Genomic DNA, 144179 nt, shown 5'->3' with positions numbered 1-144179 from the left:
CCTAGTGCATAATAGCATCTCTCTATATCTATATATTAAAACAGAATAGTTTGATGCGGCGATTATCTTTTTCCTCAATTTTTCTTCTTTTTATTTTTTTTAATTCTAGGTAATTCCACGCAACCCTTATCTATGTATTCTTGATCTTTGTTACGAAAAGCTCTTAACAATTATGAAGTTTCTCTTTTCCATACTTAATTATTGACTATGCACATTTCCATTAACTGAGAATCTAAACCTACCTAAACCTAAACCTAACCACAACAGTGAACATAACGGTATTTGCACTCTTAGCAAAACCCAGCCTAATTCGGATCAAAGAAGACTTAACCTACCCATAAAAAGATATCACGTACAACCTTTTTTACTCACTGGGCAAAGAATACTTAAAACGCTGGTTAGGGACTTAGGGCCACCACCTAAGATTATATGCCATCTAAGGTAGTGTTCAATATTGTATTTATATCGTGTATGTGACCATTTTGGTCCTGTCCATGATAATAATTGGTGTTTGGTTCATTGAGGACGGTCTCCAATAACTTGTGGACAAAAATAGGCATGTGATATTATACATCACATCACATACCTTAGTATTTTGTTGTTTTTTTATCATTACAACCCCAAAGCTATAATTTGATGATATACCTTTTAATTTTTAGCATAAGTTCTACTATTTTTGTTGAAGTTTTAAATAATTCAATAATTGTTTATTGAATTATTTAATAAAAATGTTTTTATTATTTTTAATTACTTTTTCACTTATTTCTCTTAAAATAATTTTTTATTGATTAATATGAATGTATTGATGATATTTCCAAATTAATTTGGGTTATTGGATATAATTACTTATTTATAATCAATTGCATAGTTATTTCACAAACTGTATATGAAATGTATGGAATCAAAAGGTGATCCGCACCACACCTATAGAACACAACTACAGGTGTGGATTGATTCAGAGTTCAGTCCACACCACACAAGTTATCCACAAATCAAAACAACTATGGATTGAGGTGTGGTGTGGATTGGTCCCTGCCATAGTCCACACCCACCAATTTTCATCCACGTTACAAAACACCCCCTAAGATTAAAAACCATGTGACAAACACAATTGGTTTATTAATTGTGTAGAAATAATTTAACATTTACAAATACCTATTTTATTAATTATTTAATAATTACTAATCCTATAATCAATTAATTATTATTAACTATTAATACTATAAATGTTATAAATTATAATCTATTTAAAAATTGAAAATAATAAAAGATAGTAACATTTAAGAATTTTGATTTTTCTAATAAAATAATAAAATATTTATTAATCTTAAATTTAGGTTCATTGGTTTAAAACAATGTTTTAATATCGATTTTGAGGTTGAAGTATTTTTGCCTTTGGGTAGTGGGTCATTGGTATGTGTCAAACCATAACACATCATGCATGTATGTATGAATATGTATTATATCAATAAAAATAATGTATATTATCTTCCACATAAATTATATGTTATATGTATTAATTTATGTTTAAATTATATTTTTATTTTTCTTTGTCAAAAATGTCAAAAATTGGGATTTGAGACCAAAGGATGGGGGTTGACAAAAATAGTAGGGCAAGGCACCTTTGACCCTTGGGACACATAGGTCTTAAAAGATTATCCCAATTCGATATAAAGATCACCCAACCGAATGCAAAGTTATGGCCTCTAGAAGTTTGCATATATATTTAGTGGGCTTGAGCCTAGTGAAGCTTGGCTTGTGAGACTCACAAATCTAGTATAATATATAAATATTTTTTTATTATATACATACATACATACACACTATACATATACATATACATATACATATACATATACATATACATATACATATACATATACATATACATATACATATACATATACATATATATACATATAAATATATAAATATATATAATAAATAATATCATTATATATAATAATATTTTTATTTTTTATGTATAATAGTAAATAATTTTTATAATTCTTAATTTTTTGTATATAAAATAAAAACATTTTTATATGTACATTTTTTATTTTTATGTGTACTAATAAATAATTTTTATAAATCTTATTTTTTGTATATAAAATAAAAAATATTTTTATTTTTTAGAAAAACTTGGCTTGTAGTCAAGCTCGAGCTAAGCTGAGCTCGAACTTGCAAGCTTTGAACTGAGCTGAGCTCGAATAGCCAAGTATTCAGCTCGGTTCAGCTTGAATCCACCCTTAGCAACCTGTAATCTGGTGACTGAGCTAAATGGGTCAATGGTTCAACTGCATGGGTCGAACAACTTTTGACCAAACCCTAGGTTTTAGGAAGATTGAATCCAAAATCACCCAACTGAATGCAGAGTTATGGCCTCTAGAAGTTTGCATATATATTTAGTGTGCTCGACCCTAATGAAGCTTGGCTTGTGAGGCTCATGAGCCTAGTATAATAAATAAATATTTTTTTTATTATATATATACATACATACATACATACATACATACATACATACATACATAATACATACATACATACATACATATACATATAAATATATAAATATAGATAATAAATAATTTCATTATATATAATAATATTTTTATTTTTATGTATAATAGTAAATAATTTTTATAATTCTTATTTTTTGTATATAAAATAAAAACATTTTTATATGTATATTTTTTATTTTTATGTGTACTAATAAATAATTTTTATAATTCTTATTTTTTGTATGTAAAATAAAAATTATTTTTTAGAAAAACTTGGCTTGCAGTCAAGCTCGAGCTAAGTCGAGCTCGAACTTGCAAGCTTTAAACTGAGCTCGAATAGCCAAGTATTCGGCTCAGCTTAGCTTGAATCCACCCTTAGCAACCTGTAATCTGGTGACTGAGCTAAATAGGTCAATGGTTCAATTACATGGGTCGAATAGTTTTTGACCAAACCCTAAGTTTTAGGAAGACTGAATTCAAAATCATGGCCGGGTGATGGTTTCAACAATTTGACCATCCAACAGTAGCAGGTTCAAAACACTTAAAATCCATTTAAATTTCACTTAAAAAAGAGAAAATTCTAGATTAGTACTTTGAACTTTTGGGGTAAGTTTCAAGCTAGTACCCGAACTTTAAAATTGTCACTGCAGTATCCAAACTTGCAAAGACTGTCAAGTTGATCCCTACGGGACTACTTAGTTATATATATCACGTGATGACATGTGTGACTTGAAACTTTTTGAAAAGTCAAAACTATCCTTCAATAAAAGAAACTGTTTATTGTCTTTTACCTTAGGAATTAAAATAGACACTGTTCCATCCTCATACGGTCCCCTTGCAACATGGTTTTTAAAACCAACCTGGAGACTGAACTGTTCAGGGGTCTGATTACCGGGGTGAACGGTCCGATTGTTCGAACCGAATGCTTGACCCGTTTTGACAAATAAATAAAAAAGTTAAAAAAAAATGATTAACCACTCGATTCAGCGGTTTGCTAACCAAAATCAATAGATTTAGGGGAAAATCCGATTTTTGGAGAAAACGGAACCAATCACCTGGTTGGTTCCCGGGTTTTCTGGACCGACCGTCCCGTTCGGTCTGGTTTTGAAAACCATGCCCTGCAACCTCCACCGTAATAGATTTCAGAAAGTCGTAACCGGTGTGTACATCGACCACCAATTCTGTGTTCAAAACCAATATTTTCTCCAAGCTCGGGTTCCATTGAACCACCCCCAGCTTCTGACCGTTGAAATTGACCGAGCCCCTCTCCAAAGTTTTCACCACCTCCTCGTATCTTTGGTTGTATCTATACATCTTATGAGACTTTCAACCTCACGCAGAGGTCGAAAAGTAAAATATGGAGACCCTATAAAGATTTTTGTCCTTTAGCAGCATTAAATCTACAGAGCTAACCATCTCAATTCCATTACTCGTTCGAAGAACATCTCCGTTTCATTGTGTTCATACCCTTTCAAGCAGAACTTCAAGAACTCTAGCTTTGAGAAGCTCTCTCCGATGTATTTTAACTTCTATTATTCGTTTTGAAACAATAAGAAATTGAATGTATTTTTTTTTTTTCTGTGATTTTGTTCTATATGAGCTTCGCTTTCCGTAATTCGAGTTCAGTAACTGATCTTCTACGGTTGTCAACATGCGTGATGGGACTGGGTCTCTGTTCTTTTAAAGCAAGTCAAAAGCACTCAAATTCTTCAGGAAATGCAGAATTCCAATTCCCAATTCGGTATTCGGCTTATTGTTTCCCCTATGTGCTTGTATGGTAGTTATAATTGCTATAATTTGAACAGCGAAAAGGATAAAGAATTTGGAAATATATAAGGTTTTTCTCCGATCACAATTGTAGTTGTTTATTTGTGTACAACTTAATGGCTGCTCGGTAATATGCAAGAATTTGTTTTTAAACAAAAACAAAAGCAACGTCTAACAATTGTATTTTGTTTTTATCTTTTTAAATCATAGAGGATGGAACACCCCCTTAATTTGGGTAGTCTTTCGAAAACACGATGTCTTCTTTGTTTGCACTCCACAAACAAAAGGATCTTGAGTCCTGCTTGCTTTGTTCCTGAAATAGATTATAGTTCACTTCTTGTACAGATTTGATTTGTTACTTTTTCTATTACTTTTGGATCATTTCTTCTCTGCTTTATTTCAAACCATTTTGTTTGCTTTGTTTGAAACATGAAGCACACATCGGTCTTACCTCTATTTTGTTCTCCCCACCCTAGATCTTGGAAATCCAGGCGCTCACTTCTAGGAAGAACCCCTTCGAATTCTCACTTCTACAACTCAATTTCATGGCCCAAAGTATTAAGTGACAGGCATTATTTTATATTTATAATAAAAAAGAAAATTGTTAGCATGAACGCTCACCAACCTCTCCTTTCCTCCGCGGGCAAGCAGCAGTTGAAGGTCTGGTGGTGGTCCTTGTTACAATTGTGGAGAATAAGGTCACTTTGCGGAGTATCTCAATGAATAGAAGTGTTTTGAATGATCTGGTGAGGTTTTTTATGTGGGTGTGGTAGATAAAGAAAATTAGATGATATTTATGTCCTTTTATACATTAATTAACAACTGGGGGGGAAAGGACCAATTTGATAATTTTTGAAAGCTTAGGTACTATGGTCATAAAACTACTCCCAAAATTCATGGTGTTAATTTAGAATTTTCCTTAAAAATAACTATAAATTTATGTTAATATTTTTCAATAATTTAAATTAATACTAATAAAAAAAATATAAAATTAATAAAAAATAATAACAAACTTGACCACCGAAGGTGCAACTTGGGTTGTAACCATAACTTGAGTCGGACTTGAATTTGCTTCGCTTAATTGAGAGTGCCACGGGTTTATTTTGCAATAGTTTGGCTTAAAAAGGCACGGGTCCCGATTAGTATCTTCCGTTTCTCCTTTTTCTTCCTCCTCGCTTCTCTTCTGCTCTCTTTCTCGATTGACGATTCCTCAACCAGACGACCACCTTATCGGCACGCGATAAACCAAACAACGCACGTGCTCTCCCGCCAAACCAGAAGGATGGATTGGCCGTCGCTAAACTTCCCAGAAGGTCCCGCCACCTAATAACACAGTTACTGAAAAAGACCTGCTTATATTTTATATTGACAATAGTTTCCTGTTTGAGAAAAATATTTATTGTCTTCTACGGCTAATAGTTGAGTAATTTTGGGAAATCCTTATGTCCTTTAGAGAATTAAATAGAAGTCAATTAGTCAAACGACGGTTCACTTTAGTACAATTACATAAATACCCCTTTCTTATATACACTAATTTGGATGCTTCCACACTTCTCCACATCGTTCGGAAGGCAAAATAGTCGATTTCTCTCTCTAAATTTCCCCTTTCCTTCCTGAAGTTCTCGTGTGTGGTTTTGGTTTCACGAAGAGAAAAAAGCCGAAATCGTCTCTTATTCATTTTGGTCTGTCGTCTCCACTTCCGCTTCGATTAATCTGAGTTCGTTTTTTTCGTAAAAATTTTTGAAACCCTAGTTTTTGGATGTTCAGACAAACTTGATCCATCGATTGGAAGATAGACTAAGTTATGGAGAGGATCGTTGGAGAGAAGTACAAGTTAGGCCGTAAGATCGGCAGTGGATCTTTTGGAGAAATCTATCTTGGTAAGTCTTGATGTTTCAATTTCTCTTCGTGTTCTTCAGTTGGAGTTCATGCTCCCTTGGTGATGATTTTATGAAATTCGATATGTTACAGCGACCCATGTTGACACGTATGAGATGGTTGCGGTGAAGATCGTAAGTCTCTATCCATTTCTTAGAACGGTTTCGATTTTTCTGTGGTATTGTTTCATTTCTCTCCTCTTGGACAATTTGTTGTTGGAAACTTGGAAACTAACTAGGTTGTAAACTCATTGAGAGTTTTTCTGTATTTAACTTGTCTTCTTGTTCAATGAATAGGGAAAGAGGAAGAAACATATGCCTTTTGGCCTGGTGTTACTGATTACTTAACAGGAAAATGAATCGGCCTATAGTCAATATTAAATTGTTTCTTACATTTCAAAAAAAAAAAAGATTTTTCTTGCTATTCTAATGATCTGTAGTGAAATTTGTTTTTAGTATGCATTTGCGTTTTACTGGTTTTTACTTTATTCCCCAATAGTTTTGAAAGATGAGTAGCTCGAATTTTATATACATCTTCAAGTGCTAAGTAGTTGCAGATATCATCTTCCCTCTTTTTAACGGGACTTTTCCGTTGGCTTGTTTTTATGGTCTGTCCCATTTCAGTTGCTTGCATTTTTAAAGAATAGATTTTCATATTTAGGTCAGATTTTGAAGTGCTAATCACTATTTTAGCAATTCCTTAAATCATTTTGAATCACTTCGTTCTTTTTGTTAGATAACTCTTCCGGAATAGAGGCTGTTTTTGTCACATGTTAATCAGAATCCACATTTTGGTATAGAATTAGACTTTAGGGAAGCCATGTTTTGGCTGTGGCTGTTTTACTCAACTTGATGAATACAGCTATTGGTTTTACTAACAGGAAAACAGCAAGACGAAACATCCTCAGCTGCTTTATGAAGCCAAGCTATACAATATTCTTCAGGGAGGAAGTATGTATCATGAATATCATCCTTCTCAATTAAAATTATATGCATTAATTTTTAACCTTTTAGTCATTATTGATAATTATTGAATATTGTTATTCACGCAGGTGGTATTCCTGGAATAAAATGGTGTGGAGTAGATGGGGATGACAATGTTCTTGTCCTTGATTTGTTGGGACCAAGCCTTGAAGACCTATTTGTCTACTGTGGAAGGAAGTTCTCACTGAAGACTGTCTTAATGTTGGCAGATCAGATGGTAAGTACAATTTCCTACCATGTTGATCTGTTTTGTTGTTAATGGAGATGCACACATTCACAATTTCACATGAGTTTTCCCCTCTTCTGAGTTGCTTTTTTTAATGATTTTTTAAATTTTATTAGATTTCTGCTTTGTTATGCATCATCCCCAATCACAAATTAATAGATTTGTGCTTTTCTAATAGTGGTTCATAGGTTACAACCTATATTTCTCTCTCTCTCTCTCTCTCTCTCTCTCTCTCTCTCTCTCTTTTTTTGAAAAAGGTAAAGTAATTTTATTAGAAACAGAACCAGAGTACAAGAGGCCCTCAAAGAAGAAATCTGGAGGCCAAGTACCCAGAATTACATTACAAGTTTAATAAACTACCATCACTCAGCTGGGCTCCCAATACCCTTGATTGAACACCTTTTGCAACTGCAGTCCAAGAGACTAGCTTTCCAAAAGAACAGGAGATTAAATGGTCTGCATCACTGGATTTGTTGTTCATGTATGGAACTTAGTTCTACTTAAAGAAGTTCCATGTAATGGCTATTCTTTTGTTGCTTCATTTTCCAGATTACAAGAATAGAGTATGTGCACTCTAAAGGATTTTTGCATAGGGATATCAAACCAGATAACTTCCTGATGGGTCTTGGTCGGAAAGCAAACCAGGTAAAGTCAATAATTTTTGGCATTTTACCTGACTTTTTTGTATTTTTATTCTGATTCTTTCATATGGCATGCCTTCTTCCTTTACTACCCATCCTTTAATTGCACTTCTTCAGGTTTACATTATTGATTTTGGTCTTGCAAAAAGATATCGGGATGCTACAACTAATCGACATATTCCTTACAGGTATTATTCTGATCTGCTGCAGTAAATTAGGCGGTCTTTCTTACCTTGTGAGGCCTAAATTCTGGTGGGATTGATACCTGTGCTGTTGGCTTTCTTTTTCTGATGAATTATGGGCCACGAGAAAATATGGATGTTTATTAAGTGCTCATTCTGGAGAGCTTTCATGCTGTGGCTTTTGGATTTGTGAGGTGGGCCCCACCCAGAAAGCCTATAATCAATGTTTGATGAAAAATCCAGAGCCAAATTTTGGTCATCACAGCCATTTGCATGGCTCCCCAGAAAATCCTCTTCCAGCTGGTTCTTCAAAGCAGCTGAACTAAAGTTAAGCCCTCCCAAATGGTCCCTGAATTAAAAAAAAAACCTAAGAATTACCCTGTGCTAAGGTTCTGGCAATTGAAGGTATAATAAGGGTTGGTGTTTTTGACCTTTTTGTTTCATACCTCTCTTATTGCCTTCATGGCTTTCAGTCATGAGTTGTACACTTGTACCTGCAAATGATTCATATGTTTAAACTTTAAAACTATGAATGCTACAGAACCCTGCAGAAGTGAAAACATATATATATATATATATATATATGTTAGGAGGCTTATTTAGTTTTAATGAAACCACAATAAAACTTTGGTGGTTAGCATGGTTTTTATTTGGGTTTCTGTAAAACTGTATACCTCTCCTGGAAGACCAAGTTCTAGATATGTTGAAATGAAGGTTCTATTAGTTGCTTGTACAAAGAAGTCATTAGATGTCAATACACCTATTCATGGGCAGGTCTTGGGTTTAGCTTTTGCCAAAATTTGAATGGGCCTGAGCTCGAGCCCAAAGCAGTGTAAAATGTTCATGAGCTGAGCCCAAAGCCCAGCCTGTGAACAGGTCGAGATGTCAACATATGAGTGTGCATGAAACTGTGTATGCTATAATATTCATTGCCACTATTAAGGCTTATGGTGTTTGCATTAGCAAGTGCATGCTGTGGCTTATGGGTCTTTCTTACAATGTCTTTTGCTTGCTATTATGTTTTCAATGTGTTGTTACCAATTTATCAAAAGACATTGTAATAACCAAAAATTTCTTTGCCGTTTTTTTGAGACATTTCCATTTATCTTGCTTGGAAATATCCTATACTGGTTAGCTGAAAGGTTACTGTTTCTCTTGACCTATGTAGGGAGAACAAAAACTTAACAGGGACAGCACGTTATGCAAGTTGCAATACTCATTTGGGTATTGGTAAGTAAAATTAGTTTCTTAGCTTGTTTCTGGTAATGTTTAATTGCTTCAATTTTACTGATTATGTTGTCTTGTCTTTAGAGCAAAGCCGACGGGATGATTTGGAGTCTCTTGGCTATGTTCTTTTGTATTTCTTGAGAGGAAGGTTTGCTCCATCTCTTAGTTGTTATGTTACAAATTCTTGTATGAAAAGATAATGTATTTGTATTTATATATGCATATGAATGGAATACATCAGCACCCATGTACAACAAGGTACTGTACAATGTGCATGTACAAAATCTACCACTGTAACTGTATATCAAGTCACAAAAAGATTATCATAACTCAAAATAAGAGTTAAAAGGCACTCTCCTGAAGAGTTTGTTAACTGCTAGCCAAGAATACGGCATGTCATACACTTTTTTTAGCTGCCATCTCTTCTGGGGACTTCTTATTTTCAAAAATGCGGGATGTTACGATTGAATTTGTAGTGTTTCAATCAAATTGTGTTATGGTTATTTTCTATACCTGACTGGTACATACATGTATGCAGCCTTCCGTGGCAGGGACTAAAAGCTGCCACAAAGAAGCAAAAATATGACAAGATATGTGAAAAGAAGTTATCAACTCCCATTGAAGTATGTGCTCCTAGCTGTTTAAGTATTTACTTCCATGTTGTGATTAACATTGAAATTTAACTCGTGAGGCCTTTATTTCCCTCTGTCCAAAGGTTCTTTGCAAGTCTCATCCGGTGGAGTTTGCCTCATATTTCCATTATTGCCACTCCTTGACGTTTGATCAACGACCTGATTATGGTTTTCTGAAACGTCTATTTCGGGACTTGTTCACTCGTGAAGGTATGTGGTAGACAAAGTCACTTTACATGTTTCCCAGTCTCTGCTCATTTCGTCGTTTTAAAAAGTGAATATTGTCACTAGATATCATTAATTAAGAATACATAATCACTGGAACATATTTTTAGTTATATTTGTAGAGCCTCATCCCTTCATATCATATATTAGTATATCTGAACACCATGTAGGGAGAATTTTGAACTGAACTTTAGATGATATACACTAGTAACCACTTGCCAATAAATGAATTAATGAAACAATGCAGTGTGTGCCTGTGCAGATGTGGCATTGAACAGAGTAGAGTGGTGTAACAGGGTTCATGTAGCCGCCCCATATTGTTGGGATGAGGCTTAATTGAATTGAGTTTTGTGTATTTGTTGATCTTAATTCCACTCATCCTGCAGCATTACCATTGTCATTTAACATCAGCAGTAGCATCACCGATTCCATGTTCATGTTTTTAACAGTGCTGTCTTATGTTTTTGCAGGATATGAGTTTGATTATATATTTGACTGGACCATCTTAAAGTACCAGCAAGCGCAAAAGACAAAACCTCAGCCCCAATTATCTGTTAGTATTACCACAACTTCACTCTTCTGGGTCTGGATTTGGCATTTCAGTTTTTTTTTTTTCACCCTACGTTTCATGGTTTTGTTAAGAGGCTATTCAATCTGCTTGGTGTTGACTGCCTACCTACATTATTCTCTATTTACCCTTTAAATGGTATTATCTTGTGCACACAATAATTGGAATAAGCATGTTTTTAATGAGAACTGATGTCTAATTTACAGCCAGTTTCGGGAGGGACTAGTAGTCGAGCAATGCCAATGGATGTTGATAAGCATCAAGGTATAATGTTCTTTGCATTTAGTCATTCTAAGGGGAGTCTGGATTTTTTAATTTGAAACAAATGGATAGATGCTAATGGTATAGCATCTACTCTGTGAACCCCTTAGCTTTGCATATATTTTAATTGTTTGGATTATTGTGGAAGTTCTATTTGTAGACTCAAGCCTGAGACAAAAACAAGCAAGCTTCTTTAGTTTCATTTATAAGCCTCTAAAAAAGGGATTGTTGATATGCTCATCAACCTGAATTCCTTTTTGTGATTAGCTTTTTGACTCTTATTGCTTTTAATATCAGGAGTGAACAATGCTTCTTATTCAGCTGAGGCTACAGAGCGAGTAATATCAAGTAATGCTCCACGTCATGGTGTTCGCATGCAATTTAAATCTCCAGCGGACAAGAATTTGACTGCTGAAAACGCTGTTGATAGGAATGTAAGCCATCTTGTCATGGATAGTTTGCAATGGTGTTTTTGCAAAATTCCTATTAGGAAGCTTCAAGTTCCATTTAAGGTTATGTTGTCTGTGGGAAATCCTGGTGCCTGTAAGGGTATGGCTTTATGGGATTCTAGAAGACAACATTAAAATAGGGCACATCGGTTGAATGATTTTTATTACCAGAACACCTCTTTCTACACTGCTCAATGTTTTGCAACTTGTCATTGTGTTATTTTTTTGATCAGCAACAAAAAGTAATATATTTTATTAAGTCGAGAAATATAAAGTATATAAAAATGAAAGGATAGTCAGCCTCAACTAATCATCCAATTCAGATACAGTATTACAAACAATCCCCCTCATTCTGTCATTCCCAAAAACATAGAGCTTCTTGTCACCCCCTGTTTTACCAGCCCATCTACTAGGCTATTTGCAGTCCTAGGTGTCCATCATATAATTTCTCTCAATTTTCTTTTTAGTTCCGTGGCTTCCATGATTTCATTCCTATACCTCCAAGGTCTCTTCTCTGAGCTTTCCAACCATCCTATTGAAACTTTAGAATCTCCTTTAACTAGCAAGTTGCTACACACACCATAATGTTGCAGCTCTAGGACATCTCCATATTATTCTTCCTCTCTTTCTTTCATGGGTGAAGAATGAGGCATCAAACAGATGTTTCAGATCATTAGGAGGCACCTATCTTTTTTTTTGTCAGTGTTATTCAGTTGTTTATTTCCATGGGACTGTGGTCCCAGTATCCCTTGGTTGGCTAGATGTTTTGTGTTAAGGATAATGCAATCATATATGCATGTTTATATATACATTTATATTTCCTATTTCACCATTTCTCTTTTTTCTGGGATGATATTCTGTTAACCGGACATGGATGTGATTTTCTCTTTGTTCTGTTGGTATTTTTAACTTATTAGTTGCCAATATCTTGGGTTCCCATAAATCAGATTGTGTTGAAATTTGATTGTTGCAGAACGTGAGCAAGTTCTCTGAGAAAGTTCATGTGGGATCTAGTTCATTTCTTGCTGGTGCCTCCAAGAAAAATGTTGTGAAACCAATGGTGACAACTGAGGCTGTGCATGCTAGTCATGGGCTTGGCAGCAGAATTGGTTCTTCAAGTAGTTGGCTTCCTTCACTACAACGCAACTCTTCAGCTAAGTGACTTGTACGTACCTTATCTGATTCTCAAACTCATTTCATTTCTGAAATAAAAGGAAACAAGTTAATATTTCACCTTGATTATATCTTTTCCTTAATTATATTCTAGAACTTCCCAAATAATCACTTATATAGATTTTTCTGAACAGTCAACATATCTGTAGGTTTGAACCCCATTACATTTAGGTGATACTTCTGTTCCTAGATATATCATTAGTAAACTTTACATCGGGTGCTAAATTATATGTGACCACATTGGAGCTTCTGCACCCATGCTTCAACATGTATTTATGGGGGATCAAATGGGATTGCAGTGGGTGAGATATAGGCTGGGGCTGACAGGGTGGAAATATACATTGGATCTTCATTTCCATAGAGCTTTTGTATATGCTGTAATTTTTGTAGAACCAAGTTTAAAGTATCGGAAATGCAAGGTGTATCGGAAAGACAATTTTAAGAGACGTATTGGGATACGCCTTGGATACGGACAAAAAATCAAGATACACATAAATATGGTAAAAAATTCAAATAAATCTTAAAAAATATATTACTTACAAATTTTATATGATTGTAAATAAGTCATTTAAATGTAAAAAACCATAATTTAATGGTTTATATGAAGTGACATATTGGGACACAATTAGTAACCATTGAAAAATGATGGAATAACTAAAATGTAAAAAAACAAAAAAAACTAAAATGTGAATGCCAATTTTCAAAAATCAATATAATTAATCTTAATATTTATTAGTATATAAATTTTAATAATTAATTCTAGCATTTATTAATAAAAACTTGCCACTCGTTAAGAAAAGTGAAAATTTACTTAAAATTAAAAATACATATAATCGTTGCAAACAAATATGTATGGCTTGTTGGCGAACTTGTGGTGGTTAAAACTTAAAATCAAGTGACCAAGGTTCGAATCTTGCTATAGCTCAAATTTGAAGTTTTACACTAACAAAACAAAATTAATGATAGGGGATCATTAATTAAAGGAATTAATGAGAGAATTTGAATTAGGCGCTAAAATTCAAATTTAAATTTGCCTTGGAATAATTGGCTAATTAATGAAAGAAAAATTAGACTTAAACAAACGGCATTAATGAGAGATTTGGTATTAAATATGGATTAACAATAAAGATCTGAACCGTATTGGACTGTTTTGGGCCCGTACTGGCCGATACAGATCCGAAACAGCCCGATACGGGCTAGTATCGACCGATACGTACGAAAGGTAACGGAACAAATGATTTATGAATGTTCTGCATATCGGGTTCTTGTCAGAATGATATGTATCGGCCGATACGGACCGATACATTACGATATTTTGAACCTTGTGTACAACTGTGTGAAATTGCTTTTGTTTAGATGTCCATTCATATTGATTTCATCTGACACTCATGCTTTTTTGTCTGTGCAAGGCAGTTGGTTGTTCTATACTTCTATGGAGCTAAAATGTATGTATAGATATTCCATGATGGCTGACATCTGCATTTTATTTCTTCAGCAATCAATCTAGATGAGAAGACTCATTTTGGACAAGATTCAAAGGACAAATGTAGAGATGCTGTCTGGTGCCACAAAAGCTGCTTTTGCTCAAGTTCTTTTCTGAATACCAGCTCTCATGCAATGTTTTCTTACGGTGACCATAGACACATTGGATAATGCAAAATATTGGTCAGCTCAAAAGCTTGGTTGCTGTTTTGTATATAGTTGGCTCGAATTTCGCACACCAGTATTCCATTTTAAGGTTCCTTGTAACATGGATGGTACATGAATCTATTCATCTGTTATTAGATCATACAGTTTCCATTGGCTATATGGTTGTTGTTTTGACAGTGTATATTTCATTTGATTCAGGATAGTGAGTTACTTGTGTATACTGATTGCTTTATTATTTTGCATCAAAGCCTTGGATGTTCACCTGGTTCAATTTTAACCTTAGGTACTCAAGTCCTGGATCTGAATAAAGTTATCTAGTTTTCAGGTGCACATTTTTCATGATTATTATTGTGGACATTTTCACCAGGTACTGACATGTTCTTTTAGTACGGCTTTAATGGAAGCTTTATATCATCATGATACACTGCTGTAGATCTTATCAATTCTTTTGTCTTCAAAATTGATATTACAGTTGATTAAATACGAAGTAAACAATTGCATGTGAGGAGCTCTGTTGAATAAGAACTGTTCTATGAAAATATTTTGCTTCATATGGAGGAAAGCATTCTAAGAATGAATCTTGGGGTAAATGTGTGGGAGGCTGCAAAATATATTGAAGGTACTTTGTGGGCAATACTCTGATCTAGTATTAGAAAGCACAACTGCACGATGCCAATTAAATTCTAAAGAATCAAGTCACTATTATAGGAGATGTTTTATTTTTGATTGGAATATGGCTTTGGAGTATGGTTTAAAGTCTTATTTCCCCACTTTTCTCAATTTATATTCCTTTCTTTCTTGTCTTTACCTGGTCCTAATTCCTTCTTGAAATTGTAAAATTTTCTCAGGCATTTTTCGTTATCTGTGTTGAATAGTAATACAATTCTGACCAGGTTTTGCCATTTCTTCCCATGTATGCCTTGTATTTTATTTATTAGTCAGAGGAGTTAATTAGCTGTCAAGTCTCTTTTTCTAGGAAAGCCAAGTCATCCCTCCTGTAACTTGTCTGCCTCGGTTAACAATTGTTCTCTTTTTTTTTGGCCCCTCCTGGCTTGTTACTGGACGTGGTAGTTCTCCACTAATTTGACTTCCATGTTTATGAATGATACTTCTGAAATCTGGAAACTGGTAATTTTGGTTGCCTCTCCAGAGCACCGACCGTTCTTTATTTTTTATCTGGAAGTATTCTTTTATCTTTCCTATCCAGGATCCTTGGAAATTTTATTTATTCTCTTAATTTATTTTATTTTGCCTTGCATAGTTCTAAATGTGCATTTTAATGGAATGAAATATACAGCTTCGTTTAATTATTTGGTTTTCTTTTATCAGAACTCTCATGTTGTAATTGACCATGTTAGATTTATCTGCCTTGGTCCAGTTTGTTTTTATATTCATTGATTCCATAACAATGGTAAGCTCATGCTTGCACTGTATTATTGAATCCGTTGATTTTTATGTAAATTGTAGCCAGCAGTTTGAAATATCACAATAGCCATTTTTCTATAGCCACTCATTTATGGGATCTTCAATTTACAGGGCTTCAGAGAGATCAAGGTAGATGAGATCGTAAAGATCAAATTCAATGGATATGAATAATTGACCGTGGCTGTTACCATTTACCAACACCTGCTGAGGACTTTAGCTTTTTTCTCGTAAGAATCAACACCAAGTTTGAAAGGTTTTTGGTATATCTACGTGGAATGATGTGACCAATTTGCTACCTCACAGCGATTGTTGTACTGTGGAACTGGAAGGGGATTGGTAAGATTGGACCCCTAGTAGATGGAGCAATGTGCCAAACGACAAGACGCAATTGGTGATGGATTAATTTCTTTACCTACTGTAAAGAAAAATGGCGCTAGGAAGGTATTCTGGTTGCAGAAGAGAGGCTAGTCCTTTATGTTAACACTTTTTGGTTTCGTTAGTTTGGGGTGAAGTAACACCGTACAGTTGCCAATTTTCCATGTATATACCCAGTTGGATTGCAGTCAAAAGGCAGCAGAGGGTGATCTTTAGATTTTAGTGAATTAGAGATGGCAACGGGGTACTCGAGCGAGAGTTGATCATAGGTTATCGCAAACGGTGATCCATTCCATTTCTAAATTTCCTCTGGAGGGTAGACAATTGTGAACATTGCCATCGGTAGGTCCTTTTTATGCGAAGCTGGGTAGTTTTTATCTGATTCAGATGTTTAATTGTTAAACAAGTGGCCAAGCGTCAACATTTTTAAATCTTTTGGTCGTTGCTGTGAGGATCTGGAGCTCGGATCTGCTCCTCACACAGCGCACCTCACATGCACATCCCACCATGTATCGGGAGCATCTTCCGTATTTTTGTGTTATTGTTCATGGGAGATGTTCCCAATGCACGGTAGGATGTGCCTGTGAGGTGCGCTGTGAGCAGCGGATCCCAATTCTGCTGTGAGGTGGTTGACTTCTGAGATCCTGCAGATGAGCTGACTGTTTAAGAGTCACAGTGCTTTGGTTTGGATCGTATCTTCTGGTTTGCCGAGGTTTTCTATTAGATTTTAGGTTGGCAATCCATTCAACCTTTCTAGTAGTTTCACCTGGGTATGCACCACTGCGGCTATGTGGTCGGGGGTTGCCATGTAATCAATTAACGCTATCGCAAACCTCTATAGTAGTTGGTATAATGCAAGAGTATCCTCCCTCCGGAAGTTTAATGAGATTGCAATAGCTCAAAATGAGATCCTTAAAAATACAATCAAATTAATTAATCTGGCGTAGTCTTCAACCTCGGAGGGAAATTCACCGAGTGGTGGAGCAAACGGCGCATGTAAGCTCTGCATTTGGCAACAATGTGCAAGTCTGTAAGATGCGCTAGGGTGGATCACAATTAAAAAATATTAAGCTTTTTACACTAGGGTTCATCATCTTCCTAGAAAAGATTTTCTTCAGAAAGTCAATCCTAAAAATTGAAAATGGTTTTCAATTTTTACTTGTCATATTATTTTGTGTGCAGCTTTTGTTCTGATTAGGTTTCCTTTTATTTCTCTTGTATTCTGGTCTACAAAATTACGGAGAAACAGTGATGCAAGTTTCACTCGCTATCACAAGAGGCCTTTTGCCTTCTTGATCATCAGTTTTTATGATTCTACTCCTGTAAAGGTTCGAACTTGAAAGTTGGCTTAAAAACCAAAGAGACGTTTTGGCTGTTTATCACTCACATTCTCTGTTATTCTTAAAACACATTCGTCCATGGCATAACCATCAACATAAAGATGGTCATGGAAGATAACGTGTAGCCCTTCTTTTATAACCGTGGTTTTTACATCTCTTCCATCTTGGTTTGCAGAAGAAACATAGTTCCTGCTATGCCAACTATTTTATTGAAAAAACCAGTTACAATTCAAGGAAGGTTAAGATTACGAGTTATTTGAGTATAAAATAGAACAAAAAATCTAATCCCGGATTGTTTAAACTTTTTTAAAGTTATTGTTCAGAAAAAAACCCTTTTGGTGGAGAATTTTGCTTGCATCCAGGAAGGTCAGGAGCCTCATCTTGTTAATATTTATGGTTACCATAAGCCACAGAAAGAAAAGTGATTTGATCAATGAACTATTTATAAGATTAAATGAGTTAGTTCGGATGTTGGGAGCATTTCCAAAAGCTTTTTAGGTTGTAGAAGGTGATGGAAAGGCCAAAAATGATAAGAGATCGAAGTCATGGACAGATTGTTGGATCACAACCAAAATGGGCTTTGTTACTTGTTCTGTACGGCCACAATTACCTCAGAAATGAAGCCCATTACATTGCATTCTAAGGTGCTGGTGAACGCTAGCAGCAGTACAAAAGAAGCAATCTTTAGATAGCAACTCCAAGAGCAACATTTTAAAAAATGACCCGGAAACGGTATCATTCTAGCCATCGGTTTTTGGGTCAACAGTCTGATTGTCTGGTTTGAATGGATGACCTGTTTTAACAGCCAAATTAAAAAAATTAAAAAAATAAAAAATTGATCAAAAACAGTTGAACGGGTTGATGGTTTGACTGCCCAGGTCAACGGTTTGTTGACTTTTTCAATGGTTTTGACCAGATTTCGGGTTTGGGGTAAAATGGAACTAGTTGCCTGGATGGTTTTCGGGCCGAATATTCGATCGTCCGGGTTAACGGCGATTCGAAAACGTTGCCCAAGAATTCACATCTGCGCTCCTAGTGTGATCCACAATGCCCCACAACACATCTCCACCTTGTATTCCGAATATCTACTTATAGCAAGTACCGGAGATGATGAGACATCATTGGAAGATGTTCCCAATACAAAGTGGGGATTTGATGTGGGGCATTGTGGGGTGCAAGGTTCAAAATATCAATACGCCCAATACACTAGTAGGGGAGTATTAGGCGAATCGATACACATTTTTATTGCTTTTCTTTTATTTTTTTTTGCAACCGGTTCAGGGGGGTGGTTTAGGTCTCCTCTACTCCCTAAACCAGTCAAACCTCCAATACACCCACTATAAGGGTGTATCGGAGGGGTCCCGGAATGATACGTATTGGCTGATACGTGTCGATACTTTGAACCTTGGTGGAGTGCCCCCTTGTGGGGCATAGATGTGAACTCCAACCCCAAAACAACATTTTGTACAACTCGTGTTTGATTGGGAATTTGTGGGCAAACAGAGGTTGGTAAAGAGAGAAGTCATTTCTTTTTTTTTTTTATTGCTAAAATATATCTATTCATCCACCAAAATATTTTACATCGGGTGTCCCTGTGTGCCAAAATGAGAAGTCCATGCTTAAAGTTTTAGTGTTTTGGGCTATAGAGTGAGTCGGGGTATTAAAACATCTATTTATATGGAGAAAGGAGATCACTTTAGAGTTTCTTGGTCTTTAGCAAAAGCTGAAGGCAAGACCAAGGAAGATTTGCATGCTCCTGAAGTGCTTGAATTACTTGTAGGGAATTCGAGCATATTAAATTGTGATCAATTGCCTTTTGTTTCACTAGATGGATTTCTTGAAAGATAGTTTGGAGTTTTGCTTCCTCAACGGTACCCCAACTTTGAGATTTTCCTCCTACAATACCTGAACAAGATAACAAGATAGATCAGTATTTGCATAAATAGCTCCAAGACACATGAAGTACTTGAAATATAACCACCATGTTTAAAGAATGGCCTGGGTTTGCCAATTTATTCTCAATGCTACCTTGGGAGAGGGACCCTGCCCCTACCTAAGGTTAATGTCCAGGTTTTGAATGGAGAAAAATATTATTGACCCTCATAGGAATCTAGTGGGGTGAGATTTGTTTGTCTTTGAAGCACTTCTCATTCCTGGATATCTATATGTAGTATAAGGCTAAAGCTATCCAACACATAATCCATCTCATAACATTTTTGTGATGAGTTGTCTGCTGAATTGTCTTAAGGCATTGAAGCCAGGAATATTGAAATAAAGTCAGATGAGAGGTTCCAAGGATTGGCAAATAGAATTGCTTTGGAAAAGTCGCAGTGACAGAAAAGAAGGGATATTGATTCAGATTCCCGATTACAAAAGAGTACATAGTCTGTCCTGCGCTGGGTTGAACAAAGTCTCTTTAACTGGGAAATAATTGTTCACAACTCTTTGAGCCATTTTCTTTTCACTTTCGAGATAGGGGGTCAAGAAAGGCTGAGTTGCCCGGATATAAGCATTTTTAGAAGAGAATTTCCCTGTAGGGTGCCCAACCACAACCAAGATATATTGCACTCCTCGAGGTAAACTGGAGTGTTAATGATTTTTTGCAATCCCCCCCTCCCCCCCAACCACCACCACCACTGAAGAAACTTTCTAGGAGGGGGACATTCCAGTCCCCATTCAAGATAAACTCAGCTATTGGCTTAGATTTAGGGCTCCACTAATCGGTCTGGTAATTAGAGAAAAGCCACTATTTTAGGGTTCCACTGATCGGCCTAGTATTTAGAGAAAAGCCATTATTTTCTTGGATATAGGGTACTTGGTCAACTTTAGTTTTAGAATCCGGGTTGACTAGAAAACCCACTTATTGCAGAAGTTCCTGAAGGATGGGAACCATGGCTCTCCAGATTGGGGAGTTGGATTTCTTTGCTGCATAGGGGAAGAAGTCCTCATTCCTCAAATATTTAGACTTCCAAATTTGGGTCCAGAGCTTATGTTGCTCATTTAAGAATGTCCAACGTAATTTTTTGAGAAGGACCAAGTTGACCCTCTTTAGTCTCTTGCAGTTGAGACCTCCACTACTCTTGGGTTGGGCTAGCTTGTTATAGGCACACCATCCGTGTGGGTTGGGTTTCACTTCAGTTTTAGCTCACCAGAAGTTCCTTATTTTCTTATCCATTTATTTAGCATGTTTTGAGGAAGCTTGATGACATTCATTACATGAATGGGAAGGGACTGTAGGATAGCATTGATAAGAGTTTGTTTGCTTGTTTGGCTTAGAGCTGTAGCCTTCCAGCTATTCAACTTGGCATTTATGCTTTCTAGGAGAAATCCTAGATCTTGTTGTTTCTTTCTGGACTAGAATGAAGGAACTCCAAAGTATTACATTCGAGTGTCTAAAGTTTTCATGTGGAGTTGTCTTTTTATCATTCTTCGATGCCTATGGTTTATATTCCTATTGAAGATTACTCTCGATTTCTCAAAATTGATGCATTAATCCGATAGAGACTGAAACTGGTCTAGAATTTCTTTTAGGTTTTTAATTTCATCCCTGGGCTCTTAGAAAAAGCATTATGTCATTAGCAAAAAACAAGTGGGAGATACTCAAGGATCTCTTTGACATTTGGATCCCCTGAAATTTGTTTTTAGTCCCAGCTTTTAACAAAATTCTAGACAAGCCCTCCATGGCTATTATGAACAAATAAGGGGAATTGTCTTAGACCTCTTGAGGTATTAAAATGACCTTCAGCTGACCCATTTATGAGGATTGAGAAAGACACAATAGAAAAGCATTCTTTAATAATTTGACAAAACTCCGGAGAAAATCCTAAACCCTGTACGACTTTGATGAGGTAATCTCATTCCAATCTGTTATAGGCTTTTGATTAGGGCTAGAAAGCCATGCCCCCTTCTGTGAGATTTGAGAAAATGGAAAGTTCCTTAGTTATGACTAGATTGTATACCATTTGACGACTAGGTATAAAGGCAGCCTAAGTTGGAGCTATACATTTGCCCAACAAGGTATGGAGGCAGTTGGCTATGACCTTAGCCAAAATTTTGTACAAGATGTTGCATAGGCTAAAAGGACTGTAGCCCTGGACCTTAAAGCAGTTTACCTTTTTGGGGATTAAGCAGATGAAAGTGCCATTTATCCTTCTGAGAAGTTTTATTTATTTATTTTTATTCTGGAAGAATTCTTGGACAAATAGGACTATCTCAGATCCCATTAGTTCCCAAAATTCTTTAAAAACTAGAGCTGGCATGCCATCAGGGCCTGGGGACTTGAGGCTACTAATGCTGAATAGGGCTCTTTTAACTTCCTCTTCTATAGGAATAGCCAACAGATTATGATCGTCTTTCTCAGATATGATTGGGTTCAAAAAGGTGGACATATTCCTATTCGTTTGGGATGAAAAATGTCAGAAAAGTAGGAAATAAATTCTTGAGCTATTTCTTTGTGCTCAGTACACCAGTCCCCTTAAATATTTTTTATACCATCAATGGTATTCCTTTTTTGCTTGAACATTGTGCTTGTGTGAAATAAGTTGGTGTTTTTATCCCTAACTACAGCCAAAGGCAAAGCTGCTTTGAATTCTGTCACAAAAAACTATTTATTTGAGTGGTTAGTGTTTCCCACGGGCTATATAGCCATCTAGTTTGCTCGTGTCCCAGGGAGTCATTTGTTCCACTTGGAGGATTTGATTCTCTATGTTAACCAGCTGCTTTTGAGAGTCCTTGAATGTTGTTTTATTCCATCGAATCAAGTAATTTTTTATTGGGTCCATTCTAACTGCTGGTTTACAGGCTGCATGCCCATTTATCTTCAAGTTCTACCCATGCATCCTCAATGATTTGCTTACAGGAATTAATGGTGATGCAGCCACATTTCGAAAAATTTGAAAGGTTTAGAGTGGTGAATATTCCTGGGATCTGTATTTAGGATTAAGGGGTGGTGATCCAAGCCCCAACGTACGTGCATATACCAAGGGAATAGAGACACGTTGGGGTGTTGGCCTAACCAGCAAGTTGGGAAGACAAGCACTCTACCCATACCCAGAGTGCGATTGACCACATACACCTCTCTCTTTTCCTCTTGTTCGACCATGAGATTCCACCTCCTTTTGACACTGATTTCAAAAAGGTTTAGATCCACAATCATGTTTCTATATTGTACTCTTGAAGTCAACCTATGGTTATGCTCCGAGGAGCTTAGGTCCTAAATCTCCACAAAGAGGCTGCTTCATTAAGTCGTTCCAAAGTTCTTGATTGTGCTCTCGGATAATTGTGTTGAGGGAGATTCTCTGGATGTTGTTAAATCCCATAAGAAACCTATTCTCCATGGCAAATCAGTTCAATCCTGACCAATTGCATGGTGCTGGTTGGCTCTTTTCCTCAATGTTCAATGGCTTATGTTCAGTGTGTTTCTAGTAATATTGCAGGACATTATATAAGATATCATAGTATTAGTAGTACCTCAAGTTGTTATACTTCGTATTTATTCCAAGATTTTTTTTTAAATCTGTTTTTTATGATGATTGTCACTGAATATTTAATGAAATGAAGTTTTCTTCTAACAAAAATTGTTGCAAATTAATATGCATAATGCCTTAAGAATCTAAAATAAAAGAACATTTCAATCGTAAACATTTTGCAAATTAATATCATAATATGTATATTTTAATTAAATTTAAGGAAAAATTCCACTTTAATACCATAAACTTTGGGGATAGTGTCAAGTTAATACCCAAACTTTCAAAAGTATCACTGTAGTACTTAAACTTAAGCTGCCCTTCAAAAGAAGATACTGATCATTCTTCTCTTTATCATATTTCATGTTTTTTTTTTCTTTTTCTTTGAAGATAACCGATTTAATCTCAAGGTAGAAGACAATGAACAGTGTCTTCTTTTGAAGGGTAGTTTTGACATTTTTCAAAAGAAAAATAACGGTAAGTTAATGACAGGGACCAACTTGACACTTTTTGAAGGTGTAAGTACTGCAGTGGCACGTTTAGAAGTTCGGATACTAACTTGACACTACCCCCAAAGTTCAGGGTACTAAAGTAAAATTTTCCCTAAATTTTTATCATGTTGAAAATAACAGGAAAAAAAATCAATTGATTAGTTAGCATTTTTATGATGTAGATTGGTCGGTTGTAATTTTTTTATCGTATCATGCATTTCCATTATCATAGTCAAACCATTTTAAAAATGGATTTTTCCTTAAATTCTGTGAAGGCCAATTTTGATCTTAAAGAATAAAATAATGATCATTTTCGACCCTAGACTTCGATAAAAAAACCATTTGTAAGCAAAAAAAAAAAAAAAAACACAGACTGCATACGAAACAACATTGACATATCCGTTAAACAACGTATGTGGCTGCTAAAGTTTGAAAAAGGCCACTTTCCGTAGTGTAGAATGAGCGGTATTGATGTTGGTCCTTGTATTGATGTGAAGGCTCAAACCTCAAAGTATTCATACAGAAATGTGCATCAAGAGTTTCCGTTGAAGGAAACGGTTACTCTTTTTTTCTAATGAAGCGAGAGTTACTTTGTAAAGGGTTGATTGGAATCTTCTTTAATGGAGAGGACTGACTTTGGAGTTTGGACTAGAGCGAGGAAGGGTACCTCATGGTCTCATTCCTCATTTTGGGGTCATCACTCGTCATGAGTCTTGTATCTTTCAAGCATTATGATGGAAAGAAATCTTCTTGATTCTTGAGGATGTAGTATCAAGTACAAGTAGGTGGAATGCAGAGGTAATGAATCACTCGTCACTGGTTTAACAGAGAAGACGGACAACCGGACAACTCGCAGTTTGCAGATCCCGCTAGGATGGGCCGATGATCCTCTAATTTGGAAACATGGAAACTCGCCATCCCACCTAAAGTTACTCAGTTATTGAAGCCACTGTAGTCCTAAGCGAATGTTAACTTCCGACTGTCCTTCATGGCTATCAGAACCGAGACCCTTGCATAATTCCATGAACGGTATGAGAATTCCTCACGTCTTCTACTCTGCAGAAGATGAACAAGAGGAGAGTGCTTATTGGCTACCATCAGCCACCATTGGTTTATGGTTTAAAGTAAATTTCGACGCTTTGTTTAGAGAGAACAGCGGCAAGGCAAGATTAGACTGGAATTGGATCATGTTATAAGAACCCAGCCGGGAATTTTGTTACTCAGAGGGGCCAACGCTCGCTCTGTTTCTTCAGAGAAATTGGGTCGGGCGTTGGCTATCAGGATTACGGAAGCTTATTAATGGAATCCAACTGCCAGGACCAGGAACTGATCTTCATATTCAATATTTAGAATGTTTGAACTACTCAATCCGCTTCCCATCTTTCCCCTTCCCGTAGAATATTACCCAGTTGTCGAATACAATTATTATTATTATTTGCTTTTTAATGGGTGTGCGTCGGGGTAGACCCAGTGCCCAGCTGATACGTTAATAAGAACCAGTCCCAAATCAGACCAGACCGTATATGCTCCCCAAAAATGTTTTCAACCTATGGTTGAACTGTCTACTATTTTCTATATTTAGGGGGCGTTCTTTTTTTTCATTTTAAGAGATGAAAATTGGTTAATGGGATTTTGATTTTTATTGACCAAGAATCTCATATTCATTTTTCAGATTTATGTAAAGATTAGGGAAAATTTATTTTTCTGGGTATCACTTATTCAGGTAAGTGCCTAGTTGGGGAAAGTTATCAACATTTGAATGAGACAAAAATGTTCCTTTTAATAATGGATTTTTATGGTTAAAATGGTCATTACTTTATTTACATGAAAAATAAAAAAGGAATGAATAAATACACTTACATGGATAAGTACTTCCTAGAAAAAACTTACCCAGAAAATAACTTACCAAAAAACGAATAAGGCCTTAATAGCATCCATCATTAAAAACAATAATTCTCCTTTACTATACTTGTTTTTATTTGATAAAATGGATATGATAGAGACATGCCGAGGTTTTTTTTTCTTAAAATTCTTTGTATTTTCTACTTATTATACTATTGATTTATGATGGCATATGAAGTCATTCCAATTATTGATTGGGACTATTGGGTATTGTCTAATTTTTGTTGACAACTATAGTTTTAACCTGTTATTTAACAATAAGCCATTCACTTGTTAAGTTGACACATTTGGACATTGATAACATGTAATAGTAAAGCATAGGGATTAGACGGAGGATATTTTGTAATATGTTAATATTTATGCCTTTACTATAATACCGATACTTGTCTTGGCATCACGTCCAGACCAACATGTAAAAATTTTCATTGTTTATTTCTCTTTTCCTACACTATTCATCTTTCTATATCTCTATTCCTCTTCCCTCTCTGTGGGCTGGGCTGGGCATAGTGACTGAACCTGAGGTTTGATTCAATTTGTCCAATCCAGGCCCAGCCTGTATATGCATATATCTATATCTATATGTATTTCTATGGCTTGGACAGGCTTATGTTGGGCCCTGATTTGGCTGGGGTCAGGTCAGCTTCGGGTTTCCTTAGGGCTCAGACTGGATTCAGCCCAAAAATAAGCAAGCCGAATGTTTTGAACCTAGACCCAGCCTAATGCTCAGTTTGGAAGGAATACAAATACAATATGTACAGTACAAATACATATATAATAATACAAAAAATTTTACACACTAGATATTTGTATTTATATTCCTTCCAAACTGAGCCTAAGGATCAAAATCCAAGTTTAATTCGTCCAAATTGCAGCCGTAGATGTACTGATGTATTGACAGCCCTTAAAATTATTGATCACTTTCAATACACAAGGTATAACAGTTGTGCGTATGTAGGGGTGGCAATTTTTCACCCAACCCGCTGAACCCGTCCAACCCACCCAGAATCTAATCCGCCCATTTACTTGGTGGGTTGTGTGATCAACCCATCACCCAATCCATTCATTTAAATGGGTTGGGTTGGGTTGGGTTGTGGATAACCGTTAGGTTAACCATTACAACATAAGTAATAACTCCTTAACCTTCTTTTTTTATTTTCTTCATTTGAAATAAATAATTTATAATTAAGGCATTAATTTTCTATTAATTGTTGACTAAATTTAGTTTTGAATCAACACACTTCACCCAACATAAATCCAAATCAATTTCACCCAAGCCCGGAATAGTTCAACGCAGTCTAACCTGGTCCAACAAATACCGATCCGGGTCAAGTCGAATTTGAAATAGACCTCAAACGGGATGGCTTAGTATTGCTTGCTTTGCGCAGTTTGGGTCGTCTGGTCCAACCATTATTCACACAGCCCGGCCCGACCCAACACAAGCTGATCCGGGTCGACCCAAATCCGAAGCGGGTCAAACCGGGTGAAGTCTAGACCCTACACCACTCCACTTGCTTTGCCCGGTTCGGATCATCGATCTGGCTCGTATCCATACAACCCGACCCGAATCCGGCACGGGTCAACAATGCTATATGACCTAGATCCTTTGGAGCCTCTTACTTGGACCGGTCTGACCGAAGTGAACCGGTCCAATCGAGGTTTGGCCTGACTGAGTTGAACCGGCCCGGTCAGGTGTGGTCCTGACCGGACTGACTCTGGTCTATTTGGGTCTGGTCCGACTGGTCCAAACTGGTTCAATCGAGATCTGGTTCGACCGGACTGGTCCAGATCTCAACGGTTCAACCACTCTTGATGTGATTAGCTCAAAGACAATCCAATTAGATAGTTCAAGTTGGTCTGACCGGTTTGAACCTAAGTGGTTCGTCAAATCCGAAGCTCGAACATAGTTAAATGACTTTGATGTTGGTGTAAAAAAAATACATGTAATATGATTTGAACATTCACCACTTATGTAAATAGCAACTACTATTACCACTAACCTATGACCAACTTATATATTAGGATGGAGTTAGTTTTTTGGGTTTAAGTACATAAATATAAGGTTAATGGGTTTGGGCGGATTGGATTGAATTAAAACGGGTTTGGATAGAACTCAATCCATTTAATTTTACATAATTAGGTCATTAAACCCAACCCAACCCAACCCGCCCAATTGCCACCACTATGGGCCGAGACAACAACAGTTTTGGTATGGTAGCGACGTAGCAATAGGGGTGGTCCAAATAAGTTAGTAGTGAAGGAAGGCATTAAAGAGAGGTCTCTACGGTCTATGTCCATTGCTAAACTTAAAAGGGTGCAAGGTCAAGGTGCAACCACATCTATCCAAGTCCCATCAGGTCCATCCAACCAAATCCATCTTCCAGCATTAATAGCCCCCTGGAGTTCATGTACGTGTAGTCTATCTATTCAGCTGCTACACACATACACCCTATTGGCTATTCCTCCAACTCAACCCCATTTAATTACCCACTGAATTATGACATATAATGGTTTCAAATTGTAGTCCAATGCCCAAATAATAAGTTTAATAATGAATAAGGATTTACATGCATGCTAGTTAGTCAGTCACTCAGTCTCCGCCTAATTAATTCAAGTAGTGAAAGAAGAATTGTTAAAATGGGTTGGTTAAATCAAAATGTGATGTTTTGAATAGGAACACTGGTTAAATTCCCCTGTTTTTCAGTAGGGCAGTGGGGTACGTTGGTTAAATGTGAAGATTACAAATATAAATAAAATATATAAGGTTTGGAAATACAACATAGGGTTTTGTACTGTACTGTGATATCTGTGTTTTTGGACTCTGAGCATGCATGGCAATCAATTGAGACAATTCACGGTAGAAAGTAGGTGAGGGACCAAACTGATCCTATTAATTAACCACGTGCTCATTAGGTCCATCGTACAGCACAGCACTTCCATCCTTTGGCAGTAGTTAGTTGTAGTGACAAATCTATCAATCAATCCCTGCATGTTCCAGTAGTAATAGTAGTACAATACATAATTATAAAAGGATAAATGATAAATAGCTGTGGGGCATACATACTCGACTGGTGTTTAGTAGTGTCATGTGCAGTGAATCCATCAAATAGTGGGTTTTAAGTTTTTAAAGCACACTATTCTACTTTAATGCATTTGCATTTGGTTATGGTGTTGGTGCGGTGTGGTTTAAAATTCATTATCTCGTCGAGTGGAGTACATTATACTCAAAATATCGGCCACACCATTATCTCGTGCTCACAACTCACAACCAGCCCTTCTCCCTATTCAATACTTTTCATGTATCTCTATTCATTTTAATTATTTTTTCTTGTATCTAATTAATAATAATATTTATTTTATCATTACAACTGTTATTAATTAGTTTTAAAAGTAGGAATTTTTACTTTTTATGATTTTACCAATTTTAATAATTCTATATTATCTTTTTATTAATTATTTATTGTGAATATTAGTTTTCTTATTTGTGTGCTCTATATTTTTATATTACTTTTAATTTTTTAGTCATTATTAATTTTTGAATTCATCCGATAATTTTTTATTATTTCATATTAGTTATGGTTAAATTGATTACAGTTTAAATTAATTTGTATTTTTCTTAAAGAACAAAAAAATATTACTCTTGATTCACGTCATAGATTATCTCATATTGTATATCTAAGAATCAAAGAATCAAAACATGGGACTGGATCTAGTAAGCATGTTAAATGGTTACTTGATAAATATTTTGACAATTGTCAAAAATGGGTATTAATCTTTTTCAAGGGTAAGCTGGGGGTATTTTAAAGGACATGTGTCAAAAAAATTTCTAAGTACTCATTTAACACGCTTACAAGACAATGTCGTGCCTGCCTAATCCGAACTGTCAAAACACAAGGTGTGTCATGAGCCACACCACACCCATATAGGTGTAGTGTGGTTCAAGCTACCTATTTTGTCCACAGTACAAAACATTTTCTCTGTTGTGGTGTGGTGTGTATATCATCCAATTTCTTTCTCTTTTTTTTTTTTTTATGGCATACTCCACCCAATTTCACATCCACACCAGAGAACACCCTCTAAATAGCTGATTTGGGTTTATATTTTTCATTGAACATAGCTTAATGATTATACATGTATGACCCAATGTGCTTCACCCTTCCCAAAATGGGAACTTAGCCACTCGAATTTTGTTTTGTGATAAAGACCCCCTAAAGTTCTAGATTTCATCACTGGAAAAACCGCCATCCAGAGGTTTCGTAGAGGGGTAAGTGTTATCACTCCATCTGAACTGGAATAGTTTATTCTCATAGTCTGTTTAATTCAGATAAGAATGGGAATGAAAATTGAAATCAGCATGAATAGTTTATTCCCATAGTCTGTTTAATTCAGATAGGAATGATAGTAGAGATTGAAATCAGCATAAATGAGATTTCATTCTAAAGAGAGAGGCAGGGAATGGCCATTCCCTCAAATGGGGGAATACCATTCCAGAAGGAATGTGAATGAGATTCCGACTCTGCCCAACCAAACAGTTGGAATCCGAATAACCCATTGCGATTCTGATTTCAGATCCCTATTCCTGCAAACCAAACGGGGTGTAAGTACAAGGTATCTATCTGTATTTTACCCGGAGAAAATTATAAATTTGGCCCGACCTGGATCCGGCTTTCAAAGTCAAAAAAAGTCCGGACCTCCCAATCTTTTTATTCCCTTGACTTTCTATACCTGCAGGCAATCCCCCTTCTCCTTCTGCAGAGAGAGAGAGAGAGATGGCAACGTTAGAATCTACTCCTTCACTCCCACAAGAATCTAGTAAGATGGGTGGTGGTGGTAGATTGACAAAAACATTGTTTAGAAGCATTTCTAGTAAAGAGCCTTCCTTCTCGGAGCTACTCTTCTCTCCTGCTCGCTTAAGCACCAGCGACGTGGATCCACCTATTCCTTCAATATCCCCACTTTCTCCTTTACCTCCTTCCATTGCTACCAAGCATGAAAAGTTCCGATCTACCCACCAGTGCATCTCTTCCATGCTGAAGAAGGACGGCCGGATCCTGTCTATAGCCGTCATCAATGGTCTTATCTACACCGGCTCCGAGAGCAACTGCATTCGCATCTGGAAGCTACCTGAATTCACAGAATGCGGTCGACTGCAGACCAAATCTGGCATGGTGTGTGCACTTGCGGTGTCCAGCGATCGGATTTTCGCCGCCTACGCCGACTGCAAGATTCGAGTGTGGCGCCGACTCTGGCATGACAAGCCATCCCATGTTCGTATTGCAACCATCCCCAAGATCGGAAGCTACGTTCGAAATTACATCACCGGCGGCAAAGACAAGAAAATGGTAATTAAGCTCTCTCTCCCTCTCTCTTTCTCTCACACACACATACACACAACTTTAATTCATGGCAATTATGGGTTTTCGTTCTTTTGATATTTGACTAGCTTCACCACGACACCACATACTCATAACTTAATTTGATATTTGATAGAACACCCATAGAGCAGAGAATAATCCAAAGCAATTAAGCTAGTTATAGTTTCCTTCTTTTCTTATATATATAAAGAATAATAATTGAAGAAAGCCATGGAAAAGGTTCTGATACAACATTCCTCTAGCTAGGTCTTGTAAGTTGTGACGCCTCCATTATTCATTATTCATTGAAGATTAGAATGTTCCGTCCTCTCATCTCTCTCTCTGTCAAAGCAGAGAAAACAGACGCAGGGTTAGTAGCTTTTTATCGCAAATGTCGTAAATTAATTTCTCTTGCATTAATTGCTAAGGAAATGAGGTATAAATACATTTGGATCGGTGGGTAACCGACTTGATGCAACTAATTGGCCCAAGTGGTATAAGTGATTTGTAACTAACTGCCACGTGGGTGTAAGCCAAGTCAGCTGTTCTTGTTCTAATTCTAACACCCTCCCCTCAAGTTCGAGCGTGAGAAGACGCCCAACTTGAGAATAAGATTTTGAAATGTTGACACCCTTAGAGCTTTGGTTGGGAGATCTACTAGTTGATTGTTGTTATTGATGTGGAAAGTTTAGATCTCGTCACTTTGAATTCTCTCTCGGACAAAATGGCAGTCAATATCTAAGTGCTTTGTGTGTTCATGGAAAATCGGATTGGCAACGATGTGGAGAGAAACTTGACTATCGCAGTGTAATTCCATGGGTGTTGTGATGTGATTTGTTAGATATGCAAAAACTCATTTAAGCTAAATGAGTTCTGATGTTGTGACCACCATGACTCGATACTCGGCTTCTGATATAACCTGTTGTGGAGTGCCGAGTAAGTGGACAGTTAACCCAGTCGGAATCACAGAAGGCCCAGATCACAAAATCATTAGTGGATGGGAGGTGGATTTGAGATATCTAACCACCCGTAAAGTAGCCTGAAAGTGCTCTTCTTGTAGATCTTGAATGAATTGACTGAGTTGATTTACTATGAAGCTAAGATCAGGTCTTGTGGTCATAAGGTACAGAAGGCAGGCCACCAAACGCCTGTATTGAGTTGGATCTGAGAGGACTGGACTGGCATCATTATTAAAGTGTCGTTGTTGTTCCATGGGAGTTGAACATGGTTTGCATTCGCGCATCCCAGTTTTGTTCAAAATGTCAATGATGTGTTTATGCGGACTTAGGAAAACACCTGAGTTCGAACGAGCCACCTCAATGCCCAAAAAATATGTTAAGGGTCCAAGATCCTTGATGCTGAAACACTCATTGAGGTAAGATTTAAGGGAAGCAATACGGCTTGGATCGTTTCTTGTGATGATGAGGTCATGCACATACACAAGGACTGCAATAAAGGAGTTGTCTTGTTTGCTTGTAAAAAGTGAAAAGTCTGCCACTGATTGGGTAAAGCCTACACCCAAGAGCGCGTGAGTAAATTTTTGGAACCACATCCGTGAAACTTGTTTGAGGCCATATAAGGATTTTTGGAGTTTGCAAAATCGTTGATCCCCATCTTTGGCAAATCCAAGAGGGATGCACATGTAAACATCTTCTTGGAATTCATCGTGGAGGAATGCGTTGTTTACATCCAGTTGATGAAGTTCCCAACATTTAGCAATGACCATTGCGATCAGGCAACGAACAGTAATAATCTTTGCTACAAGCGCGAAGGTGTTGTGGTAGTCAAGCCCCTCGACTTGATAATAACCTTTTGCCACCAAATGGACCTTGTATCTCTCAATTCTACCATCAGCTCATAATTTGATCTTGTAGACCCATTTTGAGCCTATGGCTTTCTTTCCAGGTGGTAAGTCCACAAGTGTCCATGTGTTGTTGTGCTCAAGTGCTTCAATTTCGACTGCCATTGCCTATCGCCTTTTGGGATCATTGACAGCCTCAGTAAAGGAAGATGGTTCTACTTCTGAGGAAATTGTAGCCAGGTAGACACCCAGGCCGGTGACCGCATTAGCAAGAGATGGTGGAAGTTGGTAATCATATGAGCGCAAGCGGGTGGATACTTGCCGAGGTTTATGCAGTCGTGGGCTAGGTTGAGTGATAACTTGGTTATTTTCTTCAATGGTTGTTTCTGGGTTGCTAGTGGGTGTGCTTGTGATTGGTGGTGCCTCATGCATGTCATGAACCAATGGATCTGGTGATATAGTCGAATCATGGTCGGATGCAGGCAATGGTATGACAGGAATGGCTAATGTTGGGTATGAAGTCTGAAATGGGAATTTATATCCATAAAATATGACATCCTGCGAGGTAAAAATGTGCCCAATGTCTATATCAAACACATGATACCCTTTTTGACCAAATGGATACCCAACAAACACACAACGTGTTGCCCTGCTGGATAATTTGTCATGAGGTTTGGATTGTACTTTTGTATAACAGAGACAACCAAACACTTGCATGTGGTTGTAACTTGAGATTTGTTGCAGAAGCACTTCTGGTGTTGATTTACTTGAAAGAAACGGCATTGGTAGCCGATTAATGATATATGTGGCCGTGAGCAGACATTCACCCCAGAATGTGATAGGTAGTAAAGCTTGGAATCGTAATGCACGGGTGACTTCTAGCAGGTGACGGTGTTTGTGCTCTGCAACACCGTTTTGCTGAGGGCTTGCTATGCAAGAATGTTGCTGGATTATGGCTTGTTTAGAAAAGTAATTGAGGAGAGGAACAGAGAAAAGTTCCTTGCCATTATCCGGTCGAATTTGTCGAATGGAATGACCATATTGCCTTTTTACCATAGCACAAAAGGATATGAGATGACGAACAACTTCATATTTAAATTTCAAAAGATAAGTCCAAGTACATCTGGTATGATCATCAACAATGGTAAGAAAATAATGTGCGCCCGTGTGTGATGGAGTCTTGTACCCTCCCCATAAATCATAATGTACCAGATCAAAGGGTTGAGCAGCCCGAGACTATTGAACTGGAGATGGTACTCTGGACTGTTTGGCCCTGTGGCATTTGTCGCAGTAGCTGGTTTGAGGAAGGGTCAGAATCTCTTGGATGAGGGAAAGGCATTGTGAAGAGGCATGTCCAAGTCGTCTATGCCAAAGCTCTTGGTCCTTATTTGAGATTGTAGTAAGCGCAACAGAACTATCTACAGATCCAATATTGGTAAAGTAATACAGTCCATCCACAAGCTTACCCATCCTAATCACGGTCCGAGAGGCAAGGTCTTGGAGAACATAGAATGAAGGAAAGAACAAAACAACACATTGTAGCTCCTTTGTAAGTTTGCTAATAGAGAGTAAATTGCAATGGAATTTTGGGACATGTAAAACATGATTGATGACCAGTTTCGGTTCAAGATTCACAGTTCCGTAATGAGACGCAGTTGTAACAGTCCCATTCGGAAGATGAAGTGGTTTGGAAGATTGTAGCTGAGTGCGATTAGATAATGATGCAGTAGAAGCCATATGGTCAGAAGCACCACTATCTAGAATGCATCCAATGGAAATATTGGAGTGCTTACCAGAAAGGTTTACATGTGCAGTTGATTCATGGTTCTCTTTACTCAATAGGCCCATTAGTTGGTTATATTGCCAGATGCTCAACCCAGCAATAGGTGATTTGTCATCATTGGTGTTTGCATTGGCACATGAACTCAGTTGGAGGGTCTTGCCAGACTTTGTAGAACGATTTAATCTACCTTTCTCCCATCCGGCAGGGTAACCCACAAGCTTGTAGCATTGTTCCCTTGTATGCCTAGCTTTCTTGCAATGATCGTGTAGAGAAGATGGGTCGAATGGCCCATAGGCTGTTTATCCTTTTTTATCTTTTATGTTCTTTGCTATAATGAGCCTTAATCTGGGCTTTATTCTTTCTTATGTTATGTTTTTTTTTAATTTTCTACCCAACTAGGGGCTTCTCTGTAAATTACTAAAGTTTAACTTAATGAAATAGAATTAAGGGAGTAAGAGAAGAGATTATGTTAGAAAATCTCTCTCTAAACCCAAGTTGCCACCACCTTCTTCTTCTTCTTCTTTTCTCCTCTTGAATTCTGATTTCTGCTACTTTCTTTTGAATTTTTGTAACTTTCTAAACAATCCTGCTTCTTAAAAGATTGTTTTTCTTCTTGGTATCAGAGCATGCTCATTTTTTTCCCTTTTTTCACCTTTTTTTCCCATACACAATGTGTATGGAGAACTGAATCGTATGAATAATTAAAGAAACCTATTTCAGCCCTGTTGTTAGAGGTTTCTGGAGAGAAGGGGATTGGTTTGTCGTCCTCTTGACAGATTCAAGTGTGTTGCCCAAAAACCCTAGTTTTTTTTGGAGAAATCTGATTGCGGGCCTCACAGGGAGTTTGACCAATCCACTCATTCTTCTTCCTGAAGATCGAATCAAGTGGATTGGTGTTCTGTGAAGTCTACAAGGAGTGGCTGAGTTTTTTCTGTTTCTCCCAGCTTCTAGGTGTGATGCAGGTTATTGGTACGGTTGCATAGAGGTTGGCTCACAACACAAGTTTTGTTTTGTCTTCATTTGTTGTTATTCAAAGTTATTTGAAGTCATTTTTTGAAGTATTTAAGAAGATGGACTCCTCAGACTTTGAAAATAAGCATGTTGCTGAATCCAGAAAAGTTCTAGGAGCCTCTGTAGACTCTCTACTGGTTGTGACCACAGTCAAGCTGGATGTAACTATTTATTTGGCTTGGTTATAATCAGTAAAAATTCATATTTGTTGTAAAGGCAAATGGGGTTTTATCTCTAAGAGCAAAAAGACTTCTTCGGAAGATGATCCATCATATGAAAAGTGAATGCAAGAAAATTATACTGTTATTGGATGGCTTGTGAATTCAATGCAACCACAGATTAGTCATCACTATTTGTGGATGAATTCAACAAAGGAAATTTGGGATAGTGTTATTGAAACATATTCCCAAAAGTTAAATGTGGCTAGGGTTTACAAGTTGAGAAGTGATGTGAAGAATTTGAGACAGGGGGAGAAACCATTAGCTGTATACTTCTCAACACTGAAGTCTTTATGGCAAGAAATAGATTTGATAGAAGTTGTAGCCTGGGACACCACTAAGGATGCTGAGACATATAGAAAACTGGTTGAGAAAAATAGGGTGTTTGAGTTCTTTACATGGTTAAATCCAGAGTACGACATTACAAAGCAAAATATTTTATCCAAGGATAGTGTCTCACTGTCTCAAGCATATGCCTTGGTAAGTAGTGAAGTAAGCAGAAGACTTATGCAGGCCCAAGGGGCTGGTCTAAATGATCACTTTGCTAATATGGGAGTGAAACCCAATGGAGTTGCAGGGACTCCATGTAGCTCAGGGAAGAAAGAGATTATCTGTGAGTACTGTAAAAAGTCAAAACACACTAAAGACAAGTGCTGGAAATTTCATCATGAGCTCCTACTACTTCGGTTTTAGAAGTAGTTTGATAATATAAGAGCAGGGAGTGCCAATGTTGCTGTTAGTCCAGATAGTTGAAGAGATGATGGGTAGTGAGCAGTTAACAACTATGAAGGCAGAAAATGAGAAGTTTGGGAGAGGATCCTTGGCATTCGGTATGCCTCAATGGATGCCACTTTTGATGAGCTTTTTTCCTTTTATGGTTCTTCTCTAGAGAGACATTGTCCAAAGAGGGAGGATTTGTCACACGTGTTTGCTCTTCCTCTTCCTGTTCCAGTTAAGTCTTTTGTTGAGTCTCTTCTTCCTTCAAATGAGTCAAGGGAGGATCAGTCACTTCACTCTCATTCCAGTGTTCCTATTCCTCCTCTTTTACCTCCTTGCCCTCTTTTTAATCCTAGGTTGTACCAACGGCAGAGAACCAGAAATGAGTAGATTGTTTCCCCTCCAACACATGAGCCTCATGCACTTCTAGTTACAGATGAGACAACAAGTACTGTTACAGCTCCTTTGGAGCCATCCTTCCCAGACCTTGATATCCCCATTGCTATTAGGAAAGGAAAAAGGGAGTGTACTGCACATTGCATTTTCAAACACCTTTCTTATAGTTTCCTCTCTCCTTCATATTTTGCTTACCTTTCTTTTGTTGCTTCTAACCTAATTCCCAGGTCTGTGTCAGAAGCTCTTACTATTCTAGAATGAAGAGATGCTATGAGAACAAAAATTGATGCCCTGCACAAGAATGACACTTGGGAAGTGGTTGATTTCCCTGAAGGGAAGGATCCAGTAGGCTGGTAAGTGGGTTTTTATTATCAAATATCATGCTGATGGCACCATTGAAAAGTACAAGGCTAGGCTGGTTGCAAAAGGCTATACATAGACATATGGGATTGATTATCTGGAGACCTTTGCCCCTATTGCCAAGATGACTTCTATGAGAGTTCTGTTATCTTTGGTTGCACACTCAGACTGGCCACTTTATCAACTGGATGTATAGATACATTTCTGAATGGAGAGTTACATGAGGAGGCCTATATGTCTCTTCCTCCAGGGATGTATGAAACAGATATGAAAGGAAAGGTCTGTAGGCTAAAGAAATCTCTTTATGGACTCAAACAGTCCTCTAGAGCATGGTTTGAAAGGTTTAGGGCTGCCCTTGTTAGCTTTGGCTATGTACAGACACAGTTTGATCATACCCTCTTTGTGAAGAGGAGAGGATCCTTGGCCATTTACCTGATTGTGTATGTTGATGATATTGTTGTGACTGGTAATGATGTCTCAGGGATTAACGATCTCAAATCTTTCCTTCATACAGAGTTTGAGATCAAAGCTCTAGGGGAATTGAGATACTTTCTTGGCGTAGAAGTTGCTAGATTCAACGATGTGATCCTTATGTCTCAGAGAAAGTATGTTCTTGATTTGCTCTCTGAAACAGGGAAGATGGGTGCTAGACCAGTTGCTACTCCCATCGATATGAGCCATAAACTCTCTGCTTCAAATGGAATATTGTTAGAAGATAAGGGAGTCTTTCAGAGACTACTTAGAAAACTTTTTTATCTATGCATGACTCGGTCAGACATTGCATATGCTGTCAGTTGTGTTAATCAGTTCATGCATGCTCCCATGTACTCACATGATAGCAGCAGAGCAGATTCTGTGTTATTTGAAGGGCTCCCTTGGAAAGGGAATTCTATTTGCTAAGCATGGCCATATGAAACTTGAAGCCTACACAGGTGCTGACTGGGCCGGAAACATTGATGACAAAAGATCTACCTCTGGGTACTATAGCTTGGTGGTAGATAATATTGTCTCTTGGAGAAGCAAGAAACAATCAGTTGTTGCTCGATCTTCAGTCGAAGCAGAATACAGAACCATGGCTCATGGAGTTTCTGAACTATTGTGGCTTAGATCCTTGATGGAGGAACTAGGTATTGAGCATGATAAGCCAATGATGTTATACTATGACAATTAAGCCGCCATCAACATTGCTCACAACCCAGTGCAACATGGCATGACTAAGCATATTGAAGTTGACAGACACTTTAATCGAGAAAGCGTGGCTTCTGGAAAAGTGTGTCTACCTTTCATCACCTCTGAAGGATGGTTAACTGATTTCCTCACCAAGGGCATTCCCAAGGCTAAAATTCAGCATAATACTGGCAAACCTAGCATGATTGACATCTATGCTTAGCTTGAGGGGGAGTGTAGAGAAGATAGGCCAAATGGCCCATATGTTGTTTATCCTTTTTTATCTTTTATGTTCTTTGTTGTAATGGTCATTAATCTGGGCTTTATTCTTTCTTATATTATGTTTTTTTAATTTTCTGTCCAAGTAGGGGCTTCTCTGTAAATTCTTAAAGTTTAACTTAATGAAATAGAATTAAGGGAGTAAGAGAAGAGATTTTGTTAGAAAATCTCTCTCTCTGAACCCAAGTTGCCGCTACCTTCTTTTTCTTCTTCTCTCATCTTGAACTCTGATTTCTGCTACTTTCTTTTGAATTTTTGTAACTTTCTAAACATTCCTTCTTCTCAAAAGGCTGTTTTTCTTCTGATCGCAAACGTACTTAGAACGATTGCGATTCTCGGATTCTCGAGGGTTGGATCTTGATACACTGTTCAATGCAACAACTTTAGGGTTGGGCAGTCCTCAAAGGGAGATAGACATCTGGTGCCATTCTTCTTGGATCACAAGAGAATATGCCTTGTTCAAACTCGGTAGTGGATCCAATCCTAGAACGTTCGATCGGAAGATGTTGAAAGATTCATTCAAACTCATCAAGAATTGGTGGAGTTTTTTTTTCTCACGGTCCGCGATGAATTGTTTCAAAGCTCCGCAGGTATACTGAGGCAGATCGGTGAGGCTTCTGAGTTCATCCCATAACCCTTTGAGTCTTGTGAAATAACCGGCTATGGTTAGGTCTCCTTGTTGTAGCATTGCCAAGTCCCGTTTCAATTGATGGATCCGTGGGATGTTGCTCTGTTCAAATCTCTCCTCTAACTCTTTCCAGATCTCAGAAGCCGAGTCAATGAAGGCTACACTCTCATGGAGTTCTTTCCCCAAAGAATTAAACAACCAAGAAACCACCATTGAGTTACCTTTAACCCAAGCATCCTCGTCTGGTGATGTTCTTGCTGGCCGTGGCATAGATCCGTCCACGAACCGGTATTTGTTCTTGGCTCTTAGTGCATTTCTCATGGCTTGCTGCCATGTCGGGTAATTATTTCCGGTCAAGGGAAAGGATAAAAGGATGCTTCCTGGATTAACGGATGAGTGTAGGTAGTAAGGAGAGCTTGGATCAGATTCCATGGCCGTATTGGAAGCAAGGCGGGTTTTGATAATGATGAGAACAAAGAGGATGAACCAGGAGGGAATTACAGGTTGTTTTAGCGGCAAAAGGTAATAGCAGCGGAAGGGATTACATGCTCTGATACGTAACCTTATTGCAAATGTTGTAAGTTCATCATAGAGACAGGAAGGCTGAATATGTATTTTCTCTTGCATTAATTAATAATGAAATGAGGTATAAATACATTTGGGTCGATGGATAACCCAGTTACAAATTGCAACTAATTGGGTCAACTGGTACAAATGGTTTGTGATTAACTGCCACGTGAGTGTAAGCCAAGCCAGCTGTCCTTATTCTAATTCTAACACACTCTCTCTCTAGTGTGAAGGGACACAAGTCGTCCCAGTTTTTTTCAATTGAAAAGTGCCCCGAATACGTACTTCGCCGGTTACGAGGCTTAGCCCTGGCGCTGCAGACAGTTTCCTTTTTTATCCGAACTCAATCCATTGAATATGGATCCACCCTTATATGATCTGATTAATATTAATGATATGGGTATATATGGATCCACCCAGATCCAAATTCAGTTCAATTAAATAATGAAATTTGGATCTGGGTATATTGGTTCTAATCCGTTTACAGCTGTGCTTTTTTTCTTAGGGCGTCATAATTCATAGTCACGAGTAGAGACTAGAGAGAAACCTTCCCAAAATTAACAAGAGTTGCTCATCAAATTTTGATCGTTAATGATTATTTATTGAACCTTAGCTAGACCCGGCCAACTGTAAATACTCCTCTCCCAGCAGTATATAAGTTGTTGGCCTCATTAAACTTTCAACTGCCTCAACCATTTCCTTAATGTTGTATGTATCTTCGCACTGCAGATTTATGATAATAAATTCCATTTATTTCTGCTATACGGAATGACAAGTTCAAACCCCAAGAAATGAAATTTCTGGGATACAATTTAGCCATCTTACTAATTAATAAAGGTCGATTGAAGCTAAACCTGACGGAATTTTTTTAAGCTACGAGTACCCAAGAAGCCCGGATGGTCTGGGCTGGTTTTGAGCCCAATGCTTGAGTCATAAACCAGTACATAGATGGCTTCTTATTGTAAGGCAATTAGCAACACAATTTGGGGACAGAGATGGGTTTAGGGGCCTTAATTAGAGAGAGAGAGAGAGAGAGAGAGAGAGCTATTAAATATTAATTAATAAAGTAGAACAAGCTGAAACCTCAAGTGGGCGTGTCCCAAGGACCAACAGATTGGGATGGCTACCGACCTATTAAGTTAAGTTGTGGTTCAATCAAATTAACCAAATCAAATGCTTGAGAGAAGCAATTAACCAGTAACCATTTGTTTATCATTATATATCAAACAGATGAAGCATTTGGGTGCCATATCATCGCTTGCGGTGAATGCATCCGATGACCTCTTGTACTCGGCTTCTATTGACAAGACAGTGAAGGTATGGAGGATTTCTGATCTCAAATGCATCGAAACCATCGAAGCACATTCCGAACCCATCAACGCTGTGGCAGTAGGAGATGACGGTGTCCTCTACACCGCCTCGGATGATGCAACCATCAGAGTGTGGCGACGGAATTTCTGTAGCAGCGATCGACCACACTCCCTAACCGTAACCCTCCCAGCCAAGAACTCCCCGGTGAAGGCACTGGCTCTGACCGCAGATGGTGGGGTGCTGTATGGTGGGTGCACAGATGGGTATATCCACTACTGGCTCAAAGGCTGGCTGTCGGGCCAACTACAATATGGAGGGGCCCTCAGCGGGCATAGTCACGCTGTGATGTGTCTGAGCAGCGTGGCCAATTATGTGGTGAGTGGCTCGGCCGACTCGACCAGCAGGGTTTGGATGAGAGAAAGAGATGGTCAGCACACATGTCTAACTGTGTTGCAAGGTCATAGAGGGCCTGTTAAGTGCGTCAGCGCATTCACTAGTGATCGTGGAGGAGGAGGTGGAGCTGGGGATTGTGAGGATCGTTGCACCGTCTGCACTGGGAGCCTTGATGGAGTCCTCAAGCTGTGGCAGGTCACTTGTATTACCTCCACCAATGTGGCTCGGAATTCCAAGCAATCTGGTCACGATTACTTTGACCTCTAAGCACAATGTACTTGTGTCCGTCTACGTCTACATCTAGCCCGGCCTCGGCCTATAACAATGTTTTCCGTTTTTACTTGTACCCAATTTTATTTATTACTTTGTTCTAACACCAACAGACATATATACGTTTGTTAATTTGTTGTATACACTCTATAGTTAGCTTAGTTGGTAAAACCATGTAAGTATATTATATGTATTCATACCAGAAAAGTGCGTTTGAATCTTCAAATCGGTTCATCTGTTCATCCATTCAGCATTCACCACTAAAACAAGGCTCTTGGATGCTAAAATTACATAGATGTTTAAGCCCCAGATGTTAAAGATACGTATCTGCAAAGACAGGTATTTTGGATTTTGCTTTAGGAAATAAAATTGGGTTCCCACTTCCCAGCAGTAGAGAACCAAGATCCTCCTAGATGGGTCAAGTTTGTTCTGTTCTGTTGGGTTTTATTTTTCTATTGGAGTTGTAAGAAGCCTGTTGTGAAGTTCCGGTCTACTGGGCCTGAGTTGTTGTAGGCCCAATTGATTTTCCTTGGGCTGTCAGCTGTCTGGGGTTAGGTTTCTGTGGGTTGAGCCCTAGATTGGGCTATGAGCCCCAGAAGTTCACAAGTTTCTCATGCTTTTGAGGACCCGGGCACAGACCCTTAGATGATTCTTGAGGTTTCCCAAATGGTATACAAGTGATGAAACGACGGTTGAATATGTAGTACTGAAGATAACCACAGAAGGTATACAACTTTCTCTTTATAACATATAATAAGCAGACACCATTTATTAATTTCACAACAATAGCTGCCGAAGAAAATCTAAGGACGCGACATCCGACTCATCGGGTTCAGCCAGCCATTTTCATGTATCACACGCTTATCATCATCCACACAATCGAAGATGTGGATCGCCGGGTGTGGCCACAAAGCTTTCTCTCCGCCGGTGTTCTCTTTACGAGCATTCGCTGCAGCTGGGTTGGGTTTTCCATCTGCAGCTCCATCCTCCCATCATTTGAATTCTCATCGCTTCGAGTCTCTTCCCTCTTCACTAACCGGAGAAGGATGTAACAAAGTATTCGAAGACCCAAAACGATCCCAACGATCATCAGCGCTGATAGAATGTAATCCGTAGCAGAACGAGCATGTTTGCATCCAAAGATAATTCCAACACATGCCATGTTTTAACTAAGAAGCATACATGATGGAAAAACCTAGCTAATAGGTAACCCAGAAAGGAATGAAATAGTGTTTTGCTGGCCTCCTCCTATATATAAATGATGCAGATTTCATTTAATCAATCATCTTTTTTTAATTTGTATTCTTAGCTTTCCTGGGAGAGTTTGGTGAACCTAACTAGTATCAAGTTTGGTATAACTCCTGTACAGGGGCAGTTGAGAATACGGGGAGGGCATCTTCATCTTTTCATCTTTGGTGATAACGTACCAAGTAGTGAATGACTGGGGGTTTACAGTTAAAACAATAAAAGAAGCCCAGAATTTGGTTTGTGTGTTTTCTTGTGCCAGAGAGGCAGAGACTGAAACCTTTCCGTGCTGACGAGCTGGGTCACCCAGCTTCAATTTTGGTTGATTTGTGAGAAGGACGGGAGAGGCATTCACACTTGTCGTTGTTTGTGTCTGGGCTTAGTACTAGGCCTGCTGTGATTAAGATGGTACATGGTAGATTGTCCTTCTTGGGTTGGTATACCAATTTGGACCTGCTAGCTAAAACCGTTTCCATGACATCTCTCCTGTACCAGTTTGGACCTGCTATTGCCGGGAAACTAGCTAGACCTGGCCGAGGCCGACTTCATCTTGTCAGATATGCTACAAAGTACAAACAACACGATTGGGTCTGAGTTTTGGGCTTTGTGCTGGGCCTGAGAGAAAAAAAAAAAAAAAAAAAAAAAAAACGAAAAACTCAGGCCTTGGGCTTGAATCAACATAGAAAGCTATTATGTTGGGGATGAACCAACTTTCCAACTTGAATTAGGAAACAACACAATTGAGAATTATGATGGGAGTCAGCATAGACCAAACTGCAAAATTTATGTTTTTTTTAATATTTAAACTTATATGTTTACCCCTTTTCCTGAGCAGAGGTTAACCTTAGTCGTGTGTTTGAACTGTGAAGGAGAGTCCCACTTACCTTGAGGGCTTTGCTTTAATTCGTAGTAGGAAAGCCAGTGGATGATAGGTTTGGGGGTGAGAGAAAATAATAGGACAAATAATAGACAATTTTAAGAAAGAAAGATTTTCAAGTGGAGGAAGAAGGAAGTACAAATTTTAGGAATTGGTAATTGGAAAAGTTAGCAGAAGGACTGAAGTGTAGAGAAAGGTTATGTCAATGTGATAGACAAAAGAAAGATTGAAAGAAAAACAAAAAACGAGAAAGGGATCACGTGTCATTTGTAAATGACAATTTACGAATTTCCTTGAAAAAGATGGAAGAGCCACATTATCATCTCCATGCTAAAATATATAGTATAGTAGTTGATGTTTTATTGGTTCGAGGGGATTCTCATCTCAGAAAATGTAAATTCTCATATTTAATATGTTAGTTTATTTAGTCATAAAAAATTTAAAAGAAAAAAACAAAACATCAGATGGGAAGGGTGAACAAATAAGTACCTATGAAATGTGATTCACACCATGTTAAAAAAGAGTGATGATCGGGTCCACGTCCACCGACGAGTGAGTCTACCGTGGTCCAAAGTTGCCAAATTCATGACCATGTGAGATGTGATATCATTACTGTTTAAATGGAACCATCTTTTGTGAGACATTATTATTATTGTTGTTGTTGTTGTCGTCGTCGTCTGATGCATCAGACAAATTTTAAGTAATTTGGACAAGAAGAATTGTGGAATCGCATAAGCTTAACACAATGGGCTGGATTCTCCTGGTATATTTGGGGTCTAATGTTTCGGGCCAATGACTCTGATATGTCATTTAGCATTTTAGCCACTCATTTTGCTGACTTTACTTTTGCTACGATGTGATTTCAGTGCAGTATTAAAATTGAGATATCTAGGCCATTTTTTATAAATTATTTATTTATGTTATCTTATTTTCCAGGTGAATAAGACTATATGGCCGTTTTAGTCATAAAATGCCATTATGTGAAAAAGTTATTTATTCAGGGAAAATAATTTTTTTTGTGAATCCCACATAAATCTAAAAAGAGAATATAAATTACTTAGTCAATGAAAACTAAAATCTCATTGACCATCTTTCCCATCTCTCAAAATCCAAAAAAACAAATGAAGTAATTTAAGGTGAAGCCACAATAACACAAGGGAGGCTTTTGATTTAATGGTTTTAGTGCCGCTCCAAAACAACATTTTAGCAAAGGTCGTTAGCTATTTTGGCACATTAGACTCGAATGCAGTGCTTATTAGAGGCCCTTGGTTCCCTCCGAGGTGCCATGTAGCCTGCTGGTAAAATCTCTAGCCGGTTGTCTTTGAGACTTGAGATCAAGTTCTCCATTCACTTGGGTTGGGGGCCTAGAGGTTTTGGGGAGGGCTATCCCCTGTTTTATATCTCATTACCAAAAGAAAATAATAATAATAATAATAATAATAATAATAATAATAATAATAATAATAATAATAATGAACTCACTACAAATATGCCTTCAGAAGCCATTCCTAACCAGAAGGTCCATGGCAGATTTCATTTTTAGGCTAGAGCTTGAGATTTAAGTTTGAGTTGGGCATTGTTTCTCATGTCAGGTAAAAAAAATAATAATTTTAGGAACTGTGTTTGATTTACAGTTGGAATCGGAATTGTAATTAGAATAAAAATCTCCCCATATCAGAATTGGAATGATCTATTTCTACAGTTTATTTAGTTCAATCAGAACTAGGAATAGAAATTGGAATCAATTAGAATGGGATTTCATTCTCAAGAAAATGGGAGAGAATGACTATCCCATTAGACCATTCCATCGGAAATGGAAATAAAATCCCAATTCTCCTTAACCAAACAGTTGGAATCAGAATGATCTGATTTCAAACCTCTATCCCCACAAACCAAACCAAACCAAACGGACCCAAGACCCTTGGGTCAATGGAATTTTGTTTTGGCCCGTTAGTCGTTGCTAACAATGTGGCCTACAAGGTCAAAGTTGTCAAGAAGATACAAAGCAGAAAACATATATATGATGGCGATCGATGACCTGAGAAAGATCCATATTTATTCCAATCCACAAATAAAAAGAAAAATAAGAATACATAAATTAATTAAAGTAAGACCCCTTTAATTTTGATCATCCAAAGTAGAACCAGTTTTCCATAAAACCAATTTAGTGTTCAAAGTTTGAACATACGTCGCAATCCAGAAAAGAAAAGTTTGAATTGCGTCCCTGTAGAATTTTTGATATGCTGGTCAGTGCATGGTTTATTTAATCAATTTAGGGTGGAAAATAACACAAGAAAGGATGTAAGTGTATTAAACTAATCCGGGTTGGGGTTGTCGATTTGTAGGGAAGAAAAGAGGTACATTGCTGGTCTCATCATCTGATGTTGATAATGATATTAGCACATGCATTCAATTTCAATCCCCATGGATCGGTCATCACTGGCTGGTTAATCGTCATTCTGATAAACAGTGTACGTTTTACTAATTTGTGAGGGATTAACTAATGAGACAAAATTAAACCTCCATGAAATGAATTGATTTCTATCTATAACTATATTAAATTAAATGGTTCACATCTTGAATTCCATGTTTGGATGGACGACTGTTGTGTTCAATTAATCCAACATGATCGATAGATGAGTTTGAAAGCAAATAAAGGGAACATTTTAGTAAGAAAAGTCACTGCAGGTTGGCTTGACTAAATGACTAGCTAGTTTTGTTTTCATTAATTTTCTGTTCCTCGATCTGTGTAAGTGTATGTTGGGTGTGGTGGCTCAAAAAAGTAAACTGATCCTCCATTATCATCACGTAACCTTTAATGATTTAGGATTTAAGATTTAGGATTTAGGAATAAACCTGAACTCTGCTCTCAAGTCAAGAGACGTTTTTATTGGGGATTTGCAGCTAGCCATAGTAGCTTAAGCTTGTTCAAGCTTACCATGAGAAAATCAGGTAATCACCATGCGTCACTGTTATTGAGAAATCTGCCTTGGATGTAAAAAATTAGTTTCCTTCTTTATGAAATAGTTCTGATTCAAAAGATTTTCACTTAATTTATTTTATTCTATTTTTAATTAATTGATAGATTTTCACTTAAGTTACTATAATACTTATAAACAAAAATCAAAGTATTAATATCGAATATTGTATTGGACAAATTTAATACAGATACAATTATAGCCCAAACGATACTGTTGGTCACTGATACACATATTGTATAATTGGCAGTACTGCCTTTGGTCTTTGTTGGATTCAAAGTTCAAACCAGTAGAAATTTAATAAGAAACAGGCCTGGTCTCGTGTAAAGCTACTGGAATTAAATAATGTTCGTTTTCTAAAGAGAAGATGACTCTGACGCAAACTTTGGATTAAGCATGACTCTGTTTCTTTTAAATAAATAATACGGCTGCATGTGGTTAACCGAGAGAGAGAGAGATTCAAAGAAAAGTAAAACTTAAGACACAACTGATTGTGATCACTGACTAAGCACTTTACCATTTACAAACTCTAAACTCTAATAATATTTGTGGAAAAAGAAACACGTACATTTCTTTCTCTCTCTCTTTATCTCAACACTGACCAACTTTTTGAAACTCAATTATATATAGATGATAGGACGCACTGTTTTCAAAACCGGACCGGATTGGAAAAATTGGGATTTTACCGGTTTTGTTTTTCTCTAAAATTGTTTTTCCTCTGAAAACCGTTGATTTTTATCAGCAAATCGTTGAATCGGCTGATTAATTATTTAAACCGTTCAAACGGTTTTGACTATTTTTTATTTTTTTTGTTAGAATGGGCCGACCGTTTGGTCGAACAATCGGACCATTCGAACCGGTAACCAAATTCCTGACTGGTTCATTTTTAAAAACCATGATAAGAGGGCTTCAATATTATTATTATTATTATTTTTAAATTAGTATAGTTCATAAAGAAGGAATTTATATGCATAATATATATGTAACGCATAAGCACATTGACATAATAGTTGCAATTTTATATGCGAATAGAAGCATCTGGATGGCAAAATTTTCAAGCACATGGCTATCTTCTTCTACTCATCAAGCATTTTGTCAAAGATTTAAGTCCGGGTGAAGATGGCTTTTGTTGTCTAGATTTGCACTTGTTTTATCCATTTGTCTGACTAGCTAATACGAATATGCATGGAGCAATTTTTGACTGACTAAGTGACTAACTAATAAAAGTTTTAAATTACGTAATTGTATTGTTGTTGCTGCAATTAAAGCTTCTGTCATTGTCTTCATTATTGTACATGATGCAATTTAGCACATTAGTCCAAACACCAACGCTTTGTGACTTTGTGACGTTTTGACTTGGGAGTATACCTGTTATGGACCAGGTTGTGCTCTCGTTCTTTTCAGGTTTGAACACAACTTTAAGCATACGGGCTTGGATTTGGGCTCGAGTTCTAAATACCAGACCCGATTATTATTTTTTTAGAATGACCTTGTAATTTCTTAAATGAACCCTGACATAACAAGTTGCCTAAAGGAATCTAAAAAGAGGTTAATTAAACAAGCACAAAAACTTGAAGCGACCGTAACTTATTTTGATCTTGATCACGCCCGTTTATTATGTAGCATTATTTCTAAATAACTATGGGTCATTTACTAGAACACTCATATAGTTTTAAGTATTTATTTAAACTTATCCTCTAGTTTTCATTTTACTAAACATCTCTTATATATAATTTGCAATCTATTTATTTAATCAATATTTCATTAAAGAATGTTTGTTTTGGCATCAGGCGCATGATTGTTTATTTCAAAAATACTCTTAAGACTTTTTTTGTACAAAAAACAAAATTGACCAAATAGAACTAGCAATAGAGTGGTTGCTTGTGTCTTATTAGGGGAGAAATGGTATTTTCATTTTTGTTTTCTTTTGATTAAATTTGTTCAAATGGGCATTAGGATCAATGCTGCCATTTTTTACCGTCATCTAATTAATGGAAGATCGATAAAATAAATCTATGAAACTATAGGGGGTGTTTTAATCAATGACCTAATAATCATCTCAAAGAGCACTATACACTAACAAATCCATCCAAGGGATATTCATTTGTGATTTTCAGGCCCAAAATCTATTGTTTTGGCCTCCAAAAGTGGGGTTTTCTAAAAATCATTTCTTATAGAAAGCTTTATATGTTTGTAGTCTTTGTTTAGGAAGTCTTATTTCAGCAAAACATTATGTTTTACAGAGTTTCAGTCAAGAGGTAGGATTGGATCCTAAGGGGCGCCCCACAATACATCATCTCTCTGTGCATTGTAAACATTTCTTGATGATAAGTACAGCCAGTATACGGTATTATGAACATTTTTTGATAACAAATACAGGAGATATTCTCAATACAGAGAGGGGATATGCTGTGGGGCGCTTGTGGGAGTGCACCTTATGAGTGAATTCTCAGTCCAATTAGAAGTTTTACTATGTTAGAAAAGTTGGGAATTACATATAAATAAGACATTGTACACACACAGGTAAGTATACCTGAATTAAAAAAAGAAAAAAATGATACTCAACTTTATAGAGTTGGTAAGCATCGAAAATGTTTTGATTGCGTGTTGAGAGAAAAACGGATCCATGTCTTTCTTTCTTTGTTTCCAAGCCAAAGCGAGGACAAAATTACATTCTCACATACGTCATATCTATTTCACTATTACAGCCATTTTATACGTGTGGAACATCATCAATTCATAAGTTGTTTAAAGTTTCTTCACTTAACAAGCGGACTAGCAAACATGTACCTATCATACAATTATTAACTTTTTCCTTGTTCTGCATTGACATGGAGCTTAATGGAACAATTTTGGAGTCCACACAACCCCCACCCCGCCCCCAGGAGCAACTGATTGTATTAAAAAGATCTCTTATATACTGTCGAGTTACTAGATAGAATGCAATAATAAAAATTAGAAAAAAAAAAAAAAAATCTTGGGATAAAAGATTCAAATCCAATTACTTCTTCTCAAGTTTTGCACAATTCCATCCTTAAGTAAGTGGTTTTTTTGTACTCTTAATTAACCCGTAAAGAAGTCACACCAAGGTGGTTGTGACATCTTTTCTCTGGCGAGAGGTTTTAGATTTGAGATTTGTAGTCTCTCTGTTCGCTTTTTGATTGGTAGATTATTTATCCAGATAAATGTATTTATTCAGGTAAATATATTAACTAATGTTTTTTTCTTTTCATTTCAGGTAAATAAATCAATAATCATTTTAGCCATAAAAAATTATTATTAAAAGGAGTATTTTTGTTTCATTCAATTGATAGCATTTTCCCCCAATCTTGTCCACTTAGGAAATCAGTATCACTTACTTGAATAAATGGTATCCAGAAAAATAAAATAAACTTTCCTTGATCCTTACATAAATCTAAAAAAAAAAACATAAATTTCTTGAACAACTTTCTCCACTCTAAAAATCCAAAAAATGAACACCCCTAAATAGCTTGTCTATATTTATTTCCAAGTTACTAACTGCCCTAAGTGGGTTCTCCCGTCTAGTAGTTGGAAACTGATTCTATCATAAATTGGTATTGTTGGAGAGACATAAAAGATGGATCGATATAGCTTGGTTGGGTACATGATTTTAACAGCAATAGAAATTGTGAATTCCTGTGGCTGGAGATGCGTCCATAGAGGATCTATGCATTACGGAATGTTGAATAATTGATCAAAATTTCTGAGTAGAAGATTCAGGAAGACCCACCTTCATTTAAGATAAAGAAAACCTGAAACAGGTTTTCGTTTGTATTGTATAAATGCTGAAGGGTCCCTTGACTAGGCATCTGTACCATCCAAATTATAGAGAAATAATGCTACAACTCAGAATTTTCTCTCCTCCCCAAACAGTGTACCAACCAAATACATCTAAGCTTACGTGACGTTCTGTCATTTGATTCGGAAAAAATTCCACTGACACTTGCCCACTCCGCCACTAACTACTTGCACCAGTTTACTAGTAATTCAACTACAGAATAGATCGTCCGCTGTATATCGATGACCAATTCAATTTTTTACCTACACTGTACATTAAGAATATTTTTCTGTGAATAATAATATACACGGATCTGATAGATGGTGATGTTTTCAATGCATAGCTATAGTGATGTTTTTATTTAACAGGGGGAATGACCGATCAGTCCAGGGTCAGAATTTGTAAGCTTTTTAAAGTATTTTAGATATGGGTGCCAGTTCGCAATTGATACTAATTTACGGATGAATATTGATACATAAAATGTAAATTATTGATCTTTTGAATATTTACAACTTTACGGTAGAAATCAGAAATCTGCATTGAACAAATCCCTAATTCTCCGTTTTTAACATTAAAATGTTCTCATTGTGGGGATGTAGTGATGTGTGGGTAAGTGTCCATGAGAAATCCCAACGTGTCCATGACCAGGACGTAATTCAGTTTAGTTATGAATGATAACTATCTTCTCATAATCACTTCAGTATTCATGTATCGACCAACTTAATTAGTTGATAATAAAATTATAAAAAAAAAGAAAAGAAAAGAAAATGAATCAGCTGGTGAATAACGGCCAATATATACGAAATTATTTATTCAGAGAAAAGAGAGAGAAAACTATTTTCATCAAATGAAAATCACGTGGTTGGCGACTGATTGTTTGATGTAAGACAAATCACAGAACGACCTTATAAAAAGAACGTGAAAACGTCGTATCAATGTACATTATGTCATAATGTGGGGACTGAATCTGCTCCTCACACAGGCGCCTCACAAGGACCTTATAATAAACACATCTCGAAATATCTTGGAGTATTTATGAATTATTATTTACTGGTCCCAATGCACGGTAGGATGTGCCTGAGAGGCACGGATCTGCATCACATATTAGTATCATTTATAAAGTTGTCTTATTTATATTAGTTATCTCTTCAAGAAGAAAAGAAATAAAACAAACCAGTGTCCATTCTTTTCATTGAAACAAGTCTTCTCAGTTTCGTATTTTCCCACAAACCACCAAGCCTGATACCTCATCCGTCTCATTCACTGAATCATTTTCTAAGTAGAAATCTTCCTCATACCTCTCATTCACTGAATCATGTACAAAATTAAGTATATATACTCCCTACTTTAGATGGTGGATGATAAGGTCATGCCTTTGAAATATTTGAGGAAGACAATGGCGCTACCACTCCTACACTAACAAGTGTTTACCATATCTTTTCATTGAAATATCACTTAAATGTGGAGTCTAGATCTGCTGATTACAACACAATACATAGTCTGTCACGTGTCAATTCATATTGCCAATTTTTCTGATGTATAGTTGTATGAACGTGACCAGCAATATGTTGTGGTAGCAGATCCAAACTCTGGAAAATAAGTGGTTGCTATATATTTTCATTGAAATATCTTTGAGAGTGGTGGCAGGTTGCAGACAGTTAGCAGTCACAAAATCATAGTCGTTATATTGGAAATTTTAGTCTTTGGGGTTAATTTACTGAATGTTTTAAGGTTTCAATAGATGTATGACACCAAAATCACTGATTTGATATAGAACATTTTAATTTCTAAATGGTAGAAACCATTGTTCATGGGAATAGGGGTTTGGAATCGGAATTTCAATGGGCTATTCCAATTCCAATTGTTTGGTTGGGTGGAATTGAAACCCCATTTCTATTCCTGTTGAAATGGCATTTGTTTTTTATACAAAAAAAATGTTAGGGGTATTTTTGGAATAAAAAATCATGAGCCTAAGGGCAAAACAAACATTCCTTAATGAAATCATGGGCCTAAGGCCCCAACCTCGATTATGAAATTAACCCCCATCCTCGATCCCTGACGGGGATGGGTTCCCCATGGGAACCCAAATCACCAAAATGTTTTCAAATAATTGCATTTTTTAAAATAAATAAAAATTTAAAATTATATATAATGTTTTAAATATGTTGTGATATATATATATATATATAATATAAATAATATAATAGTATATTTAATATAAATAACATTTGGGTCGACGATTCGACCGCCTGGTTTAAATGGATGACCTGTTCTGACAACAAAAATTACAAGGAAAAAATTGAGTATGTGAGGTTCATTAAGTAGTATCATACGTGTTATGTCATTTGAGTGCGCGACTCATACAACTCAAAAACGGAACCATTCTAGCCACTGGTTTTTTGAGAGACGGTTCAACTGTCTGGTTCGAATGGACGGACGACCCGTTCTAACAACAAAAATTAAAAAAAATAAAAAAAGGCCAAAAACCATTGAACGGGTTGACGGTTCGATTGCTCGGGTCAATGGGTCATTGACTGGTTCATTTGTTTTTGGATAGTGACTGGCATAGGGGTAAAACGGAACCGATTGCCTGGACAGTTCTCAATTAAAAAAATAAAAAAAACGGTGATTCGACCATCCGGTTCATGACAACAAAAATTACAAGCAAAAAATTGAGTGTGTGAAGTCCATTAAGCAGTACGTGTTATGTCATTCGAGCGTGTGACTCATACGACCCGAAAACGGAACCGTTATGACCACCAGTTTTTGGGTCAATGGTTCGATCATCCGGTTCAAACGGACGGCCCATTTTGACAACAAAAATAAAAAAATGGCCAAAAACCATTGAACGGGTCAACGGGTCGATGGTTCGATCGCCCGAGTCAATGGGTCATTGACCGATTCAACAGTTTTTAGCCAGGGACCGGGATTGGGATAAAGAAAAACCGATTGGCTGGACTGTTCCCAATTAAAAAAAAATGGTCAAAAACCATTGTATGAGTCAATGGGTCAATAGTTCGACCACCTGGGTCAATGGGTCATTGATCGATTCAACGGTTTTTGGCCAGGAACCAGGATTGGGGTAAAACGGAACTAGTTGCCTGGACAGTTCCCAGGCCGAAATGTCCATCCGTCCGGGTCAACGGTGGTTAGAAAACCATAGTTTGTTGTGCTTTTGGATTTTCACTATTCAAAGGTTTCTTATATTGTTAGCTTTATTCGAGCGTGTGTGGTATGTTACTTTTTTTTTTCATTTTCTGCTTTTTTTTTGTGTTTGGTCTTCTTCCTCCAAAACGGTCTAGGGTTTACCACAATTTTATTTCTTCCCTTTTGTTTTTTTTCTTTAGGATTTCTTGTGCAATGTTATTTTTTTATTTTCTTACAAGACGATATGCTTTGTCTCTTTCTTTGATTGTATGTATGTTTAGCTCCGTTTCAAAGTGAAACTTTGGACTAGATTTTCTGATTTTTTTCCTTAGTTTTTCCAATTTTTGGATTTATCTTTCAAGGTTTTGGAATCCCTTGCAATATCCACCATTCCCATAACTTTGATTACAAAGTTATTTTGTCTAATTATTGACATATAGAAAAAACAACTCGAAAACATAACCGTTCTAGCCACCGGTTTCTAGGTTGATGGTTCGAACGGATGGCCCATTCTAACAACAAAAATTAAAAAATAAAAAATGGCCAAGAACCGTTGAATGGGTCGACCGCCCGGGTTTGGGGTAAAACAAAACCGGTTGCTTGGACGGTTCTTGGGCCGAATGGTCCTACTGTCCGAGTCAGCTGGGAGTTCTCGATGTGAAACAAAGGACAACTATGGAGTAGAAATAGGAACTATCATTGTATAATTGTATTCTTTTATATGAGATGCTTTGCTGAAACAATATTTTAAAAATGAGCACATGACGATCTTTTTTAAGTTTTTATAGGAGTTTCAAGACTTAGGTACTTATATTTACAAATTTCTTATTAAAAAACCATTGTCTTTTTTAATATAGCAAATAACAATGTTGTAATTTTCGCAGGACCCTCCGCTAATATAATATTATCATAACACATAAAACGAAATGAAATACAACACATAAATGAGTTGTGAATTGAAAGTTGAAACTCGCAGTCCTCCCTCTAAATCTCAACATCTCTGCAAAGTTACAAAGGTAACTACCAACTCCAACAAATTCTCAGATCTCCCTATACACCTCTAATTGTTGGTTTCTTCCACATTCTGCCAAACATGGATCCAACTATGACCAATCAAATAACCAAAAATTGCATCAGCTACAATATCTATAATTTTATACAGACAAAGTCATATCCAAAACTGACAATAAATCACAAGCACAATAACCGCTCTAGTCGATTTTCTCCACGGTAATCGCCAAAACTGGCAGTAGAAACGGAGCCCACTAATAAAGTGAACATTTTCTGTGTCTTAGTTCTCACTCTCTCTGTTCTGTGGAGACCTTACTACATCGTTCCTAGCCTTGGGCTGCTGCATTCCTCCTCAAGTTAATCGGTGTCCTGGACATTGGAATATAATCTGGCCCGAGAGGCTAATGGACTGTATGGCAATATTCTCACCCGTTTTTGTTCTTTTAGAAATTCCTGTGTTAAAACAAAAATTTTATTTCTTGTTCCTCGGGAGCAATAGAGGTGTTTGGCAAATTATTTTTCAAGAATAGATTTTTGTTCTATAGAAATAAAAATAGCATTTGGATGATGAAACTATTCTTGAGAGAAGATCTAAATCAGCACTCCAATCATGACCAACCCATCGAAGCTACCTACTTCCTGAGACAAGATCTATGCAGTAATAGGAGATGTTTCACCAAATCGGCATATAGTAGTTTGAGTTCATGAAGATAACAATAATGGAGGAGATGCATTTAGGAAGAAAAAATAGAGTATGGAAAAGGTTTTATGACAAAAAAAACAGAGCATATAAAGTTAGAAACGCCAACAACAAAGAAAACCTTACCCGTGTATGAGATTTTGATTAGAAAATGGTCATTGGAGATGATAAACTGGTCGTTCGCTGTCGGTCCTTGATGCACAGTGGGTTTGTAGTGGGAGCACCTAGAAGAAATGAAGAAGATTGCTCAAGCATCAGGGGGAAAATGCCACTTCTCTCATGTGGGAAGGGCGAATACGTGTTAGCAAATAAACTGGGATGATGTGGGAAATGCACGTTCCTTGAGAACATGTTCTCCAAGAGTGTCGATTTATCACTCCTAAATAACACATTTTTTGGGCGATGTTCACAATCGGGAATGACTTGTTTCTCACATTTTTTTTGCCAAACATGTTTATATACCACAGGAGCACTGGGAACGAGAGAAACACTCCCACGAAATGTTGCCAAACAGGCCCTCCTTTGATATGAGTTACGGCCCTATTCCTAGATGATGGAAAGGTGTTTGGGAGGCTGGAGTTCAGTTTAGCTAATCACTATGATTGGAAGATCATTGGAGCTAATCTCTCAAAGCAGCATAGGTCTAATTGTTGCCCACTAAACGGTAATATTGGGTTTTAGAAAATGTTTATATGTCAAATGGTGTCACATGTGTACTAATTGTGATGGAACATTAACAGATGCTAATGGAAGGGGTAGAACTAGTCAATTGTCAAAAAAATTTAAGGGTACTTTTAGACGATATGTATACAATAGGGTAGAGATGGTCAATTTCCTAAACGTAGGGATACTTTTAGAAATTTGCCCTTTAGGGTGTGTTTGGTTGCAATGTAATTTTATTTCCACTAGTACAAACGTATGGAAGTGCAAATGAAAAAATGCAAAGTTTAGTTTAATTTTGTTTTGTATTTTATCTGCTTTTGGTCTTATTTACTTCACTTTTAATGCAACCAAACAAGGTAAAATTTGAACAAAAATAAACCAAAACTTGCACCCAAATCATTTGCACTATCATAGTTTTTCATTAATTTTGTGCTACAACCAAACACAGCCTTAATTAATAGGGAAAACTTTGGCTATTTAGATAAAACAGCTTGAGCTATTTTTCAGCTTCCTCCACATGACACGCTGCAACGTGGGTATGGGTGAGGGGAAAAGAATATTTATATTCAATACTTTTTTTTTCGGTGAAGTAAACTACACTCCACCGCACAAATGTGAAATTACAGCCCCCATTAGTCTCTATTAGTAGCCCCCTCCCCTCCCTTATAAATTGCATCCTGCCCATGGATTTAACATCGATTCATGGTCGAGATTCGTCCCACCTGTACGGAGTAACGGAGATTCATCCTCCACTCCGCTGAAATTATATTATTTACTCCAAATAGCTAGCCGAAGTTTTTCATGTTTTCGCCAATCTCTATACCACAATGAGGACATATGGTACACTACAAGGGATGTGCGATGCATGGGAAAATCTAAAAGATTGAATAATTTTATTTTCTATTAATTAATTAATTAATTAATAATCAAAATTTGTTATTAATTAACAAAAAATATTCAAGTTTATTGTTAATATTTAAAAATTTTAATAATTGTATTTTTCATTTAATGTTGATTTACAAAAAATAATTATTGTTAATTTAATACAAACAAATATTTTTTAATAAATTTAATTTTATTAATCATTTGTAATAATTTTAATAACTATTATTATTTTCATTATTTTTAAATAAAATTTCTATTGACTTTAAATAAATAAAAATAATTACAAAAGCCAACATTTTTATTAATTTCACTAATAATTAATAATTAAATAGGAATGACAACAAGGTCTCGATCCCTAATCCTACCCCATAGTCAAGACACTTTACCCCATCCTGCCCCGTCCCAATTGTCAGGTGGGTTCAAGGCAAGGCACCCACTCCACATTAGGGACGAGGAATCCTTGAATTTCCCTGTCTCATCCTCAGTGTCGATCGAGTTCAAGCCAAGGCACCCACTCCTCATCAAGGATGGGGAATCCTCAATTTTTTTCCGCCTCATCCCCAATGTCGAGCTAGTTCAAGGCAAGGCATCCATTCCCCATCAACCCAATATTCAATTTGATGACAAAAATGATAAAAAGGATATACTATCTATCAACCACATGGTAAATTTCTAACAGTACACTAAATTGTCTTTAATTTTCAAAAATGTAATTTTATGAAAATTTTGGAAAATTTATTATGTTTATTTAATTTTGAAAATTTATTCAAATTTATTTTTAAATTGTTATTAAATAATTTATTTTCGTTTTAAATGGTTTACTTACAAAATTACACAAATCTATCTTATATTTTTCTAATATAAACTAATCAATAATTTCCTTCTTCCAATATTATACTAATTTATCTTAATAATCTGTAATTATTGATTCAAATTATAGTTTTCCCCTTCCCATGCTCATTTAGCTTTAATAATTTACAACAAAAATTACATAATTTTTCAATAGTTCTCCAAAATCTATAGTTCAAGAATTTATATCTTTTAATTTCCAAAGTGTTATTTTACAAAAACGTAGTTTTATGAAAATTTTTGAAAAATTTATTACATTTGTGTAATTATGGAGATTTATTGAAAATTTTTAAATTGTTATTAAATATTTATTTTTATTAGGTAGTTTTCTAAAAAAAATTACACTAGTTTATCTTTTATTTTCCAATTTAAATTAAATAATAATTTCATTTTCCAACATTATAATATTTTATTCCTTGATCCGCATTCGGCTATTAACTATAATAATAGCAATAACTAAAATTTTATACTTTTTGATAATTGTTACATATAATTCTCAATTTTATAGAAGTTAGTTAAAGAATTTTCAATTTTTATAAAATGTTGTTAATTAACATGAATATAACAATATTTACTCAAAATACTTTGAAAAGTCATGGTGAGTTAATTAATAACAATATTTATTATTTTTTGGTAGTTTACTAACCGTACTAATAAGAATATTTAATTTTTGGTAATTTACTAACCATATTTATTAACTTTTAGTAATAACACTATTTAGTAGTCATTGAATATGGGTTGAATTAAATATTAACCATATTTAATTATTTATTAATTAATATGAATATTTTAAATAGAGAGAGTGGGTATAGATTGGGGGAGAGAGATTCTAGGAATAATTTTATGTGGTTGGGTTGGGAATGGTGACATGGCTTAGTAGGAGTGATAAAAAGGGGAGAAGAGAGAGAGAGCCAAGGAGAATGAAAGGTGGGTGTAATATGGCTAAAGTGCAAGTCAGGCTGGGGTAGGTCGGATTGAGGTCAACAATTCTAACCCAACCCAAACTAAACCTTAACCTAACCCAAAGTTTTTGGATTAGGGTTGGGATGGGTTGACCCAACTTCTGTATTTTCTTTTGCCAAATGTTCTCAGTTCCTGTACTAATGGGTTGACGTCAGTTCAACCCTAAGTTCAGTTTTACCACCCACTATTTAATATGTCAAAGAACATAGTTAACATGCTTTGGACAACTTAAGTTAAACTTAAAATTGCTAATATACAACATATATATATTAATAAATGTTTATATAGTACTTATACATTTAAGTTGAATCGAATTTATACTTTTCAAACCTAATTCTAACCCAAAATTCAACCCAACCCAACTTTTTCAGATTAGTTCTGGCTAATCCAATCCAAGTTACAGCCCTAAGTATGGTCCAGTAATAAGGATTAAAACTGTAAGCGAAATGCCAAAACAATCCTCAAGGTGGTACATCATCCCAAAACCTATCTATATTGCACCACCAGGAGCCGATCTCTTTTTGGGTCTTGGGCTGCGTTTGGAAACAATGCAAATGGAGTGTAAATCCCGGTTTAGGGTAAATTTACACTCTGGTTCACTTTTATCTGTGTTTGGCAATATTACATTTTTGCATTGATAAATGGCAGACTAATGCATATTTATATTGATAATAAAATGTAAAAATACATCAAAAAAAAAGAAGTAAATTTACATTCAAGTGGGCTTTTGATAAAAAAATAAAAAACAAATGCTTTATTGGAATTCGTATTTACATCCATTACGACTAAAAGTCTGTTTACTAAGAAGACAATTTTTTTTTTATTAATTGTATGTACTTCGCATTCATAAAAAAAAGGAAAAGAAAAGAAAAAAAACGCATCTAAAGACAACAATAATGGTGCTACTGCTACCTACCAACGAGGCGACATGGCCCCATTTTCCATGTTTAATTATGTTTGTTGGCTATTGTGTATGCTATATATTATTAATCATGGCTAGCTTTTTCTTCACAAGTTGGCTATTGTGTATGCTATATATTATTAATCATACTTGTTGGCGCCACTTTGTTCGGAGGGTAAAAGAAGTGAAATGGGTTTTGAATTCGTGGTCGTAATTACGAGATATTTTTAAGGGTCTTTTATTATAATACTTCCTTTAGTTTTACAGATTTAACGTTCATTTGACAAGTTTTTTTGGAAGATCTTTGGTAGATTTAACATATAAAAGAGTTATTGAGCTTTTGCATGAAGATTTGAGTAGTTCGAAGCATATTTGACGGACATGCATCTTTTCACGTGTCTTTTTTCATTTTTTCCATGCGATATTAAAGCACAAAAGATGCGAGAAGCTTCATTTGGAGCTTCCTGAAATCAGTCCAAAATGAGATTCTCGCGTCTTTCCGGTGTTTCGTCTTTTAGCGGCTAGATCTTTCGCGCACCAAACGAAAATAGACCGAAAATCGGTCTTTGCGGCTTGTAAACAGTCAAAAGACCGTGCGGAAAGACACACCAAACGGGCTCTTAATTAAAACTATTTTGTAGTTTGCATTTTACTAAAACACTTCTTATAGTTTTCAACCTATTTATTTAATCAACCTTTCATTAAGAACTATTTATTTTTCCATACATCTTAAATAGTAACATAAACACCTAAAATAAGTGGAAAATGTTCAATAATATGGACGCATGGTCATTGTTTATTCCAAAAAGTATCCCTAAACTGAGTGAAACATGTTAAATGCTATAAATCCATGGTTTTTTTAATCCAAAAGCACTTCTATCATATTTTAGTATAGAGAATAAAAAATTGATTAAATAGAGAAAAATAGAATGATTGTCTATATTTTATTAGAGGCAAAAATGGCATTTCAATTTTTAGTTTATTTCGAGTAATTTTATTTGAATGGATGTTAGGATTAATAGTGTCGTTATAAGGGATGTTTTAATAAAAAAAAACTATAAGGTATGTTTTAAGAAAAAAAATGTAGATAAGAAATTTGTGGCACACCGTCAGTCATGCAGTTTCCCTTTTAAATACAGAAAGTTAGAAAATTAGATTAATACGTAAATAAGACGCCAAACATTTTTGGACGTTTCTCCATTAATTCTCTTTATATTTCCCCTCTCTCCTTTCGATTGATTCAGAGGAGCTAATCTTTAGCTCTTCACAATAGAGAGAGAGAGAGAAAGAAAGAAAGTAGTGCAGAGTAAGAGATTGAGCAAGCGAGAGAGAGAGTGAGAGAGAGAGAAAGAGCGATATTTATCTTCTTCTTATCAAGTGGTTTTTCATCCATCTTTGCCTTATCAAAGTCATATTAGCACTTCAGTAAAACGTTACTGTGAAAGAAAAAGAGTGGCCAAGTGGGCAGAGTCTCGAGTGAGAGCATCGGCATATATGGAAACCGAAGTAGGAGCTTTTTCCTTCCAAGAACAGAACCAGGCAACCCTGAATCCAAGACCCAGATACCTAGACATGATCTCTTCCTGGCTAGACCAAGATGACATTTACAACCCTACTTTTCCCCAAGAGGTTGAAATGCTCAACGATCCTTTGTTCCAATTCATAACCTCAGATCTTGAGTCCAATCTATTCTCCCACCCACCAAGACCAGACACCGACGAATCACTTGTGCACTTGCATGACTTCGATCCCCAGCCCAGCCCTGAAAGCGTCCAAAGTGTCGATACGAAACTGACCCAGAACCAAATGTTAGTAGACGTGTGCGACGCATTTCTAGATAGCGACTATCTCGGATTAATTGCACCGGCGGAGAGTCAAGGTAGCATCGACGATCATGTCTTTCAGTCCATAATGGATTCAACGACGCCAACGCTTGTGGATTCAGTGGAGGTTGACACTCCTCAACCAATTAACACTAATGCTGTTGATAATGCAACGACGACGGAACCTCAACCTTACGTTGAAGAAGACGATGAGGAAGCAACGGATGATGACCCAAAGCCAGGTGTGCCGAGTTGTAAGAATTTGATTTCGGAAAGGAACAGAAGGAAGAGACTGAGCCAGCAATTGCTTGCTCTTCGTGCTCTTGTTCCAAATATTACTAAGGTAAAAGCTAGTCTAAGATCTGTATTAAAAGTTAAGAAAGAATTTTAAAACTGAATTGATGGGATTATATATAATAATTCTGTGTTTGTATTACAGATGGACAAAAGATCAGTGTTAGTGGACGCTCTATCGTATCTGAAGGGCATTCACGAAGAAATTGCACGGCTTCAAAAGGGGGTTAAACAACAACAGCAACCCAAAACGTTGAACAACTTGCCGGAGACATGGCCGGATAACCCAACCTCAATTCCCCGCACCCGGCGGCGGGGGTCAGCTTCCAACGCCACTTCGAGGACCAAACCCCATATTATCGAGGTATAGTGTAAGCTTTACTTATATATATTACTTGTATGCATTTGTGTGGATTATATTGTAAAACAATAATAATAATGCAGATGGAGACAGAAAAAATGGAGGATCGGAGATTTATTGTGAAGATAACGTGCAAGGGTGGCAGTGGTGCGGGAGGAGAAGTTTTAAGAGTGATGGAGTCACTCGGTTTCGAGATTACTTACACTTCACTCGAGAGGATCAAGCCACAATTTATTCAAACCACGGTTTTCTTTAGGGTAAGCACATGTGTCTTTTGTTTTATGGAATTTCATCTTCTCTGCTTATTCCAGCTTAATTTAATGCAATATTGTTGGGTTCATTTATATCCCATATGAGTAGGGTGAAGCAATATATTTGTTGTTTGGAAAATTTGTTCCCCCTGAGATTCAAACTTTTCATTTTTGGGTTACGTTGTTTGGAAAATTGGCCTGACACAGCACAGGCTCGAGGCCTCCAGCTAGCACAAGTGATTGGAGTGGTTGCGGGAGTGTCATACATGTTTCTCAACGTAACATACCTCTCGTCGTCTAGTTAACCACAAAAACAAATTACTCTCAACCATTTCTGATTACTCTCGTCGTCTTTTGAGGCGACATTTCATTCAAGTTGAACAGAGCAGCACTAGTCATCCCGCCATTTCTGATTACTCTCAAGTCTCAACCATACATTATCAGAATTTATATATGGAACTATTACTATATACTGGTCACTAATCAGCCATCTCCATCGTGGAACATTTCCATGAATTTATGAACTAAAAGCCAAACTCCAGTTGTTAGAGACAGTCAGCTTCTGCATCTTGTCCCAACAATTAATATGTACGTGTTCCAACTTCCAACACGTTTTTGTCTCAACTCGTCATTTGATTCCAACTAGAGTCCACCGACGAATGTATTTGGTCACACTGTGACAAGTCTACTACTTATATGTTAATGTCTATACCAAAATAATAACCAGCCGGCTGGCACTGGGGGGCTGCAATTGAATGGATCGGATCGAACCCGACATGAGATAATTCAATTTTGCTGTATCCAGTACATTTGCATCCCTATTTTCTAGTTCCCATGCAACCATGTCCACTCACTCAAGTCTCCTCTTTTCTGATTCAGTGTCAATAAACCTTTTAGCCAGCTTTTCTTTTCTTTGGAGCCCAGTGGAATAGAGATACCCGTAAAAACCATTAATCATAATTGGACTGTTTAATGATCATTTAAGGAAGATTCTATGTTATCTTATTAGAAACTTGGTTTTAATTGACTTTTAAAATCAATTTGCAGGTAAGAAAACCCGTGAAGATGACGGAGGAAAAGCTAAAAAATTATATTGCAAGCACGGCTTTGAAATCAGGTCTGAGCATTCAGAAACACTGACGGAGAAGGTAATTAATAGCCATGATTAATTTCAGATGAGATGGTATAACAATCAATTTGCAGGTAATTAATAGCCATGATTAAACTAATGGTAACAGTAGCTTTCATGGGACCACGTGATGGAGTCAGACATATCACGTGATTGTATCTTTATATATATGGCATTCTAGGACTTGGGACTCTTTTTTCCATGATGATGTGGTCACTGTAATAAGAAAGATGTTTGTACTTGAATTTCTTCCATTATTAGTCTTTAGTCTACAAGAAACAGAAGGGATGTATTATCAAAGCCCATTTTCGCTTGTATTCAGAACCCGTTCTCTTCTAATAATCGATTTGCAGCTTCGTCTTTTTTGTAAATGGGCCAAACCTGTGAGAAGCCCAAATAAGTTTAGTTTAACTACTTGAGCCTGTAGCTGTTATGATGTTGTATTCTAAAATCTCTTGACTGGCTTAACAACCAAGGTTCAAACTAGCGGCCCATATCGGTCGATACATATTGTTCCGGGACCTTTCTGATACGTCTCTACAGTGGGTGTATCGGGGGTCTGACCGGTTTAGGGTGTGGAGGAGGTCTTAACCGACTCCCTTGAACCAGTTGCAAAAAAAAAAAAAAAAAAAAGTACCAAATCACAAAGAGTGAAGGGGGAGTCAACCAATTTGCTACCCACAGAGGAAGGGCTTCTGTGTAAATGTCAAATCCTGTGAGGCCCTTTTTTGCAAAGTTGTGGGCTAGTAAATTGGCCTCCCTCCTTGTAAAGGAAAAAGAAACAATCAAGTTTTTACGGTCTTCCAAAATATTTTTACAATAGAAAAAAGCTTCAAAGACTTCAGTTAAGTTCTTTGCGTTCAATGCCTAGACTAAGGAATTGCAATCGCTCTCAATCACAAAAGGACTTTTGTTTAACAACTTCCCTAGTTTCACTCCTTGAAGGCATGTGACATCTTCTACTTGGATGGATGAGACTGAAATTGACTGGCCAAAAGAGATGCTGTCTATAAGGCCCAAATGGTCTCTATCTATTGCACCAAAATCTGTTTTTCCATCACAAAAAACTACCATCCACATTTATCTTCAAAAGATTTTGAGCTGGAGGTTGTCACAAAAAAGTTGAAACAGCAATTTCAGGTACTTGCAAAGAACCTAGCCATCTTTTCTGCAAAGTCCTCTTCCTCTTCTTCTAGGCTCTGTTAAGACAAAATATTTTTAAGGGGGTTAAGAGTTGTATAGCTTAAGAGTTCTTCTTTTCTGTCATTCCTCTAACTATATAGACTGATCCACTCCAGGAACCAACTGGTGAAATCATTTGAAACATTCTCAATTCTTAGGTTCAAAGTTGACCCGAACCACAGGAACTTGGCATGGTCACATTTAAACAAGGCATGCATAATTGATTCAGGTTCTTTGGTGCAGATGGGGCAAAGATTGGTCTGAGATAATTTTCTACTAGTTAGGTTCATATTGACTACATTTGAATTTCAAAGACATCTCCATATGAAGTGTTTAATTTTTGGATCAATTTTTAATTTTCAAACCTCCTTTCAGGAATCTCTATTTTGGTTGTTATTAATATTACCCAAATGGCCAGAAGAAGGGGATTGGAATTGAAATCCTTCTCTGCTTGCTAAAAGGTATGCTGATTTGACAGAGAATTTCTCAGAGGAATTTTCTTTCTAGATTAGCCTATCCTCCCAATTCCCCAAAGTTAGAAGATTTTTTTTTTTATTTGAGTTTCTGTTTCTTTTGTTAAAGAGGCTTATAAGAGAAAAATTCCAACACATTCTCTTCTGGTCTATTAGGTCTTTGACCCATATTGGCCCTATTAGGTATTCCAAAATACACATCTCAACATTTGGTGCATGTAAATTTAGGGGTTGGGTTGTGATTTTTTAGATATGTGACATTGACAGGGCGAGACATTAAATGGCAAGATGTCATTGGTTGGGTCTTCTCAACGTAAAATCAAACCCAAAACACATGGTAGGGTCTAATCTTTGATAAGAAAGGCACAAAGAGACGTCAAACAAATACATTACAGGATGCGTTGCATTGCATGTCACACACGACAAGGACAAGTTCATAAAAGAGTGGGGACAGACCAGGATGCATCGGAGATCCACTTAACTAACCACGGAGAGCCTGCAATTATGCTGGCTCGAATCCACGCGTCCATGAATGTACACCCAGTGACCATCTTTGACAACAACAAGGCAATGCAAAATATTGAGTGAATCACATTAATACATTTTTTTTTTCACATTTTAGAAATTTTAATTTATGGTGTAAATCCATGATGTGAGAAGAGCTTATCAATCAAAATCCCATGAATTTTGAATTTGCCAATTGAGTGATGGCTCGGTTGGTATATAAGCGGATTAATCCCATATTAAATGCGATTTTGAGTCCTGTGATCGGCTCTCACCATCTTTGCGAAGAATTATTAATGTTGTTAATTGTATTATGCCAAAAAGAATTAGAGTAAATACGAGTAATCAGTGGAAAAAATGAGATATTGATGAATGCTGCCCAGTTGCTTAATTACCTTTTTTTTTTGGGTTATTACTTTTATGATATTAGTTGATTGATTATAATTTTTTCCAATATGTTAGTCGAGCTTCATTAATTATTAGATTTTATGCACCTCAGATTTATTACTTTTTAAAATATACTTCACAAATATATTAGATACTATTGGTTAGCTAGTTATGTCTATTCGCGTGTAAGAGTGTGAATAAATTGCAAGTATACTTGCCCAGTTTTAATGCAGGTCCTAAATTTTAAATTAGAACATCACATCAAATAAGGTTAATATTTATATTTGTATATTTTATTGGAACGCCCACCAGGGGTATAAACAGTATTTGAATTTCCAAGTTTGAATTCAAGATTTGACTCAATCTACACCCCCCAACTATTTTATATGCAATAAAATACCTTATTGTTAATTATTTCCTTTTTTTCGATGGAGTGGAGAAAAAGGAGAAACATGAGGATCAGTTTGGAAGGAGTATAAATATAAATTTGTAGTTTACAAAACATTATATTTTATATTATTTTGTATGTATTTACACTATATTTATATTCCTTCCAAACCACACATTTTTATATTTATATTTTTCTTTTTACTTAGAGAGGAAGAAGATCTCTCTGTAATGGAGCTATTCCTGATGATTCAGATGACCAAAGTCACAGGATACACAACAGGGCAATTGGTTAAGTTGGATTGGATTGAACACCAACTCAGCACACCCCATTAATACCCATAGTATTATCGTGGATGTACTCCATTGGCGACTTTGGAAAAAGGTGTGAGGGTTCAGATTGTTATAAGAAGAGGCTCTATGCAAAGGAAATCAGCTTCAATGATCACAAGACCACGCTAACATCAATGTCGTTGCTTCAGAAAACAGTTCCACATGTCACATCAGGAAAAATGGTGCGCTAAGAAATACAGCCTTGTTTGGAACCGTTGTTCCAAAAACGGCCGTGCAGGCTCCAGAGAACGTCGCCTTTAGTGTTTTTTGGTTTTTGTAACCATTGCTGCCAATTGTATATCTATACTGATGAAGGGAAATTTGGCCCAATCTCGCAATCATCCGACACGTGGTAAAAGCAAGCAATTCGGGGCAGCAGAGCGCCCAAAACGAGCACCGAAAGTAACAAAGTCCAAGCTCACTACTGAGCCCAAACTCCACCAGACCGGATTCCCTACTAGGAGCCCGAGCTCCCTACTGGGAGTCCGAGCTCCCTATTAAGAACCCGAGCTCCCTACTAAGAACCCGAGCTCCCTACAAGGAGCCCGAACTATCTCGGGTCCTAAGCCTCACAAAGCCGTGACCCGAGATGGCCCATGGCAGCTCGAAACACTCCCCAAACCGAACTCAAGACATCTCGTTCGCCACTCCAGCACTTCGCTTCCGAAACGCCAGACTGACCAAACGTACCTGACACCGAGGACGTCCGTATCCAAGGGCGGCGCACCTGATTGATTTGGGATCTGACGCCTGACAGCTGCACTTCAAACGGCCTCCTGCCACTGCCACTTGCCACCGTCGTCACCAGCCGCAGAGACGGCTCCGACAAAAGGAGCACTGGCGGTTCTGTCCGGCCAGAGGGGATGACATCCGAACTAGCAGGAGCTAGGAGATAATCATGCCCGATCTGACAGAAGCCTGGAAGTGAGTGCGCGAGGTGGTTATAAAAGGCTCCCTACCCTCCAAGAACGAGGTATGCTAACTTTGCGCTATCTGGCTTATCTTGCCTTTGAAAGATTCTAACTTGAGCTTCGGAGCCCTTACGCCGGGTTCTCCCTGGAGCTTCTTCAGTCCCTCTGTTTCAGGTCCCCTACCACTCAGTTCAGAGGCAAGATCGTTGACAATTAAGACCGACCGGATTGTGCATCATCATGTACCATGACGTGACATCAATATGCCATCATGTAAACCATTGGATACATGAACCAATGCTGAAAGCAATTATAGAGCATTAATACTAAATAAAACTGGTGCCTGTTGGTGTATGCCGCGTATGCATCCTTGTCACCACTAATGTACAGCAGCACCCTGCTCCTATGGTGGCCAAAAGCACATCGCATCGGGATTCAAGCATCGTGTTTAAAGGCAGCAGCTTTTGAATAGAGAGAATTATTTGTTCCTGGAAAATTAGACCTAGAAAGGGGCAACAACCACATAATTCACGTGGGTTGGCGAGTGTTTCTTTGAGTTTGCAACACACCAGAGCATGATTACGTACTATTAATATACATTATTGATCCAATTGAACGAACCAAAAAGTGCTCCGTTTGTTTGAAATGCATAACGTGCTACATTTTACACGTGAGTCAATTCTGCACTCAATTGTTTATACTTTTTTTTGTCTCATTGGCATTCACCAGTAATGCAAAATTTGCACTTTTTACGCCAAATTTAAATTCTTTCGTATAAAGTGGAGATCTTATCAACTTGTTTCTTAGGATGTGTTTGGAAATGATGCAAATGGATAGTAAATGCCGGTTTAGGATAAATTTGCACTCTGGTTCATTTTTTATTGTGTTTGGAAACATTACATTTATGCATTGACAAATGATAGACCAATGCATATTTATATTGATAATGAAATGTAAAAGTACACTAATAAAAAGGAAGTAAATTTGGATTCAATTAGGCTTTTGATAAAAAATAGAAACACATGCTTTATTGAAATTCATATTTGTATCAATTACAACTAATAGTCTATTTGGTAAGAAGGTAAATTTGTCGAGTGCAAAACTAACCCAATTTTACAATTTATATGAACCATTTTACACTCTACATATTTATATTCATACTTGCATTGTTTCCAAATGCAGCCTTAACTTATTCCTTCAAAATAAATAATCTCTATCCCGCTTTCATTCTCTTTCATATAAATGGGGAATTACATCATTTTATCACTCGTTCACGCTGCAGCTCATGCACCGACCGGTACCATAGATTTTACCATGTAACTCACCACATCAAAGGTGTGGGGGTAATGATCGAGTTAATTTTTCACATGTTAATTTTCTAGTTCACATGCCAGGTCTGGCTTTGCAGTTGATAAAGCTTGCTTTTCTTCATCTACACCACACACACACTCTCTCAAAAAGAAAAAGAAAAAGAAAAAAAAAATCCTAATCCTAACATGAATCAATTTAATTATCAGCTTGATGTTCTACCAAAGTTGTAACTGTAGAGTTAGAATTTAATTTAAAATGTGGATATAGATGTTAGTTATGAAAGCCTTCATTTTTCTTTTAAATAGATCAGTTGGAACTTGAACAACATATGTTGATCAAGTATTGGAAATTCAGGAATCATTAAGAGAGTGTTAGGAAGAGGTGGAGAATGAAATCATTTAGGCTGTAGTGTTTGGCATGAAAGAAAAAGTAGGGAAACCTTATACAAGTCCTGCATGCGTTTTCCTAGCTTGAGGAATGTCTACCAAAGTATCAAAGAGTTGGGTAACTATTTTGTTATAAGCTACATCAAAATCATCATCAATGTTTATCACAAGTATTTATATTATTTTATTTTTAAGTTTAAACGTAAAAATTGTAAACTCCAAATATCAGTGCCTAAGTTGCCAACCACGGTGAGGGAAGACCTGGTCTCAAACCGATTGCGAAGCATACAGACCCAGTTTCCAACCATTACAACAAACAAGCACGTACTTAGCCTTAAGAGAGCATGCAGTAGAAAAACTGGGGGTGCACAGTGCACCACCCCAAACGTCTTCAAAATTAATTTTACAAATCCTTTGGTCACGAGAAATATATATTGTTCTTCAAAGATGCCAATAGTGAATTAGTTGCCTCGATTGATTGATGCCTTTCAGAATCTGTGGTCCATGCCGTAGGGATGGGTCTACGGAATGGATGGTTTGGTTTGCTGTGATAGAGTCAATAGTTAGAAGGGAATCATCTCCCTCAATTATAATCTCTTCATATTGCACCCAATTCGTAGTTGACAACCCAACCCAACTAATTATAGCTTGACTGTCCTCTCTCCACATGATGCATTAAATTTGAATTTAATTTTTTTTCTACTTTGGGGACCAACTGATATATCTTTGAGTAGGGGTGTCAATTATATTCTAAAATTCGATTTTGAATTTAAGATTCAACATAATCCCATCGGTCGAATTATATGGATAATTTGAATATCTAATTGGTCGAATTCAGATATGACCTGATTCGATTTGATAAATATCTGATTTTGACTGATTATTAATTCTTATATATAATATATAAAATTTTTAAATATTTTTTATAATTTATATATATATAGTAATTAAATTATATAAATAAAAAATATTTACTTTATATATTTATTAATTACCTAAAATAATTAATTAGTCCTAGGGTTGTGCATTCGGTTTGTTCGGTTAAAAACTGAACCAAACAAACCGAATTTCATAAAACCGATATGCTATATTCCAAAACCAAACCGAAACCAAACTTCACCTAAACCAATCAAACCGAACCGAAATCTTTTTGATTATTTCGGTTTATTCGATTAGAACCGAATTTTGCCATTATTTGATTATTCCTTCTTGGATCAATGGATTGTACTCTCCTAAATCACAATACCCAAACAGTCAAATCTGGAAAATGGTCAACTCGAATAGAAAGGCTTGAGGCAAGCCATACTCTTCTAACGATCAAACATTGAAAAAAATAAGTGAGAAGTCTCCTCTTCTTGATTACAGTTTGCATAAGGGTTTGACATGTTAGGATCGTTGGGAGATATACTTTGCCATAGGCAGAGCACCAACAATACATCTTAGTCTTAGGGGTTAGGTGATTGATTTTCCAAAACAAACTCCAGGAGGTATCTCCCAACACATACTGTCATACTGAAATGAAGATGAATTTGCGTTGCCTCCTGTTCATACTAGCCCCAGTATGAGACACATTATGCCGATTAGGTGCAGTCTAAAAACTTTCATTTGTTTTCAAATACTTTGGTTTTCAAACACCAAGAGGTCACCGTCACTGCCTTGCCAGTTGTTGGAATATCACTTGCCGCTGCCGCTGGTGAGTGAGTGACTGAACGGTGCGGCTGCCGCTGGTGCCAAACTGAAGAGATGAGAAGACGAAGAGAAACTCGTAAGTCACTAAGTCAGAAACGAAGAGAAGAGACTAGAGAGAAGCCTGAATGAGTGAACTCTGAAGAAGTGAAGAGTAGAAGACGCAATGGGCAGAGGGAACTGGGAAGGCCAAAGGGAGACTGGAGAGTGGGGATATGTCAAGCTCGAGCCCTTAAGGGTTTTGTGTTTTGGCCTAATGGCCTATATAATTACAAATTTGCCCTTACAAGTTTGGTTATTTCAATTAACTGAATCTCTAAATGTCATAACCGAAACCATAAGCCGATAATACTAAAACCATATTTAAAATCGAACCGAACCATTTAACCCAAATTAACGAATCGATCAAACCAAAACCAAAATTCCAGTTCGATTATTCGGTTTCAACCGAGCTATGCTCACCGAATCAAATAAGGCGGGTTGGGTGCATTGGCTCTTTATCAAAGATATATTTATTTCAATGAATCCATATATATTCCAAATAATAAAAACCAAGCTTTTTGCCTTAGACTTGGCATTAGGAATGGCAATGGGTGAATTTTGTATGGGGATCATATTTTCCATCCCTAACCCCAGCTTTGAAATAAATTCCCACTCTCAACCCTAATCCCTGTCGGGGATAAAAATGACCTTCCATGTATCTGCAATCCTTGACAGAGATGGCTTCCCTATTGAAAACCCAAATTCTTGAACTTTTTAAATTAAAATTATTTTTAAAAATATATTTACTTAAAATAAAGAGAACTGTTAAAATAAAAACATATTTTAAATATATTTTGATATAAATAACATAAATAATATTATATATATATATAATTAACATAAATAGTCAGAGGTAAGGTGGGGCAGGGCGGAGAATTCACTCTCCATCCCAGTCTCTGATTGGGTATCACTATCAATCGCCGTTGCCACCCTTGTCCCTGATAAAGAATCTCCATCCCTGGCCCATAGGATTGGGGAAAGGGGGCTGGAGAAAATTGCCATCCCAACTTAGGATCATAAAGGCCTTTTATTCTTTTGAGCATGGTTTTCAAAACCGGACCAGACCGGATGGTCGGACCAGAAAAACCAGGAACCAGTCACCTGACCAGTTCTGTTTATCCCAAAACCATTGATTTTGGTTAGCAAACCGCTGAACCGGCCAATTAACTATTCAACCGTTCGAATGGTTTTGACCGTTTTTCAAATTTTTTTTTTTTATTTTTTTATCAAAACAGGCCGACCATTTGGGCCGACCCGATAACCAGACCCTTGACCAATTCGGTCACCGGATCGGTTTTAAAAACCATGCTTTTGAGCTAAACTAATCTATCTTCACTTTCATGGGTCCAAGAGGTACCTGATTAACTAGAAACCATACTTGCTTTACAGCCATGCAATATGTAATTCACAATCACGCGGTCTGTGTCCTTCGGAAGATTGCAAGTTGGATATTAATCCTAGCTTTTTCTTGTAAACTAGTTTGAAGCACGTGGCCTTTTAATAAATCTATTAATTCTCTCTCTCTTTTATTATTTTTAGGGCTACTTCAAGAAAAACGTCAGAATTTGCTATATTTTGAGTACAATATAATGGAAAAGATAAGCAAACCGAAAAATATTGAAATCGCCCAGTGCTGCCAAAATTATTGAACTCTTCTTTTATATGCATCCCGACGCTTGTAAACTTGAAGCACCACGGCTGATGATGACTTCGAAGCTCAACCTACTAATTCACCATCCCTTGTTGTGTAGCAGTGAAATTTGGGTGGATTCAAGTTCAAGATGAGATTTTGTCAAAATTTGAATGGCCCAAATTAGAACAAGTTGGAGCCTAATGTGTTGCAGTGACAATGTGCACGACAAGAAATAAACCATTCTGAATACTCATTGAAGGTTTAGTGGCTGAGAAAAATATCAAAATAATAAAAATGAATATATTTTAATTTTTTAAATTAAAATATAAACAAAAACAAAATGATTGACATCATAAAAAATTCATATCAAGCGGAGATTCCCACAGGGATGAAGATCCTTATAGGGATGAGAATGGGGATAACCTTATCTCCAGAGGCAAGACGATGATGGGGATGGAGAGTGGCTTCCTGTCCCCCCACCCTGTTGTGTTTCTAATCCCCAATTAGAATGACCTAGCATATTAGAATCATGTCATAGTATGTTGTGTCCTTTTCTTTTATCTCCTAATAATGAAAGGAGAATTATACCGGTAATTCTATTGATGGTTCCTTTTCAGAATTGAAAGGGAAAAACCAAAAAATGAAGCTTTGGGTGGTTAAAACATGAGAAACCAAAAGGATACATTGTGGTGGATGGTTATATATATGAAATGGAATTCTAGCATGTAAAAGTTATATAAGTTTGTGTGAAATATTTTGCTATTTTGATACAAATTATTCGTGTGATATTCATGAGTATTTTCTAATTACAAGAATGCTATTATTTGTCTCCTTGAATTTTCTACCAATTACAAGAGTGCCATTGAAAGCAATCATTTACCTGTTTTCTAATTATGCATATGACATTGAATTTTCATATAATTATAACAGTGTCATCAACATTTAATTACAATATTACCACAAAATTGTTATTATCGTTTTTATTTTTCATTTATTACCTCTCTCTCTCTCTCACTCAGAATTCAACCACTCTCTCGCATCCTCTCCGATAGTATACACTTGATAAAGTGTCCTATGCATATCATATGCTAAGTTACCTAATTGTAATTATAATTTTATTTGTTTTAAAATTTGAGAATTAATGCAATTTAAGTATTTAATTAGATTAATTAAACTAATGACTAATTAATTTACCATAATTAATCAATTAAGTTAAATTAACTAATTGAATTACACTAAATTGATTTGCTTTATTCACTCAAATAGCTAACTTTAAATTTGCATAAATAGATAACATTGCCTATTTAATATGTTTGGAGGGGCACCCTGCTAGTATATATATAAAAAACAATGTCAAGTGTTGAGATAGCCCTGTTTGATCTAGGGTCATTTGATCATTACTAATTAAGTAATTATCCAAACAAAGACCCAAGCCCATTTTTGGGGAGAGACCTCGACTCTCAAAATCATGGACTCCATTATCTCTCAACTCTAAGGGTCCGTTTGATTCGCAATCAGAATTGGAATTGGAATCGAAATCCTCCGGAACCGGAATTGGAATGGTCCATTCCCATAGTCTGTTTGGTTCAGATAAGAATGGGAATGGAAATTAAAATCAACAGGAATGGGATTTCATTCCCAAAGGAAGGGCAGGGAATGGCCATGAACGACATTGATTGTTATTCACAAATAAAGCATGATTTAATCTCTTAAGGTTGCATTTGGATGTGATGTTAATCAAGAACCAATGTAAATTTTACATCGGTTCGATTTTGTATGCATTTGGAAAGAGGGTGTAATTATTATTGATGTAAAACTACACTCCGGTTCAGTTTTGCGTGCATTTGGATGGAGTGTAGTTTTACGTCGATAATCGATGTAAAACCTCATCAACTCGAAAGTTTTACATCGATAATCGTTATAAAAACTACATCTATTTTATTCATGTAAAACTTTACACTCTTCCACATATCATTATTTTCAAAAAAGCAATTGTAAAACGCCATCAGTATATTTTTACATTGATGACGTTTTACACTGATTCCAAACACAGCCTAAATTAAATGAAAAATCAAACCCGAATTCACCATAAAAATAATTGCTATTATGGCTCTTCAAACATGCATGTGAAGAGAAATTTAACCCAAATAATTGAAAGATTGCCTCATACATGCCAAGTTGAGAGAACCAGTGGTGAAAAATAAAGGTCATAACCAACGAATAAATCAGCTACAATTTCATAAAATCCGTTGGCTCTTTTTTATATTTTGGATATCTTTTGTAGATTTATGTATAAAAATTATACATATAACATATGAATTGGTTGACTGGCTGAATCAGTGACCACGATCCAGATGGAGAAAAACGGTTCTACCTCTGAGTTGATTCTCTGAAACATTGCATATGTGTCTCTTAACAATGACAAATCTACCAAACAATGTAAGTGCAATTTTGGGAGTGTTCAAGTGCAGCGGCAGCGGCTTATAGAGAGCCCAAAACAGCTGTTTGTTAGTACTTCGAAGAGATGCAATGTCTGGCAGCTGCTTCAGTCGCTTTGTTATATTGATAACACTCAGGCTGCTGCAGTAGGTTTTATGGTTCTGTGTCCTGATTCTTAGCTTCCTTGCAGCTAGCAGTAGTAATCTGCATGGCTCAGAACAAGCTCAAGCATGGGCGGTTTTACAGGCATTACGGAGTGAGAGGAACAAATTAAGCTGCTTATATATTTGCTCAGGGGAGATCACATTGGTGCCCCCACAGTAACTATGGATTTTACCATCATCTGTATCATTCCACTGCTGCTTGAGCTTGGCTGGTCCTTTCTTTTTTCGGGCCCGGCAAAGAAGAGGGTTGAATCTTTCGAAGTTCTGACAAATTTAGCTTTTGCCAAACAAAAAATAAATCCACTTGAATCTTTAAAGAGAGTTCGCATCTCCGCCCCACCGCCTGTCGCCCCACAAACGCCCCACACAACGTGCGACTATCACATGTTCAGTCGCACGTGCCCACGTGTGGGGGTTAATTGAACAGCTGTTAGCATTCTGTTAACTTTAAAACGAACTCAAACTTTCTTTTTCTTATACAACGTTTTAAAAATGATTCGAAAATGGAACTGTTTTGACCATCGGTTTCTAGGTCAACGGTTCGATCGTTCGGTTCGAACGAATGGCCTGTTCTGACAAATAAATTAAAAAATAAAAAATGGTCAAAATCATTGAACGGGTCGATGGGTCGATGATTCTACTACTCAGGTCAACAGGTTATTAACTTTTTCAATGGTTTTTAGTCAAATATCGAGTTTGGGGTAAAACGGAACCTATTGCCCAGATGGTTCCTGGGCCGAATGGTCCGGCCATCTAAGTCAATGGCGGTTCCCGAGCAATCGTCATTGCCGGAAATGGAATTAGATCCGAACTCGGGGGGAGGGGAGTAGAACGGGGTCAGACATGATTTGAGGTAAGGTTTTTGAATTGTCATTGACCCGAACGGTTGGACCCTTCGGCTCGGGAACCGTCCAGGCAACTAGTTCCATTGCCCCGAGCGATCGAACCATCAACCTGTCGACCTATTCAACAGTTTTTGACCATTTTTATTATTAATTATTTTTTATTTTTTTAATTTATTTGTCAAAATGGCCCATTTGTTCAAACCAGAAGATTAGATCGTCGATCCGAAAATGATGGCCAAATCGATTCCGTTTCCGAATCATTTTTTAAAACATTAATCTAAGATTAAGAGGCGAAAATATGAGAGAAAAGAGGTTTGGGCTCATTTTAGGACTAACGGCTGTCCCATTAACCCCGCACGTAAAAACACCCCACCACATGTGACTGGAGATATAGTTTTCACACGTTGTATGGGGCGTTTGTGAGGCAACAGGCGGTGAGGCGGAGATGCCAACTCCTTTAAAAATAGGATTAACTGAATGTAATAACTATTTAATAGGGTTGGAATCAATTATAACATTCCAAATCAGTCGTAAAATAGATGAAACTCAACCATTCCAATTGGGATTTGTTCCTTCTCACACCAATCTTCCGGATGTACTGCTCAAACATATGGTGAGATTGGCATGAAGGAACGTTCTGTCAGAAACAGATCCAAACTACTCACAAATATTGGCCCTATTTATTTTGTCACTAGTGTGGGGTATTAATATTGGTCCACAGCCTGCAATACAGCTAAAACATTCAGCTAGTCTGAATTCGAATCTTTCAGCTCCGCCCTCCTTAACGGGCCCCTAAGTACAGACCGAACAAAACAAGTAGGTATGGCGTACGGGTGCCCTCGTGACCACATGTTTTGGTCGGTCTCCCGCACCGTACCGCGATGGTCATAGATAATGTTGGCGATGTTTGTTAATGAGTACGGTCCAGTATTTAACTCCGACCTCAACTGTTAATGAAATCTTAACGATGTGGAATATCATCCCTCCACTTGGCAAAACTACATTCATCACGTGGAGAGGTGATCTTCTTCCATATCTCTTTTCTCTGTTTGCAACAGCCCATCTGCCCATGGCCCATTTTCATTTCCTTATTAACCATTTAAGCTGTGTTTGTATAAGTTTGACTATATATTTTTCCTTTCTTTTCACTATCTCTTCCTTCAAATCAAAATCAAACACAACCTATATAACGAGAGAAGAAGCTAGTCATATTGTTATATTTTAATGAGACGGGATCTGCTGAAACCCAAAAGTAGGGTTGTTCATAAGACTGCCCAACCCGATTAAATCGACTAACCTGGACGGATCCAACTCGAGTCGGCTAGGTTTTCATCAGTATCGATCGGTTTCGGGTTGGGCAAATATATAAACCGATATATTGGGTCAGTTTCAATTTTCTTATGTGAAAACCAAAACCGACCCGACCTGAACCGAACTAGTATTCTACTAGTTCGGTAGTTCCTAGTTTGAGTAGTTTCCTACTTAATTATTACTAGTCTTCTACTAGAAGTAGAAGGCCCATTAGGCAATTACAATTAGAATATGCAATCTATCATAGTTTCTAACTTTCTATAATCTTTTACACCAAATAGGCAACCCATTAGGCAATTACAATTAGAATTCAATTAGGTATCCTTTTGTACAGGAGCAAAACCGAAACCGACCCAAACCGATCCAACCCGACTCAAACCGACCAGGTCGATTTGGCCTATCAGTGGGTCGGTTTCGATTTCCATCTCAGGTAACCCGATCAGGTCGGGTCAATTGAAAAAACCCTAATAAACCGACCCAACCCGACCCGTGAACACCCCTACCCAAAAGTGCACAAACCCACTGAAAGAATGATATTCAGCCGCACATCAGGCAAATCTCCCACATCCTTATGAATGAATTTAATGTATAGTTTTGTTTGTCATCATGATTTGCATTTGTATCTAATATGAAAATTGTACTTTTTGTCTCATTTATATTCGCAAATCACGACAGTGCAAATCTTGCATCCCAAAAACTGATGCAAAACTTGGACCACCTTTCTCGTATTTAAATTCTCTTTCAAATTGCTACCTACCACACTCTCAAAACGAGAGTGACACTTTCACAATTTCAAGGCATGTTTGCATCCAAAATGAGAACAAGGTTTTTATCTAAAAATGGATGCAAATTTTGCACTCAAAATTGGACAAACTAAAAATGATATATTTTAATTAATCTAGGAATTCCTGTTTGCATCCGATATAACTAAAAATCGTTTGGCAAAAAAATAAATTTATTATGTAAAATAAAACCAACTTTTCATTTGCATGGACCAGAATATACACAACATATTTGCATATACACTTTATTTGCACCCTTTCCAAATGGAGCTTCAGAGACATCTAAGACAAAGTTAAATCTGAAGACAAAAAACAAACAACAATTCAGCCTATTTTCACTCCCATGAATTAATAATTAAGGAAAATTATAAAAGTTACAGTGCAAACAAACTGAATTATATGACTCCAGATTGAACCACGTGATCACCGATGGCGGTGTTTGATAGTTGATACACCAAATTATTGTGCATACTTGATATTATGCATCATCATCTCCTTTTCTTCGGAAGGTGGTCATATTTGTTTGCGTCTCCTTGTTGGGACTTCGGAGGGTAAAAGAAGTGAGAAGGGTTTTCAAATTAGTGGGAAAGTGTGGATAAGAATTTTGTGGTGATTTATCACAGTGTCAGTCAGCTCAACTGTGCCCGTGGTGGGGGTACAAGGAGGAGAAGGACAAAGGGTTTCTTCTTCTTCTCCTTCTTCTTCTTCTTCCATTTTTCTCTCCTCCCTTTCATTAATTCGGCAACTTTTTCTCCCCCTTTAAAAACCGAAACAAATTTAAACTCCTGGAAACATAGAAATTCAATGTCATCAACAATTAAGCCACCAAACTTTTTTGGACGTTTCTATATCAATTCTCTTTATATTCCCAAGGCCCAACTCTGAGAGAGAGAGAGAGAAACAAGGAAAGTCCAGATTGTGACATAGAGCGAGAGAGTATTAATTTCATCTTCTTATTATTGTGTGATGTGGTTTGTCATCCATTTTTTTCCCCATCGAAGCCATATTAGCAGTTGAGTGAACATTCTACTGAAAGTAATTAAAAGAGTGACCTACTGCTACTGGGTTGGACATCGAGCTAGTGATATAGCATCAGTATGAAAGAAGTAGGAGATTTTTCCTTCCAAGAAGAGAACCAACCGACAATTGAGACAACCCCGAATCCAACAACCAGGTACGTAGACATAATCTCTTCTTGGCTAGACCAAGATGACACTTACAACCCTAGTAGTAGCTTCCCCCAAGAGTTACAAGATCTTCAAATGCTGGATGACCCTTTATTCCAATTCATAACCTCGGATCTAGACTCCAATCTTTTCTCCCTGCAACCACCAAGACCACACACCCATGAATCACTACTGGACTTCCCTAGCTTCGATCCCGGCCGACCCAGCACTGAAAGCGTCCAAATTAGTGTTGATACGACGCTGATCACCCACAACCATCTGGAAGTAGATGTCCGCGACGCATTTGTAGATGATGGCAACTATCTTAGCCTTCTAATTGCACCAGAGGAGAGCCAAGATAGCATCGACGATCATGTCTTTCAGTCCATAATGGATTCAACGACACCAACGGCTCTGGATTCAGTGGAGGTTGACACTCCTCAACCGATTAACACTAATGCTGTTGATCATGCAACGGCGACGGAACCTCAACGTTACGTTGAAGAAGACGATGAGGAAGCAACGGATGATGACCCAAAGCCAAGTGTGCCGAGTTGTAAGAATTTGGTTTCGGAAAGGAACAGAAGGAAGAGACTGAGTCAGCAATTGCTTGCTCTTCGTTCTCTTGTTCCCAATATTACTAAGGTAATCTTATTGATGAAAACTAGCTAGTCTCTAAGATTTCTATTAATTAAAAAGAAAGAATGTGCAAACTGATTTAACGCAATCAATATAATGGTTAATTTGGTTTGTATTACAGATGGACAAAAGATCAGTGTTAGTGGACGCTCTGTCGTATCTGAAGGGCATTCATGAAGAAACTGCACAGCTTCAAAAGGAGCTTAAACAACAACAACCACCCTCGTTAATCAACTTGCCGGAGACATGGCCGGATAATCCAATCCCAAATCCCCGTAACCGGCGGGGGTCAGCGTCCAACATCACTTCGAGACCCAAAACCAAGATTATCGAGGTAATTAAAATCCCCACCAACCAGGTCTAATGGCATGAAACCCTGATCATTTGAAATCCGGCCGATGTATGCTTGCTACCTAAATTGATGTAATTTATTGCATTTCTATGTCTACATTTGATTATTTATATGGTATAATAAAGTGTACATGAAATTTTATTTACTTATTGCATATATTAATTTGTGTATTGTAAATCAATAATAATGCAGATGGAGACAGAGAAAATGGAGGATCGAAGATATGTGGTGAAGATAACATGCAAGGGTAGCACTGGTGTGGGAGGAGAGATCTTAAGAGTGGTGGAGTCTCTCGGTTTCGAGATTACATACACTGCGCTTGAGAGGATCAAGCCACAACTTCTTCTGACGACAGTTTTCGTTAGGGTAAGCAGCTATCCTTTTCTACTTATTTATTCATCTTCGCTCATTCCGGTGAACGTGTGAAAACTCAAGTCGATCGCTCTTTCGTCTGCCTCAAAAAAAAAAAAATTCCAGATTTAAAACAATGTTGACGAAACAAACAACAGAGGCTAACACATCCCCCAACCAAATTCATAACCCCCTTAACCATTGTGACAGAGGGACTTAGATGAGATCCCAAGTCTCCACTACAACCAGTCAGTGGTTACCAACTGAGTAACCATCAATTGGTTACTTCAATACAATGTTGATGCATGTAACAGACTAACAGTAGGATGCTTTCTGGAGAAGCTATAGGGAGCTGGGAATCTGTTACGCAGAAAGACTAGAAGTGCAACTTGGTTTATGCTTTTGTTAAAATTTGAATGGATCCAAGGACTGAGCTAAAAGTAGTATAAAATGCTAACAAATTAGTGCATTTTATATCCACAAGACACTATGGCTGCGCATTGGGAATATCTCCTCATGAATGACAATTGAGATGTTCCCAATGTGCGATTGTAATGCATTTGTTAGTAGCTAACACCCTGGAATGAGCAAAAATTTGGGGATGACACGCATCTTACAATGCACAGCCCCATATACAGTAAAATTGGAGCATATACACCTCACGGCTGACATGGGGCGCTCTAATTGCTTAGTCCCCAACAAGAAAGGCAATATCGTAGAGTTAGTAGGGCCGTCATCTATCATAAATAAAAGGCATGCGTGCATAATGGGGCTCCGTTCTGCCACCCACAACCCATTCCGGCTCACATCCTACCGACCAGACATTTACAGGTGCTTATTGGGAATTATACTTGTTCATGGGCCGGGTAACCTGATGGCCCAGCCCGGCCCGGCCTGTATCCCGGTTGGGCTTGATCATGTAATTAGGCTTCCGGGCCTGATCTCGGGCCTAACACAATAAGCTCGATTGTATTTCGGGTCGGGCTCTAGATTTGTCAAAAAAGCCCGGCTCGACCCGATTCAGCATTATATATTTTATAAAATATATAATATGTATTTTATATATTATATAAAATATATAAATAATATAATATTTACTGAAATATATATTTATAATTTAATATATACATTTTTTATTCTTTTCTTTATAATTTCTCTCTCTCTCTCTATTTAGCCGCTTCGCCTTAGAAAAATCTGTTAGTATAGAGTGAAAGTCCGACCCGATCCCGGCCCATGAGTAGGTCTTAGTATAGAGTGAAGGGGTCACTATAACTTTGGAAGAGAAGCTGTGAAGCGCATCTAAAGACACTGTTTTTAGAATGTTATTTGCCCCCACTCAGTTTCACTGACCAGCAAAGTTGAAGAATCTCCGAAGAAATTCAGAGAATCTGCAACCAAAGCCGCCCTTCGCGAGCCACGCGGGTGCAAGCGAAGTGCGCCTCATTGCGCCACACACATGCGTGCTCGCACGTTGCACGGTATCAAACCCCTATACTCTCTCCTCTACTATTTTTAAGGAGTGTAAATCAGCTCCTATTAAAATACTGAAAACAAAGCTTATAATTTTCCAATGTGGGACAAGTTCAAAATTGAGTTTTGTAAGAGAAAAGCTAATATTTCAATCAAGTGTACAAATACAATTTCTCATGTAATTGGCCAATCAAATCCATTGGATTTAATCTCTTATGAGATTAAAATCCAACAATAGGTCGTTTATATATATATATATATATATATATATATATATATATATATATATATATATATTGACGTTGTACCGTTAACCCCAACAACATGCCAACACCCAATAACAAACCAGCTATTGAAATAAATTCATTATCATATACGAGTTCACATATGCACCCCATAAGGAGGTGCCCCACAACGTCCCACAGTATATTCTCATCGTGTGTGTATTAAGAACATTTCCTGATGATAATATCAATGACTGAGAGATGTTTGTAATACACGGCAGGGAAGTGCTGTGGTGGAGGTTGTGGGGCGCCCCCTTGTGGGTGCAGATCTGGACTGATTATGATATACACTGATTTTTTATTTCAAATGCGGGTGTAGGCATATTTGATTAGGGGTGCATGAGAGAAATTTTATAATAAAACTTCTGAAACTTGAATAAATGGTTCGTTAGTAAAAATGCAATATTCAACCAACTTTACTGATTGATAGAATATAATTATTAATTTAAAGTAGATATAAGCACATGCATTCAAATCGGATGGTATACTATTTGCAGCAATTACACACCTACCCTAGTGGAATAGAGAGTCGGTAAAGAAGATGGATCAAGTTTGATTATAAGAATCTATATCAATCAACCATTTGTTATCTTATTATATTTAGTTTTAACTTTTAAAATGTATTTGCAGGTAAGAAAACCCATGAAGATGACGGAGAAAAAACTAAAAAACTACATTGCAAGCACGGCTTTGAAATTAGGTCTGACCATGCAGAAACATTGATGGAGAGGTGAGGAATAAATTGGTGATCCTGCAGGTGGTTAGAAGGAGTAATCCTGATTAAAGCAATGCTAATAGCAACTTTCATGGGATCACGTGAAGGACTCCCTTTCCATCATTGGTGATCCTGCAGCTAGGTAGGATGTTTGTAGTGAATAACCTACTACTGTAGATTGTAGGACTCCCTTTCCATCATTAGTTTATAATCTACATGAAACAAACACATGTTTCCGGAATCTTTATTAAGCTATTAATTTGTGCGTACAAGCACCTTTTCACGGTGGATTTAAAAGCATCAAAAGCTTTTTCCTTTTTTGATAGATCGGAAGGCGTTATACAAATAAAATTAAGAGACCAAGGAAAAACATCCAAACTTCTTACATTACGAGCCAACCAATCTATTGCCTGATTTGCTTTCTAGAAAAAACGTGACACTTGAGTTCAAACAAGATAGAACATGATGGCACTTTTCAATAATTTTCTGCAATCTCCATAGTGAGTTTACAGCCTTCTTCAAACAATCGATGATGAGCTGCTTCCAGTCTCTTTCAATTATTGTTTGGCAGAGTTAATAATAGTAATACCAACACAATGAGCTTTGATATTGATGAATCTATCAAGGTGGAACAGTGATGAATTTGTCTTTTTGTCATTGGCTTGCTTAGTCCATTATTTTCACCCGGACCCCTCCTGTACCATGTTATTTTTCATTTTTCGGAATTCAAATTTATGATAAAACAAAATAATTCGTTTTTTAGTATTACATATGGTGATTAGGAGGTGGGGACAGAGAAAGTGTGTGGAGAGCTTGCACTGACATAGGTTTGATCCCTTGCCTTCTGTTTGAAGGGACACGGAAGGACCATCTCATGGTCATGGGTCATTGGTTAATAAAATGATCAATGTAGTGGCGGTATTTTCAACCCTACCCACCCATTTATGTAGGCAATGTTTGGTTTGTAGGAATGAGCGGTAGGGAAACACATGGAAACCTATACAAGGTTTGTAAAGGCTTCCTTTCCCTTCCCTGGTTTTTCCTTCAAACCAAACACTGCCTTAAGGGTTGGGTTGTGATCTTTCTAGATGTGGTCATTCACAGGTCGTTAACCTAATGGATAGGCATTAAGACCGTACGTTTTACTGGTTTCCCCACATTTCTCTTCCTTTTTCCTTCAAGCCAAACATAACCTAAATGATTTGGGTTTTGATATGAAATGCCATTACAACGTTTCAACCTAAAAAAGGCAATGGTACCAAGTACAATCTTAATTACCTTCTATCATTTTCCTCTTCCCTCTCTCTTCTCTTTATCCCTCCACCACAACTCTTCAACCATATCAGCATATCTTTATTCAAGACTTTTGATGGTTGTGGTAGAGACTTGGGTCTGATGGTCTTTGACTCTGGAGACTTCAAGATAGGACTTTAGGCACTCTTACAAACAGAAAGTATAAGAGATGCCAAGTACAGAAGCAAAGACATGAATCCCGTTCAGTGTAAGATGCTGAGTTGATCTGAATGTTAAAGTTAAAAATCTCCTACAAATTTTGTTGGAAAATGGGGTTACTGTAATTTTGGAGGAGAAGCTCTGAGGCGTGTCTGAAGACACTGTCTTTAGAACGTTATTTGTCCCCACTCAGTTTCATTGAGTTTATTGTTGGGTTACAGGCAAATCCGTTCCCAAGATACAACAGAGCCTTGGGCGAGAATCTGCAACCAGCAAAGTTGAAGAATCTCCGAAGAAACCTTCTGTGAGACTATAGCAGACTGGACTGAGAGAGAGAGAGAGAAAGTGAATTTCGAAATTGTGTGTTTTTGGAGTCTGATTCATGCACTTTAAATAGTTTATGAAGAGATATGAAGAAAAGGTAGGTGCTGGTTTAGAGAAGGCACCTTGAACAGTCGCAATTTCAAGTAGTTAACTAACTATTAACTTTGAATTGTGCCTCTTGATCACACCCAATCGAATCGTGATCGTTGATCTCATCAACAGTGATCAACGGTCATCAATGCACCAAAACCAAAGCCGCCCTTCGCGAGCCACGCGGGTTCGAGCAAAGTGCGAGTAAAGTGCGCCTCTAAAGTGCCTCATTGCGCCGCACACACACGTGCGCGCGCATTACGCGATATCAAACCCCCATACTCTCCTCTACTATTTTTAAGGAGTGTAAATCAATTCCTATTGAAATACTGAAAACAAAACTTATAATTTTCCAATGTGGGACAAGTTCAAAACTAGGTTTTGCAAGAGAAAAACTAATTTTTCAATCAAGTGTGTAGGTGCAATTTCTCATGTAATTGACCAATCAAACCCATTGGATTTAATCTCTTATGAATTTAAAATCCAACAAATTTACTCTCGGTCATGTACGTGTTTTTTGTTTCTAAAACTGAAACCAAAAGCATGTGGAAGATGTTTTCATATGGTTATTTAATATTATTTTTCTTAAAATCATTTAACTTTTATACTATAAGGTTTACTTTTGTTTTAGAAAACATTATTTTAATGGCCTTAAAAACATATATTGTTTTCTGAAGAAAAATCAACTTGTTTTTAATTTTTAAAATAGAAAACACAGTTTAAGAGTGTATATTACTTTTTTTTTTTTTGCTTATGTGGCAATTTCAAAAATAAACGAAATTATAAAAAACATTCATGTTATATAACACAGCCTTAGTAGGACATTGACCAAACTCAAAACCTTAAGGATATTGATGAAACTCTGAGTTAAATCCCTCATAAAACAAAGGGAAACTTCCTGATAGGTACCCTATATTTTAAGCCGAGTGCCAATTTAGTACCCGAACTTTAAAATGCGATAATCTAGTACCTGAACTTTTGAAATGCGACAATCTAGTACCTACCGTTAATGGACCGTCAATTATGTATATCACGTGAACTCATCTGCGATTTAAGACATTTGTAAATGCCAAAATTACCCTTACACACTATTCATCATCTTCTTTATGGTCCTCCAACCCCTTACCAATCTTCCCAGCTCTTCATCTTCTTTGCCATTTGAACAAGATCGAACGTAACAGTCTCTTAACGGGACGGTTCAACTGTCTGTAGGTACTCGGCCTCTCTCTCTATAGTTGTTGCAGATAGGGTTGTTCACGGGTCGGGTTGGGTCGGTTTACTGAGGTTTTTCCAACCGACCCGACCTGGTCGGGTTACCTTAACTTGAAACCAAAACCGACCCAGTGTTAAGCAAAATCGATCTGGTCGGTTTGAGTCGGGTTGGGTCGGTTTGGGTCGGTTTCAGCTCTAAGTTCAACCATGCCCCCCATGTGCCTGTGTGGTGCAAGTTTGGATTGTCAGTTTGAGAATTTATTCTCGCTAGAAGTGAAGACGGCAAAAAGAAGACAAATTGATAAGCACTTGGGATTAGAGATTAGTTTCACCACGAAAACTAAAATCATGAATTTCAAACTATCGACTTGTATGCATTGCACAAAGGATTATGAACAACTAAACAAAGTATACAATAACATGCTTCTTTAGCTAAGTCGGTTCAGGTCAGGTCGGTTTCGGTTTTCACACAAGAAAATCGAAACCGACCCTAACCATCGATTTATAATGTTTTACAACCCAAAACTGACTGGTGCTGAAGATAACCCGGCTGACTCGGGTTGGGTTGGTCCGAGTTGGTCGGTTTGGTCGGATTGGGCCTTCTTATGAACAGCCCTAGTTGCAGACTTACAGGCTTACAGATTGTAGATGGTTGATAAAGAAAATTAGGTGACACTTGAAGGGCATTTATCTCTTTTTCCATGACACTTAACGACTGATTAACAGTAGATACTACATTCTCGCATTTCGAAAATTCAAATACTAAATTGTCGCATTTTAATGTTCGGATACTAAATTAACACTTGACCTAAAGTACAGAATACCTATTAGAAATTTTCCCTAAAACAAAAATAGAGGGAAAAATTTTGAATCAAGCAGGCTTTTCTTTCTTTTCTGTGAACTAATCAAGTAGATTAGCAGCCAAAGTTTTCCCAATTTGGCATCTCTCCAAAATATGAGGCATAGATAAATTCCGTACAAAAAAGGCAAGCACGCTACTCTGTATAATAAAAAAAAAAGAAACTCAATTCATTATGTATGAGCTTTTTAGTTGGCTATATCTATTTGCAGATATATGTGTATGTCGTGTGTATATAATATATATATATATATATATATATATATATATATATATATATATATATTATATACTATATTATGTAAAATTATATTTCTTTTTAAGTTTTGATGTAGATGATGAATCGATCAGTCTCACATCATATAAAGTCGTATAAAGTTAATACGTTCCCATTTAATCTTTACTTATGTTTGTACGCTATATGATATTTTGAGAGTTTTGACCAATCAAAATCATCACATGAATATTGATGAATTCACATTATGGGTTAGTGTACAATTTAGAACAAATTAAGCCTTATGTTTGGACGATTCAAATTCTAAGGTTCAAAATATCACAATATATCAATCTATATAGGCGGATATGCATCGGAGTTTTTTTTTATCTAAATATGCATTGGGATATTGGCTTTGGAACATGTTATACATGATAGGTACGGGTGCAAGTTGGGTGGGTTGGGCTGGGTTTATGATCAATTCGGGCCCGGTCCTAAAATTTGAACTTAAGGCCCGAGCCCGGACCGAGTCTGAGGTTAAGCCCAATTTTCCCAACCTGAGCCCAGCCCCCACTATAATTTGATGAATTTGGGTTGGGCTCGGGCCTAGGCCGGACGTGGGTTGGTCAATGAATCCACTCTAAAATTATATATATAATTTTCCTGAAATCAAAAATCATTTTATAAATGTAGATTAGTATATTTTATAGATTTAATTTAATATTATATTCTCAAATATTTTGTTATTTAATGTAAATTAAAATATTAATTAATAATTTGAAAAAAGTATATATAAAAAATTTAAGATACATATGAAAATTTATAAATTTTAAGTAATAAAATAATTTTTTTACTATTAATATTTTATTTGTATAGGTTTCTTGATATTAAAATCATCTTTTGATTTTAGTGTGAATTTGATAGACTATTTATTCTTTTAATTTATAAATTTTAAGGCATGAATTATCAAGGAGTTATAGTTGAATTATGAAACTTGACATAACAATATTTCTTTAAAGCTGTTTTTTGTTTGATAAAAAATAAAAGAGAAGTATAAAGTTGAGAGGAAGGTACCAACTGCAGGTTCAGTTGATGATAAAAGAGAGAACAACGGGTACTTTGTTGACCTCATTAGTGTTTGGACGAAACTGTAGGGGTCCCATACCATAATTTTGAAATGAGTGAAAACTTAGGCTGTTCACATGTCTCTCTCTCTCTGTGTTTGGTACGCCACTCATCCAGCAATTCATTTGGCATTACTTTTACCACTTACAACTTACAATTAGTCTGTATGAATTAACGTGTCACAGGGGAGTGCTAGGTTGTCAATTTTTTCCAATGTAACGTAGCATCGTCTATGATTTGCAGAAAAAACTTTGACTGTCAATAGAAGAATCTGGATTTCCTTCTCACACCCACTTAGGGTCTATTTGGTTCACAGTCAAAATTCGAATCAGAATAACAAATCTCATGGAATTAGAATCAGAATCACCTTTGCATCCACCTGTTTGGTTCCAGCTATTTGGTTCATCTAGAATATAAACTAAATAATGAAAAAAAAAATAAAGCAATAACTAAAATAAAAATTGATCATACCTTGAACAATGTTGTTTTTAATGGTTGCAAGGACACTCGAAAGTGCTGGTCTAGTCAGTTGCAGCATAAAACGGGGGAGGAAGGAAAATAAGAGGTAGAGAAGAATAAGAAGAATGAAAAAAAGAGAGAGAATCACTGCCTGATCATCACCGGTCAATTACCTCACCAAAGTTCGATTCTTTAGCCGTTGTTGGAGGGGGAACCAATAAATTAAGATGGAGGGAGGGTTGGAGTGAACAAAGAGAAATAAGGTTTGGGGGATTTTTACCAAATTGTCAAAAGGGGCAGAATGGTCATTCCTTCAAATAGGAAAATGATATTATACCATGAATGGGAATCAGAATTCCATTCTATTCAATCAATTAGATGGGCCATTTCAATTCTAAACCTCTATTCCTGTGAACCAAATAAACCCTTATTACTGGCAATTAACCATGTGTGAAAATGTGCTTTACTGGGGTATTCTCTATTCTCCAAACAACTTGCTAAACCTTCGAAAGTTGGTGAAACTCCATGGCCATATTGCTTCTTTTTTGTCTAAAGTTAGAATAAACAGCTATGCTATGCAAATAAGCATGCTTAAATTACCTTCAAAATGTGAGGTTTCTGGCTTCCAGGTGCCAGAAATTAGAATTGCTCGATCTGATTATCAGAAGTAAATAAGGATTTGTAAAATTAACAAGCACCTGAATGATGATGACTTTATAGATCGGCAGTACATTAGGTAGCTACCTCATTGAGATATATAGCTCCTTTGTGGACTATATTTTTTCCAATTAATTATTTGTGGCTAATCTTTCTTGTGGAGTATCAAGTGTCTCTCCAGGCCAGTGAGGAGAGAATCTTCCATTGGTCCAATTATATCATGCCAATTCATTCAGTTGTGGTTTGACATTAATCCTTTAATGATGAGTTGGCATTATACCATTAGGCCGGTAGAGGATCCTCTCCTCACTACAGAATTCCAACCTTTTACTATTTTTATGCTATTTCACCCCACCTGATAAAATGAAAAAATATATATATATATATATATATATATATGTATGGACCATATCGTAGGCCCAACCTGAACTAAATAGTGGCATGCATGATTTGGCTCGGGCTTTGGTAGGGCTTAAGTTGATCACCCGGATTGTTAAAAGGGATCCAAAACCTATTTAAACCATCAGATAGGAATATTTTGTCTCTTTATGTGATACAGCTCGGCTGATACCTAGTCAGGCCCATAAAGCCCAAGCCCAGAATGACCAGACCAGTTATTCGAGTCTATGATATATCAAGGTTAAGTCTAAGGCCCTCCCTATTTGGTTTGTGAGAATACATGTCTGGAATCAGAATTGGAATGGGTTATTTTAATTCTAACTGTTTGGTTGGGTGGAATAAGAATCCCTTTCCCATTTCTATTAGAATGACATTCTCCTATTTAAGGGAATGGCCATTTTCTGTCGCTTTCTTAGGAATGAAATCCCATTCCTTCTGATTCTAATTCTCATTCTCATTCCTGTTTGAACCAAATAGATTATAGGAATTGACAAGGGCGTATTTGGCCCTCCAGTAGCATTGTGACACGTGGCATCTCGGAACAACTGGGTGACACCCAAAACCACTTAGGCAACAACTTACCTTAGCCAAGATGCTGGCAACCTCAACCACAATTCAGGTCGGCTAGAAGCACCTCGTCCAAGGCCAACCTGTGGCACCTCATCACTGGCCGAAGTGACCTCGATGCAAGGAGCGACCTCCCTCGAGGGCATGCTGGCCTGACTGAGGTCCAAGTGGCGACTTGCGAGACGTGCTCACCGACAAATTCGGCATGCATGTCCCAACACTCCCACGATCCTTGGAAGTTGGCCCATGTACTAAACGTTCCGGAGGATGGTCAACATGCATGGCGGTTGCCTCCAGGAATCTCGGACCACTTAGATGACCTCTCTGAAATCTCAGATGCGATGCGTGAAGCCTATGCTAAACAATGCCTATATAAAGGCACCAACCCCAGTGACATAGGGGGGCAAGTAAGCATATTCTAGCTCTCATATTTTACGATTTTTAGCTTGCAGTCTATTATGAGAATACTGACTTAAGCATTGGAGCGACCTCATTGGGTAAACCACCCTGGGTCCTTTGACATTGATTCCTTGTAGGTCTCTAAAGAACTACGAATCTCAACAATCAATCCAACTCGGCCCTCTGATCAGCTCAGCACATAATATGCAGCTCGGCCCTCTGGTCAGTTCGGCACCTAATATGCTGCTCGGCCCTCTGGTCAGTTCGACACATAATATGCAGCTCGGCCCTCCAGTCAGCTCGGCACCTAATCTGCCCCCAACTCGACCTGGTTAGCTTGGCACCTAGTCCACTCCCAACTCGGCCTGGTCAGCTCAGCATCCCGGTCCTCACCCAGCAAAATTCTCCACTTTGACCTCTGAGTCATTGGCCACTTGAAAGCAGACCGAATGACGAGGTACTTAGCCAAAAATTGATTCAACAATTGGCACCGTCTGTGGGAAACGCTACAAAAAACTAAGTTCTCATCTTCTGAAAGGCTAAGTCATCTTCTTCCAGAAAGCTAAGTTCTCACCTTTTAGAAACTAAAGCTCTCACTTTCTAATTTCCATTTTCTATGAACTCAAAGACTAAGCAGGAAGTTGATGGCCAACAGACTTAGCAGCTCTGCCAACTTTATTTCAACCCGGATAATGCCTCATCAGTCTTCTTCGCGAGGTACCCTCTACAAGATGAGCTCTTCGTGGCTTCCGCGGGAGTTGGCGGCCAACAGACTGCATGGACACCCTTGCCAGTCGAGCCTTCCAAGGCTCCCGTGCGAGCTGGTGACTTAAAGCTAGTAGTGTTGCCCCCGTTAGTCGAGCTCCTAGTAGCTTCTTATGGGAGTGGGTGACCAGCCTCACTAACGAGGCTAATGCAGTGCAGTCATAGCTCTAAGGTGTCGAGCTGGTAAAAGACCTCGGCACCACATAAGACACAGTCGCCTCTTCTGCATGGGCAAAATCAAGAGTAAGTAGAGTGGACTGCGAGTCGCTCCCAGAGCCTAAGGACTGAGGTGCCGAGCTGATAAAAGACCCCAGCACCACGTGAGACCCAGTCACTTCTTTTGCATGGGAGAAATATAAAGCAGTTAGAATTCAGCACGAGAAAACAAAGGAAATACTAGTTCACTCTCAGCACCATGATGGATGCAAACTTGATTTCTTCACAGCCGACCTCCACCTCGATTGCAGGCTCCGCATCAAACTCACTGGCTAGGGCCAGCTCGAAGGATGTTGCAACGAAGTCTACCTAGGTGGAGCGATCTGATAAAGCAGTCACACAAAACCCCCTCTTAAGGACGGCATGATGAGCTTCACCCTTGAGGTACTTAGCCAGATCGCAGAACCTCTTGATGGTCACATCCCTAATAAGGTAGATGTCCTCGAGGTACCTGCTACACCCCTCCTCGAGTAGATGAATTCGCTCTCGTGCCCCGAAAATAAAGATGGGGAGGTCCTGCACAAGGTTGCAAACACTTGGACTTTTCTGATCTGAGAAGCAAATTGGATCGACGCTTATGAGCTCATCGAATTAGTCATTCTAGACCAAAAGGAGCAATCTACTCCCTTCGTCGAGTTACTTTCAGCTCGGGAGTGGGGGGCAATTGATGAGGGTGGATTTGGCCCTCCAGTGACATTGTGACACGTTGCATCTCGGAACAACTGGGTAACACCCGAAACCACTTAGGCAACAACTTACCTTAGCCAAGATGATGGCGACCTGGCGACCCCAACCACAATTCAGGCCGGCTAGAAGCACCTCGTCCAGGGCTAACCTGTAGCACCTCGTCACTGGCCAAAGTGACCTCGACGCAAGGAGTGACCTCCCTCGAGGGCGTGCTGGCCTGACTGAGATCCAAGTGGCGACCTGCGAGACGTGCTTGCCGACAAATTCAGCATGCATGTCCCAACACTCCCACGATCCTTGGAAGCTGGCCCACGTACTGAACGTTCCGGAGGATGGTCAACATGCTTGGCGGTTGCCTCCGAGAATCTCGGACCACTTGGACGACCTCTCAGAAATCTCGGATGCAATGCGTGAAGCCCACGCTAAATAATGTCTATATAAAGGCACCAACCCCAGTGACATAGGGGGGGCGGCAAGTAAGCATATTCTAGCTCTCATACTTTACGATTTTTAGCTCGCAGTCTACTATGAGAATACTGACTTAAGCATCAGAGTGACCTCGTTGGGTTAGCCACCCCGGTTCCTCTGACATTGATTCTTTGCATGTCTCTAAAGAACTATGAAGCTCAACAATCAATCCAGCTCGGCCCTCTGGTCAGCTCGACACATAATATGTAGCTCGGCCCCCTGGTTAGTTCGGCACCTAATATGTAGCTCGGCCCTCTGGTCAGTTCGGCACATAATATGCAGCTTGGCCCTCCAGTCAACTCAGCACCTAACCTGCCCCCAGTTCAGCCTAGTCAGCTCGGAACCTAGTCCACTCCCAACTTGGCCTAGTCAGCTCGACATACAGATCCTCACCCAACAAAATTCTCCACTTCAACTTCTGAGTCATCGGCCACTTGGAAGAAGACCGAATGACGAGGTACTTAGCCAAAAATTGATTCAACATGAATGAACGGAATGAACCATTCTGATTCCTATTCCAACCACAAACTAAATGGACCTTAAGAAGTAAACAAAATTCTAATGAAAAAAAAAATTGAACCAACCCAAACCCAATACGAAGAGATGAGGTCAGGGTTGATTTCGACCTGATCTGACCTAGCCTACCCAATAAATATTTATACTACTATGTGCTCTATTGTAACTGAACAGGGTCGGTGGCATAAGGAGAACAGCGGTCCATATTTTGAAAACTAATATAAGGTTCAAAGTATCATTACGTATCGGTCGATACGTATCATTCTGGGACCCTTCCGATACGCCCCTACAGTGGGTGTATCGGGGGTTTGACCGGTTCAGGGGATGGAGGGATCCTTGACCAGCTCCCCTGAACCAGTTTTGAAAAAAAAATTAAAAAAAAATAAAAAAAAAAGTATCGAAACGCCCAATATCCTCCTACCGGCATATCAGGCGTATCGATATTTTGAACCTTGGCCTAGTAATGATCCCTAATTTTATTTCATTTAGTGGTGAGAAAAGAAAAAACCACTACAAAGTGCAAACACGTAGGAGTCACCCCTAAATGTGATAAATGTGTTAGTATATAACCGATAAAAACTGCCCACGTCAGAAGGATTCAAAAAAGAATTGTTTTTCCAAGTTGCAAAGAAACTGTCCGACGAGTCATGCACACAGCCCCTGAGACGAGTTTAATTTACACTAGTTTTCTAGTCAAAACCCAAAAATTCAAGTCTTACCCATTAAAAATCTCAAATTGGGTCAGTTTAGGATCGGATCAGGTCCATCCAACTTGCATCTAGCAAGTCCAGACAATTAATCCAATCATTTCCATTTTCTGCCGATTGCCAAACAAGCAAATTCATTCCAACAGATCGAAGAATGACACCGAATGTCACTTGATCTTGCAAGGCTCAGCCTCAGATATTCACTCCATGGTGCACTGCACCTTTGCTCTAAAATCTTCACCCAATTCTGCCCCCATCTTGAATCTTTCTCGGAAACCTTGCGTTAGGCTAGCTCAGGGTCATGAACTCATGAACTCATGATGCTCCTACTCCTAGTGTATTAAGGTCTGGTCAGGCTTCCAGCTTCCTCATGCTCAGGCACGGCCCATCTCAACTTAATTAATTTAGGCCCATTCTTTGGATTTAATCAGGCCCAAAACCTGAAAACTTACATTGCCCATGAGTGATAAGTCGAGGCCAAAACAAAAATTGTGTTGTGTGGCAATTTGTATGACGCCGGAGGCTATCATATCAAAACAACTTTGACCAATCAGAATGAATATCACTTCCATGATACCGGTTATCAGTTTTTTTTTTCAGGCATAATGTCCTTCAACTTCAAGGTATCATAGTGGAACTACATTAATGAAACAACCTACTTTACTTCCTCTTTCAGCCATGAAACAAACCATTAATTCTTCCAAATCGTACCTTCAATATCTTCATTACATGTAATGAAACAACCTAGTTGGCTAAGTAATGAAGAGCCTAATTAACTTTAATTCTTGATCTGACCCACCGGCTCTAATTGAGTATTCTCACTTAAATTATAACTTGGGTCGGCCAATTTCCAAGCAGATAAGTTGACCTGCGACTTGACCATTTGGTCCATCCCAATTTTTGACATGAACACCTACCCAAAGGTCATAAGCCACTGAACATACTTGTTCAGCTCTCAAGTTCTTAACCAAGTTCAATATGGTAGCATTTTGCATGTTGTTGTCTGGTATGTTTTAAGGTATTGGGATCTGAGATGTTGAGATTAAGGCTACCTTTGGTTTGAAGGAAAAGGTAGGGAAAGGGGGGAAAAGATGGGCAAACCTATACAAGCTTTATAAAAGTTTGCCTACCTTTTTCCCTACTTTTTTCCTTCAAACCAAATACAGCCTAAGAGTGCAGGTTGGGTAGGCCTAACCTAACCTTGGATTTTTGAGTTAAGGGTGAGGTTTGGACCCTAAAACTGGGGTCTGACTTAAACTAGGGTTAGGCTTCGTTGAGCCTCTGGGTAGTCCGAGTCCAACCCTAGCCCGACCAAACATAACCTGAGCCCACCTAAACAAATACAACTACCTAATCTAAGCTTGGATTTTTGACTTACGGGTTAAGTTTGGACCCTAAAACTGGGGCCTGACTTAAACTAGGGTTAGGCTTCGTTGAGCCTGTAGTCCGAGTCCAACCCTAGCCCGACCAAACATAACCTGAGCCCACCCAAACAAATACACATACATGCTATACAAAACCATCTTTTTAAATTATATATACAGTACGTATATATAATATGTATATATATTTGTAAATGAAATTTGTATATATTTTTAATTAATTATACTCTGAAATGTATAACTGATGACCATATAAAAATGTATTTATAAATTATTTCAAACATGACCATCCCATCCAATCCAATTAAACCCAGCCTGACCCAACCTGAGTTATGTTGGGTTAAGCTTGGATTGGGCCTGGGTTAATAATCTTGGGTTGGATTGGACTAGATTTACATCTTTTGGGTTGGGTTTGGATTGACCTTCAATCTGACCCAATTCACCCAAGTTCCACCCCTAATTGAGATTGAGATGTACTGAACTAACCAATGCCAAATGAAACCAAACCAGTATGGTGTGATTGGGAATATGAATAACTAAGTTATATATGACATTTGAATTTAACTTTGACACCAAAATTAAGATTAATATCCATCTTATATAATATAGATTAACTTAAGACTTTGCCATGTAAAACAAGTTCGCACTACTAGAATGGTATCGTGGAACTAGATGACAACCAAACGTATCAACAGTACTGAACGCCACCCTTACATGGTCTACGGCTACAGAGCCCCAGGTCTGTAAAGGCACCCATGTCCGGATATCACATATATAAATACTTTATACAACCAAGTCTCACCATTTGATCAGTTTCTGACTATGGGCGTACATCAAAATTTGACATGATCAGATGATTTCTAGGCATTGGATTTAAGAACTCTTGATGTACTAACGGGAAATGACTACAATTTGGTGATGCTAAACAGGTCAGGATCAGATCCACTTTACCAATACCCGATAAATAATAATAATAATAATAATAAAAAAAGCTGATCCAAATCCGATCCAGTGTGGATGAATCCATGCAAGCATACCAGCCCAAACCATTTATCACCATCATTATCAGCATATTCATATGTCATTCAAGCCTTATTCCAACTTTATGGGTTGGCAAGACCGACATTCCATTCTATTTAACAAAACCATGAGCTCATGCCCTTAAGTTCCACTTGATTTAGGTGGCCACGTGGCCATTTTTAGACAACAATTCAAAATGGTTCTTGATCAGATAAATTGGTTGCGAACTATGTTGAGTATTTTAAAAAAATTCAAATTATATAGTAAATTTTAGTAAATAGACTAGTCAGAACCTGTATGGTGCACGTGCTTTTTTTAATTGAATTGTAAATTAGAGTTAATGGGCTTTCAAAGAGCCCTAAATACTTATAAACACTTTACCACAAAATTTCATCACAAATATCCCTCATTTAACCCTTCATTACACTATGATTTTAATTTGGTCTATCTCATTGGCCAAAATAATCATTTCTAAAATGCCCTTAATCCTATCATTTATAGACCAATCAAACCCCATCAAATAATCTAAGAGACCAAAACCTCTAGAAACCATATTAACAGCACTTGATTTTTGCTCAATTCGTCATCGAAACCCCAATTTACCCCAAACATTCAGACTGTTTTGATCCTTTTAGAGTACCTAAAAATCCCTGAACACCGTCATCAGACCAAGTACCTCCTAAAAAATCTACCCCTGAAATTTCAACCCAAGATTCCCCTTCGTTTATTCTTTTATCAAACCAAAACTTCCTTTCGAACCTTATCGTTAGCTTGAAGTGCCCACAATCCAAATCTCCTTGATCCTAACACCTCTAAATCAATTAGACCATACAATTGAACCCTAGACACACAAAAAACATTTAGCCATAAATTTTCTACCTAAAATTCACTCATTTGCCCCACCATTGAACAAATATTCCAGCTTGAATGCTCTCGTTGACCCAAATTTCCATGATTTTGGCCCTACAAAATCAACCAGATGTTTCCATAAGATCCTAGACACTCTAAAAACTCTACCCACAAAAAATCAGCCCAAAATACCTTTGTTTGCCCCTCCATTACACCAAGATTCCATTTCAAAGCTTCGCATTGACCAGTTCAAATCCTTTCTGAATCTACCCAATTTTGGCAAAACTGGGTCCATCTAACCCTACCAATCAACTCATATTGCTCAAAAACACTACATTGCCAAATTTTAACAAAAAAATTCCCTCATTTTCTCATCTAGCACACCAAGATTATATTTCAAAGTTAATAAATGAACTGAATAACTACCCCTCTAGATCTATCTAATCTGAGCCTATTTAGGCCAATCTTACCCCACCAATTGATTTAAACTGCCTAAAAACCCCACCCTATAAAATTTCAGTCAAAAATACCCTTGTTTGCCCTTTATATAAAAAGATTTCATTTTGGCCAATCTTATTGACCCGTACATGCAAAACCACTATATATACTTAAATCCATCTCCACCCTTCATTTTTTTAACCCAAAATACCCACCATTAGATTGGATACCCGAATTGACTAAAATACCCATTGAGCTTACCAAAATTACCTAAATACCTAAAATAAATAAATTAATATCATAACTAATTGCGGTATTTTTTAATGATATTTTTGTTATTAATTATGATATTTATTTAATTATTTAATTTATTTAATTAGTAAACTATGTTTATAAAAATACTCTTATTTAATTAACGGTATTTTGATATAATTAATTAGTAATTCATTAATTAACAATGTTTTTAATTACGGTATTTATTTAATTATTTAACAATATTATATGTATTTTTTGTAGCAGTATTATTAATTATGATATTTAATTAAATAAATACCATAATTAATTAATAAAAACTATTAAATAATGTATCGCTAATACTATTAATTAATTAAATAAATTAAATAATTCATTATGAGAGAGGGAGAAGGGAGTGATGAGATGGCTCCATGAGGAAGCAAGAAAGGCTAAAATGATGAGTGTTTAAGAGTTCTTAGTCGGGGTAAGGGAGAAAACTCAGGCCATGATGTGTAGGGGTGCTTATAGTTTGGTTAACCAAACTGTAGGCCTTTTTTTGTAATCGAACCAATACTACCGGTTTTTAGAAAACCGATAACCGAAACTAAACCGAAGCCAATCGGTTAACCGGTTGATCGATTCGATTAACCATCGATTTGGTTCGTTGGTTTTTTATTTTTTTTAATTTTTACAATATATATTATAAAAATATATATAAATATATAATAAGAAAATTATAAATATATATAATATTACATTTTAAAAAAATAAATAATATATCGTATATTATAAATATATATTTATATATAATGCATATTTATAAATTTATAATATATAATACATAAATATATATAAAATATATAGAAATATATGTATACCGGTTAGTTAGGTTAACCAGTGATTTTCTATATTGGTTAACCAAAACCGAATCGGTACCTTCGATTTTTTTAAAAACACCGAACTAATCGGTTTGGCTAACCGATTTTTAGGTTCGGTTTTTCAGTTTTATTTTGCTCACCCCTAATGACGTGTCATGTTTCTACTTTTGTGTGTGTGTGTGTGTGTGTGTGTGTGTGTGTGTATACATACATACATACATAGATTGAAAATTTTCTATCAAATAACAAAACAAAAATATTTATACATAAACATTGAAACTACATTTATCACAAAAATACAATAAATAATTACTAAAAATATAATAAATATAAATTATTGTATATATAAATATATACTAAATATAGATTAATATTTAATATTATTATTAATAAATATTAATTTTCTAAAAGATATTTTGTAGAATTATTAATTGATATAATTTAAATAATGTTTTTATTATTATTTCATTAATAATTGCAATTATTATTCTATTTTTTAATATCTATTAAAAACTCTTTTTTGAAAGTTATTACCTATTTTTGTTATTTAAAAGCTTCGATACCTCTAAATTATTTAATCTATTTTTTATTATTTCAATAATATGCAAAAAATTCTAAATTATTTATTTTTATATTCTTATTGTCAAATATAATTAAATATATTATAATTATTTTTGTGTTTTTTGATAAAATTTTTAAGGTCATTACATAATTTCTTTATTTAATATATTTTATTTGTTTTTAAAAAATATATAAAATATGATTTAGTTATTAAATTTTTAATATCTAAAATATTTAAAATTAGTTATTTGAAATATTATTCATCTATTTAAATAATATCACTATTTAGTTATTTAAATATTACTTATTTATTGAATTTCATAATCAATAAATTTATAAGTTATAGGCTTATACATAATTTTGTTATTAATTTTGTAAAACACAGAATTATTATTAATTCAACTATTATGAAATCTATTATAACGACTTTCTAATTTTAATAAAATTTTTAGGTTTAGTACATAATTTCGTTATTTTAATTATTTAAAATTTAGTCACATACTTTAGTTATTTTAACTATTAAAAATTAGTTATTTAAAGTTTATTACATAATTTCATTATTTTAAAGTTATTAAATAATATTAAATATTTTGCTATATAATATTTTTAATTTAGTTATTGAAAATTTTAAATAATAGTATTTAATTTTAAATTTTATTATTTGAATAATATTTAAATTGAGTTTTTAATAAGTATTTTAAAGTTATTACATAAATTCATTATGAATTTCTTAAAAATGTAAAATTATTAATAACATGAATATTATAAAACCAATAAACCTATGATATTTTTGTGTTTTTAATAAGTATTTTAAAGTTATTACATAATTTTATTTTAATACTTAAATAATTCTTAAATTTTTAATTCGAATTTTATTTTGATATATAAAAATGAAAAGTGGGGGAGAGGATAAATAGGAATTAGAGATAAATTAGGAGAAACTGGGGGATACTAATGCCACTTGAGTAGATTAGATTAGATTTTGGTAAAAGAGAGAGGGCCAGACATGATTAAGAGTCATAATGAGAGAGGGAGAAGAAAGTGATGAGGGGACTTCATAAGGAAGCATGAAAGACTAAAATGAGAGGAGCTTAGAATTCTTCCTTGGGGGAAAGCTCAGGCCATACTTGGCATCATCCTACTTTAATATATTAATGGATTCAAAAATACCCCCCCCCCCTATATTTTACATTGCAGTACCAATAGGATTATGTCAACAGGTCAGGTACTCAGGTATGAAATGTAAGGTACGGTTTTGGCTGAAACTGAACGCAGCCCAGAAAACTTCAACACAAAACCAACCCGACCCATCCTACCTAAACTCAACCTAAGTTATAATGTTAAAAGTTACAAATATTTGAATGCTAGCTGCAATGTTTTAGCATGATTTACCATAACCTGAACCTGACCCAAAACCTAATTAAAGCTAAGTAGTTAACCTAAATAGGTTCGAATCAATGTGGGTTTACCAGCACCTAACCCAACCCACTGACATCGGAAAGAATTTTTGCTTCTTGAATGAAGCTTCCAAGCTTCCAAGCTTCCAAGGATGGACACGTCAGAATGCCTGGAAGGACGCTTGCCATGCATCCATTGAAGGAGCGAAGAACCCTAATTAGCAAAAATAAAATGCAATGTGTCTGTATCTGGTTTATAAATTCTTTTTCATTTTTTTAGGTGAAAACCCGGAAAAAAAAAAAAAAGCTTAAAAATCTTCAACCTCTGGGGACTGGGGTCGTTGGGGGACTGGGGTCGTTGAGGGATTAGGGATTATAGACGAGACGCAAATCGACAAAGAACAAAAATTCTCCGGTCCCACTCATACGAGGAACTCACTTCCGCAGTTGTGATTCCAAGAAGAATTCATGAAAATGTTGAACCTGAAAAACTTAACCATGCATTGAAAATTCCAAAATCTATCAGTGTTTTTATCTTAGTTTTAATTCTTTTGGTGGCCAATAACAGTAACACATTAACGGTCAAATGACAAAAGAAGAAAAAAATTGGAGTTGGGATTTCTTCCACACAAAATGGAGATCAGTAAGATGAGTTCAGTAATAATCAGTTTATTTTATTTTCATACTTATATTAATTTACATAACCGGCTGTATGGAAGCAACAGAGCACATATATAACAGTATTATAATAATAACCAGCCCTGATTCTTTATTATTGTCAACACAAAATGCTTGGATTCAATCCTTACAAAGGCTTTTTCTCCTTCACAAATCTTCAAACCCAGGTCTTCTTCTTCTGAGAAGTACCACCTGTTTCCCGCTCCAAATCCTTCAACACCCTTACAACCTCACCCAACACGACGCCTGGTTTCGTACAGTCTATCCCCACCATTCCGGCCAAGAACCTGAGCTTCTTCTTCACACTTTCTTCGTACAAGATATCATCAACAGAGAATGCTTCGTCATCGGACAACATCTCAACGCCATTGTACACAGAAGTGCCCCCGTCGGACTTGACATCAGAATCTTCCTCAGAGGTGTGAGACAGCTCCGGATACTCGCCATCCATCATCTCCAAAACGATGCTATTTTCTCTGCCAGCCTTAGCTTTCTCAAGTGAATCTACACCCATGCCTTTCAGCCGATCCGAATTGGCGAAATGGGTGTTACCTCCCGGGTAAAAAGCTTTAACAGAACAGCCGGAACGGTCGAAGAAAACATACCGGCGACCATGATTGTAGATCTGCTTGGGCTCCTCGTCTTTTGCAGCCATCGTTGAAAGCATAGTCTGCGAACAGTGGGGTGCCCGTTTTTAGAAACAAATGACAAGAAGTTAACAGTTCAACTGCTATAAGTTGTCCTAAATAGCTAGGAAAGAAAGCCGAGAATAGAGATTAGGAAGGACCCCATAAAAAAAGGATGTGTTGATTATGATTAGAAATGTAGGAAGTAAAGCTGTGACCTGTGAAAGAGATGGAATGGAAGACTGTAAATTTGGCTTCTTTAAGTCTATGGAAATCACATTAAAACATGCCTAAGCATGGCCTTTGGCTACGTCCTCCTTATCTCTTCTCTTATTAATAAATAATAATTGCATTTACATTCCTCTAATTCATGGAGCTAACTGTATTCTGGTTATCTTGGGTCGTCCAATCTGAATGGTCCAGAGTACAAAGGACGCCAGTGGGTGGGGCAACTGCCTATTAGCTTTCCTTTGATCTTCCTCTCTGGGAGATGCTTGGCTGGGTGTTGTTTGATACAAGAGTGAGACCGGAAGTAGTGAAGAATGACTTAGGAGCATGTGAAGCACTAATGGATTTTTGACCAATGATGATGCAAGTCAGATTGGTAAAGACCCGGGTTGTATTTTTGTCAGTATCATCATCATGAAGATATTCGGATCCAATGGTCATGGCTGGAATCGTACTGTAGTATAATATAATTGTACAACAAGGGGGAGCTATATTGCTTCAATATCATGATATCAAGGTTGATCGTATGGCTGTACAATGGAATATGAGTGAGGCCAGGAATCCAATATCCAATATCCATCTGTTTGACCCAATCGCCCAACCATTAACCATACAAAAAAAAAAAACAAAAAACGAAAAAGAAAAGCAGCTGTGTCATAAGTTAATTGGCAGAACTCGATTAGGTCTCCTTTATAATAATTAGAAAGGTAAGAAACGAGTCAGTAGGGTGCGTATAAAGGGTTATCAATCCATTTATGCATTTGGGTTGGAGGACAAACTTGATAACTGATCGGGTATGGATCATATCCAATGCTGGTACCAATTACCCGGATCTTAAATAGGGGTGGACAATACGTAGACCTGACACTTGGCAACTTTTTTGCACAGACTGGCACCCATGTTCATCTCAATCTTGTGAGTTGTGAGCCCAAGATCATATTACCATTGTACTAAGCAGAGGCCCCCCGTATACATCAAACACTGAAACACAATCTATTATTGTGTTGGTTGTAAATATATCAAACTTGGGCCACTTAACCTAACAAATGTTTTGAATTCTATGGGTTGCTAATGTATCCTCTAACTCTAATATCATTAGGGGTCTCAATTCTCTCAAGCATGCATGTCCTACCACCCATGGTTATGGTTACAGTTAATGTGATGCAAAATTTCTTGCTTTATAACAGTATATGTTTCTCACAGAAATGGTAAAGATTGTGTTTGGGTTGGTGGGATGGAAATTAACATTTAGGCTGTGTTTGGTTGAAATACTATGTAAAACCATGGTAGTGCAAATTTTATTTGTGGGTAAATTCTGACTTCAAATTTTAACTTATTTTGTTTGATTTCAGTACAAATGAAATAAATTAAGACATGAAGCATAAAATCTAAAACAAAATTAAACAAGAATTTGCATTTTTTTATATTTGCACTCACATGCATTTGTAACTAATGCAAATAAATTTGCACTGCAACCAAACACAGTCTTACAAACTATATCCTATTGACTCATTTACACGAAATAAATGTTATATTGAGCTAAATTAATTGAATCAGAATCAATTGATTTCAGATGGTTTTGAATGATATAGTAGAGTCTTAGAGATAGAATATGAGTTAAATGAACGCGGACCGGATCCAATTGAACCTAAGCTCAATGATCAATCAAACAGGAGAAACTCTCATAGGGACCCAGAATCTGAATGGCAGAAACAATTTTTATTTACTTGTACTTTTGGGTTGAACCCAGATAAAGACCAAATTTTGTCTATGATAATGTTTGGATCAGCGCCATGTTCTCTACATTAGCATTTTTTTTTGTTGAAACTATTACTGCCACAGAGACATTTTTCAATGCCACATCAGCATACTATTGATAACAATAACATAAAAACGAGAAAACATCCTGACCACACCTTTCCCGAATTTTCAAGTGTGGTCTGAAAAAATATGATTCAGAAAAATGCCCAATCAAACAATGAGCATTTCTTCATAAAACAAATCTCAGAAGTGGCACAGATGTAGTGTCATTCTTTGGGAAAAAAAAATGAATGTTTCAAAATTCAAACAAGGCCTATATCTACTGAATGTGGGTTTAGTTACATTTTGAAATATGGGTCCGTAGAATCCAATTTCCACTAATATGTGAATATGGGTATGGGCCAGGTCAATCTGGGATCTGAATCTGATACGTTTCATTCATGCCCTAGTTAAAGGCATTAGAAAGGGAGAAGTAAATAATGCGGTTTGTGGAGTTGAGTTTATATACAAATGTTGTTAGTGAAAGAATGTGCAAATGGCATATCATTTTGAATTTTTTATTCTTAAAAGTTGGACCATTTTAGGGTTGTTTGTCATTTGTCAACTCTCACTAGGAATGATTTTGCTTTTTCAAAAAAAAAAAAAAACAATTGCCACGTCAGCCTAAACAACTTCCTTCCAATGACACGTATGAATTGATTCCATTTCTATTTTCACCTTTCCTTAGAAAGCATAGTAGCTTCTCATTTGAATTGATTCCAATTCCAGTACTAACCAGACAAGTGTTCTTTCTTTTTTTTTTTTTCAAACAAGTGTTTTGAGTAGTACACCAAGAATGACTGATCATTCATTAATACGTGCAGCCTTTAACATTAAAGCAAAAAAAAAAATAGATCAACCACTAACTTTGAATAAAACATAAATAATGGGAGATGAAAGACAATGATAATTGCATGCGAGATGAATAAGGATAAAGCAAACAACATGAAGAATAAAAGAGAGAGAGAGAGAGAGAGGGAGATGGAGGAAGATTATTGGTCTTCATACCAAAACGTAAACGTGGAATCAAAGCAGACGTATGAGGATGGAATGGAGCGAGATCAGATCTTCAACTGGGCTCCGACGAATCGCACCCTGTTTCCCTCTCTCACTTCGACTTCGACGTTGGACCAGACCAACAAATGACATAACAAATACATTATTGCTTTGTTGTTGAGTGAGGGTTACGTTACTTGCACATTCAATGCGGCTCAATCCAATCACCCACCCTCCTCTCCTCTGACTTCTCTTCACCATCTCTTGTATTGGAAACAACTGTGACTTGTTAGAAACAGAAAGCGACGACAAGCTTGTCTGTGGTGTCAATTACGAGGCGTGCGCTTCCATTAATAACCATCCTGCTCTGCTCCTCTTCCGACTTCCGTGATCCGTCCTATGTACTTCTCCCGGTTACCACATCGAGATAGGATTAGAATTTAGAAATGATGGGTTTGGATTTGAGTTTGGATGTCTCAACTCACAACTTAAGTTCAAGGCCCATGGACAAGAATTAGATACGTAGTGCACAGTACAAGCAAACCCACTCAACATCAAGGATGACCAAGTGGCCCATGCGCAGGAATTCTCGGAATACGGTCCAAAATAGATCGAATGGTTCAAAACTGAAAACTGGGAAAGTGGGTTTTTTTTTTATAATGTGCAATCCTTCCTTCGGCTCATGTTAGTGGTGGACTGGTGGGTGAAGCGAAAAAACCCAAGGAAATAAAAGTCAAAAGATCAGGGGTGTAGTGGATGTGGGTGGGTGGTGTCTGCTCCAGACTCCAGACTCCAGTCCAGAAATGGAGTCGTGAATCGAAGAAATCACAGACATCGTAACGTCGACTCAAAACAAAATAATAAAAAAGCATGGGGAAGGGGAACCCAACCCAACCACCGCCCCATCAACAAACGCACGGGGACGTACGACAGACCGACACCCCCGAGTCTTTGTAGAAGATACAATGAACACGGGGCACGAGCGGGCTGCGGGGCGAACCCTCTTCCCACCTCGCCCAAGTCCCAACCACCCCCTCTCTCTCTCTCTTAATTAATTCGTGCTTTCTCTGACTGTAGAGATAATCTTCCTGGAGTACGGATGTATTTCACTGCACGCGCGAATCAAAGCCTTCGCTCGTGTTCCAAGGTAACAGGACACAGCCGGACAGGGCGAGAGAGAGAGAGAGTAGACGAAGATGGGTTAAATTAAGTCTGGCTGAGTGCTGACGGTGCGGGAGGAGAAATCCTCATCGACGGAGCGGGAAATCAGTCCAGGAGGCCAGCACCCACGTCTCATCTCTTATTAGCTGTTCAGTTCAGAGTTCAGACTTCAGACAACAGGAAAAGAGCGAGCGTGCCTCGCTAGTCACTGCTTCCTGACTTACTGTTGCTGAATGAGTAAATGACGAGATGGCAGATCACCAACTTCACTCCTCAGTTTTCACAACCCCACATGAAAATGAAATTCGATCAAGTCAAGACTAGTCCCAGACTGAATAGTTCACATCAGCGCCTCACCACACCTTACAGCACCTTCCAACCGTGTATTGAGAATATCTTCCTGTGACAAGAATTAAGAAATCAATAGATTTTGGTTTTGGATTGGACCCGTTCAAATTAAAATCAATTTAGACGGATAAGACAGACCAATAAGATATATTGAATTAGACCAGTCCAGACTTAATGGTCTAAAGTATTTATTGGATTGGATTAGACCTGATCCATCCATAATGAATATTGCATTGGGCTGAATTGAGTCTTGAGCCAATATCTCATCTATCAAGAAAAAATAAGAACATAGGTGTCAATAGATCAGATTTAAATTAGAATTAATTTATTTAAAACAAATTTGGACAGATTGGATAGTCCAAACATTGAATTGGACCGGTCCAAAATATTCATTAGATTGGATTGTACCTAATCCATTTGTAATAGACACACATTAGGCAGGACCGGATTGGACCAAATTCAGTCCAATTGACACCCTAGACTGAAGCCCATTCTTTTTTTTTTATGAAAATGTACTATTAATAAATGTTCATTTTATTTTTCTTATCTAAATACCGTCTCTCCCTATATTTGTCATCTTATTCTTCTGCGTCCTATCCTATCTTTTATTTTCCTTTGGTACTTGTGTTTCATAGTGTTGAACTATCTCATTCAAGATTTTGCTGTTCACCATGTTATGTAAAAAGCTCCATAACCATTAACCAATCACAAATGAATAAACCAGTGCCATATATACACGGGACCTACACCCAAGTGCACAGAACACTGCCATGTTCCCTTGTGAATTGTGATGATTGGTTACGTAGCCCTTTACACGCAGCATGGCGATCAACAACACATCCAGGTAGGGGTGAGCAAGAAAGTCCGAAAAACCCTTGTCATTTCAATTTTTGAGTTTTCCCCCCTTTCTCCTTCTTCAGTACCTAAAGGCAATACCAAAACTGAAAACCCTTGCTTTCCTCTAGCACTGATTGTCATCTTCCGTCACTCGACGTCAACATTGGTAAACGGTCGTCCTCCAACAACCTCTCCCCCTCCCTTCTCATTTTCTGTCTCTCCGAAGCAGGTCATCGTCATCATCATCTCTCTCTCTCTCTCTCACATCTCCTCTGCCGCAATGACAATTGCCAACAAGCACCAAGCCACCAAAGTTAGGTGCCCACTACTCCCTCTCCGGCGACACCTATCATCTCCACCACCTCTCACTTCAAGTCAAGGCGACAGCAATCAATCCAGCAGTGGCAAATCAGCCACCACTTTAGTGTTCATTGTCCAAGTTTGACTAAAGGCTTCAGCATGTTTAAGGTATCTTTTTTTTATTTTTTTAAATAAATATTATTTATAGTGTATTTTTTTGTATAAATATACAGGCCTTCAGGTTTCAAGTTTCAACTTTGTATTTTTACTTCAGCTTATTCATTTATAATGTATTTTTTTTCATTTTTTTGGATTGTTATTGAATGAGTGAATGAATGTTGGTTAATAGTTTATTTTGTTTAAATCAATTTATTTTAATATATAAATTGATCTTGATGGAGGAAAGGTTATTTCCTTTTTTTTAATTTTGAGTAAAAAGTTAATGGCTTACTGCACAAAAAAAAAACCCAAAATATCAAACCACAGTTAACCGATCAACCAGTTGCATCAGTTCAGTTTCGATTCGAATTATTAAGAATCCAACCAAAGTCAGTTCGGTTCAAAAAAACTCATGAGCACCCCTAAATCCAGGCTACCCTGTCACAAGGGGAGATAACAGCCCAGACATAGGGAAAAGGCTTGGCTGTGGGATGTTTTGAAATATCATGTGCATGATGCATTAGTAATTGGTGTAGACTGTAGTGTAAGAGTAATTGTAATTAATATTGTTTAATTGAGATGAAAAATAAACAATTACATAGACTAGAATGTCATGAGCAGGAAGCAAAAAAATCAGCCCCCAAACAGACCCGGCTTTATATATCTGACATGATAAAGCAATTTAGCAGGTCCGGATTTAAAGATACGAAATGAGAAAGCAACAGCTCCACATAACATGCTCTACTTTAATTATACCACTGGAAGCGATAGCGAAGATGATCACAACATCCCACTGAATATCGAGGCGGGATGATCAAAACCCATGTAACTGCAGACAGACTGCAGTCTCTCCCGTGGGTGGGTAAAGTCGGGCCTCACATGCACCTACCCTGTACCCAATCCCTATCACTTATTCCCCTTAATCCCCCTTTAACATGTAACAACATGTGATGTGATCCCAAAAAAAAGACTGCGAGATCGGAACATGTCTCTAAAGTAGCTTTTAACAACTGAAGTATGGCTTGAATTAAAATTTAAAAATCTCTATTACATAAAAAAGTCATAAAAGTTAAATCACTTAATTTGCATTACATCATCATACATTTAAAGTTTTCTGTTTCATCCTTTTATCTACGTGTTCTTACACAAGCAATGATAGAAAAGGAATCCACTAATCAAAAATATTAAGCAGTACGCACAGCTTTCCTAAATTATGTGCCAAGACTGTTACAGCCATCGAGCTTTGGCTGACATGTTTTCAGTTACACGTAATAAAATCAAGATAAAGATACACGGATACATCATATGTACACCAATTTTCAGCAGTCATTGGCTACATTTTACAAGAAATGGGAATTCTCCAGTCAAATTGTTGGGGTACTATACATCATGTTTTCACCCAGTATAAAGATTACCTCGCTGCTTTGATTAAGTGAACTTATCAAGTGCCATAGGAATGGCTTTGGGTCATTTAAATTCCTCAACCACCAAGTGCAAAATGAAATGCTTGGGTTGGGTTCAGCAACAATCAAACTCAAAACAGCTGTCGATCAAAAGTTGTACTCAAGATCTTCTTTCTTGGTCCAAAGAAATATCTCACCACTATTTCCAACCAAGGACTAATCAATCAGGCATACAGTAAAAGTAAAATATGGTTCGAATATTTCCTCATCACCTCCTAAATGAATTCATTTGCAGAATGCTAAAATTGGTCTGTCAAACCCAGTGGTGCAGCCTGGTAAACTGACAGTAACATCCTCCACTGTCCTAAACCCTATCTGCAACCACATTAAAGAGCAGAAACCTAATGATCTCAACCAACATGAAGAAATCTCTAAGCTCACTATTGTTTTTTGTTTTGCTTATTCACCTTAGATCATCAGTGGAACAAAAGAAATAACAAAATAATAAAGGTTACCTTGTCCAGAAGTATTTCCTGAAAACGAGATGGACGGAACAGAACACGATGATAATTGAACAATGCTTCCTGCAAGTAATGAAAAACCAGTCTCAATAAATCATGCTTGTGGGACCAACTACTTGTACAGCAAAGAACCTTAACTCCTAAATTGGAGGACACCAATGGAGGATGCTCACTTTTTATACTATTTGGACTAGAATAACAGCTGGATGGCCATGAAATCTAATGAACAAATATACAACCATGTCCAACAATTATGAAAGCATATCACAATTGGCATGGTGAGAAATAATTGTACCTAGGAGTAGCCCCAGTAGGTGATAAAATGAGGGAAAGTAGACTAAGGCTGCAATGCTGCATTTGGCTTTCCTTATTTTAAGGACTTATCTCTTTTTGCAGTTAAATTGCCCCTGTGAACACATAGTTTTTAACTGCAATGAGGAGACAAGTCCTTGAAATAAGGAATGCCAAATGCAGCCTAAGATGGTTTCGTCATGTGAAGACTGAAGAGATGACCATTTTCTTTTCTTTCTTTTTTTTTTTTTTTGATAATTAAGAGATGACCATTTACAACACCAGAAGGAAAAAGTAATCTATTGAAAGACAATTTAAAGTCTAGAGCAAGGAGCAGGCCAAAAAGGAACTGGGTTGTAGTTAGAAATGATTTGAAGGACCATAACTTGACAATTAATATGGCTTTGAACAAGGGGCCATTGCTTGGGGGTGGGTGGGTGTGTATTGTGCTTGTGTGCATGGGTGCGTATGTGTGGCACAGAATAGTATGGAATGGTGTAACAGGACCCATATGGTTGGGACAAAGCTTAGTTGAGTGAGTTGAGATGCCACAACCGGCATCCTGTAATATATGCCAATAGCTTTCTCAATAAATCTTCGGGGAAGAGCTCTACCCCCAGGCTTGTGTTTTCTCAATAAATTGACAGTAACCAACTTAGCATAAACTCATATAAGACATCGACTAAAGATTTGCAGAATTATATAAGCATAATAATTCAAAAAAAAAAAAAGGCTACAGTCAAAAGCAGAATAGTAAGGCCGTTAATACCTCAGAAACCAAACGGTTGCTTTGATATGATTTCCAAGGTTGAGGTTCCAACACAAGAATGCCACCCTGCCCATAATGAGGGTAATAAAATGTATTAAGTTGAGAAGGATAGACAGTTCTAGACTAAGGGGAATCCAACACAACCAACCAACTCCATCTTTGTAGAGAAAGATGAGTGTGAAGTTGTAATTAAGGGCCTCTATAATCTTCAATCATATGCCACAAATATCAAGCAAAAAAAAGGAAAATTGAAATTAATCATCATGGATAATGATTTAATGGGTACCGGACGAAGAAGTCTCCAGATCTCCGAAAATAATGTAATTAGTCCTTCATCACCCCAATTTAGATGGATCCATTTTGTTACACTTAAACTGCAAAATAGGAGTGGAGTCAGAATATAGGTTGACATCAGAATCAGATCATAATAGAATTAGAAGTAACATATAGATTGCAAACCAGAAATAACAGCTAGTATAACAAATGTTGTTCTTAAAATCATATGACTAAAGAATCATCACAAAATTTTAACTATGACTTCGTCAGGGAAACCTTTGGAAAATTTTGTATAAGAAAAGTAATAAATATTTAGCAAGAGGAATCTAATAAAATCTTTTTGTTCATGGATAAAACTTATCATAATTCATAAAAAAACAGAAAGGCCAAAATACCTTTAGCAGAAAGTAACACCAATGCCTTGAATGGCACATGTACAATGATGTACAAGCTATCATAAAGAATAGAATACAATGTATGCCAATGCCAATCATTGCACAAGATGGAAAATCCCATCTTGCTAGAACTCTAATTGAATGAAAACCAACAAAAAAATAGCTTTTCAACTTTTTTTTGATAAAAAACTGAAATCATTAGTTTTTCAACTTTTCCTATGGCATTGATCATCAGACTTGATATGCCTTAAAAATCCTCCTACACCACTTTATATATGTAAACCAACAATATGTGAAAAGGATATAGGTTATGCAAAAAAACACAACCTCCTACTGGACTCCCAATTAACATGGACAAAAAATACCTAATTGTAAATAAACCCATGAATCAGCTTCCACACACCTCCATATCCATTCCCGACACAAGCCAAAACATCAACTACAGTATCAATTCCTCAATAATTCATGATGTGACAAAATCAAATACACCAGACCACCACAGCCGGAGATTATAGTATCCCTATACCATCATATCTACTACATTCAGTAGAGTATGAAATGCAATTCTTGATCTTGACATACAGCCCCAGCACCAGCTAACTCTCCAGAAGGCAAGCCGCAATCAAACACGATAGGCTCCACACAGAAGGATATGTGCTGGCCCACTGATTAAACAAAGTGGACTATCAAACAAAAATTTATTAAAAAATAATTAAAAGCCAACCATGGTCCATACTATCATGGCATTCTCCCCTCCTTGCCAAAGATAAACATCTGCTTAGAAAATTATTGTTCATCAGGTGAAAGGGCCTAAATACTACAATGGGCCTTTTCTTGAAAGTTTATAGCTGGCCTTGTTCATAAAATTATTTACAATTCTTGCAGCATTTAGACAGAAATGTGAAATAAAAATGAAAAGCATTTAATTATCAGACATCTGACTGGTCTCAAAGAAATATCAACCTCAAGTTCCAAAACTCAGATTTTTTTTGTATAAGTTCCAAAACTAAGATATTTTCTGTTCTCTTTTTTACTTTTATAGAGTGAAAGAAAAAAAATGATTTATTTTAAATATCATGGACAATTTTATATGGAGGTCAAATAAAAAGATAAATAACATACCAAAGAATTGTATCGTATTCCTCTGAGTGACCATGACATCTTTTAATAATATTTTCTTTACGGAAAGAGATTATGTCAGACAGACTTTTCTCCTCTGAGGACAATGAAGAATTTGGATGATTCATCGTTCCTCCATTTAAAGATGCACTAACACCATTCTCTATACCATTTGATCCCTCTGAATGCTCAGACTGTCTACTATTTGAGAATTGGATACTGGATTTTTCCATTTGAACAGTTCTTCTAAGGTTCCAACATGCAGACTCAATTAAACCTGCAAAAATCAAGAGCACATTCATATATAAGACAATCATTCCAGCAGAAACCATATAATTTTGTTTCAACTCAATATTGCTATTTGAGATAGACAATACACTCCATTTGAAGTCAGACATTAATATTGAAACTCCAAATAAAATTCACATTGTAAATCCATCAAGTAATTTAAATTAGGGAAAATGGTTGAAATAGGGTAATAAATACGAACAGATACTTGTGCAAGATATCGTAGATTTACAAAATCATTCTCTACTCAATAAATAGAGCACTAGTAGATATTATGGAGTAGAGAAGAGTTTGGATGTTTAATGTTTTGCATAAAAGTTGTTTCTTTCAGGTACAGAAATTATATTTCACCCTAATTGGAATATTGGTCATGAATTAGAAGATTGCAATTATTAATAGCATCAGATTCAAAAGAGTGATTTTTCTTGAAAGTGGAGACCAGCTCTACAATACCCCATTCCCACCTAGGCTACTGGATTCTGATCATTGAATCAGATCTCTACTTGTTGCCCTCCTTTCAACACAATCACCATACATCATTCCATGATCAGCCATCAGGTTCACTCATCTTCCTCTAAGTGACCTGATACATCTCCATAACCATTCACAATCTTATCCCATTCATTTCTTTACATTTCCACCTTATTAAACGTAGGACCATTTCTTTATCAATAATTGTAAAATTTCATAAATAGATGGAAAGAAAATTATGAGTACAATAAAGGCATATAAGCAGTGAGAGATAAACCCTCTTATCTCTCCCCGAAAAATTCTTCCATCTTTTTACAATTGTGCCCAAAACAACTGATCTCTTCCCACCCCTTGTTTAGCAAGAGCATTGCCAAAGGAATTTGCACTTCCTCTGACCCATTGTATTCTCACTTCCATGTTTCGTATCAACCATTTGAATTTCTTCCTTTCATTGTCATATCTCCATAGTTTTGCCTCCTCACTTTGTAGCCACCCCACAACCATGTTGGAATCTCCTTCAATAATTAATATTTTAATGTTCAGATTTTTTCTTGCCCTCTGTACTCCTTCAATCAACATAATGTCAGCTCTTAGAGAATTTCCTACACCAAGTAGGTCTGAATAAAAAGCAATTATTTTTCCCTCTTCATCACTCAACACTCCTATTCTTGAAATGCCCAAGTTACCCAAACTATTTCCATCAAAGTTGAGCTTGAAAAACCCACTTACTGGTGGGAACCAAGTACGAGGGATGACATCCTTGTCTAAACTCAAAAGCAGAATCTGCCACTTCTTTCCAATTTATAAGGATGCCATCCACTGAAACAAGAGAGAAAATTCCCAAGGATTTCAGCCAATGGGCTTAATATAATTGCAATAGTTAGAGGTGGATTCGAGGCAAGCTGATCTGAATATCTGGCTACTCGAGCTCGGCTCGCCTAAAACTATGAGGCTCAAGCTCGAGCTCAATTCGAGCTAGAGACTGGAGCTCGAATTGGGCTCAACTCAAAAGCTCGTAAGTTCAAGCTTGGTTCGGCTCAAGCTCAACTGTGAGCCAAACTTTCCTATAAAAATGAAAAATTATACATATAAAATATTATTTTTGTTTTACATATAAAAAACTAATAATTATAAAAACTAGTTATTATTATACATATAAAAAATAAAAATATTATTTTCTGCACTTCTTGCTTCTACTATCACAGGAGCTGAACTAAAACCACATACCACACCTCCGTCTGCACTGATCAAAGGTGGGTAGGAAAGCAAGACAACCCAAGCTAATCTCTTTTTGGTCGATTCAAAATTGTCTTCTAAAACAAATGCAAACTTAAGACCAAGACTTCTTACTTTTACTCTACTAGACTCTTTAACGAGCTGGTTGATCTTTGATTCATGTAGTGAGATTGGTGCTTCCCGTTCTGCCATTGTTCCTTTCTTTTAGTCTGAAAAATACAATTCTGATTTTATTCCGGTCTACGGGTATGAGACGTAGAGGACTTGGCTACGGACCCCATCTGTTTTTTGTATTGATTGTGGAAGTAAAATGGGTAACATTCCAAGCATTTTTTTCCTGGTTTTGATTGGTTAGTAACAAGTTGTCTTCTATCCTTTTAATTTGTTTTTTATATATAGAGATATTGATGGTGAAGTGAACACCGTATTCCTCTGCTTTACTTTTTGGCTGGTACTATGTATGTGTATGATAATGCCTGTCATTGCTACTCGCCTGCTGCAAAGGACCCCTTGAAAATTATTATACATATAAAAACTAGTTATTATTTTTGTTCAAAATGAAACCTCCAAAAGGCATAGTTTATAGTTAGAGGCATTGAATATGAGGGTAAATCAGACTTCCAAGTAACAGTATAGAATATAGACTAAGAAAAATCACCAAATATCATTCAAATGATTTCCTGCACTCGTTAACAAAGAGAGAAAAATGGCAGGGTATCAGAACCCCTTGCTGAAATACATTAGGCAAAGAGAGATCAATTCTGCTGAGTCAGAAACAACCCAACCAAAATCACAAAAACTGAGAAGTTTAAGACTTGAGTGTTGGACAGAAAACTCCAGAAAAGTCATAAAGATTAAGAAAAAAGTTCTTTGCTTACTGTAACATTCCTCTTCATTAAAACCACTGATAACACTTACTGAAAGTGGATGTATTAAAGAACTTGTTCTCCAATGACTTAAACTCGACAAAGAGTCCAAAACAGTCAATCTAATAAACAATAAGGCACTTCTATTACCTTGATTTATGTCTGAAGCATACTTGTAAATCTTGCTCTAATAACATATTACTTGGGGATATACCAAACTTTATATTTTACAACTACAGAATAGACAAAATAAAACAAAAAAGAAGAAGAAACTAAGACGATACAATACTACAATAATACAGTAAATATTATTAGCCTGCCATGTATAATCCCTCTCACAACCCAAGAAAAATCTGTCCTGGCATTTCATTGCTAGTGACCTTATAAGACACTATTTGGCATATGTAACTTTACTATGGGTTAGCTGAATAAAATGACTATTACATATATACTATTGTAAAGGCAAAGGCCATGCACATGTGCAAGTAAAAATAAGAGTAAAAACCAAAAAGATAAAAAAAAAAAAAAATAGGTTTTGAAATTTTATGTACTGTACTGGTTTGAGTCTTAGCTATTGATTAGATTCTAACATTAAAATATTTAAACAGCTGTCATTTGTAAGTATTAACCTTAATATGATATGATGCTATTAAAATAATCTGGGCTGAGTGTTACTACCTGCACCAAAACAAAGGCAAGTATCGGCATTATATAGCATAGATAATGCACTTCATACCAGTACCATGGGAGAATCAAGATAGAGCAATACATCTCGCAGGACAAAAAAAAGAAGCCATCTTTGCAAATGTAAGACTTCAAAAATCACACCTCAATGGAGAGATCAAACATCAAGCATCTTCACAACAACCACAAGACCTTATATGATATTCTTGAAATGCATATTGCCTCTATACCCAATCCGGTTCAATTTACACTGAATTGGTCATGACTATACTGCAAGTCATGATCATGGAAGGGGTGGACCAGTGTGGACCACCAGCATTTTGTACATTCATGATTGTCAGCCCAAGATTTTACCATTGTAATAAGTAATGTCCCCTTCAATAAAAACAAGGTACTCTAACCAAGAAGGCAAGAATCTTTTAATACAAAAGAATTAAGTACATCATCCAAGAAGTACCCCAACTATCTAGACAATCTATACCTTGCACATTTTGTGTTTGAAAAAGAAGAAATACTCAATTTAATCTAATGAAACATAGGAAACGCAAGAACACAAAAGCACAAGTTAACGCACCTATTCATGTAACTGACGTAAAAGAAAACAAAAAAATGATTTTTCATTAGCTTATCTTACCAATACATTCTTGATTGTAAAGAACAAAATAAAATATCATCAATTGTATCTACTAAGTTAGTGCTGAAAAATTACCACCATCAATGTCTATTCCAAGGATTCTTCGACAACAAAATTTTTTGGCTGCAGATAAAACAGAAGAAACAAAGCAGATTGAATATTAGGTGAAAGGAAGACAAATATTGATAAAAATAAAGTACTGAGATGATCAAACCCAATTTTTTTAACAATTGATATGCATGCAGCTGATTGTTCTTGTTTCAACCTTGTTGGTTACAATGTGATTCACATGAGAGGGGAAAGAAGCAGAATAGGATAATTTCATGTTTATCACAACTACAGAACTGCATCGCATTCCCAAGATAAATTAAATAAAATAGGGCAATGATCAAAATTGTTTCTTGGTATTTTTTCTGCCAGTGCCAGAGGCCATAGTTTAGCCTGTTTATGGCTTCATGCCTGTCGTATCAAGAATTTCCTGGAGTTTGATTGGAACCATGAGTTCAGTGGAATTCTGGCTTAAATTCCAGACCAAGTAGCTTGGAGGTTTTGGGTGGTTTCCTAAATGGAGACAATGTGGTTTCCATTGTTAGCATTGCTGCATGGTCTCCAGTTGGCAAAGCAACTGGGTTTTGGACAGGTAGAGGTGGAAGGGGATTCAAAAGTAATTATTTCATGGCCGAGTGTAATAGACATATCCCATGGACCCCCAAACATGTCTTCAATGAAGTTAAAAAAAGGATTGCAAAGGATTTAAATGCTAAACTCAAGTGGCTAAGAAGGAGAGCAAATGGGTTAGCTGACTCCCTAGCTAAACAAGGGGCTGCAAGGCAGCATTTGTACTGGGCTTCTTTGTAACCTAGCTTATAATATTTGGGATGGCATTCTTGTTATCAAATTGTACTGCTTTCACATATAACTAATTTAATAAAATAAATTTTCCGCTGATAAAAATACAATGTGGTTTCCATGGAAAAACTGAGTGTAGTTTTGGCTTGTATAGTTTTCAAATTGGATAAACACCCTAATCCTTCATCTATAAATTCATGAGATATGGTTACTTGAGGTAGACAATCAGATTCTTCTTTTTGATTAGAAGGGATGAAACTGTTGAAGTGTCCAGTCAAAGGAATTTATGAGCAGCACTAGTTGGCAATAAGATATGAAACAATTAAATGAGAGGCTGATCAAGTAAAAGAAGGCTAATGAATTCATTGGTGAGGACCAATTTGGTGCAAGTTAAAGAACCCTTTAGTGGAAGGTTAAAAGGAATTCCACCTAGACAGAAAGTACTACAAATTCATTCTTCAATAAAAGATTTACTTTAATGAATGTAAAAGAGAACCACAATTCATGTAGATATAGCCAAGATCACATTTGTGGGATGAGGTGAATTATAATTGAGATGATGAAATCATTTGTAGAGAGCCAGCTGTTATTTACAATTAGACCTGTTCATGGGTCAAGTAGCCCGACAGCCCAGCCCACACCCCAGTCGGGCTTGGACATGTAGTTAAGCCCGCGGGCCTGACCCCGGGCCTAAAAGACCAAGCCCGATTGTGTTTCGGGCCGGGCTCGGAATTTGTCAAAAAACCCAGCCCAAGCCCGGCTCGACCCGACTAATTTATATAATATAAAATATATAATATTTATTATAATATATATACACTTTTTATTTTTTCTTTATAATTTCTAAACTTCGAACTCCCAAGTTTCAAAACCCTATCTGAGCCCGACATTCCCCTTTCCTCTCTCACTATGTTCACCGTTTTTGGTTTTCCTGAGAAACTCATCTCTCAAAGGCCAGAGCCTTAGAGGGCAAAGCTCAACCTAGCAACGGTCAACGGATCAGCATATGTTCTTCTCAAGCATTTTCCTCTACGGCGAGGCGGCAATCTCTGGCAAATTGAGCTTTAGGCTTTGGGCGATAGCGGAGATAACAGCAAGTTGAGTTTTAGGCTTCAGGCCCGGGTCCAAGTTGTAGGCCTGATGATCAGGCTAGGCTCGGGGTCGGGCCTTAAAAAAATCTGTTAATGAAGAGTGAAAGCTCAGCCTGAGCCCAGCCCGGCCCATGAACAAGTCTATTTACAATTAACTAAAGATATTTATATGATTCAAATATCACTGTCAAAGTTCAGAGCAGTTCATCATCATCACCATCCACATCTTATCCCAACTATATGGGATTGGCTACATTAAACATGTTTTGCCAATCCATTCTATTTAAAGCCATATCCATTGTTAAATTATTAGTGCTTACATCATTTCTTACTACTTCTACCCATATCCTTTTTGGTCTACCCCTAGCTCTTCTAGCCCCTTCCACTTGTAACAAATCACTTCTTCTAGCTAGAGCTTTTGGTGATCTTCTATGCACATGACGCCATGACCAAACCATCTTGGTCTACTCTCTCTCTCTCTCTCATTTTATCACCTATTGGAGCTACTCCTAGGTTCCTACGAATGACTTCACTTCTGACCATATTCCTTCTAGTTTTTCCACTCATCCATCTTAGCATTTGCATTTCTACCACAATCATTTTCTAGACATGTTGATTCTTGACTTCCCAACACTACTTCATACAACATAACCTTACAATTGTTTAATAGAATTCTCCTTTTAATCTAAGTGGCATTTGCCTATCACACAAAAGTCCAGATGCACTCCTCCATTTTGCCCAAACCTACTCTAATTTTTTGGGTGGCATCCTCCTCAATCTTGCCCTTGTTATGAATTATCAAACCAAGGTACCAAAAAAGGTTACATTGAGTTATCTCTTGGTCTCCATTCCTAAGTATACCTTGTTTTTCACTTCTATTATTATTAAATTACATATCATATATTTTGTTTAAGTCCTACTTATTTTTAAACCTCTTGTTTCTAAGGCATTTGTCCATAAGCTTAGTTTTGCATTTAATCCTTCATTAGTTTCATCCATAAAAACAATGTCACCCACAAACAACAAGCACTATAGAACTTCTTCCTAAATAGGTTTAATTAATTCATCTATGACCAATGCAAATAGATAAGGGCTAAGTGTTGACCCTTGGTGAAGACCCATCATAATTGTAAAATCCAAAGTCTCTCCCACTGGTGTTATAACATTGGTTGTTGCCCCTTCATACATGTCCTTGGTTATGTCTATATACCTATTTTAAACCCCTTCCTTTCCAAGACCCACCATATTATCTCTATAGGAACTCTATCATAAGATTTTTCTAGATCAATGAACACCATATGAAGATCTTTCTTCTTTTCTCTGAACTTCTCTATCAATTGTCTCAAAAGAAATATAATTTTCATGGTTGATCCCCCTTGCATAAAGACAAATTGGCTCTCTGATACATTTGTTTCAAGTCATAATCTTAGTTCAATTATTCTCTCCCAAAGTTTCATAGGCTAAGTTTGGGAGTGCTTATTCAAATAAGCACTTATTTTGGGTTGGGACCACATCAATAAGCACTTATTTGTGTTTAGGAAATAAACCCAAATAAGTGTTTATTTTCAAATTTGGAGCTTATTTTTAAGTGCTTATTTCTTTTCTAGCCTGTCCTGGTCCGCAACGTCATTTTAATAGTACCTATACTATCCCTATTTCAAATAAGTGTTTTTTTCACCAAACACTCATGCAAACTTATTTATCAAATAAGCACTCCCAAATATGGGCGTAGTGTGGCCCAACCACTTATTAAAGCCTTTCCAAGGATGATATCATCCATCAAACACCTAAATTTCTTAATTCATAAAACTAAAAGAGGACATAATTTAACTACAGTAGCAAAGGCTTTGGGTTGAAATGTTTCACATAACTGGATAGTGCCATCTAAGCAATTTGGGTTCTACATCAAATGAGGTAATCCCATTTTGTTTCCCAACAATACCTGAATGCTTCACTAGAAAAATAACACCCCAATTCACAGGTACATCTTGGGAACAATCTCCAGATTTTTATAGAACAAAAATTACTTCATTTCTTGAAATTCTAATAACACTTCTGTGATAACCCCAAACTAAATGAATAATGCTTTCAAATGCAACAGGAAGTTAGGACTATTTCACCTCGTCCCCACGAAATTTCTAAATACTCAATGAGAAAATTACGGACATATATTGTTATTGATCCAAAAAAGAAAATTACGGACATATATGATGTATGGAATACGAACTCAGTTCAAGCCACAGAAATTAGTTGACAGTGTCAAACTTCAAAAAATAGTTACTTTGTTCAAAAGTAATTACAAACTTCTAAAAGGAAATGCAAACGCTAACTGTGATGAATTACCTATACTGATTGTTATCAAACCCTGGTTGCAGCCAATATCAAGGCATTCCTTGTCTTCAAACCATTCCTTCCTCAAGACCGATAGTCGAGGATCTTCCTGTAAGTTCTGACCAATCTGAAATGTAAAATAAAACAACATTTTCAGCTAACAGAAACATACATGCAACCAGAAATACTATTTCAACCAGAGAGAGGAAGCAGGAGAGAGAGAGAGAGAGGACAAAGTCCAGCACTGAAGCAACCAATGCAAATTTACAGCTGAATAAATCTTTTGAAATAGAAATATTATCGAAACCCCACACACGGTGTTTAAGAATTCAACGAAACTCTCAGAGAAACTCTTCAAATACGCTGAATTATAAATTGAATCATACAAAAAAGCGCATCAAAACAAAGCCCGTAACTCGATAAAATTATAATTTAATAAAAATTGGATTGGAAATTAAGGAAATAGTGATTTGAAGGGAAAAAAAATCCGGATTTCAGGATTTATAATGGTTTAGGAGAATTAAGTGGCTGCAAATAAAGATTTAAAACGGAAAATAAATAAATAAATAAAACTTACACGATAACCATAGTAATTTCTGTAATTTCCGTAGATAGCGAACTCTTTACGTTTTCTCTTATTTGCATTTTTCTTCGGCTTCAAATCCTCCACTTCGGTCTTCTCATCGTTCGCCATAGTTCCAGCAGATGCTCTACAGACGGAAGGCACCAAAAATCAAAGTTGAGAAAACTCCGCAGCCTCCGCTTGCCGCTTGGAAGACAAGCGAAAGGAGTTTTGGTAGGGTTTTCATTAACCGCCAATAACAATGCGTGAAGAGAGAGTGAATTTTGCACAAATCACAAATGTGCCCCAATGCGATCAAAATCGCCGAGATGACCCTCCTCCCGAGGTTTCAGTGTCGAATGGGGTTTTATGGCCCGCTCCAAGTTGGACTTCCGATTCGTTAAAATGAAGTTATGAATAACTAGGCCCACTTCTTGAATAGTGGATTACGGACCATATGTCAGTCATTCGGTTGGGCAGCCCAGCAGAAGCGAACCGAATCGACCCAATTCTACAGGTCTTTTTTTCTTCAAAAGGTTGATTTTGCATTGCGTCTCCAATTATAAGAAGGTCGACACTGCATTATTTGTAATCTATTTATCTATACTTCTATATAAAATGTAAGAATGAGGGTGTGAAAGATTTTTTGGTTAAAATATTTATATTTGTGTATTTAGCTCATCTTTAATTATGAGGGTTGAAAATGTAATTTCAATTAATGTTTTTTACCTCATTTAACCCTCTCTCATTGAGTTTTATATTTAAAAAATTAACTTTCATTCTCTATTATTAAATCCTTAGATCTATGTCCAATAATTTTAATAATATAGACCCATATATTTTAAAACTTATTCAAAAATAAAACCATTCTTTATAGTTTGGAAAAGTGACGACTAAGAAATCCAATCATTCATATCAAATTGGCCGATTTGTGAAGTCTTAGTCAAATAATAAATTTTTTAAATATAAATAAATATAGAAAATTAAAAAAATATAGAAAAATTAGACATGTTTATGATATTTTTATTAATCAAAATATAAGTATAATAAACAAAAATTATTTTATTGATGATGAAGATAAAATACATAGTCTAAAACTAACCAAAAATGAAATTATTTTCTTGTTTGACAGAGATCAATAGTTCAACTTTTGGGTCAAATGTGTCAATCTTTAATGTCATGATTAAATAATAAAAATTAATAAAATATGAAAGCATATAAATGAAAAAACACATAAGTTTTAGAAAAAAAAACATTTGGGAACATGTATAATATCATATATTTACATATTAAATAAAAATAAATATACTTAACATAATTATTTTTGCACACGTAGAAATAAAAAATACATATATAAAAAATTTTGAATACATCCATAATTCTATTTTTACACTACTATTAAAAATATAAATAAGATTATGAAATTATCTTTTGACTAAAATACTATTTTTTTTTAATTTAAGCCTTATTTAATTGTGAGGTTTAAAATATAATTTGAATTATTACTTTTTACCTCATTTAATTCCCTTTCTTTAAATCTTACATTTTTTTTTATAAATGAACAAAAAAAATACACTAAGAAAAACAATATGAGGTCTTTTACATAATTGGATTTGGACTTTTCAATCTACATCCAATTTATAATTTAAAACAAAAGAATATAAAAATTACATGAATTTTATAAAAAAAATTTGGATACACTATTACTATCACTATTATCATCTATAATTGCTACATGCAAGGCACAAGTACACTTACAAGTATTATTAAATAGGGCATAAACCACATGGCATATGGCTTGGTTAGGTTCGAACCCATTCAAATTTTGACAAATTTTTAACCCAACCTCACCCAAATTGCATCCCAAATTATAATGTCAATATTAATAATTTCCTACGTCTATTGTCAAATTACAGGTTAAAAGTATAGTTGTTAATCTGTCACTCATAATCAGGTCTTATTAGGGCAGCTCAGATAGTTGTAATGAATAATTGGATGGGTTTCAAATCTATTATTACAAACTCCTTGGGGTATGAGGTTTGGACCAGGTCGACCCTGCCTTGGACCAAAACTAACTTATTATTGACAATACTAGGTGGGTGAGTATGCACAAGCTTAGCATATATATAAGAATAGGTGGCCAAGGGTAATATAGGGATGTGGCATGATGATGGATCATGGTGGTGTTTTTCATCTATCTATATTCTAAATCTCACAAATTTTCATAATAGATATTAAAGCCACCTTACCAATTTTATCTTAGGGCTATGTTTTGTTTGAATGAAATGATAGGGAAACATTTACAAACCAGGAAGGGAAAAAAGTAAGAAAACCTATACAAGGTTTGTGAAGGTTTCCCTACCTTTCCCTACTTTTTCCTTCAAACCAAACACAACCTAAAAATTTATAACACTAGTGAGTAAAAATGTTCCAAAAATAAAATAAAACCAGCTGGTTTGAAAATAAAGTAGTTATTAAAATAAAAACACAAAAAAAAAACATGCTCTTCTTTATATGTGTTTTTTGTTCTCCAAGACCGAAATGAAGAACATGTACTCTAATGTCTGATTTAATGAACATGTTTCCATCCAGTTATTTAATATCATGCACTATAGATCATATAATTTTTACATTACAGAATTTGTATTTGTTTCAAAAACCATCGTTTTGATACTTCCAGAAACATGTATCATTTTTTTTTAAACAAAACCAACTTGTTTTTTGCCTTTTTAAAACAAAATTATAGAGTTGTAGAGGGTCTTGGTGAATCAACTAGCAAGTAGCAAGTAATAGAGTATACTTAGCTCAATGGCCTTTTTACTTGCTTTAAGTCAGATCGTCCTTGAAGAAAAACTCTTCTAACAACACAATGATATCAAATGTTTTCTTTTCTTTTTTTTTAGAGCCTATGCCTCACCCCTCCGATACCCAATTGCCTAAATATATATACAAGGATCTATCTTAGAGATCTTCATGACTCAATTTGGGTATATATACTTTCATGCATGGTTCAAAGTATTGATACACCTTTGTGTATAGTAAGGATGATGTATGGGTGCATTAAACCATGCATTTTTTTTTTCAAATTCTTGTTTTTTTTTATAAATGTTTTTATATTATTTAATAAATAAAATAAAATGGGTTCCTAAATAGACGTATCCAAACCCTACATTGTACACTTTCCATTAGGCTGTGTTTGGTTTGAAGGAAAAAATAAGAAAAGGTAGAAAACCTTTACAAAACTTGTATAGATTTTCCTACATTTTCCTTCAAACCAAACATAACCTTCATTAATGCGTGGGAGAGTGAGAGTCGGACCTCTGACCTCTCCCTTTGCCAAAATTTATTTTATTTATTTTTGAAAAATTTAATAAATCCTGTCAGCTTTTTGATCCCAAATCCTTTGCTTTATCTTGGTATGTATTTAATATTATCATTGACATCAAAAGATTAGATTTCGGAAAAGTGATAAAGACATACATCATCTTAAATTCATTAATTCTGTGTTATATCAATATAAATTAAATGCACCTTACCGAACTACAGAGGAAGGGTCCATTAAATTTTCTACTAACTTCCTCTTTAATGCGTTCCATAGTTAATCCCAGTAGTGGGATTATGGTTATAGAGACTAATAGTGACCAGCCAAATACTAAAGTAAAGATTGAAAAGCTTTATGGGGCATGCATTTGAAATGATATGCACGGCCTCTACTTTAAAACATTATTGTATGAAATGTAATGATTAAAGAGTCACCATAACTAGATTATGTTTGCTTATTGCGTTTGCCTTGGAGTTACAAAACTATATTATTAAATTATTTCCAAATCAAATCACTTCATCCCCTTCGGCTCAAAATTAAACGGGATACAAATTTTCACCCATATCAGATTGCATCCTTTTATTCGTGACCATGATTTTTATCCTTATTCCTTACCTCATGCAAAATTTGCACTTTAATTCTATCGATATCTTATATAACGTAGGATTACATCATACAAACAATACAAGGTCAGAAGTAAACCAGAATTTATACTCAACCCAGTTGCTCTTCCGTGCATATATATGCCAGTACAAATGAAATTTGCCTTGTAAAGCAAAAGTAAACCAGAATTCACGCTCTGCTTATTTACACTTCCGTGCATTTACACCAGTGCAACCAACTGAGCCTCTTATGGGGTTATGCAAAAAAATTAATGCTCTATCTAGCTAGCCCAGCACTAGAAAAAATGTTTCAATGGAATGAACCCAATGCCCATATATAGCCAATGACATACATCCTCTACAAGACCAATATCTTAGGAATGTTTTCACTTGAGATTGAGATGGCTTTTATTTATATATATTAGATTCTCTCTGAGATGAATTCGTATCTCCTAAACTCGATGCTTTGTTCCAAGTTGTATACTAAGCAATGAGAACTCACCAAAATTCAAGGGGTTGGCTTGTTATTGATCACAAAAAAAAAAACTCTTGATAAGCTTAATGGCTCAATTTGTTTTCTTGGCGCAAATGTGCACTGGTAGATGATTGCAGAAGCCCATTTAGCTTCCCCAGCTCCCAATTGTCTAGTCTCCAACCAAAACTACCAACAACATAGCTCATCCCCTTGCCAAGTTTGTGTTTGTGACTCTTAATTTCCCATTAACTTAAATTGAAATCAAGAGGAACCTCTAATTCCTATAACGACCGGCCTTCTCTGAAGCTTTCAGTGACATTGATTGTGACAACAACTTATTCCAATCTCACTTTCTCACAAGGAATTACTTTTCAACTTAAGCCTTTCTCGGTAAAGATTTTTTTTTTTCCTTGTTGTGATGGGTGTAGCCGGGTCCCTTACCTCCTTTAGATGGTCATTATGGGCACAAAGGACCCAGCCTCCACCCCTTCACTGCCTTATGCTTCATGATGATATCCACCGCTCAAAGAAAAATGGTCTTTAGCTTCTCATCAGCAGAGCAGGGATGGAAGTTGAGGGCAAAGAGGGTCCAACTTCAATGGATCTCCATAAAAGAATTAAATAGAATTTGTTCCTCCACTTTTCTTCTTGTGGGTTCTCTCCACTGACCACAGGAAGCTCATCCACAGTACTCCACAACCAATGTTAAAATGGGAGGGATTCTTCTTCCTCATCTTGCCTTCAAATGCTTATAAGCTGCAGTCTGCAGAAGAAGGGTTCCCACTGAATGAAGAAAGACACCTAAAGAGTAAGCCTATGATTCTTGTTAGACATGAGAAAATTTGCTTGGTGGCTCTGTTCATGCTACAAAAATCTTTCCTGCTTTGCATAATAGTATTGTATGCATGTCTTGGAGTTCATGATACATTGTGTTTAAGTTGTTTTGTCTCGGGAAATGGATAAGTGTGCTTGTCGTCCCAACTACCCATCTCATTGGCTGGAAAACATAGAAGAAGATGGCCCTGCAAGCTGGGTCTCTGTGAGATGTGTCCCTCCTGAAACACCCACAGAATCCATGGAGTTTCTTTCTAGGTCATGGAGCCTCTCTGCCATGGAGCTCTCCAAAGCTCTTAAAAAAACAACTCTCCAATCTTACGTCCTTGATAGTGCTCCCTTGGCTTCCAATGGTACAAAGTTGCATAATTCGGACCCTACTACAGCTTCATTCTCAGCTGAGAGGACTTCGACAGAACTTGTAAGATCCCCCTCAGCTCATTGCTTTCGCTCATACTAACTTATTTGAACTCGGTCATTGGATCAGTAAAAAGAGCGAAGCTATAGACTTTTTTTAGTTCTCTGGTTCATAGTTATGCTTTCAAAGTTGATTATTTCAATAATTAAGGGTCAAATATATTGCTTTCAGAGTGACCTTTCCAAAGAAAGGGAGATTTCTCCTGACGTTGGATCCTACGATAAATTCAAAGTAAGCATCAATAAACTCGATTATTGATAAGGCCATGGCTACTTCCAGTCACCTGGTTTTTTTATGTGTTCTGTCTGTTTGTCTAATGTGTTATACAGTTCATTCAACAACTACCCACTCTACAACCACGTGGTAGTAGCCCTCCAATTTCTCCAAGAGAGAGTGAGGATACGAAGGTACTAGCCTACTAGGATCTCTCTCTTTCTCTCTCTCTCTCTCCAACATAGACACAGAATTGCAGTAATAAAAGCAAATTAAATCATACAAAATAACAAAAAGTAGTACTCGTAAAACTGAAATTACAGCCATTGCTGCGACGTGAAGGTGCCAACTTGTAATAGCACGCTTGCTCATCCTAAAAAGGGGTAAAGACTAAGGAGTGAAATTGTGAGAAAGGAAAAACCTGGATTGCATAGACCATTTTTTGTATGAAATTCCACAAGGCCTCTCCTTGAATGCTGTATGGTTAAAATGTGGAGTGTTCAATTTTGCCATCAAATTTTCAAAACCTGGAGTTACTGAGAAAGCCTTCAATGTAATTAGGAGACTCCAATAGAGATTTCTTTTTCTTTTCTTTCTTTTTTTTGGCTATCAACTCCAATTAGGATGAAGAAACATATCTACTTGCAACCAGTGAGAGCTACTAAGGTGGTGCTTGATGATAAATGCTGAAACAGGGGCTAAACGTGGTTTGCGGAAAAGATTCCAAATTTTCGCAACTCCTCTCTTATTTTCCCAATGATGAAACAAGGGCATTGGGGTGATTATTATCTCCAGGCGGCCAGGCCCCATATACAAATCATTTTTAAATATTGAATCCTTTATCCGTTTTACTTTCAGAAAGACCACCTAAATTGATGAAATCACAAAAATTTAAAATAAAAAGGTTGATTAGTTTGTATTTGGAAGATGGCATGAATGCTTTTACAAAATGTTGATTTCTTTGCAGAATTTACTTCAAGCACTCCATTCAGACTTTCTCTCAAACCAACAATTACTCAAAAATGGGGTATCATATTCGTATCTACCCATCAGTGTATCGTGTTAATATCATCATCGTTGTTCTGATTGTTTTTATCATCAGTCATCACCATCATCATCCTTATTTATTATTATCATATGGAGTTTTCTCAGATATATAAGAGCGCCATGAGAGCAAAGACAGTGGGTAGATGGTTGAAGGATCAAAAGGAGAAGAGGAAGCAAGAAATGCGAACTCAGAATGCGCAGTTGCATGCCGCTGTCTCTGTGGTTGGTGTTGCATCTGCGGTTGCTGCACTAACTGCAGCAAGTGCTACAATACCAGACACATCGGCTTCCCTAAATAACATTGCTTCAAAGACATCAGTAGCCATAGCATCAGCTGCAGCACTTGTAGCATCTCATTGTGTCGATATTGCTGAGGAACTGGGAGCAGATCATGATCAGATATTAGCAGTGGTAGAATCTGCTGTTAATGTGAGGACCAGTGGCGATATCTTGACCCTCACCGCTGGAGCAGCCACCGGTATTTCAGATTCTGTCATCTCCAACCGAACAAACTTCTCAAATTCTTTAACGTGATGTTTGGCATCTATACCGTTTAACGGTGCCACATCAGAGAAAGCAGTGCTTCAAACGCCTTCTTGTTTGGTACCATTTTTCCAAAAAAAAAGAATATTGCTTGCTCCAGAACACATCTTGGAAATTAGGAAATTATAGTCTGGAGCAATGTCAAATTCAATGTTTTCTAAGAAAACGGTACATTGCTGCAAGGAAGCGTAATGATGTGACATCATCTTGGACGTTGGATAATATAAATCAATGCTGAACACATTACTGCCAGCACTGGTACCAAACAAAACCAGTGTCGTTTTCTTAGAAAACACCTATATGGCAGTACTAGTTCCAAACAAAAAATAAGCACCGTTCTTTAAGAAAACGATACTTACAAGTTACAATTCCATATGCCCAACACCATTTTTATAAGAAAATGGTACAATGTTTCCAGCACGGATGCCAAACACCTACTGTCCTCCTAAACTAATCAAAACGTCTGTCAGCATTTGTGAATTTTTTTCTCCTCTAGTTTCAGTGAAAAGTAAAAACAGATCTTCCATTGAGAAATGAGAATCCCCTCCCAGGCTTGCTAAAACACCCCCTGAGTTCATGGCCTTACATGTATTGCAGTGGCCCCACCAAGAAATCACTTCATCTAATTCAAGATGGGGTCATAGCAATAAATCAAAGGCCTTGATTTAGCTGTTTCAGCACAGGGCTAGGGCTAAGACACTGTCATAGCAAATGTGGGTTGTTCCCCTCCCCACATACTCTACGCAGTGGACCCAATTCAGAGAGTTAATAGAAGAGCAAGACTATATCTAATATCTGAAATTATTACCTGATGGATAGGAAAGGTTGCCAAAACTTGATAACTTTATGTAAGAATAGCGTATCTGACACTCTTTCTCTGCCCCTGTGTACCTAAAGTGATGGCCAGCTCAGTTCCTGAACTTCCTTGTCAGGAGTCAAAGAGAGAAGTTACCAGTATACTAATATACTATCTCCCTGCCGAAGCTATCTAATGTAACTAATAATTTCTCATTGCAGCTTTGAGAGGAGCTGCAACTCTCAGAGCGAGACAGCAGAAGGGTAATTGGATCTCTGCACTTCCTCCAGTTGAGCAACAGCTTGGGGATGACAAGGAATTTGAAATCTCAACGTCACTGCATTTTGTTTACGGAGAGGGAGAGCTTCTAAAACGTAATAGAAAAGGTATGTCCCCCAGCCCGAGACCGGATTCAGTCTTCACAAAATTTGTCCCATTCTCACAACGCTTGCAGCTGTGCATTTGGAGCATCACTGAACTTATATTTTTTCATTCATGGGGAGATGCTCCCAATGCAGGGCTGCAAGTGTTGTGACAACGGTGTGAGGACAAATTTTGTCCCCCATCCATGCCTCCAAATTGGATAGCTCTATCATCTATGTTACACCAACATCTGCCCACACTCCACAAGCCACAGTCGCTACAACCGATTTATTAGCACCAGTGACCAAGCCAATCAGCACCATCGAATATGTAACCGTGTTAATGCTACTCCAACGAAGGTTGCCAGTTGAAAAGAGATGCAACTCAATTCAACCAAGCCTTGGTCCTGCAAACAGAGATATGGCAAGGCTCATCAAATGATTAAAAAGCCTAATAACGGTTCATGAATCATGATGCTAATGTGGCACTCTCAGTAATTTCACTTTTATTTGCAGGAGCTCTTCATTGGAAGCAAGTCTCTTTCTACATAAACTCAAATTGGCAGGTAAATCCTTACAGAACAGAATGAATTTGATTATTTCCAAGTTGAAGATGCTATTAGTGTTATAAATTCAGATCATTAGAATGCTTTATAACTAGTGTAATTGAAACCCGGAGCAACCATAAAATGTTCTTATGGATCTTGTAGAAACGATTTTCCCTTTTTCCTTTCTTCCTTTTTTCCTTTTTCCTAATAATGATTAAATTACTGGACCAAATTATTGCAGGTGATAGCTAAGATGAAAAGCAAACACATGGTTGGAACATTCACTAAAAAGAAAAAGTGTAAGCCAGGCCAAGATACCACGACCCATTAATACCTCAGTTTTTTTATCATGCTTGTCATGATCCTGAGCCTCACCTTGCTGCTTTTCCAGGTTTGGTGACTGGTGTATGTTGTGACATCCCAGCATGGCCCGAAAGAGAAAGGGAAGAAAATGGAGAGCAGAGAGCTTACTTTGGGATCAAAACAACTGACAGGTTAATTGAATTTGAATGCAGAAATAAGTGTGACAAACAGATGTGGATTGATGGAATACAGAGAATGCTAGATTCCAGCACCAATATGCTAAGTTAAGTAAGAAGTCAGGGAACTGGACATGCTGGAAGACTATTGACAAGATTTCAACTTCACAACAGATAAATAAATAAATATATCAAACTTTCTAATCTCTTGTCAATCCATTGGCTAGAAAGATGTTTATTACAACACTTTCTACATTAGGCAAACCGATTTTATCTACAAAAAGGTTGATGTTATCTCTTATGCAGTGCTTGTGGATGAATCAATTTGGCAGTGTCAGCTTTTCATGGACAAACCCATAATGAACCTCTTCACTGATTCAGCCACGGCAAACTTGGTCATATGATGACATTTCCAGAGTCACTCAAGTTCTTTCAGAAAATCAATGTTATCAACAAAAACCTGCATCAGGAAGAAGAAATGACAACGGAGTCAGAGAAAAATGAAAATACAGAAAGGAAAAGGGAAAAAATTTTAACACAAGCATCCTTAAAAAAAGAAAAGAAAAGCTAAAAGGAAAGGACCATATAGATATTCTTAAATTTTAAACAAAAATATTTGAGTTTACCATTAACTGATTTTAGAAAGAAGCAATAAAGATTCATTACCCGATATTGGTCGAAGCTATCTGACATCTTCTGAGGGGTGGATGGCATACAGACCTAATTTCAAGATTTTTCCCCCCACAAAGTGGCTGCTCTCATATTCAAATGCATTTTCTCATGCTTGTCAACCCAAGATTTTACCTTTGCACCAAGCAATGGCTCCTAATTGGCTAACAGATGTAAGAGTGAAAAATGTACAAAGCTCTTGTGAAGAATCATATAGTTGAAAGGCATTTGTGGACATACGTGAATGTGGGTTAGCTTGGTCTCATGAAACTAGGGTGCAACTTGGGTGGGGCTTAGTTGAGGATTTGTTAAGCTTTGAATGCTATCAGCCCGAGGGCCTGGGCCCGATGCTGTGAAATTCTTCAAATTAGGTACCCAACTTGCATCCCTACATAGAACACTAAGTACCAAGACCAAACTCTATTAGCTCTGGGCCTCTGGCAAGTTTAGCTTGAAAACCAATATACTGTTTCCAAGCCAATATAGAAACCTTTTAATCTTTGGTTCAAAGGAGTTTCTATGCCTACTAAATTGGTTGTTGTCTTTCCTGTAATATTGCCTCCATCCACTGTTGAGAATTCAAGCAATTTTCAATATATTTTAAACTTCCAATACTTGTGCATAATGATTTGCATGATCTACTGGTGAGTACTCAATCTTAGTCCCATGCTAATAAGATTTAGCAGTCATGACAAACATATGCCAATTAATGAACAGGGGAAGGATCTGCAATTCCAAGAATGGGGGTTTAGGGATCAGGCCTGTGAAAAATATCAGCACAGCCATGCAGGGGAAGTGGTTATGGAGATTTAATGAACAACCAAATAGTCTACGGAGAAGATCAATAGTAGCCAAATATGGGTCGAGGAGAAGAGAGTGGGATATGGAAGAAGTCAGAACATCCTATGGGTGCTCTATATGGAAGGCAATTCAAAAGTCCAACATCAATTTATGAAAGGAATCAAAGATGAAGTTGGAATTGGCCTCAGGGTGCTGTTTTAGAAGGATTTATGGCGTGGTGATGGAAATGAATATGTTTCCTGATCTATTTCAGATCTCAGTAAACAAGGATGCACTTGTGGCTGATTGCTTGGAAAGACAGAATGGTCAATGTATCTGGAACCCTCAATTCAGGAGGAATCTAAATGATTGGGAGGTGGTTTCTTTGGTAAGGTTATTTCAAGTATTGGATGAAGCAAAGATAGCGGAGTAGGAGAGGACAAGAGGAAATGGCTCTTCGAGAAATCTAGCACCTTCTCTGTGAAATCCTTCTCCCATAGCTTGTCTAGGGAGGAGCCTTGTGACTTCCCAAGTGACAAAATCTGGAGCAGATCTATTCCCTCTAAACTGGCTTTCTTTGTTTGGTCAGCAATGCTGAACAAGATTTTAACAAAAGATAATTTAGTTAGAAGAGGTTTAGAGGTGGAGGATTTGGGCTGCATCTTATGTGGAATCTTCTAGTCATTTGCTGATTCACTGTGACTTTACCCGTTGGATTTGGATGAAAGTGCTGAATTTGTTTGGGGTTAAGATGTGCTTCTCTGCTGATGCGAAAGGATTTATAGCAGCTTGGACACCTGAAGGTTTATCCAGGGCTGGAAAGGTAGCTTGGAGTATCCTTCCTGCAGCAGTTTTTAGGGTAGTATGGGGTGAATGAAATAACAGGTTGTTTGAAGGAAGACAAACTCCGAAAGAAGAAGTTTTTAACAGAATTTTGGGAATGATACACTCCTGGTTGGCAGTTAATCACCTATTCAAAAATAGGCATATGACTTCCTTTTTTGATTCAGATTTCCTATTTGTAAGAAATCTATACTTTTTTAGTTTTTGAAGGACTGGGAATTTGTGGATATCGGTTTTCCTGCTGTACAGTTTCTCATTGTACAGAGGATCATTTGTATTTTGGCTTTTGATATTAATGAATGACTTTACCTTGTTCTCATAAAAAAAAATGCCAATTAAGTCATCAAAGTAAACCTCTAGGAGAACATAGTCAGAAAGACAAGATATCAGAACATAAGCAGATATAGTCAAATATGTAAAAGCATCAAGACAATACATGAAAAAAAATAAACATACTGTTTTCCATCCATCAGGATCCAAGCAGGCAGTAATTTTGGTGTTGATGCCAGGTAATGGCCCAGGTTCTCGAGTGACCTTCCCACCACACAGTTTAATTGCTTCAGCAGTCTTATAGACATCATCTGTGCTTATTGCTACCTAAAATGTATAACAGTTCAGTTACAATACATGCACCCAATAAGACCAATAGGGAACTAGAAACAACCTCACTAGAAAACAGATGCATGCAGAAGAAAATATTATGTGTTCATGTGTACATAAGTATATAGTTACACATGTATATTATGGCAATAGCACCCATAAGAAGTGGCTTGTTGCGAGTTGAAGAGGCTAGGACTGGGGGTAGACCAAAAAGGAGTAGAAGTAGTAAATGATTTAGGCACCAATGATTTAACGGTGTATATAGCATTAAACAGAAAGGAATGGAGAAACAGGATTCATGCAGCTGACCCCATATAGTTGGGATAAGGCTTGAATGATGAAGATGATGATAATGCATATTATGGCAAGAATGCCTACAGTGCATGCAGTTTAATGTGTACATGGTGAGGCAAGGGATCATTACCTGTGCATAACCATTTCCTTTGTCATATTCAGTGACTCCATAATTATATGTCAACTCCAACACTGCATTTTTATCTTCAGGACCATAGCCCATCATGGCTATTGTATACTGAACAGTGAGAAAAATTAATAATCAACAACCAGAAAAAAAATGATGTAAATGATGACTTGAGCTAACATAATTTAACAAATTCAAGGACCACCAGCCACTGAAGGACCACTCATCCCATTCAGAAAGGCAAGCTCAGGGACAATGGTTCCAAAATCAGATATTCTTTGCAACTCATTGATCCAAAAACCTATTATTCCTCTTCTTGGATGTACAAAAAGTTGAGGACTCAGTCTCAGCATTTTCTATTTAGCTTTATTCATTAAGTTTTGTATACTGTGCAGTTATGACCAGAGTGAAACAAACATGAAATCTTAGTCCACTTGAGGATAATCTAAGTAAGCTAGTGAACTGAATAGCATGAAATTCTAGTGTACTAGAGGATATAATGCCCAAACAGACTCACTTAACTGCAGTCTACAAGTCCATCACACTAGGGCTTGAGTATGGTTTGGTAGTGTGATGTATGAGTGCCAAAAAGTCTATTTATTGGTATAATGAACCTAGACATGGAATATTTGAAGAGATGGAACAGCAGGTAGAGGATCTGATAGACCTGATTAAGGTATGGGTGGTTCATTGAGCCTTAATTAAAGAGAAATCCAAAGAAATACCATGAACTCTCTATTGAGGAAATGGTCCACTATTGACGGTTTTATCTATAGAAGGTTACAAAGAACCTAATCATGGACTGCCCCAGAAATGGAAAGCTCAAGCTAAACTTTGATGAATGTACTCTTGGAAACACAGGTCAATCGGGCATTATAAGGGTGATAAGAGATGCAAATGGAAGTATAATACTAAGTTCTTCAGGTCCAGTAGGGAACTCTTTAATAGCTGAGTTGTTATCTCTCCTTCAAGGATTCAAATTAGCATCCTCTCTTAAAATTTCAAATTTGGTAGTGGAAGGTGACACCAAATGGTTGTTTCATGGTTCTCTTCAACAGCATCAGGCCCTTGGGCACTAGGAATCTGATTAGCGAAGTACAGTCTTTGGGAACCAACATGACTTCTAGTTCATGTGTCCCTAGAGATGCCAACAGCCTTGCTGATGTGCTAGCAAGAATTGGGACTGCAAGAAATACTCTGGTATGGAGGACCCCAAGTAAGGGCTTGATTTGCAATGAAGTGCGAAAATTGTGGTAGCACGATGGGGCAGCCTATGGCCTTATTTCTTTTTGTATTGATTAAGTCTTAGAAAAGAAGCTCTCTACTTTTCTTTCACAAATGAAGCTTTTTGGACCATTAAAAATAGAAAAACATGAATGTATGGATTCCATACATTATGTTAAAAGTGGGCTATTATTTTTAATATTTGGACCTGCATCAATCTAGGATGGACTTGACCCATTTATGTATGTAGAAGTAGACATTATGTTAAAAGTGGGCTATTATTTTTAATATTTGAACCTGAACTTGCCAAATAACTTCAGAGCCCACTAAAAACTAGATATAAACAAGACCAGCCAAGTCTGAGTTGATCCCGGTGCCTACAAGTGCCTAAGTTTCATTTTATAATGGTGAGCCTGAGATGAGTTGGGCAAAGCTCATATGACTTAAACCCCCATATGCACATACTCATTTCACAATAAATACATAAATGATTCCTTGATTCATGAATAGATGCAAAAATGTATGTTATCTAATCTACCAATAACTGGAAGATGTCAAATTACCTGATACTCAGGATTATCCCGTTTGCAGAGAAGTTGCATGCCAAAAGCCTATAAATGCAAAGAACACACAGTGTGAGGCTATAACTGCAGAACTAACTAGGGACAAGGAAGTACTTTTTAATTCCTTCCAGAGCAACACAAACCTTCTCATAGAAATTTATAGAACGATCAAGATCACCAACTCGAAGCATTATTTGACACAGTGGCTCAGGTGTTGGTCCCCTTTCCAAAAGCTCAAATTTGTAACCATCAGGATCCTCGACAAAAGCAATTACTGTACTACCACCTTTGACAGGTCCAGGTTCTCTTGTTACCTTCCCACCCTTAGCTTTTATGAGATCCACAGTCTTGGCAACCTATGAAAAGAAAGAAGTATACATAGGAAAATTTTAATGAGTTCTAGGATTGCAACTAGAGAAACTTATAGCCAAAGAACTACTAGACATCCAATAATGGCATTGCTAGTGGGAAGTCACATCCAATATATCATAAGCATCAAAGAAAATCACTAAATTTATAATAAGGCATCACACATATATACAGAGAGTTCTAAATTCAGCCTTTTTGATAAGGTTGACATGTTGTTGTAGTCAGATGCATCAAGATATATTACCCTTTGGGCTTCTTCTAGAGGATCAATGCCTAAAGATCTCCTTAGAAATCAATAGATCATAATTCTGGAAGCAAAACCAAAGTTTTCAAATTATCAGGAACTTGCTAGCAACATTGAAGATATTTCATAATTTAAGCTTTAAGGTTTTAATTATGCTTTCGACCAAAAAAAGGGTTTAAACATATGCAGTGATTAAAATGACCTTAGCAATAGTGAACCATCTATCTACATTAGGGTGCCATCTGCACCAAGGTATGTAAATGAAATGTATATTGCGCTGCTTGAGATGATAAATAATCACCAATAAAAATGCTTCTATTTCAAGTTTTAGACACTTACATCCTCAACTGCAACTCCAAAATGGCCAAAACCAGTTCCAATGTCATACCTATCAACTCCATAATCTGTCAACATCAAAACCATTAACAACCCAAGTTAAAAGTGCATTCATCCCATAAGAAGAGAAATGAAGTGCGCTATAAGCATGAACCCATACGAAATTGTGTATTTCACAATTAGTTGGTTAAAAATTAATAAGATGGCTTACTATAAGTGAGTTCAATGACAAAGTGGGAGTCTTCAGGCCCAAATCCAAGAAAGGCATTTGTATATCTCTCCTCAGGTATGTCACGCTTCCGGAGCAGCTTCATCCCAAGACATTCCGTATAGAATCTGCAATCATCACATATTAACTAGAGCTTGAGAATAACTATGCATCATACTTCATAACCAATTCTATAATGTGACCAATGAAGCAGTACAACTAAAATAGACATACTTTATGGTCTTGTCCAAGTCCCCAACACGATAAACAACATGGAGCATTCTCCTCTTGTCCTTTTTGGTCCACTCCAACACATTTTCCTGGCTAACTGCAGTGCTTTCTTGTGTCATATTTGCAACTGTGCCAGCCTCAATGCTGTTTCCATCTGCTCTTAACATCGTAGGTGCTTTTATACCAAAAGGCTGTGCCTGTGGAATTGCTGCATTGGCACTTGGCAGTATCATCTTGATAAGTGCATGACAAAACAATGTCTTTTTTTTAGAGAAAAACAATATCTTTTTTATGATGCATATTGTTGTCATTGATGACAATAACAAGGGATAAACATGCATATACTATTATTTGTCTTATTTTGCTTGAATACCTATAGGACCCCGGCCCAATCATGCCATAGGCAGTGAATAAACCAAACTAGACCATTAAAATAGACATGAAAGCTCCAAGAATGAAATAGTGCAGTGATGCGAGACCAAAATTATTATCCATATAGCCACATTAGCAACAAGAAAATAATGAAATATAAACATAAACCAAGTAATTCAACATTATTAAAAAGTATCTTAAATCCATTATTTTAATGATTAGAAACAGCAAATAAATAAGCATACTGCTTCTGAACCACATAATTGGGTGGTAGTAAAAACAGTATACTAAATATCCAGGTTTAAGGTCAAGAAACTAATCGGACCAATCCAGTCCTTGTAGCTCTGTACTTCGTTGATGTTTATATGCGTTCAATTATAGCCCTTGCCCAGATACCCAATACCTATCAACGGTACAACTTTTCTGCCACCATTCACCCAAGAAAGAGGCCACCAAATTGTTCAGAACCTTCAGATGGATAACTAAGTGCGAAGTTTACCATCTATAATGTCAGCCACTACTTTCCACCGTGGTGACTACAGTCGCATTTCGTTAACCAGATTAATTTGTAGAAATCTATTTCAAAAGAAAATTAAATAAATAATCACTACCACACATCAAAGATATTGACGACAAAACTATTTATATTCATATAAAACTAGGCGGTCTCTTATTAGTGTTTCCCCAGAAACCTTACACCTTTACCTATAAAGAAAAGAGACAAAAATCAAACCTTTCACAAGATCGAAGTTTTCTAACAAGCTTATTAACTCCAATATGAGAATTAAACAGTTGAATGAGTGTATTTTAATGGAACATTAAGGAGACATCAGACAGAAGGAACTGGAATCAATGGAACCCTAAAAAAACCTTGAAAGTTACATCGAATACATTATACATCCATGTTATGAATGGTGGGCATAATTTAAAGCGAACCACGTGTAGATTCGGAATTCAATTACTGTTCGATGAGAACTACAACAAATCAGCGGTTTTGGGTGCTAATGATCCAAAAGTAGCGTTTTTCCCCTCCGGGAAGAGATCGAAAGCTACAAGCACTTACCGCTTCCAAGATGAAAGAGAGCAAGCCTTCGGGAGGGGTTATATGCTGTAAGCGAAACACCATGACGAGCAGCCGACGAGCATCTGAAAGAAGAGAGAGAAGGGCGAAAGGAAGTGAGATTAAGGGACGAAGACGCCATGGGAAGAATCCTCACCACTTGTCTCTGGCGTTTTTCTCTTGCTGGTTCGCTCACTCAGTAGCTGCTGCTGTGTTGCGATAAAAGAGATATCCTTATACGAGGGAGAGAGTAGTAGACTTGTGAATATAATGAATTTTATTTTAAAGTTTGTACGGTTGTGCGCCTTCTTGTGGCCTGTGCCTGTACATGTGAGAAAGGAGATTCCACATTTCCTCCTCAATGGATATAGACTTTGGGATTGGGTGGTCATTTCACTGATTTGCACCCGTCACAACGAAATTCGATTTTTCCTTTTTGTATGACCATGATTACAGCCTTCTCCTATAACCATCAATGCTACCAACATGACACTACAGCCGTCCGTGCACATCCTAGCGTTTTTTACTAACAGATTCAACTTTTAATTGATGATTTCCTCCAAAGCTCCAATGTTGTGGTGGTTTGGGGGAAAAGCTTTGGAAAGGAAATGGAAACGCAGGGATCTGCCACCCACAAGACACTATACACAATTGAGATGACATTGTAGCCGTATATTTAGAATATCTCTCCTACATGTTTCTTGGTGTCTGTATCCGTTGGCCACTAAAGCTCAGTTTGGAAGGAGTATAAATATAAATATGTAGAGTGCAAAACCTTGTATTTTATATGTATTTGTATTTGTACTCCTTCCAAACCGAGCATAAGAGAGCGTTCTACAATGTGGAATTGTGAATTGTTTTTCTTGTTGTCGATTCTTAAAATAAGGGAAAATTGTATATTAGTATCGTGCACTTTGGTCTTTAGTTTCATTGTGGTTTCCAAACTTTAAAACGTGCCAATTTAGTACTTAGGCCATGTTTGGGAGTGTTTATTCAAAATAAGTGTTTATTTGGGCCATTAAGCACTTATTGGTATTTGGGAAATAAATCCGAAATAAGTGCTTATTTTAAAAATAAGGGCTTATTTTTTAAGCCCAAATTTCCAACTTTTTAAGTGCTTATACAATAAGCACTTATTCAATTTTTCTCTTCCAAAATTATCCCTAGTTGATTTTGATAAAAGTACTCTCGTGAAAGTGTTTTCATAAAATGACTTTTATAAAAGTACTTTTATAAAAGTGCTTCCGTAAAAGTGTTTTTATAAAAGTAATTTAATAAAAGTACTTTCATAAAGGTATATTTTGAAATTTTGAAAGAAAATGAAAGACAAATTAGTCACAAATGCTTATTTAAGTACTTATTGGAGAAAAAGACTACCAAACATACCAAATGCAAATAAATGCTTATTTGAATAAGCACTTGTTTTTAAGCACTTATTTTAACTTAAGCACTCCCAAACATGGCCTTACATTAACTAGTTGTTAAGTGGCATGTAAAAGGATATAAATGCCCTTCGGGTGTCATCTAATTTTATTTATTAATAAGTTCTTTGCATTGGTTTTAATATGCGGAAGATGACGTCGAAAAAGGAAATATTGCCAAAAAAATTGTCCGAAGAACATCATACTCAATTTATTTTCTTTTTATTCCAAAAAACATCATCATTACTGCTATTAGAAAATAGGTCTTCCAAGACATAGTGAATTTTCAAAATGTGCCAATCCAGTAGCCTATTATCTAGAAATGGATTAAGATGACCCCTAGTCTACATTTTCTTCCATGCCACCTTCACAACATGGCCACAATTGGCTTCCGATGAAACTAAAGCTGACTCCATGTTCTAGAATGATCGTAGTTATGAAGGCCTCATCCAAAACAACTACCTCTTCAATGAACTCGTACGCCTTCCACTATGCTAGCTATGCCCATTCATTCAATTATTCTGTTGTGAAAACAAAAAATCCTACTTTCAAATTTGAAAGAAAATGAAGAACAAAATAGTTACAAATGCTTATTTAAGTGCTTATTGGAGAAAAAGACTACCAAATGCCCAATATGAAATAAGTGCACTTGAAAAAGTTGGGTGCCAAATGCAAATAAGTGCTTATTCGAATAAGCACTTATTCAATAAACACTTATTTTTAACATAAGCACTTCCAAACATGGCCTTAGTCAGTTCAAGAAAGAAAACCTGGATGATGAAAGTCATGAAACTGCCCACCAGGGGGACATTAGTAAGTACCCAAAAACGGGAGAAACAATGGAGATAAAAGCATCGTTTCGTGCATTTAGATTTTTTTCCATTTTTTCTCTAGTACTTTGCAATCGTCAAAGTTGTCTGGAGCGTCAACATGCCCCTTGGCATTAAGAAAGGGTTTAGTAGTGAAGAACCCTTATTCTTTGTTTGTTCAACCTAGCTTTATTTGTTGAAGAGGAAAGTACCCTAACTTTTAACATTTAAAAGGCACAAGGGCAAAATGGTCTAAAAAATATTACAAGGGGAGTTTTTCCATTTTGTAAATATTTAAGTGGTACACGATGCCATGTGATACACATAATTGACAGTTGGTTAACGATAGGTACTAAATTGACACATTTTGAAAGTTTAGGTAGTAGACTGCCATGTTTTAAAGTTCAAGGACCAAAGTGAAACTAGGCCCAAAGAATAGGGTACTAATATGCAATTTTCCCTAAAATAAAACAAAACTATTTGGTTTGAAAACAGATTGTGTTTTTCTTAAAAAAAAATTCTCTTGGTTGTGTGCGTATTTTTTGTTTTCAAAACTAAAACAAAAAACATGTTCTTGAATCTGGTTTTAAAAACATGTTTTCATCTGATTATTTAACATCATATTCCATAAATCATATAATTTTTAATACTAAAAAGCTTTTTTTTTTAATGGGGCGCGATGTGTATACTCCTAGCTGGAAGATGATCTGAACACTAGTTGCGTGGCGAGCTGAACCAAGCTACAAGATAATAGATCAAAGAACCCGGGGTGGCTAACCCGGTGAGGTCGCTCCGATGCTTAAGTCAATACTATATTATAGATGCGAGCTGAATACTTGAATGCTAGAGTGCTAGTGAACAAATAATCGTGTGTACCTTTGCCTTGGGGTTCGATGTCCTTATATAGTGGAGTAGCTGTGGATCTTACGAAAAAGCTCCGGGATCTCCAGGCTGCATAGATAAGATTTGTTCAATTTTTTAAGGAGAGCAATGTGTCAGTTGATAAGGTTTATCACTTTCCTCCGATTCGGGCGGAGTGAGGATGAGTCCTGTCGTGATCCCGAGAAATTCGGGGTCCATTGGGGAGGCTTCTGGAGTCGATTACATGGCGCTTCGGTTCTTTAGCCCCAAATTGGTACTTTGGTTCTTTAGCCCCAAACTGGATTGGGTGTCAAGGTGCCTTTATGCCGAGGTGGTTTTGGGTCGAGCTGACTGAATGCCCAAGCTCTAATTGTTGCGGACTGGGTTCTTTTGGTTGAGTTGTCACTCCTCGAGCAGATCGCGTCCATGTGACCTCTTCTTACTAGGTCATGCCAAATCACCCTTCATCAATTGCCCCCCCACTCCTCGTGCCAGGGGTCTTGACCCGGTGCGGGGAGTTCATGACAAGTCCAGGTGGATTTGGCATGAAGTCTAGGTGACATGGAGGGCGGACGGTTGGTCGGACTTGTTCAATCATCCGACTCAACCAGAAAATGACCCAGATCACGTCTTGGCTACGCGCGGACGTCATACTGTTTATAAATTCCACGAACGTCAAAGGGTGTGCTTAACCAATTTCGTCATCGGGTAGCGTGTAGCCGGTTTTCATGGGAGCCGTTAGATCGCACAGATCTCAACCGTTGATTGCCAGATGTGATGGATTATAAATAGGGGCCGAAGGGCCCATTATCCTCGCCATAAATCGTGTAACTGAGCTTTCTTGAGATCGCGTTGGAATCTTTCAGCTCACCATTCTCTCCCCTTGTGTCCGAGGTCATTATCGCCTTCTTTGGTGAGTTCCTCTTCTTGCACTGGTTGTTCCCTTTTCCTTTTCCTATCCAATATGTCTAGTGCTAGCATAGATATGTTACTTTGTGATTATAGTGAGCCCGAGTGTGCCGAGGCGCGGTCCTCAGCTCCCGTCGGGGAGGCTAGCTCTTCGCTAGAGAGCTCCTCTTTAAACCTTTTAGGAGAAGTGCCTTTACCTGACGTCGGGCCAGCCCAGTTTGAGGGAACCAAACCTTAGGTAGAGTGGCCGACTTTCGAAGAGGAGGTTTCGTCTTCTACTCGAGGTTGGGATCCAGACAACTTCGGCCCTTCTACAAAGACCCCAGACAGGTTGCTGTCCTTAATAGCTCGTTACCGTCTCCCCGATACTCTCATCTTCAACATTCCTTTGGGTCAGTACCCTTGGGTCCATGACCATTATGAACTTGCGGTTTTTTAGGAGCACCTTGTAGCTGGGCTGCGCTTCCCGCTCCACCCCTTCATCGTAGAAATTATTAAGTTTTCTTAACATCACTATCAATCAGCTACACCCAAACTCCACCCGTACTATTGTTGGTACAATCTCTCTCTTCCACGAGTATAAC

General features: G+C 36.9%; 7 protein-coding genes and 1 long non-coding RNA gene across 13 annotated transcripts; 5 read left to right on the top strand and 3 right to left on the bottom strand.

The window, feature by feature from the left end:
• The first annotated feature begins 5805 nt into the window (after window positions 1–5805).
• Window positions 5806–16566, top strand: LOC104592123 (casein kinase 1-like protein 3). 5 transcript variants are annotated; one of them, XR_734369.3, is made up of 17 exons: window positions 5806–5950; window positions 6036–6148; window positions 6240–6280; window positions 7027–7096; window positions 7198–7346; window positions 7905–8000; window positions 8114–8184; window positions 9347–9408; window positions 9490–9553; window positions 9944–10028; window positions 10121–10247; window positions 10733–10815; window positions 11037–11094; window positions 11389–11525; window positions 12514–12705; window positions 14209–14470; window positions 15900–16566. XR_734369.3 is itself a non-coding variant. In XM_010251327.3 (16 exons), exons 2-15 carry the CDS (start codon window positions 6073–6075, stop codon window positions 12700–12702), a joined length of 1308 nt encoding a protein of 435 aa, XP_010249629.1. In that variant the 5' UTR covers window positions 5806–5950; window positions 6036–6072; the 3' UTR covers window positions 12703–12705; window positions 14209–14595. The 5 variants fall into 5 exon arrangements, 2 of the variants coding, with proteins under 2 accessions (XP_010249629.1, XP_019052381.1); XR_016079173.1 differs by lacking the exon at window positions 15900–16566 and adding an exon at window positions 14647–14695; XR_016079172.1 differs by lacking the exon at window positions 15900–16566 and adding an exon at window positions 14562–14595.
• Window positions 16567–29990: 13424 nt separating this feature from the next.
• On the top strand, window positions 29991–41855 carry LOC104592122 (protein JINGUBANG-like). Its single transcript, XM_010251325.3, has 2 exons — window positions 29991–30700; window positions 40870–41855. The coding sequence occupies exons 1-2, from the start codon at window positions 30128–30130 to the stop codon at window positions 41608–41610; spliced, it is 1314 nt and encodes a 437-aa protein (XP_010249627.1). The 5' UTR covers window positions 29991–30127; the 3' UTR covers window positions 41611–41855.
• A 19004-nt stretch (window positions 41856–60859) lies between these two features.
• Window positions 60860–63860, top strand: LOC104592121 (uncharacterized). The gene is made up of 4 exons (XM_010251324.3): window positions 60860–61797; window positions 61894–62112; window positions 62193–62366; window positions 63408–63860. The coding sequence occupies exons 1-4, from the start codon at window positions 61126–61128 to the stop codon at window positions 63498–63500; spliced, it is 1158 nt and encodes a 385-aa protein (XP_010249626.1). The 5' UTR covers window positions 60860–61125; the 3' UTR covers window positions 63501–63860.
• Window positions 63861–78954: 15094 nt separating this feature from the next.
• On the top strand, window positions 78955–83548 carry LOC104592120 (uncharacterized). Its single transcript, XM_010251323.3, has 4 exons — window positions 78955–80076; window positions 80192–80404; window positions 80615–80788; window positions 83158–83548. The coding sequence occupies exons 1-4, from the start codon at window positions 79363–79365 to the stop codon at window positions 83248–83250; spliced, it is 1194 nt and encodes a 397-aa protein (XP_010249625.1). The 5' UTR covers window positions 78955–79362; the 3' UTR covers window positions 83251–83548.
• Window positions 83549–101704: 18156 nt separating this feature from the next.
• Window positions 101705–108580, bottom strand: LOC104592118 (uncharacterized). Its single transcript, XR_016079658.1, has 2 exons — window positions 105458–108580; window positions 101705–102465 (listed from the first exon to the last, which is right to left on the bottom strand). It is a non-coding gene; the product is annotated as an uncharacterized LOC104592118 (long non-coding RNA).
• Window positions 108581–109403: 823 nt separating this feature from the next.
• Window positions 109404–122384, bottom strand: LOC104592117 (S-adenosyl-L-methionine-dependent methyltransferases superfamily protein). Its single transcript, XM_010251321.3, has 8 exons — window positions 122052–122384; window positions 121487–121601; window positions 117279–117326; window positions 113028–113301; window positions 111521–111608; window positions 111235–111300; window positions 110169–110237; window positions 109404–110028 (listed from the first exon to the last, which is right to left on the bottom strand). Exons 1-8 carry the CDS (start codon window positions 122166–122168, stop codon window positions 109939–109941), a joined length of 867 nt encoding a protein of 288 aa, XP_010249623.1. The 5' UTR covers window positions 122169–122384; the 3' UTR covers window positions 109404–109938.
• Window positions 122385–126946: 4562 nt separating this feature from the next.
• LOC104592115 (phosphoinositide binding protein) lies at window positions 126947–131787 on the top strand. Of its 2 annotated transcripts, XM_010251315.3 has the most exons (9): window positions 126947–127690; window positions 127859–127918; window positions 128017–128094; window positions 128868–128927; window positions 129053–129425; window positions 130508–130672; window positions 131165–131214; window positions 131438–131495; window positions 131588–131787. In XM_010251315.3, the coding sequence occupies exons 1-9, from the start codon at window positions 127391–127393 to the stop codon at window positions 131785–131787; spliced, it is 1344 nt and encodes a 447-aa protein (XP_010249617.1). In that variant the 5' UTR covers window positions 126947–127390. The 2 variants fall into 2 exon arrangements, with proteins under 2 accessions (XP_010249617.1, XP_088749433.1); XM_088893307.1 differs by lacking the exons at window positions 128017–128094; window positions 128868–128927 and having other exon boundaries at window positions 126949–127690.
• LOC104592116 (putative lactoylglutathione lyase, chloroplastic) lies at window positions 131701–139929 on the bottom strand. The gene is made up of 9 exons (XM_010251320.3): window positions 139599–139929; window positions 138167–138371; window positions 137936–138060; window positions 137728–137792; window positions 136919–137131; window positions 136776–136823; window positions 134992–135099; window positions 134424–134564; window positions 131701–132135 (listed from the first exon to the last, which is right to left on the bottom strand). The coding sequence occupies exons 1-9, from the start codon at window positions 139735–139737 to the stop codon at window positions 132094–132096; spliced, it is 1086 nt and encodes a 361-aa protein (XP_010249622.1). The 5' UTR covers window positions 139738–139929; the 3' UTR covers window positions 131701–132093.
• Window positions 139930–144179: the final 4250 nt, after the last annotated feature.

Source organism: Nelumbo nucifera, chromosome 8 (assembly GCF_055504915.1).
Source record: "Nelumbo nucifera cultivar China Antique chromosome 8, China Antique-T2T, whole genome shotgun sequence".
Taxonomy (NCBI): Eukaryota; Viridiplantae; Streptophyta; class Magnoliopsida; order Proteales; family Nelumbonaceae; genus Nelumbo; species Nelumbo nucifera.
The sequence above is the reverse complement of the archived record's forward strand: the minus strand, read 5'-3'. Positions and strand labels throughout refer to the sequence as shown.

Coding starts and splice junctions, on each gene's coding strand:
- LOC104592120 (XM_010251323.3), top strand. CDS start 79,363: ATGAAAGAAGTAGGAGATTTTTCCTTCCAAGAAGAGAACCAACCGACA. Junction 80,405..80,614: donor CCAAAACCAAGATTATCGAG/GTAATTAAAATC, acceptor ATAATAATGCAG/ATGGAGACAGAGAAAATGGA. Junction 80,789..83,157: donor TGACGACAGTTTTCGTTAGG/GTAAGCAGCTAT, acceptor ATGTATTTGCAG/GTAAGAAAACCCATGAAGAT.
- LOC104592116 (XM_010251320.3), bottom strand. CDS start 139,737: ATGGCGTCTTCGTCCCTTAATCTCACTTCCTTTCGCCCTTCTCTCTCT. Junction 137,132..137,727: donor TTGGAGTTGCAGTTGAGGAT/GTAAGTGTCTAA, acceptor TTCTTTTCATAG/GTTGCCAAGACTGTGGATCT. Junction 134,565..134,991: donor AAGGAAATGGTTATGCACAG/GTAATGATCCCT, acceptor TATACATTTTAG/GTAGCAATAAGCACAGATGA.
- LOC104592122 (XM_010251325.3), top strand. CDS start 30,128: ATGGCAACGTTAGAATCTACTCCTTCACTCCCACAAGAATCTAGTAAG. Junction 30,701..40,869: donor GCGGCAAAGACAAGAAAATG/GTAATTAAGCTC, acceptor TATATCAAACAG/ATGAAGCATTTGGGTGCCAT.
- LOC104592117 (XM_010251321.3), bottom strand. CDS start 122,168: ATGGCGAACGATGAGAAGACCGAAGTGGAGGATTTGAAGCCGAAGAAA. Junction 113,302..117,278: donor TGGAATAGACATTGATGGTG/GTAATTTTTCAG, acceptor TGATTTTTGCAG/GTTTAATTGAGTCTGCATGT. Junction 110,238..111,234: donor GCAACCGTTTGGTTTCTGAG/GTATTAACGGCC, acceptor CATTACTTGCAG/GAAGCATTGTTCAATTATCA.
- LOC104592115 (XM_010251315.3), top strand. CDS start 127,391: ATGGATAAGTGTGCTTGTCGTCCCAACTACCCATCTCATTGGCTGGAA. Junction 127,919..128,016: donor GATCCTACGATAAATTCAAA/GTAAGCATCAAT, acceptor TGTGTTATACAG/TTCATTCAACAACTACCCAC. Junction 128,928..129,052: donor AACAATTACTCAAAAATGGG/GTATCATATTCG, acceptor GAGTTTTCTCAG/ATATATAAGAGCGCCATGAG.
- LOC104592123 (XM_010251327.3), top strand. CDS start 6,073: ATGGAGAGGATCGTTGGAGAGAAGTACAAGTTAGGCCGTAAGATCGGC. Junction 9,554..9,943: donor TTGTATTTCTTGAGAGGAAG/GTTTGCTCCATC, acceptor ACATGTATGCAG/CCTTCCGTGGCAGGGACTAA. Junction 10,029..10,120: donor AGTTATCAACTCCCATTGAA/GTATGTGCTCCT, acceptor CTCTGTCCAAAG/GTTCTTTGCAAGTCTCATCC.
- LOC104592121 (XM_010251324.3), top strand. CDS start 61,126: ATGGAAACCGAAGTAGGAGCTTTTTCCTTCCAAGAACAGAACCAGGCA. Junction 62,113..62,192: donor CCAAACCCCATATTATCGAG/GTATAGTGTAAG, acceptor ATAATAATGCAG/ATGGAGACAGAAAAAATGGA. Junction 62,367..63,407: donor AAACCACGGTTTTCTTTAGG/GTAAGCACATGT, acceptor ATCAATTTGCAG/GTAAGAAAACCCGTGAAGAT.